The sequence below is a fragment of the Argentina silus genome (genome assembly GCF_951799395.1).
Source record: "Argentina silus genome assembly, chromosome: 8".
NCBI lineage: Eukaryota > Metazoa > Chordata > Actinopteri > Argentiniformes > Argentinidae > Argentina > Argentina silus.
In genome coordinates, this window is record NC_139662.1 from 7,579,929 (window position 1) to 7,687,056 (window position 107,128).

The 107,128-nt window shown below is 40.6% G+C and overlaps 7 protein-coding genes across 15 annotated transcripts; 3 read left to right on the forward strand and 4 right to left on the reverse strand.

Annotated features, from left to right (window-relative positions):
* Positions 1–903: 903 nt before the first annotated feature.
* Positions 904–4,050, forward strand: pfdn4 (prefoldin subunit 4). Its single transcript, XM_083674665.1, has 4 exons — positions 904–966; positions 1,761–1,868; positions 1,954–2,094; positions 3,344–4,050. Exons 1-4 carry the CDS (start codon positions 940–942, stop codon positions 3,473–3,475), a joined length of 408 nt encoding a protein of 135 aa, XP_083530791.1. The 5' UTR covers positions 904–939; the 3' UTR covers positions 3,476–4,050.
* A 16,930-nt stretch (positions 4,051–20,980) lies between these two features.
* LOC310808890 (N-acetyltransferase 8) lies at positions 20,981–22,138 on the forward strand (the record flags this gene model as incomplete). Its single annotated transcript, XM_083675989.1, is given in 5 exon segments — positions 20,981–21,020; positions 21,576–21,854; positions 21,857–21,948; positions 21,952–21,965; positions 22,024–22,138. Coding segments are annotated over 5 exon segments (540 nt in total).
* A 26,566-nt stretch (positions 22,139–48,704) lies between these two features.
* Positions 48,705–50,996, reverse strand: cbln4 (cerebellin 4 precursor; the record flags this gene model as incomplete). Its single annotated transcript, XM_083675845.1, has 3 exons — positions 48,705–48,902; positions 49,230–49,346; positions 50,700–50,996. The coding sequence occupies 3 exons, from the start codon at positions 50,994–50,996 to the stop codon at positions 48,705–48,707; spliced, it is 612 nt and encodes a 203-aa protein (XP_083531971.1).
* Positions 50,997–59,247: 8,251 nt separating this feature from the next.
* Positions 59,248–80,807, reverse strand: LOC310808764 (uncharacterized protein). 8 transcript variants are annotated; one of them, XR_014554373.1, is made up of 18 exons: positions 80,584–80,802; positions 79,869–79,994; positions 79,275–79,349; positions 78,912–79,085; positions 78,399–78,556; positions 77,932–78,126; positions 76,667–77,342; positions 76,129–76,297; positions 71,881–71,992; positions 70,328–70,418; positions 68,476–68,562; positions 65,231–65,383; positions 63,340–63,469; positions 63,203–63,235; positions 62,380–62,480; positions 61,901–61,984; positions 59,903–60,404; positions 59,248–59,605 (listed from the first exon to the last, which is right to left on the reverse strand). XR_014554373.1 is itself a non-coding variant. In XM_083675838.1 (17 exons), the coding sequence occupies exons 1-17, from the start codon at positions 80,608–80,610 to the stop codon at positions 60,303–60,305; spliced, it is 2,493 nt and encodes an 830-aa protein (XP_083531964.1). In that variant the 5' UTR covers positions 80,611–80,802; the 3' UTR covers positions 59,248–60,302. The 8 variants fall into 8 exon arrangements, 5 of the variants coding, with proteins under 5 accessions (XP_083531964.1, XP_083531965.1, XP_083531967.1 ...); XR_014554374.1 differs by having other exon boundaries at positions 59,892–60,404; XM_083675838.1 differs by having other exon boundaries at positions 59,248–60,404.
* A 750-nt stretch (positions 80,808–81,557) lies between these two features.
* cd40 (CD40 molecule, TNF receptor superfamily member 5) lies at positions 81,558–85,650 on the forward strand. Of its 2 annotated transcripts, none has more exons than XM_083675843.1 (9): positions 81,558–81,775; positions 82,276–82,357; positions 82,491–82,616; positions 82,742–82,888; positions 83,049–83,142; positions 83,341–83,390; positions 83,918–84,013; positions 84,101–84,138; positions 84,418–85,650. In XM_083675843.1, the coding sequence occupies exons 1-9, from the start codon at positions 81,716–81,718 to the stop codon at positions 84,748–84,750; spliced, it is 1,026 nt and encodes a 341-aa protein (XP_083531969.1). In that variant the 5' UTR covers positions 81,558–81,715; the 3' UTR covers positions 84,751–85,650. The 2 variants fall into 2 exon arrangements, with proteins under 2 accessions (XP_083531969.1, XP_083531970.1); XM_083675844.1 differs by having other exon boundaries at positions 81,559–81,771.
* Positions 85,651–86,962: 1,312 nt separating this feature from the next.
* On the reverse strand, positions 86,963–88,182 carry irx7 (iroquois homeobox 7; the record flags this gene model as incomplete). The annotated part of the gene is made up of 2 exons (XM_083675990.1): positions 86,963–87,739; positions 87,970–88,182. The coding sequence occupies 2 exons, from the start codon at positions 88,180–88,182 to the stop codon at positions 86,963–86,965; spliced, it is 990 nt and encodes a 329-aa protein (XP_083532116.1).
* A 5,764-nt stretch (positions 88,183–93,946) lies between these two features.
* On the reverse strand, positions 93,947–106,846 carry LOC310808892 (ankyrin repeat domain-containing protein SOWAHA). The gene is made up of 11 exons (XM_083675991.1): positions 106,667–106,846; positions 104,391–104,452; positions 103,600–103,899; positions 102,530–102,652; positions 100,713–100,769; positions 100,099–100,200; positions 99,698–99,700; positions 96,759–96,845; positions 95,792–95,864; positions 95,582–95,668; positions 93,947–95,324 (listed from the first exon to the last, which is right to left on the reverse strand). The coding sequence occupies exons 1-11, from the start codon at positions 106,785–106,787 to the stop codon at positions 95,155–95,157; spliced, it is 1,185 nt and encodes a 394-aa protein (XP_083532117.1). The 5' UTR covers positions 106,788–106,846; the 3' UTR covers positions 93,947–95,154.
* Between the last annotated feature and the right edge of the window lie 282 nt (positions 106,847–107,128).

A 107,128-nucleotide genomic window follows, 5' to 3' on the forward strand; every position in this document is an offset into this window, starting at 1 on the left:
CTTGGGACAGGACACAGATGGGTGACCACAAACAACCCATATATATTGATCTTAAAACACTATACCACCAAAGCATTTCAAACATCATAAGATTTTATTCAAAATTAATACAAGGATGCTTATGAATTATGGGAATTTAGTTTGTTAAAATGGTAATATGCACTTATATAAGTCTACATGTTAATAAACATACAGGCTAAGAACATAAACAGCTTTGAGCCATCCCATATGCAGTTGTCTTCAATGGTTCAATGTAATCATATGACGGATCATGTGCTATTTGCTCTCTGAACACATAGTACCATAGGCTTATGCGTATCATTTTGTAAACTATAGTATTTACTTGTGAATCTTCGTTACATAGATCTGAGTGATGTGACTCTAACGACTCATGCATTAAGCCAATATTTAAACTTGGGAGCAGCTCTGTTTGTGTTTGGAATATTTACAGAGCAAAAGTTCCGGTTCCTCCAATCACGTGCTGAGTAATTGTTTTTTGGAATGCATGGAATATATCCAACACGATCAGGTCAGAGCAGTATTTCTTATGTCTCTATAACTCACCCAGAGGCTCTTATAGCCTTTTAAGCAATGCTTTCACTTGGAATTTTGACTTTATCTTTTGGACCAGGCAGGATTTGTAATTGTGGTGTCAACAAAATGAGGCAAACAAATTAGATGATTGGCTTGAATACCTAAGGCATGGCTCTATTTTAAACTATAGTATGTATAGTTTGCCTCTTATGCGAACAAATAGATAGGCTTAAATATGCATAATGAATCTAATTGTTGATACCACACCTTAGGAGAGCTGTGTGCTATGACTCATGACATGCGATATCTGACAATACGCCAGGTGGCGGTAATGAGTGGTTAGGCTACCCAACGTCTCAGCTAGCAAATCTAATCCACAGAAGAAGACGCCAACGTGTTCTGAAGATGGCAGCCACCATGAAGAAAGCCGTTGTAAGCAAACATATCATTGAATGAATCACATATGCCTCTATACAGGCATACGAACACTAGCGTTTCCTCAGTATTTCTAGAACGCACTTCACCTACAATTGTTGTTGTAAACAAAAGTGATCAAATAGACCAAATACATTGGGAATCACAAATCTGACAGGTGTGGCTAGCTGAGAGGTGTGGCTAGCTAGCAGCTTGGTACCGAAATAACTCACCATGTTTGATATAGCCTATTTGCCTAGTCGTGATTTGGACCTTTGCTGTGTCCTAAATGAAGATATATATCAGAAGTGGTATCTCTAAATGACAGCTTAGACTAGAGTAAAGCAGAGACTAGACTAAAGTAAAGCAGCAGCTACTAGCTTGCCTAGCGTATCAATTTAGCAGCATTTGCCATCTGAGAATGTTAGTCAGGATTTCCTGTCAGATCAATAGTTAGATTCCTGAATGTTACTGCATTGGAGAGCTCATCAAAAACTCTTAATTGGTATTTGGGTAAATAGCTGCTTGCTATGCTGATTTATATACAACATTTATTTTGTGCATCACTTTTCTCAGTACTCAAAGACACTACATTCCATGGGGAGAACAACAATAGATAGATACATATAAAGTAAAGCAAAAGTACAGTCAGTAAAAACAGCTATAAAAACAGTTAAAGATTAAAAGTTGAAAAGATGGGTTTTAAGGGATTGTTTGAGGAGGCGTGCAGGATTCTTTGATGTGGTTTGGGAGAGTGTTCCAAAGAGTGGGGGCTGCATTCTTTGTTAATCTTCTTGATTTCTACTTCTCAGGCTGTTGAAGATGTCAATGTCACATTTGAAGACCAACAGAAGATTAACAAGTTTGCAAGAAACACAAATCGAATGACTGAATTTAAAGATGAAATAGAGGCAAAGAAAGTAAGAATTGTTTAATACTTTGGTGTTATGTGATCCGGTGATGTCACCGATTTAGACAACTACAATAATCTGCTTCTGTCTCCAGAAATCTCTACAGAACTTGCAGGATGCTAGTGATGACATCATGATGTTTGATGATGACGCTCTGCTGGTCCCGTATCAAATTGGTGACGTCTTCATCAGCCACACCCAGGAGGAGACGCAAGAGATGCTAGAGGCTGCAAAGGTATGTTGTATGGTGCAGTAACATTTGCATTGATCTTCAACACTCGTTCCCCAGTTCTGATGACAGTTAATTCAACCCAGACGTTAAAATGGCATTGATAAAGCTTCTTGTATGTAATGCAGAACCTCCTTCCCCGGATGAACAGGGCATGTACGCCTTGGTATGCAGTGGTATAGGAAATCCAAGACAATGTGTGCTCTTTCAACTACAGTTCTAAGTTAATTATACAGTGCCCTCCTGAAGCATTGGGGGGGGGGGAAGAAGCATTTTTTCTTCTTTTGGTTCTATGCTCCAACAGTTTGGATTTGAAATGAAACAATTACAAGATATGAGGTTAAAGTAAATCTGCTCAGCTTGAATTCAATGTTATTTTCATTCAGATTGCTTTCACCATTTAGAAATTCCAGCATGACAGTTTAAGCATGACATTTCAAACATGCTAACTTAGGGTCCAGCTAAGCTGGAAGTGTGGAAGTGTGTCCTTGTCCATACACTCCTTTCAGGGTAAGGAACCAGATATGTAATTTTGTACTTTGGGTGAACTATCCCTTTAAGGCAAAAAGACAACTGAAGATGGCTGCAATACAGGCCAGAGCATTACCACAGAAGATACCCAGTGTGTGGTGGGGTCATTGGTCATCCAACAGTCATCATAAGACAAAGTAATCAATGCTCACACATAGGCAGTTGTAATGCCAGTAGGCTATTTTTTATTTATTTTATTAGCCGGAGAGAACTTGTACAGGGGGGGTAGCGGGGATGAAGAGGTCTCTAGGGTTGGGTTTAGGATAGGGGGGGGTAGTGAGGGTGAAGCGGTCTTTAGGAGGGACTGTTAAGATGTAGCCTGAAGAGATGGGTTTTCAATCTACGGCAGAAGATCGTAAGACATCAAGCAGCTATTTCATGCAAAGTATTTTCGACCAAATGCTAAACATTTGGACATTGCATTATTTTCCCCCAATAATTTTGGTGCCATGAAATAGGGGGACTAAGTATAAAAAGTAATTTCTAAATAGTGAAACCAATCCGAACGAAAACAACATTGAGTTAAAGCTGAGAATCTCTACTTTAACCTCATAGTAACTGTTTGATTTAAAATCTATGTTGTTGGAGTATAGAGCCAAAAGAAGAACACTTATGGAGGGCATTGTATATCCTTTTGATTTAATCTCTGAAGGAGTAGGTCATCTTCAGGGCCTGATGTGAGTAACATGCCATCCTTTTTAAACTTACGTTGTTCCACCCACAGGAAGGTCTGGAGCAGGAGGTCAAAGAACTAGAAGGGCGAGTTTCAGCGATACAACAAGTGTTAGCTGATCTGAAGGTCCAGCTCTATGCCAAGTTTGGGAACAACATTAACCTGGAGGCAGATGAGAGCTGAGTGCTGCCATGAACAACCCCTCCTCACATGGACTTGTCATGCAGCTCACATATCAGACCCACAACGTGCCCACAGGATGTTTGCCAAACCAACCACAGTTTTTTCCTTTACAGAATCTGACAGTCTGCACCTCGTCTAGTCTTTTTGGGTTGTGTGTCTTAAGCCGGTCAGTCCCCTTCTCATTATAAACATGATTATGCCTGAATTCACTGCATGTGTTTACCACTCGTATGCTCTTATTTAATCTCTACTGTGTACGTCTGTACTCATGTCTGGTATCCTCAAGAGAAGAGACACATTTTGGGACATAAAATAACAGGGCAAGAAAGTTAATTGAAATGATTGAATAAAAGCAAATGTTATCCCATTTCTATTGGTCATGTTAAGTTATGTATGTTAAGTCTAGTATGTTTGTATTTTGTATGTCTACTCATGATGTCTGTGTTTCTCAGATGATGGGAAATGTGAACCAGCACATTTTCATCTTTGTTTTGGGACAAAGACTAGTAGGGCAAGAAATATAATTGAAGTACTTGATTGGAGATTGAATAAAGACACATGTTATCCCATTTCAATTGGTGGTTAGGTTATGATTTTGTATTTTGTTACTTTGTAAAGATGAGTCTTTAGTTAATAGGATAGTCTTTTAAGTATAATCTGCTTTATTTGGCATTAAATGTGATGAAGAATGCCAGACTGTTTTGAGTCAAATTGATGAAATTCAAAACATTCCTCAGACCCTACCTAATTTATTTTGTTTGATTAACCGTATCTCAATATTTCTGTAGAAAACGGATTGTAATCCTGCACAACTGAGCCAGAGCACAGTCATGAATAATTAGAGGGAGAGAAATAATATTCAAATTGACTGTATAATGCAAAACACCATTACCCTTGAGATTTTCTAAGAATTGAAAGAATACAAAGAATAAGTAACAATGACTGCAATCTCTAATGAGTTTGAAGTGGATTAGCATTCTGGATTACAGAATGCAGAGGCAGAGTGAAGACTTGATCTATGAATAATAAAGGGTTGCCGTGATGTTTCAGCAAATCTTCAAAAGTGTATCCATAATCACTTTGGCATGCTCTGTGAGGTAGAATTCATCTTATATACAAGATAAGTTTAATAATGATCAGAATATAGTGGCTTTATATTGGAATCAAACAGTGATTAAATGAAATCCATAATGCCCCCCAGTATTGATGGTAAAAGAATAACAAGGTTGGCAGATTAGGCATAATGGCTGATACGTATGACAATGTGGATACAGTATTTGTCCAATGATGGGCCACAGGATGTTGTAAAGGGTGTTCTACTGTATACAGTACTAAATTAATCAAGGTGATTAACACATTAAATAATGTCAGATTGCTTATCTGACAAAACTGTGTTCCAAAACACAAGGCATCCATGTATTTACAGACAGTACAGGAGCTCAGACCAAAACAAATAATACACAGAACCTCATTAAAGTGTGCCTTCAAGTGTGGCATGCTGCTTGAGCTAATAAAACATCTGATAAATAAGTGGAGAGTTTGAAGTTCTAGCAGACACCTCTGGAGGATAGAGATCTCAATTAACAAGTCCCTCTGCCCCGTGGGCTTCCTGTTCAACATTCAGCACTGACATTAAGAGGAGCTCCGCCCACGCGAGCTTGCCTCCTCTATGCACAGCTTGTTAAACCCTGGCTCAGAGGAACACATGGAAATGACTGGACTTATTTCCCAGGTGGCCTTGTTGTCGGCTCTCTCTCTTTCTCTCTATTTTGCTTGCCCTGACTTTCTCTCTCTCTCTCTCTCTCTCTCTCTCTCTCTCTCTCTCTCTCTCTCTCTTTCTTTCTTTCTTTCTTTCTTTCTTTCTCCCCCCCCCCCCCCCCGTACTTGTAATTATTAGTTGTGAAATGCAGATGTATAATTTTCAGTGCAGATCTGTGTATAGGCAGAGCAAGTTTTAAATCAATGCTATGACCCCCAATGGAGCAGACAGTGAAATAAAATATATCTACATAGCTAACTTAGATGTAAGTAAGGCCCACCAATAATCAAATCATATTTACAACAACTACGACTGACTGATACTCTAACCCGTTAGTGATGACTGTAAGTAAGTACTGTACCAATTAGTTGTTAAATGAATTCAACCTTTGATGTAACAGCAGACTCTGTCCAGAAGGTGTCTCTGTCTCTCTATAAATACAAGCACCACAGACACTCAATACCTATCTGACTTCCCTTTCTTTCATGTCAGCACAGCAGACAACTTTCTGTTTGAAATGTTGGTGAAAGACATGTAAAATAACTGTCCATTGATCCCTCCAAAATGCAAAGTCTCAATTATAGAGAGAAAGAGGTGCATCCAAGACAGCGAGCTGAATAATTTAAAGAGAAGAGTGAGTAGCACATATCTACAGCTGCTCTGTCCTGTAGACACAGAGGGGATTGTCCTGGTCCAGATTTATGACAGTATCACAACACCTAAACTGCTTCTCAATCCCACATGGTCCTCCCACTGTACTTATCTTGACAAGCTACAGTAACAGTGAAATGAGTCTGATACTACGCAGTGTTATGTACCATGCTGTGGGCTTTTTGTTGTGTTCCTTTGTGAGTTTGTGAGCACATCATCATTTTAGAGAACAGTGTTGGGAGAAATTGTATTTGCTCACAACTTCAGTACTGTATGTACATCTAAATGTCATGAGTATAAACCACCCCCAGTTTGAATATGCAGTCCTCAGATAATTTACTAGTGTAGCTGTGAGGGTGATGTATTAAGACTCCCTGGTTCTCACAGACTATAGGCTGCAGGTTGCATGCTATTCCATTCCTATTCTGTATTTCATTGGGAGGGATATGGTCTGAATACAATGCAGTTGGTGTATATTGTATTGTATATTCATAACTTTGATGATCCTTTATTACGGTGGCCCAGAGGGGTAATGTGTTTGAGTTTTATGATTGTATTTCATTGTTGTCTCCTATTTGAAAAATAAAAGGAGCATTGATTAGAAGAAAAACAAGTCATGTCTGAGTTCATCTTAGGTTCGTGGATAAGACACTATCACTCACAAATGGATTATGTCAGTGGAGCCTCTTATTAAAGATGACAGAATCCTTGATTTGAAAGTACACTGGATTTTTCTGTGGTAAAAATAAAAAGTGCATTACACTGTACCCATTGCAATAGCTGAAACAGGAGAGTATATATCCTATAAGGATCCTTAGTTTTGACAGTTCAAGTGTAAGAGATTATGGGGGCATGACAAGTAAGTGACAGCAAGGGGATTTAGGAAATATTATAAGCCTTAACCTAAAATACACAGAGCAAGATGAAGTGAAGCAGAGAACAACGCCAAGGGGGCCAGATACACAATATCTGGGAATCAACAATGTGAATATGTTGTGGAATGATGATTCAGGATGCGGCAAAAGGGAACGTCACTCAAAGTCCAGATGAATCATAAGCTTAAGAATATTCATTGCCTGAGACTTCTGAGATTAATTAATTTGCCGATAATTACATTTCCATCACTTCCTATGGCCGGGGACTGCAGGATTGCTCCACCTCTATCAGCTCTCTGTGTAAAGTGATATTAGCTGGCTGTGGGTATGGCAGGGATAGATTCTCTGTGTTATTCATTTCATTACCGTCCATCTCAATGATGGCCTAAGATGATAAGAGCATATTAAACCACTGCGATGGTTTATATAGCAACATATCAGGTACATAGGCTGAAAACATACAGTACACGTGATGGCTACTTGAAGTAAGTAACTGTGTAGTTGATTGTGTCAAATTTCATAGCAACAGTTCCATGCAAAAAAAATAAAAGTAATGTGAGAATATACTATTTCAATCCATGGAAATATGAGTGTTCAAACTTCAAAGATATTGGTCATCCTCCTTGATCAGTAGTTCATAATATGCACAAACTAGGCCTACTGTTGCACCTCACAAATGCATTTCCATATCCACACAGCACAATGCACCAAATACCTCACCAAATGAAATACATTGGAATGCCTCCAATTGTTTTCATGAATATCATTACCTAAGACTTGATGGCAAAGACCTTGGTTATGCCGAAACATCCAAGGTTTTTGAATGCAATTTGAAGTATATTAAATGCTTTTCCAGAAAGTGATGGAAAACTTCTATCTCCTCAAATATTGCCTCCAAATAGAGATCTCAGAGGGTCTGGTCTTCTGTAACTTTAATTTGCATAGAAAATGTTTGAAACACTAGACCCCAGTAGAACTGTAAGAACAGTTATCTGGTACAATCATTGAATGGTAATCCAGGATACAGTGTGTGGATAAATATCTTAAGTGAAATTCAGTTATACAGAGGTATGTATGATGATCGGTATTTGATGATTTCTTTAATCATGTGCATTTCAATATTCATGCCCCTCACCTCCTGGATTGAACGTAATACCCAATTAGTAAAATTGGATGAATTATTAGGAATTTTGTCATCCATTTAAGCCTAATTGGTCAACACCAAACCAAATTGGATGAAATAAATAATTCTAAAAGAGTTCCTTCAAAGTGTGTTAGTACTCATCATAATTACAGTAATCAGGAGAAATTTAAATTACTGTAATTATGAATCATTTTACCAAGACAGAGGTATTGTTCTCGACCTTTCAATCACTGCTGTTTTGCACTGAAGCCTGTCGTCAATGTTTTCTGACAGGTGGTGTCACTCCTACGTGACTGCTAGTCGACCAACAGACTAATGGAGGGAGATGCTTTATCTGACGTACTGTAAGACAATTATCCTGACATAGATATTGCCCCTGTACTGCAGTTTATATACTGTCTGTGCCTTACTTCCTTTTTCAACACATCTATGTATTATAATATCCCTTTATTAGTCTTGACAGCCAAATGGGGTTGGACTGGCAAATGGGATTTTGATAAGCCCCCAAATACATCTAATCAGATCACTAGGTCACCTCATTATGGCTTACTATAAAAAGTTGTGTGCACTCAGAGGGTGATATCAGATTACTATGACAGCAGAGTTGACTGAGATGTAATGCTGATTACAGTACAGCCAAAATGTGTCACTGTAATCTATGTAGTGACCTATTAATCAACTATGTACCTGAACAGTCTATTCAATTGTGTTACTTGCAGTATAGTTTCTAAATGATGTGACTATCCTGTCACCAGAGTTACCCGAATTTCAAGAAACAGCTAGCAATATGGGTTAAGCTACTAAAGCTGGCAATGTTGTTAGCTATGCTAAAGTCTTTGGTGATAGGATTATGTAGGATGCAATTACACTAGTTTGTTACAAGTTCAACTTTTCCTTCCTGATCTTTAATCATAATAATCACCTCCTTCTGCACTGTATCTGAGACAGAGACTGTTTGATACATTTTGGTGAGGAAATAATCTAATTTGTTGAGTGCATCTCACAATGAGTTGTACTATACTCTCATACTGTGCAGTAGGTTATATACAGTATCTAATTCTGTTTTTCTGGTCTCTGGAGATGATCTTTAAACCTATTGGATTTGGCACTCACTGTTACCTCCAGGGAAAGAGTTAGAGCACAGCAATTAATGCTTGATTGACCTTTACATACAGTACTTTGAATGCTGGGAAATTTAAATTCTCAGTAAGATATATCCCTCTAGAGAAGAAGTGTGAGGTATAAAGAAGTAGATTTAATAATTATCCTAAAGGTATTGTACCAGTTACAGTTTGTGAAGTATTTTGATATACCCAGAGGTTTGATGCCCTCTTTGCACTGAAATGCACCATATTATCAAATGAGTCTATCTCTAAGAAGACAAAACATTTGTGGAATGCATTTAACTCTAAGAGTCAGTACTGTACAGTACCTAGGAAGTAAAGGTGATTGCGCTGCATTGGACTATCATTCTATTATTCCGAAGGCCATTGAAACACTCCTCTGAAAACAGGAAATAGCAGAAATACTGAGGAGAAAAGAAATAGCTTGACCAAGAACAGTGGACAGAACATGTCTCAGATGGGCAAAGTCAGAGTGAAGGACCAACAACACCAGTATGATCAGGTCCTTGGGATATTTAGTATTTGCTCAGCCCAGTGTCTTAAAAGATAATATCTAGCATACTTTTGAGTTCGGCCGTGGTAGTTCCATGAAAGGGATATGAAAGATAAAGATTCCTCAGATTTAATGACAGAAATTACACATTTACATCATGGCACATCCTTGAAACAGAGGCCTGCAGAAGTGATGATGCTATCCATCGCTTCATCGGTTTTACATGCATTGTCATACCTTTATATGCAATGTCCTATTTTCATATGCAATCTTGATTTAATTTCTTAAACCATAGATGACCATGTGAAAATACTGAAAGGCCTTGTGACCTCAATATTCAAAAACATCTGACAAAATGATGCAACAGCTGCTGCCTCATCTGCTTTTCTAATTATAATTTCAGTTTATTAAAAATGGAGGGACACTGTCCTAATTGGCTTAAATAGATTCACACCTTCTATGAGTCATATCCGGAAACTTTACTTTACTATGAATGATGCAACTGTGATGTCCTGCTGAACCATCTTCAGAACACGCAGTCAGAAATATGGCATGACATGAGTACAAAAGAAATTATTTGAAGATTATTTGAAGACCAGGTAGATTTTTAGACTGTAAACAAACCTTTCTTTGTTCAGTGCCTGCATTTTAATTGCAAATCCAAACTTGTTCTAGGCTACTTTCTTGTTTAAAGGTAAATAATTGTGTTTTTTATGCATACTGCAGACTGGGTCTGCATTCTTGATGCATGTCTTATCGGCTAGAAGCAATTCATGTAAGGAAACATTTAATTCTGAAATAATCTTTTTCCCAAACCAATTCTAGGACACAATTTAGCAGAATCCTTTTAAGATTCCACTCCCAGTCTCCATCAGGGTTCCATTATAAAGGCACACTGCCATTAATGGATAATAAATAACTTCCTCTCACAATAACACACTATACTTCCCCAACAATCTAGCCATTTTAGACTACTTCTTTAATCTGATTTGAAGTAAAAGGTGGGCAGTTCCTCAGTTTGTGTTGCATTAGTGTGGGAATGGTGAGGGAAGGAAAATGAAAGGAAGATACTGTTTTGACATCTGTGTTATCAAACATTGGGTAGAAAATTTGCAGAAAAAGAATCACATACAACAAAAATTCTATGAATGAACCCTGATCCTGTACAACAATTAGTACAGTTAGCTGGGGATGGATAGCCTAGTAAGACACAGTAAAGATACAGGATAGTAGGACAGCCTAGTAAGACACAGTAAAGATACAGGATAGTAGGATAGCCTAGTAAGACACAGTAAAGATACAGGATAGTAGGATAGCCTAGTAAGACACAGTAAAGATACAGGATCTTGAGAGGCTTCCTATTTAACCAGTGTTAAAGCTGGTGTCAGGTTATGTCAAGGTGTCAAAGCTATGGTTTATTTTGAGGCTGGAGATGGAGCTATACAATTGTTTTTGGTTTGGGTTAGAGATCATAGTAGCGTTGGAGACAGGGTGTTACGGGTTTCGTGTATGGTTTTTGTAACGAGATTGAGTGTACTTAGGTGTACACGCTGGTTGGTGTCACCTCATTAGTCCATATGGGTTTCAGCTGTGCTGTTTGCCCAGCTGGTGTAATTAAGACCTGCTCAGCTGGGGTTATTTAAGACCTGCTAGCCCAGTGCTTCAGTTGAAGTCAAGCTGCTGGGAGGATAACACCTCTGGTTAATTCCTGCTACTGTATGTCTGAGTTTTGGTTTTCTGTGTTTGGTTTTCTGTGTTTGGTCTGGTTTCAAAGCAAATAATTTTTAACTAAACAAAAATAAAAAATAAATTATTTTAGTTTGGGATTCCTTTTATTGTAGTTTGCCCATATTTGTGGCAAATCTAGTGGGTGTCCATGGTGGATGCCTTTTAGGAACCCTATTTTAGTTGTTTTGCAACCTTCAGTGGGCATCACTATGGATGTTGTGTGATTGTCAAGGTGTTTTTGTGTTCATTCCCATTTTTGAGCGACCACCTTTGAGGTGTTGGTTTCGGGGTACGTAACAAGGGGGGGCTTGTCCGGGATCCTGTTTCACAGGATTATCGTTGTGTCGCTCTAGTCACCTACACCAAAGCTCTACTGCCCATATATTTGAGTGTATGAACAACACTTTTGTTGTAGAGTTTCTTACACTGACAACCAGCATATAGTGGCTATAGCATTAGTGGGAATCAGTTTGAAAGTGGCACACAGTCTAAGCAGTGCAGTTTGATTTAGAAGCCTTAAAAACTGCTTCCTGAGAGGTACTGAATTCATGTACGAAGGTGAATCTCATAAAAATTGCTAATCTTTATAACATTCCAGTGTCTGGAACTTCAGCAGAGTTCGATCTTCATTGGAACAGCAGGCTTGTACTACCATTCAATGAAATAGAGGTGGACATGTACTCAAACTCTGTTTGAACGGATTGCTGAATGGCTGCCCAATGTCTGGTCACAGAGTTGCTATATAAATTAATGAACACAAAGATCTCTCTCTTGAGAAAGCTGCAATCCTTGCAGATGAATTTGTGTTTGAGTTTTGTTATCACCTTCACAAATAAGACACAAAGTACTAATCCCTACACAAAAAAACACTTCAGAGACTTCAAATCAAAAGACAGGTGGGCAGAAAAAAAATGCAGCCATTTTGTCAATACTGCTGCCTGGAAGGCCATATGATAACATACTACTATTGCCACTACCCACTATTGTTGTTGTGTTTCTGCTGCTTAATACTATTGCCACCTGTTCTTTTTTAAAATTATTATTATTACTTTGTTAGAGTTAGGGTTAGGGTTAGGGTTACTGTTGAGGAGCTAGCTTGCCATCAGCATTTCATTTCATAGTATAGGGCTGTATTCTGTGCATATTACGAATAAACTAAAAGCAGAAAAATGAGAGAGAGAAGAAGTGCATTGCTCTGGTGGGTGCTTCTCAGCCCATTGAGTCCCTGTTGGTGACTGAGAGATCTTCTAAACAAGATTATGGGTCAGATTTGTATGAACCCTTTTTCAGACGGGTTCATGTCTCTGCAGAGTGATGATGCTGTTGAACAGCCTGTGAGGATACTGCAAGACATTGGGGCAGCCCAGTACTTCATTTTGGAGTTTTTGTTTTGTTTTGCCTTTGTCTGACATTTAGTTCAAAGAGTGGAGATGGTCTGCATGGAAGTTCCTTCTTACAATGTGGAACTTATATCTGATCTTGTTGCTAAACCAGCCAGCCTGTGAAGGAGGTCTCATTCATTCTGGGCAATGATTTGACCGATGGGAAAGTCCTGCCAAATACCCAGTGTGTGCTGTTACACAGGCCATATCTAAAAACATTTCTGAAAGCAAGTCTGCCTGGAGGAGGATGTCAATGATCTCACCATGTTTGATCTGTCTGAGACGTTTGTGTGATCCTGACTTTGGTAAACCTCCTGAATTGACCTCTCTGACGGCAGAGCACAGCAACCACAACAGCTGTAGTGAGTCTATTTCCCTTTTTCACAGGTTTTTTTGCGGGTATTATACCTCAGCAAAACAACCACCAGGGGTCATATTTGAGCAATTTCAATGGGTAGGTTTACTTTACCTCAATGACATATGCATTATAATCCAAATTAATATTGTGCTCGAGGGAAGGTCTCAGCACACTGTTGAATTAATGAGTTATTAATGATGTATAACTATATTATATGAAAAAATTATGACATAATGTGATTAGAATCAAAATGAGTAATTCATCACAGTAAACATATGTTTATTCTCACAGCAAATGTATTGCATTTGTTTCCTTTACCAATGTAATTTGCAAGGCTACTACAGAACCCATGGTCATGTTCATGTATTGCACAGGAGAGCGAGAGTGACTGCAATTATAATCTTTGGTTTCGAGATTGGAATCTTGCTGGTTTCAGGCAAAACCCAACGGATTCAAGCTAAATCAAAGCTCTACCCTAGTTGCAAATTAATGCACCCCAGCCCGTGGAAACAGTGAGTTGGCCAAATGCACATAGAACAAAGTAACGTACTGTAAAATGTAGCCTATTACATGAAATGCGTTTCTAATAGACCTATGTGTCCTGTTTCTAATAGGCCTAGCAAGATCTAGGGTAGCAGTAGGCAGTGTGTGCAGCTCGTCAGGGCCTCTCCTTGTCCTGGCAAACTTTGGCGTTTCCCGTCCGGGCAGGTAGAAAGGAAATGCCAGAGGTCTCTCCAGTACTGACAGCAGCCCTTACGCCTATCAGGTTCTTGGGGATTCAGATGAGGGCGGCCCAGCTGCATGGGTTCCTCAGGACTAGGATCAGGAGGCTCGAGTTGAGTGGACCTCCGGAAAACTGGTGCGGTGTTGATGTTGCGTTGTCTCATCGCTCCCGAATGTGATTGTCAATCCGAATAGCCATCGTGATTAGCAAATCGAGGTCTCCTCCAAGATCCCGAGCAGCTAGCTCGTCCTTAATGGCAGCGGATAGTCCGTGGGGGAAAACAGTGATCAACGCCTCTGGATTCCAGCCACTTTCCGCTGCTAGGGTCTGTAACTCGATGGCGAAGTCTACCACTGACCTTAGCCCCTGGCGCAGGCTGAAAAGACAACTCGCTGCCTCTCGTCCACCGACAGGATGATCGAAGACCCGCTCCAACTCGGAGGTGAAATCGAGGAGAGAGCTGCAAGATGGTGACTGCTGTTCCCACACTGCCATAGCCCACGCCAAGGCTGTCCCTGAGAACAGGGAGATGATGTGAGCACCTTGGCCCGGTGTGGAACGAGGTGTGGAACGAGGAGGAACACTAAGGAACACTGGGTAAGGAAACCCTTGCATCTTCTCGTTGTTGGTTTGGCTGTACATTTTTGCAGTAGTTTAAGATGGCTATTTAGTTTGAAGATGTGCTTATCCTGAGACAGAGTATTAGAGCTAAAGGTCTCCTCTTTGGTGTTTTTTTCAAAGGGTCTGGAAACTTTATTTCCACCTTATTCAAATATGCAAACAATACCTCCACTGCCTCGTGTGGAATGTACCCTCTAGTACAGCCAGCAGAGCGAACCTACTAAAGGGAGGGCTTCATTCTTCATTTAACACAGAATTCATTTGTTAATCACAGCAGGAGCCAGAATTTCCCAGAAATAATTCCCAAGATGAAACTACACAAGATGCACTAATTCAGTTATGCACAGTTTGCCTGGCCTCATAATTCATTCTAGCACAGTGATAGAGGGTCTTGTTCTGTGCATTTCAAAAGTTCTATATATATCTTAGATAGATAGATAGATAGATAGATAGATAGATAGATAGATAGATAGATAAATAGATAGATAGATGGATAGATATGCTTGTTCTGTGTTATCTCTAGAGTGTGCAAATTATCCTTGAATTGATTTTAAGTATTTTGGATAAAGTCACATGTAGATATTAGTCTTATTTTATGAGCCTGATGAATATGAGTCTAAATCTTTTATTGAAAACAATCTTATTTGTTATCTGTGGTGTGTAGGGAATATTTCAGGAAGGTTTTTTTTTGTACAGTATGTACAATATTGTAGCTATTGCAATACAACATACAGAATGCCTTACAGTATATTCTAAACAGGCATTGTATTTCTGGGTGGTGTTGTGATCAGAGAGCTACCTTCTCCCCTTCATTGTGTTGCAAAGAGCCACTGATGCAAAGTCCCTAAGGAACAAGCCTTGTCTTGAAAATATCACTTGTTAATGTAACACACAGCTATTCAGGGACCTCTTAACTTCTCAGCCACGTCCCCAGTCAATAATTAACCTTAAACAGTAGCAGCTACTTCTCCTTATGAAAAACAGGGAAATGATAATTCACTGCATTGTGCCACTGTAAAACCTCTTTTTAATCTCCAGCATCTCCAGGCATATTGATGGTTAGGTGGAGGTGGGCAGCTTTTTAAGTGTGATAGATGGAGTTTAGTTTCAGGCTGCTGCTGCCTTATTCTTTGTCCCAGCCATCCCCCCAGGGAGCTCTGGATGAGCCTGAGCTGCAATATAGTTCCTCTCAAAACCTTTTATTCCTTTCAATCCTGATAAGAGCATACAGCACTCATTTATTTGTATTGTATTCCCAGATCATGTTCGGGACTTTTATTCGGGACCATTTTATACAAGCAACATTATTTGAGTAGATTTATGTGAATTTAGATTTTATGTAGGTAGCGATTGTTGTTGTGTAAGTGTATCGGAGGTGATTTGGAGTCATGCTGAGACTTGTAAGCCTGAGACTTGAGATTTGGCTCAAATTTTGCCCACAGACCACTAGGATGTCCTCTTGATCAGGGGAGGCTGGTGGAGGTAGAAATCGGAGGATGGGTTCATTGTAATACAAGGAATGGAATAGGGAATGGTATCATGGAATGGAATGAGGAATGGTATCAAACACGTGTGATAACATTCCTCAATTCATTTCGTGCATTACAATGAGCCTGTCCTCCGATTTCTACCTCCACCATTCTCCACTGTTCTTGGCTATATGCTTGGGCTTGCTGTGCTGAAGACCCGGGTTCAATCCCCACCTGTAACATAGGCCTACAGTACATTATTGTGTGTCTAAGGAGGATGCAAGAGGGGTTCTAGAGGATAACAGTAATAGCTTGAGGCTACAGTCATTATATCTGATGATATCATTTCTGCATGAAGACAAGGGCTCAATTAGCCGCTTGGTTTGGCAACCAGCTCTTTAGCATGACTCCCTAATTGTGTTAGTGGTCAGCAGCAATATGATTGGTTGCCCAATGGCAGAGAGGGCACCAGAGTCAGTTACTGGACACAAGGCTAGACAGCTATCCACTACTTCTCAATGGTATCACTTATGTTAAAGAAAACACTGATGTACTTTGGTTTGTTGTCTGTCCCTCAGTAGGCAAACGTGTTATTCACTGTGTTTGATTAAAAGTTCTGCTTTAAAAGGTCTATGCTGCTCCCATATTAAAGTGCAAGAATCACCTTTGCATGCACAAGAATTACCTTTGCATACCTGCAAACCCTCTTAACAGTAACCCTACAGTAACTATGCCACTTTATAACATGCCACTATAAAATGCCACTTTAGACCAGTCGACATCTGGATAAAAACGTCTGTTTACATTTCACTTTTTACATTTTACATTTACATTTATTTAGTTTTATATTTAGGTAAATATTGTTATTGTTGTTGTTTCTTTATTTTTATTATTTACACTTCTTATTGCACTGTTGGAGGAGCCCAAGACTTAAGAATTTCATTGCCAGCGATTGCTCTGTAACTGTTGTGCATATGACAATAAAACCATCTTGAATCTTGAATCTTGAATCTTGAATCTTAACACTGTCACTGTGGGGAGTCATAATGGTGGGGTTGCAGTGATAATTCAAGAGAGACGGATGCTTTCACACTCTCTCAGTGATGATGGGGATATGGTTGGTGAGAAAACAAAAGCTGTTTAAACAATGAAAAGAAACTGAAATAATTGACATGCAGGTTTTATAAAAAACAAACTACAGTAACATAATACAGTGCTATCCAATTGAGTTCCTGCACCCATGACACTGCTGTTGATTGTCGAGCAATGCAGAAACTCAACGGTAACTGTGTCCAGCATTTACAGGTAAACATACTTAGCTTTGCAAAATGCTGAATACCATGAATATATTTCGGTCCTCCTACTCCTACTCATGACAGCAATCAGCATTGCTGAGAATGTTGATGCAATAAAGAAGGCAGGTGAAATTTGAAAAGTTCAGTATCTAAATTTAATGTAATTTGACTTGAACCGTATCATCTTGAACTACAAAATTGCAGAAAAGATTATCTCATGATGCTTGTGCCCAATGGGAGCAAGGCAAGAATGGCGTAGCAGAGAATGCATAATGCAGTTATTAAAGGCAGTCTACTGAATTATTTATTGTCACTTGCAGTTTTGCTCAATGACAAGGTCGCCTTGGAAAAGTGGTATTAAACTTTAATATTTGAGTTTCCAGATTCAATGAAACTTCAAAAGAATTTATTATCCATTTAAGAAAGGCAAAAGTCTAAAATTAATATTTAGGGAAATAAATGGGAAAAAAGGGAAATAAATGTATTCATTGGAACTGTAAATTAAAACGATCAAATATCTGTATTCTGTGAAAGATGTGTGCTATAGGTTTGTAACTGTTCTGTCTGTTATTATTTTGGTCTACCTGACATAATGATGACATGGATATAGAACACATATAGAAGTAGAATTAAACAGTGTTGAGTCTTGGGTGACATTACAACACCATACTATAGTCCTTATGTATACAGAGAAAATAACATTCCTTAGACTAAATGTGATTACAGGCTGGGGTGGTGGAGAGGTTCACTGATCTTCACAAGAGAATTCACAAGAGCACTTCAGAATGGCTGGAAGAATTTCCAGAGTTCCATGACCTTCCATTGCTCTGTGATTCATGAGATGGTCCTATTGATTTAAACAGGTGTAAGGGACCTCCTCCAGCAGAGAAAATGTAATCTCGTCAGAGAGCCACTGGGTTATTGCAGTAGACACTGTCACTAAGGCCACGGGAGCTCAAACGTCAAGGGAAAAGACATTATTCATCACACTTTCACCTCATATTGCAGAATAAGAGCCTCGGTTGGAACAGTGATAGAGGAGACTGTGATCACAACAAAGCAATAACTTTCAACCAATTTAATGAGAAATGTTAATGAATACACTACATTTCTCATTACTGGGATAGCTGCTGTAAATTCAAACATTCACTGTTGTATGTATTCCACAAAAATATTTTCACTTCCCACTTAAAATCTTGATTAAACAGTGGTTCAAATGTTTCATTAATTAGGTAGAAATAAGAATGGGTTAATTGAGTTCCTCAAACATTTTCCCAATGTTGATTATTATTTCATCACTTGTACATGAAGAAAGCACCGGTAGAGCTGGCTCAGCAGCTCTGTCTTTCTTAGTTATTTTAGAATAGTTTTTAAACTGTTTGTTAAAACCGACATAAAAATGTAACCAAAATAACCATGGATACTAAACTTTTTTACTTTTTCACCATTTTACTACTCATGGGGACTATTTTTATTCCTGGTGGATTTGCGTGCTGCGAGACCACTATTGTTTACTTTCGAGAACAGCTGAGCGCGTTGGCTCAGCCGGCAACGTTCTCCCAGTTTGTGAAGTGCCCAACTAGAGAGAACAAAACACTGGACCTGTTATATTGCTGGACTAGAGGCTATGAGCCTCTAGTCCAGCAACACTCTGTGACCACTAGGACTGTGAGGAGATGGACACAGGAGGCTGATGAGGCTCTGCAGGACTGTTTTGAGACAACAGACTGGGAAGTTCACTGTGAGTCACATGGGGAGGACATTGATGGTCTTTCACATTGCATCTCGGACAACATTAACTTCTGTGTAGAGAACACCATATCTACCAGGAGGGTGACCCTTCAGGTCTGGTGACAAGGAAGAACTGAAGTGGGTGCAGAGGAACCTCAAGGAGAAGCTGAAGGAGAGCAGGGACACCTACAGGCGGAAGATGGAGGACAGCAGGACAACAACACAAGAGAGATGTGGAGCAGCGTGACGAAGATCACCGGCTACAAGCAAGCTAACGAACCGCAAGTGGCTGGAGATCTGGACAGGGCCAATAAGTTGAACCAGTTCTTCAACACTCTACGCTCCGTCCTCCTTCTCCTTCTCCTCCCCCCAGCTCCTCCAGCCCTGCTCTGCTACCGGACCAGCCCCTCTCCCTTCCCCCTGTCCTGTCTGGACCCATTCACACCTCCCCTCCATTCCCCTCCTCCTACAGCCCCACCATTTCCTCACTTCACAAGTCTTCAGCACCCCCCATCATTTAGCCCCCCGACACCACTGCCACAGGTGAAGAGAGAGCTGGAGAAACTCCGCACCAGGAAGGAGTACTCCAGTACCTCTTTAATCTGAGCCTCAGTCTGGAAAAGGTCCCATCATTGTGGAAAACATCTTGCCTGGTACCGGTACTAAAGAGAAGGAACCCCAGTGTTCTGAATGACTATAGACCTGTAACCTTGACATCATGAAGGCCATGGAAAGACTGGTGCTAGCACACATCAGGCCCCTGGTGAAGACATCCTTGGACCCCTGCAGTTTGTCTATCAGGCAGACATTGGTGTGGATGATGCCACCATCTACCAGCTACACAGAGCTCACTCCCATTTCGATAAGGCTGGCAGCACTGTGAGGGCCATGTTCTTTGACTTCTCCAGTGCATTTAACATCATACAGCCCTTACTACTTGTGGATAAGCTGCTGAGGGTGCAGGTGGACTCCCCCATTGTTTCCTGGATTATGAACTACCTGACCAACAGAATACCCTCTTGTACGGCTGCAGGGATGTGTGTCGGACTGGGTAGTGAGCAGCACTGGCACCCCCCAGGGGACAGTTCTGGCTCCCTTCCTCTTCACCCTCTATACCTCGGACTTCAGGCACAACACACAAGACACTTGCCACCTGCAGAAGTTCTCGGACGATTCTGCTATTGTGGGATGTGTCAGTGGAGGCCAGGAGACCGAGTACAGAGGACTGGTGGACAGTTTTGTTGAGTGGTGTGAGCAGAACCACCCAACCACTCAACATCAGCAAGACAAAGGAGATGGTGGTGGACTTGGGTCCCCCTGTCTCCTGTTTCCATCCAGGGAGAGGAGGTGGTCCAGAGCTACAAGTGCCCGGGGGTGCACCTGGACAATAAACTGGAATGGACTGGCAACACAGATGTCCTGTACAAGAGGGGCCAGAACCGGCTTTATCTCCTCAGGTCCTTTGGCGTGTGCAGGACTAACATGATGTACCAGTCAGTGGTGGCCAGCGCAGTGCTGTACACGGTGGTATGCTGGGGGGGTAGCATCAAGGAAGGTGACACCAAGAGGCTGAACAAGCTTATTAGGAAAGCTGGTTCTCTCGGTGTCACCCTGGACACTGTGGAGGAGGTGGCCAATAGGAGGATGAGGACCAAACTCCTGGCCATCATGGACAATCCCTCCCATCCCCTACATGACACTGTGGCAGAGCAGAGAAGCTCCTTTAGCAACAGATTATTACAACCACGTTGCACTAAGGAGCGCAATAGATCTTTTCTGCCCGCCGCAATAAGACTGTACAACTCCTCCTCCGGCTGGCTCGATCGGGGTGATCAGAGTCAGGCTGGGGGATGTTAAATCATACTGGACTGTTCTTACTGTATATAATGTTTCAGATGTTTATTTTATTTTTATTCTATTATTCTATTGTCATTTTATTTTGTTGTTGTTTGTGATGTGAGCTGCTGAAACACCTTAATTTCTCCTCAGGGATTAATAAAGTACTTAACTATTAATTTCAATTGAAACATTCTCACCAAATGTTATACAATTGCATAATTACAAAAATGAAGTTAAAAAAAACACAGTGAAAACACATTCCGTAGGTGCAAAGATTGTGGTGTGAGAGAGAAAGAGAGAGAGAGCATGAGCATGAGCATGCCCAGACTCATTTCAAGTTCAGAAAGTGAAGGTGAGGAGGGGGAGTTAAGGTTAGGCAAAGTGTAAAGAAGAAAAAAGAGGAAAAACATGGCACAGAAAAATAACTAAGTCAAATAGTGTTTTCATCTGTGTCATATATCCTATCAATACATTGGCTCTGGTTGGACAGACATGTTAATAATACTGTCGTAACATGTTACTTATAGTGCTTTCATTAGTACTGATGATGTGATAAGTGTTAATTTACATAATTGAAGATTTGGGTCCAGATCTGTTTTCTGGGATCTGTAGTCGTTGTTAATTATTGCTTTTTTGCTTTTACCTCTGATTGATGATTAGGGCCGACTTTGTTACTGTATCTCACTGCTGTTTCTTAATGTCGTCATCCTAAGTTATGTGCAAATTGGTTTGTTAACAGGATATGTATTTTCCATAATTGTCCTAGTGTAGTGCTGAAAAAAAACCTTGCAAAGGGCTATATTTACCTCACTGTTATGTGAGCCCATTGTGAAATCCAGCATGATTTTCTAATTGCAAAAACAGACAGATTAGCCCCATTGAAATACCCCCTTCTCTCACACCACAGTGCAGTGTTCCATCAGGGAGTACACAGCCTCCGACAGAGACGCCGTCATCTCCCTCTTTCGAAATGGGATTCTGGAGCACGTCTACCCAGCATTCTTCAAGGCCATGAGCCATCCAGACCACATTGGTGTGACCTTGAGCATCTCTATGGCAGGTTATGTGCTGGTAGGTAGTTCCTATTTCCAAGCTTTACTCTTCTGTGGAGCATGGGCAGGTCTGGTGTATTTCTGCTGCCATGAAATCTACAATGGCTACTTGAATAGAAGATTGAGTACAGAAATGACTCAAACTTCCTGGACAACCCAGACAACTGTTTCTGGGTCACAGAGGTAGAGGTCAACGGCAAGTCCAACGTGGCAGGGGTGGTAGAAGTGTAGGGGAGGAGGGGATGGGGATGGGGATGGGGATGGGGATGGGGATGGGGATGGGGATGGGGATGTGGCTGATAGTGAGAGACGTGACAGCTGGAATGGAGGGGCAATGGGAGGGGCTCAGGAGATTGGCCAAGATCTGGGAGATGGAAGCTATGGCGAGGTGCCCCACATGGTTGTCTCATTTGCATGAACACAGTCGCCTCCATAATTCTTAAATGGAAAAAGTTTGGAAACACCAAGACTCTTCCTAGAGCTGGCCGCCCGGTCAAACTCAGCAATAGGGGGAGAAGGGCCATCATCAGGGAGGTGACCAAATGGTCACTCTGACAGAGCTCCAGAGTTCCTCTGCGGAGATGGGAGAACCTTGTAGAAGGACAGGCATCTCTGCAGCGATCTACCAATCAGGCCTTTATGGTAGAGTGGCCAGATGGAAGCCACTTCTCAGTAAAAAGCACATGACAGCCCGCTTGGAGTTTGCCAAAAGGCATCTAAAGGACTCTCAGACCATGAGAAACAAGATTTTCTGGTCTGATGAAACCAAGATTGAACTCTTTGGCCTAAATGCCAAGCGCCACGGCTGGAGGAAACCAGGCACCGCTCATCACCTGGCCAATACCATCCCTACGGTGAAGCATGGTGGTGGCAGCGTCATGCTGTGGGGATGTTTTTCAGCGGCAGGGACTGGGAGACTAGTCAGGATTGAAGGAAAAATTAATGGAGCAAAGTACAGAGAGATCCTTGATGGAGCAAAGGTTCACCTTCCAACAGGACACCGACCTAAGCACACAGCCAAGACAACGCAGGGGTGGCTTCGGGAAAATCTCGGAATGTTCTTGAGTGGCCCAACCAGAGTCCGGACTTGAACCCGACCGAACATCTCTGGAGAGACCTGAAAATAACTGTGCACCGACGCTCCCCATCCAACCTGACAGAGCTTGAGAGGATCTGCAGAGAAGAATGGGAGAAACTCCCCAAATACAGGTGTGCCAAGCTTGTAGCGTCATACCCAAGAAGACTTGAGGCTGTAATCGCTGCCAAAGGTGCTTCAACAAAGTAGGGTCTGAATACTTATGGAAATGTGATATTTCAGTTTTTTATTTTTAATAAATTAGCAAATATTTCTAAAAACCTGGCTTTGGCTATGTCATTATGGGGTATTGTGTGTAGATTGATGAGGGAAAAACTGAATTTAATCCATTTTAAAATAAGCCTGTAACATAACAAAATGTGGAAAAACTGAAGGGGTCTGAATACTTTCTGAATGCACTGTATGTCACAAGGCAGGCTTTATTTAAACATGTCCCCTATGTTCACACACAATTTTAAAACACACCTTACAGTGAACTTCATTTCACAATTAAATCTATACTACTTTTCATTTAATTAAATCTTTACTACTTTTCATTTATTGAAACACTGCTTCACCAGAGGGCATTGAGAACAATAAGGCATTTATTCCATCTCACCTGTTTGTCAAGATTAATTTATAAGAGGTTTGCTGATATTAACTGAGAAAATTAAATCTTATATGAATGTTTGTGAAACAATGTATTGGATATAATGCAAGAACAATAAACAATATTCACATTAAGTTACAGATTGTTCTCTTGTCCACTGAGAAATAAAACGCCTGCATTATGAAATTGAGATATTAAATAACTTGGAAATACAAACACTTTCTTTTAAGCTTCTTTCCAGAGAGAAGTTGAATCCCTTTGCCTCAGAGGAATTAATGCCAGTTGACTTGTAAGACCTAAAAACTCTTTGCTTAAAATACCAATGAAAGACGCAATAGTATGGGAATGTGTGGAGGTTTAAAATTATTTCAAAACCTGTGTGTGTGTGTGTGTGTGTGTGTGTCACAAGACAGGATAAAGAGTTCACTGTTCTACAACTCTGGCATATCAAATCATCGTACACGACGAATGCAGGTCCAAATTACCAATACAGGATAAATAGGGTGGGCTTATGCTGATTACTTATGCTGCTGTATTACTATTTCACTAAGGTAAACCAATGCCTTTGTCAACACATTTTTGTGAAAATTCTAATAATTACATACACTCACCGAACACTTTATTAGGATCACCTGTACACCTTCTCATGGTGGAGGTGGTGTAATGGTGTGGGGAATGTTTTCTTGGCATACTTTGGGCCCGTTTAATACCAATGAATCATCACTTGAATGCCACAGCCTATTTGAGTATTGTTGCTGACCATGTGCATCCCTTCATGGCCACAATTTACCCATCTGCTAATGGCTACTGGTCCATGATGACATGATACAAATCAAATGGATCCTGCCTCATAAAATTCTGAACCCCACCAGGCTGCCCTTCACTGTGAACATGTGAACTCTTGCACCACACAACACCACATTCCACACTAGTTTACTCTTCAGTACCTGATCAGCCAGAGGAGGATAGGTCACCCTTGGAGTCTGGTTCCTTTCAAGGTTTCCTCCTCTGGAGTTTTTTCCATGTCATTGTGCCCTATGTTTTTTTTTTGCTGGCTTGCTTTTTGGAGGTCTATGGTTCGGTGTTAGTCCATATTGTTTGTATTGTATTTATTGTTTACATTGTTTAGTATTGTTTTTGTTGTAAAGCACTTTGAGACAATTGTCTTTTAAAAAGCACTATACAAATACATTAAAGAAAGTGTGTGAGATCAACGCAGTCTGAGGCAACATCCATCCCAATGTGCGGGATTGATATGAGGAACATTATGAAACTGGAAACAGAAAGAAGGAAGTGCTAGAAAAATAAAAGACAATCATACTAAAAAGTGCTTGTTTAGTACCACATTACCCGAACATATTAGCACTAAACCTTTTTACCATGACAGTGTACCCCATGTAGGAGATAAAAACAACGTTGGATGTTGATCAGTGAGATGGCAGGTGTGGCCTGGCTGAATGAGTTCAAAAAACATGTACTGCTTGGCATTGAGATGCACACACCATCAGAGGCATCCACACATCAATCACTACTCCTGTGGTTGTCAGAGAGGATTAGACCGATGGCCAGCCAGCAGGTGCTCAACTAGCCAGAGGACTCAGAGCCGTAATGCAGTCAAGCCTCTTGTCATCCATTCACAATTACACTTGGCCTCAGGTAATAATGACTGGGCCTGATTGTGATTCTTCTCATGCACAAACATTGCTGATACAATCAATTAGCATATTATGGCTTCAAAGCATGCTACAGTATATGGGGACAAAAATTAAATCAGATAGAGGACCCCATAAAGGTAAACACCACAAAGAACCTAAAGTATGTTTTTACTTAGATGGGTGATCATATGCAGTTGCCATTGCAAAGATGAACAGCATATTATTGTTTTGCATGCAGCTCAAAATGTTGTTATTTACAGCTTTCAGAATGCTAGGCCTATCATTAGAATGTTAGATAATATTATGTCCTTGTCCTGGAAAAAGTTGGTTTGAAAAACAAACATCCATCACAAATTGATAGGGTAACAGTGAACCCAAATAGGATTCAGTCACCCATCGTTCGTACTCACAAAGACAGAATTTCACCCAATTTGAGATAAAGTATGAGATCGATACCAAAGGAGACTTTCACTAAAGAATGAGCTGAAAAATCCAATTGGAAATTGAGGAAGTCTTTGTCCAGTGGCTTTTCAGGATGATGTTGTGTTAATGTGTTTTTCCCTGTGTAAATGAATTTGTAAACATTTTATTTGATCAAATCTCCTTTTCTTGCTCTCTCTTTATATTAGGTTAGTATCAATCTGCTGGCTTTAGCCACAACATTTACAAAGTCATTATCCTTAGAAAGACATAATATAACCTTATGCCTTACTTTGATGACTCTGCAAATTAATTCATTTTCAATGATACACATAATCAATGTCAAAACACATTCCTGGTCTGCAGTTCTTATACCATTCCCCCTTTAGTCAAGCAAATCTTCTCCCCAGTTTGTGTGTGCATTTTGTCCATATTGAACTGCTAGATGATTGAGATTAATTGCACCTGTATAATGAAACAGTGTTTTGCTGTTGTTTTGGATCTCAGAGCTGGAAGTCTGTTTGTTTAGATCATACATCATCTTAGGCCAATCACTACACTCTCACATAATGACTTTCCATCTTCGTTCAGTAGACCTGTGAAAGTTCTTGTTGGCTTTGCAGTTGAACTTCACTATAGAAGATAGCACCTGGCCAATTACTCTCAATATTAAATCACCCCTGAGTAACAAAGGCTTGCCAATTCTGCACATTTTAGGAGCTGACATTATGCAGAATCTGCACTTTCTTTTTCTGAATAATTGGTCAATTTGGCCATTCCCGGCATGGTTCAAGAATGATAAATATGTTTCTCTCTAAGAGGAACACATTAGACTACAGAACACACTGCGGAGACCCTAACAGGTAAAATATAAGAAACAAGGGATATCCCACTAACTGGATCCTTTGCATTAATTATTAACCAATAGGACAGAAAGGGACTGTTACTTGCCTTACAAAGTAAAGCTGAACTACAATTACAAAAAGGTCTAAGGTCTCGCTTTTCTTCTCACTAGATTACATGAATAAGGAGAACATAAAAATAATAGAAAATGTTATATAAGTCTATTATAGGAACTGTTAATGAATCATTAGTATATGAGTGTTCACCCAAAAGTAAACCATTGTGTTATGGGTTCCAGACAGCAGACTCATTTGCTGGATTTCAGCAGTAAGAGGGCTCTGGGAATTATGGTCAAGGAAGTAATTGGTCACAACAACAAAAATTGGTCACAGCTGTTGTAATTTGAGAGAGATATTCAACAATTATAAGTTATGTGTCTCTATGGTGTGTGGCCTACATAAACAATTCAAAGTAACAGTATCATAATGACAGTAAAGTACACCAGTTCTTTAAAACATTTTCCTGGTTTGGCCCTGACCTTGGGTGTAGTTGATTAGCCCAAACAGTTTTTAGTTACAGTACATATGTTGGTTCCTTAGATACTTAGTTGTCTAATGTTTTGAGCCATATAGGGCCCCAATCATTCTGAAAATATGTCCAAAACACCTAGCAGTTGTTATGACAAAATATATCTCTGAAGACGTTGTCTGCATTATTTTTCTGAAAAGTCACTTTGTTGCGCTATAATGCACTTTTCCATGGTAACAAAATGCTAAAATGGATTAAAGGGTAGTAAAGTGACTTTTCAAAAAAGCAATGCAGACAAAGTCTTCAGAGGAGGATTTTGCCATACTATTAAGTTTAAGTTTGATCAAATCTCTCTTTGCCCCTAATCCTAACCCTAAACTAAACTTCTCTGTAGCATCCACATCAGTAACCATAATCTTGGTCACATTTATCAAACAGTACAAATGTATGATCATGTTGTCTGCAGTTGTTGTGACTCATATCAGACAGTTCAAAAACATTTTCTGGGATAGAGCTTTCTTTTGTGCTGTAGGAATTGTTGTCCTATTGGAGTCCCCCCCTCTCCAAGCAGGTTTGCGCTAGCAGCACTCAGAAGAAGACATATGACTAGAGCATGTGTCAAGGTGAACCACTATTTCTAAAGGGATTCTAATGGAGCAAAGCAAGAGTATTGACTGCTTTGAAAGTTGGATAGAACATCTAATGGGTCTTGACAGAGCAACAACTTACATTTTTCATGATGCCATTTGTCAAGGGTATTAATAGTTTGACAGATTGACAAAGTTAGATGATATTTATAAACAATCTAGGGTGCCAATGCAGTTCAACATCCCCAGAAAATCATACTCGGATAGAGTGTCAGAAGCACAAAAGGCAGATAAAACAGATTGTTTCTATCAAACTAAATCAAGCAATGTTGTTTCTGTATCCTTGTCAATCGTGTCAATCGGTCTTTTGGTAAGTTCACCATTCTGTGTTTGTATTATACAAAAATGCCCAGTACACAGTAATGTACTGTCCATAATAATGGGCTCACAAATCATTTATAAAGCCAATGTCATAATATACAAAGGGTAATGCTATGAGACCAGAACGGACCTATTATATCCCCCTTGGCATTGCCTGTACATGATCTGTAAAATATTAATAAGGCAGGCTTCATTAAGCCTTTATAATATATACTTTGTTAAAAAGTGTGACCGGGAGTTCATTTAGGCAATTACAAGGTTAACTGCAACCTGTAATAGATCCTGCCCTGCAGACTTGTAACTCTCTGACATTACAGTGCCGTCTCTTTAGTTTGATACAGCATCTTCTGGGAATGGATTTAGCTGGCTTTTTAATTATCAGACTCTGATCTCTAAAAAAAATTTTTTTTCTATATACTCAAACTAATAATAACAATCGACAGTGATGGATCTAGAGAGAATTTAATATGGCGGGGTAGAAGAAGACAGCCTCTTCAACTCATTGGAGATTACCACCCTCAGTTAGGGTAAGGAAGGGACTAAGGAAATAAAAACATTTGTAAAGCAATTAAATGACACAATCAAGCCAAGGTGTTGAGAAAATATCCTCAGGAACATACCCATGAGCTTAGCATAAACAGTTTAGTTCATTTCCTTCTAGCAATGTATAATTATGTGGTATTTTAATGGTATAAATAATAATAATAATAATAATAATAATAATAATAAATTACTGTCTTATTAGGCACCAATAAATCGAGAGTTTAGAAGCACTTCTCAGAGATTCAGAACCCTAATCTAGAGGTTTTTAAAGCACCCATAGGATGTTGTTTTGAAACACTGCATAATCTCTTTTTTTCCAAACACTATTTTCCAATCAAAATCTTATCCTCCATCTGATCCTTCTTCTCCAATACTGGGTGTTAGGGTTAGCTCAAATTTCTGAGAATTGATAGGCTATGTGCCGGTTTGGTTTTGGGTTGAGTATTGTGCAAGCATTACAGTATGTTTATGACATGATGTGGGGGCCTGGCTGAAGTTGGGAGAAGGTGCTCTTATCTCCCTACAGTATGTCCTCCTAAATAATAATCCCCCTATTAACCTTCCTGCCTTCGTATTATGTCTTATTTGCCGCAATGTCTTTTTCACAGTTCCAATATGTGTTCCGATGGCATTATCATCAGTGAGGAGAGACAGATTTGCACTTGGGGGAAATCAATGTTCCAGTTACTTGGCGTTAAGTTGGCAGTGTTGTTGTAATTTTATATTCTAACAATGCTTTAATGTAAAAAAAAATAAAAAAATAAAAATATTAACAGGTAGGATAACAGAGGAGGGAATGTTTATTAATTCCAAGTCATCAATGCTATTGGAGCTGCTCTGTCTACATTAATGTGTTAGATGTTGGAGCTGCTCTGTCACTGTTGACTATTGTTCCACTGACTACGGATGGGGGTCGTTATCACTGTCTTGCATATTCATTAGCATTGATTTACCCGAAAAGTTTAGATTGCCATGTATACCACACAATCATTTTCACCCCTCTGGAGGGGGTCTTTATATAATGGTTAAGATGATAAACTCATCTGGAGTACCTACTGTACTCATTAAAAAGGCTGGGCATAAAAGTGTTTATAAACTGGGAACAATCATGTTTTCATTGGGAGCTGAGTCACCAGCACCCATTGTTTGATCAGCCAATTACATGCAACAGAAAGCATTACAAGTATGGACACACCTCTGCGGTTGTAGTGTGCTAAGACTACAAGATCTCCCAACTCCCAGCTTTTTTATGTTTTATATACAGTATATATATATATATATATATACACATACATACATACATACAGTGCCCTGCATAAGTAATGGGACAGATTCATATAATGTCCAAATTAAGCACTCATGTTTAGTATTTGGACAACAATCCTTGCATATAATAACTGCCTGAAGTCTGCGACCCTTTGACCCCACCAGACGCTGGGTATCTTCTCTGGTGATGCTCTGCCAGGCCTGTAATTCAGCCATCTTCCGTTGTTGTTTGTTTTGAGGTCTTTTTGCCTGAAATCTTCTCATCAGGAAATGAAATGTATGTTCAATTGGATTTAAATTTGAAGAGTGACTTGGCCTTTCCACTTTTTGGCCCTGAAAAACTCCCTACAGTACTTGCTATGGCAGTATGTTTTGAGTCATTGTCTTACTGTATGAAGCAAGAGGCATTCATATGAATTTAGAGGCATTTGCTTGCACTCGAGCAGACAAGACGTTCCTGTATACTTCAGACTACATTATGCTGCTGCCGTCAGCAATTACATAATCAATTAAGACAAGTTAGTAAGTTCTAGTGGCAGCTATACATGCAGCAACACCTACCATGTTTCACAGATGGAGGTGGAATGCTGTAAATCTTGGGCAGATCCTTTTTTCTCCAAACTGTCCACTTGCAATCACTCTGGCACATGATAACATTCATCTTATCTGTCCATAAGACCTTTTTCCAGACCTCTGCAGGCTTTTTAGGTACTTTTTAGCAAACTGTTGGTGACCATCCTTTTTGAGGATAACTAGTGGTTTGCACTTTGCAGTGAAGCCTCTTTAGTTCGGCTGGTGACATATTCTGCGGATTGTAGTCTCTGACACATTCATGTAACCTCCTGCACTGGAGCGCCGTCTTCTTCACTGTATGGGTGTGGTGAGACGATGTTAAGTCCTAAGTGATGTGGATACTAAGAAACCTGAAGCTGCTGTCTCTCTCCAGTGCAATCCCTGTAGGCTGTTTCATTGTTGTTGGTGATCAGGCCAACCACAGTGCTGTCATCAGCAAACTTGATGGGAGTACAGTAGGGGACTGAGTACGCAGCCCTGGGGGGCCACCGTGTTGAGAGTCAGAGTGAAGAAGGTCATGCTGCCTACCCTTTAATCAAACTCTCTTAATTAATACAAGTACTTATTGGTTATGTATGCAATCAAACATGGTCATTTGCAAGTACAAGCAGTATAAAAGCCTAAAAAAGTAACAATGTTGGAGTGTCCATACTTGTAATGCTTCCTATTACAGGTCATTGGTTGTGCAGGTGCTCAAATGTACCTCAGTAGACAATGAAAAATATAATCTTATTGTTGAAATGTGTAAAATATGCTTCCCAGACAGGTTAATCAGGTGTGTTGAAATATTCCTCATTGGAAATAAAGGCAAATTATACAACAAGTTGATGAAATCAAGTGTGATCATTCCAGCATTCCAGCCATTGTGATAACCACAATATCAGCATGATATTATGAAAACGTTGCTATACCAATGGAAGGATTCTGACAATAATGGTTGTTTTTGCTTATGTTGCTACACTCCTCAAACACCGAACTGGCTAGCTAGCTTTCATAAGACAGCCAGGTAGACATTTGTTTACTGGGTTGTCATGCCAATCATATTAGGTATTCAAGGTCTGAGCGTGACAATTGAGTTTATATGTCTAAGGCAGAGCTATTGTGTATTATCTTTTGTTGTCCCTTGAAATCTAGGAAAACAAATCTTATTAATTTTTCCCAGCACAATATAGTTCATAGTTCATGAAGCCCTATATAGCAATCTTTCCCATAATGTAAATATGTGTCTTGTATCATTAGGACTCAGGCTTTAGCTCCATGGGATCCACAACTACTCTTCTATACTGAGGTCCTGGGTTTAAGTCTTAGGTTTTACACTTTACTTAGATGACTGACTTCCAAGTTTTACCTCTTTAAGTCCACCAAATTACAACATTATCTATGCCCTGTAAATTGAGCCTGTCATTTATGGCACAGTGACAGCAGCATTCTCTCTTCTGTTCAGGTCCCACAGTCAATCTTCAAGTCCCACAGGCTCCTCTAAAAACAGCTTGGTAAATTGCTATAATTTGTCAACTGAGCAAAACATTTGCAAAAATGTTGACACATATATCACATGTAAAACATGGTAGTGATCCAAACGTAAACTTTAAGTGGTAAAACTCTTGTTTGGAGTAGTGGATAGAGTGGTTGTCAGAAGACCAAATTATCAATGTTCAAACCCCATCATTGCAGATTGTTCTACTATTATTGAATCCATATTTATTATGACACTGCATACGTTTTCTCTCTCAAAGCTAATTTCATCATTGACTCTTCACCTACGGTAATTGATTATATGAATGACTCCAAAACACACCAAAATATACCATACAAACTGTGTTTTAGTGTTTGGACGTTGCTATTAAGTGCACCAAAAAATCTAAATGTATTTTCACAACATTCTCTTGCATCACTCTCGCTACACCAAAATTCTGATTTAAGAACCACTTTGGTTGTTTCGTTGCACTGTAATGGTGTGTTCGATAACATTCAATGTATCATAACACTTGTATTGGGTTTACATTGAAACACCATTCAAACTCCAGATCTTAGCGTACATGTAGGTACATCGTTTTTTATGGTTTCAAAATGCAAAACATGTTTTAAGTACATTTCTTCTAACAGTGTATGCTGTGGGGGGTAAAGCAGCAACCACGACATTCATTTTGATATCCCAGAATGATGATGCAGATTTAAATCATGAGGATGATGGTGGTGACGAAGATGAAATGTGTCGGGGTCTTGGTCTGAACTTCCTCTTCATAATCACACCTTTCACTCTAACTCTTCCATCATGATGAAAATCCCAGTGACTACTCCGAGAGACTAACCTTCATCCCTCATTTACTGACTGGCTATGCGTCCCTCATTGTACAGGATAGGCAGCCGAACTATCAAACCAATACCAGCAGTGACTGGCTGACTACCATGATAGACCTTGGAGCTGAATCCCCTTGTCCTCCACTGGGACATCCAGGGTGGAAATGCATCATTACTACCCACAGACAGAGCAGCACAGCTGCTTGGACACCAGCTACAGAGACACACAGATGGAAAATAACTCATCTGTGTGCTTCACATATACCAGAGCTGTTTGGAGTGCACTGTCTCTGAGGTTTGGCAGCAATGCCCAGGCCCTTCAGAGGAATAAGGACATTCTTTCTATCTCAGGAGATTTAATTGTTGGTGGACAGTCAGAGCGTGTGTTTCCTGCCAAGTCACCATACAGCATGCTCTCTCCACAGCTTTTTTTCAACCTCACACAGCAGATTTTCTGACACTGTTATTCTTCCAATCAACAGATTCATGACTATGGAAAAGCTGCGGAGAATAAAAAACCATGCTCTGAATTGTTGAAGCATTATCCATCAAATAGCTTCCTAGGGGACTAACACAGCGCCAAGACTATGGTAACATGCTATATGCAATAAATCTAGTCTGCAACTGTCATAGTCTGTCATCATATTTTATTTGCATTTTAGAATGATGCTGTTTACACTTTATAAGCCAGTCAATTGCTTAAGAGCCTCATGCTCCACTTGCTCCAGCTGACATGGGACACTATTTTGTTTTAGATGAGGAGATTATACAATCAATACAGTATCTAATGAAAGAAGCATCTGCTAAGTAATCAATGAGCTACCACCATTACAAGCAATAGTAAATTGCTATACTGAGTGGCATTTCTTTCTACCACTGTCTGACAGAATTGCTGGAAAATAGCCTGATTAATAGTCTTACAAGGCTAAAGCAAAACACATAGACAGGTAAATATTGTTCATTCGACAAGATAGAACTCATGAGCTAAAGTTGCTTGAAAGCTTTTCAATTGCCTCCATGATCTTGATCAGTATTTCAGCTGTAGAATGAGAATGGATATACTGGAAGAATGATCTTGCTAAAACAAGAAACAAACACAGCCTTATCTCCAGTCGTGTCATAAACATTCTGGTGGAGAGTCGCTACACTAGAGAATGAGCTCTCAAATTCACTGTAAATTACAAAATGGCAAATGAAAATGTCCAGACTCAGCTCTCCGACTTTCAGTCCTTCCTCAGGCCTGGACCTAAGATTAAGTAATTCGGACACCCGTTTTTTTGGTACCATTGTTATGCAATGGTGATAATATATATTCATTATCATCATCGTCATCATCATCATCATCATCATCATCATCGTCATCATCAATGTGTTGATTAATGTTATGGTGTGTGAGACAAATTAGCCAAGAGATGTTCTGCAATAGTACTTTCATCTAAAGTGTATATTTAACTAGATACCGAGAACAAATATGCAAACAAAAGTTTATTGCAATATCTAGACACATCAGAAATATCACCCATGAAAAAATGAACTTAGGTCTTAGAGTATTGTGTGTGAGAGAGAGGCCAATTTGCACACTGCATTCACTGTCAGATAAAGGTGATTGTCCAGTTCTTTATGACACTAGTCCTATTCTCTGCACCATATCATACATGTATCTTAATACTGTTTATCACATATCTTAAAACATCATATTACTGGATGAGGATGAAATGAGAATCTCAATAGTCTTAAGAAGGTTCTGATGTCTCCTCCAAGAGGATGAAAGGCAATTGGTCTAATCTGCCATTCTGTCTAAACATACAACAGTATAGTAGCAAGCATATGAATAACATTTTAATTTGTTTGTTTTTATTGTTTCTCTTGATTACAATGAAGTCATCCTCATTGTTTTAGCAGCTGTTACCTGTATGATTATATAGAACATCAGCTTCCAGACCTACTGATATGGTAATCAGAATTGAGTTATTATGAATGAAAGATGAATGACCATATGGTCCATTAAGTTCTAACACAATCAATCACATCAGAACATATCTGCTGCTAATGTAACAGGCAGGGTTCGAACACAGGTTTTTCACTTGGAAGACACAAGCATCTACTTTTGGGACAAGAGGATATCCTCAAGGTCTGGGGGCTACACTTGAGTTTACATGTTTCAGAGAGGACTACCTCATCATGAGAGCAATGTTAGCTGGAATAAACAAAGGAAAATCCCCATAATCCTAAGCATGTGATGATGATGAATGGAAGACAGAGCTCAGTTCTCTAATCATGAATGCATCATAATGGTTATTATGAGAACCATTTGGGCAATGGCACGGACAGTTGTCCCAAGGACACGTAGATGGTGACGTTCTCCAGAATGGACGGAAATATTAATGCGGCATAGCCATGGGCATGATGAGCAAGTCTCCTCATAATGCAGGGAATTTGTTATTGTGACAAGCCTTCTAGCAAAGACTGATTTGGTTCCTACTAATGCTATTGATTTGCACACGACTGACAGTGAGTTCAGTGAGTAAAATTCTTCAGACAACGATATGAATATTAATCACGGCAAATGTTCTGGGTAGGATCTTAGAGGAGAGGTACATATACATATACAATCAGTGTATAGAAAGCTCAAAGATGTTTTAAAAAAAACAGAACAAGAACCTCTCTGTGTTTGAAAGGTTTTAAGAGATTGCCGCCAATCCCAAAATGACCAGCACAGTGGTATTTGAAAGGTCGCTGGTAGAACAGAGAGTCTTGCTGCTGTAATACGACACTGGTTCAGTGCCCTTTTGGGTTTAGCTCTTGTCATGCCAGGATGTTTCCCCTTGAGGCACAGATATGTCCTCTGAGGCTGAGAAATAGGACAAAACAAAAACAAAAGAGCCAACAAAAGAATAAGATGTTTCCTCTGACTCAAAGACATACTGTACAGAATATGTCAACTCTGAAGTGAAATGTCTGATACAAGTTTGGCAATTCAATTATGAGCCATTTGTGTCTTATGCTCAAGGTGGCAATGCATGTGCCTCCACACCCCAGACAGTTAGCAACATTGCTTAAATGATTGGAATCCTCCTATGCGCTTGTTAAAAGAGAAATGTATATGCATTCTGTTTTTTTATTAAGTATATTAAGTATTATGAGTACAGTATTATGGGTCTGTAACTTGTGTATCAACACTTGGTTTTAGAGGGCGCTATGTCTTCCTCTTGGTGCTGGCGGATGGAACTGCAAGAGAAAAAAAGTCAAGAATTCCTCCCTAATAGTATGCATTATGGATCAAATCCTGCAATCCTCATGTCCCCTTGCTTGATGAATTAACTTCTGCGTTTGACCATGTGTCAAGAGGAACATTGATTGATTCATGCACTCTTATGGATTTGTAAAATATGAATGTAATCAGTCTATGTCTTGTAGAGAACTTTTTAATTGAGTCCTGTTTTTCAGATTGATTTACAAGCACTTTGTTAATACAGTTACAGACTTGTTGAAGTACGGGGAACCTGCAGAGTGACTGAGAGCGGGTGGTCTATTTCCATCAGTCAAATATTAAGTGCATGATTGGAAAGTACATTTGTTCAGAATTATTCATTCATTTGCTAAGTGATTAGATAAGAGGACTGTGCATGACTGAAATACATCATCTGAACTTCATATTCTAGTAAAAAGTTTGGTAACACTTTATATAACAGCAAGTCTCTCTTATATGAAATCTTTATGATTTCATTGTAGTGGTTTGTCACATATAAGGATAAAAACACTAATCTCCATTTGGCCTTCTATACAACTACAAAGCACTTACCAAATTAGTTTAGTAATTACAATGTTATTACACTGGTAAAATGGCAATGAATTGTTACTTAATGAAAACGGTCACTTGAAGTTATGCCAAGTCAATAGAGAAAGTTCAACGATGATACAAAACGTAGTACAGAGGATTCCATTTGTAGTCGTTTTACTTCACAAATCTGTGGTGTGTAGTAATGACTATACTATACATCTAGTCACAGTCCTACAGGTCCGACAGTGAATCTGGGTGAATTATGCAACTACAGAGACAGTAGTCTCTTAGCCCCTTACAGTATATTGGAATTGCAGTGGTTAAGTCACTCCTGTAATTGTTTTCCATGTAATGTAATGTAAGTGTAGGAAGAGGTTAACTGAGGCTTATGAAATGACATGGTTATTTCAGATTTTTATTTGATTGCTGTAATCAGCTGAAGTTGCACAAGTGTTCTGAATGCAAAATGCATTTGTACACTCCACTCTAATGGTGCTTAACTAATCACTTCAAGGACCCCTTGCAGAGACAGTAAAGAAACTCTCTAAGGTCAACATTTCGGAAAGTGGATGCCTGAAGTTACACCAAACAGGAACCATATGATTTAGAAATGTTCTCAGGTATAAAGGCTTAAAATGATAGTTGTTAGAAGTTCTTGAACTCATAGATGCATTCCATGGTCGGATCAGGGACTGACTAAATTGCAAAATCTGCGTTACTGTACCTTGGTCAATATGCTCAGTATCAAGTACTGTATTAAGGGTTAGATATTGTTAAAGTGGTAGACACATTATTCATTCTAATTTGATCATTTAGTTATTGGCAAAGATATGCACATCATCCTAGTGGTTTATAGTTGCACTTTTAGCTGTGGTGATGGAGGCATAGCCTTAGACCTCCCTCACAGACATCTTTCTTTGGAAACAAACAAAAGAACATTGCAGTGCAGTGCCATGTGTGAACAGCGGTTTAAACATACTGTAGTTGTTTACACAATAGAGGCCTATGTCAATTTGAGATCTGTATGATAGGTTGTGTAAGGTCACATAACTCCATATCCACTCAGCTGTAGCCCCATTTGCCCGAAGACAGTATGAAAGGTCATTGACTGTATTATTGCTATCGGCTTCCTCATCCATCATTGCTGCTGCTACTGCTGCAGTAGCCTGTATTGTTCTGTCTATTTCTGACTGACAGATGCTTTAGATATTCAAACCCTTCACAGGTTACATGCTTATTTCCCATCAACTCCACTAATGCACTTTTGATTTGAATCTTACTTGAGCTGGCGTGCCCAAAAGTAGTTTCTCCCCTCCTGCTCCTGTTATATGGAGACAAGGCAGAGACAATGGGAATACCGGTGCATAATACCAGTCAGGTCACCAATAGCTAAGAGCCCATTTTCAGTGGATAATGCAAGGCATCTCACTCACAAATGCATTCTAGTGAATTGCTACAATATCTTAAGAGCTTCAGATGTCATTTGTCGTTAATATCATTGAAAGGGGCTCCTTTACCGTGGATGAACTCATGAGGTAGGAGAGTGAGCTGGTTTTGTCCAACTGTTCATATACCATCTCTTTCCTTGATCGATTGTCCAATTGCTTGAATATATAAAAAATATTGTTTCAAGTATTGTTACAGAAGCCTATAAATCAATGATTGAACAGTTTGCCTTCAAAGTGTCTCGCCTGAGAAACACTGAATTGATTGAACATTTGGTCCCCTCTTGGCATTTGGCAACAGCTTGGCAAATATTTATCATTTTGAAGAATGTAGTTCAATATCATAACCAGAGGCGTCATGCCCTAAGGGGGCACCAGGGCATGTGCCCCCTCAGATTTGTCCTATTTTTAACTTTTTAGATGTTACATTTATTGCTATACTTGTGTATGCCCATGTTTTAGCATATTTACTTACAAATAGGTCTGGGAGGGGGCTCATTGGACTGGTCATATACAATTTAACCTAAGCAGAAAATACTTATTTTTTACATAAAATTAGGCACAAGGATTATGGCTCTAGATAGGAAAAGGCTGTTTCAGGTGTTAGAAAAATGCTAAATACTCTAGTTATCACCTCCCCCCTCTTTCCTCACACAGTTGGTGTCCCCTCTAAAATGTTGGTTGCATGAAGCCCCTGATTGTAACATTGCATATATGGAAAAATACCTGCACGCTACCTTCCATACCTACAGTACCTTCTTCACTATGCCAGATGCCTACTCTGCATGTTATCTAAAAGTTTACTTTTGCTAACAGATGCCAGCCACTACTGTGTGTTTTTTGTATGTATGTGTATGGGTCTAACTGAGACAAATCTCTGTTCAGCATGGGGTAGTGCATCTGTTATTTAGAACAGACGATAAGGCGTCTATACCCATTCTATACCACTGAAAAACACAGCTTGGATAAGCTCTCATGGTGCACCAATCTAAATCACAGAAGTAGTCTAAATCACAGAAGTAGATGTGACATGCAACACAAAAATGTAGATTATTTCTCTGTGTACCATCTCTTTCATTATCATATACAGAGCCTTCGGAAAGTGTTCAGACCTCTTCACTTTTTCCACATTTTGTTATAGACTCAATTTAAAATGGATTCAATTAAAAGAATTTGCCATCAATCCACACACAATACCCCAGAATGACAAAGAGAAAACAGGTTTTTAGAAATTTCAGTAAATGTATTAAAATTGAAATACAGAAATACTTAATGTACATAAGTATTCAGACCCTTTGCTAAAATGCTAAAATGTCATCAACAAATCACTCAATAAGTTGAATTGAGTTTATCTTAATGCAAGGATAATAGTTGATGTAATTTTGGAATTAATATCTTTGTTTTTATAGGTTCTCTGATTTGCATAGGAATCAATTACACACTTTGTAGATTAGGATGTCACTACCAACTCAGCTAATTTCATAATTTTCTCTTGATCCTGACAAACTCCCCAGTCCCTGTCATACCCATAACTTGATGCAGCTACCACTATTCTTCACACGAGAGATGGTGCGGAAACTGCATTGCATGTGCTGGATTTGCACCTAATGCTTTGTAGTAAAACCAAATAAATACATTTCCAGCCACTTTCGTTGCTGTATCACTTGAATTCATTGTTGCAAACACAATTATGGATATGAGATATATATGAGATATTATTTTCCATTAAGGGATTCTTTTTGGCCACTTGATTATAGACCAATTTTGTAGAGTGACTGAGATGATGTTGTCCCATCGAGTGTGCTTTTTCCTCTCCACCATTCAACTTTGTAGATTTTTGTAAGTCTCCCCAGGCCTCAGGGTCACATTCCTGAGCAGCAGTTTGTAATGACCACCTGATCCACACATGCAATTGATTTCTATGCAAATCAGAGACCCTAAAAAAACATAAAGATATAAATAAAGATATTAATTCAAAATTACATGAACTATTATCCTTGCATAAAGATCAGTTCAACTTATTGAGTGATTTGTTGATGACATTTTTGCATTTTAGCTCATTTTAAGAGAGTCATAGCAAAGGGTCTGAATACTTATGTACATTCATTTCAATTTTAATAAATTTACTGTTTTCAATTTGTCATTCTGGGGTATTGTGTGTGGATTGATGGCACATTCTTTTAATTTAATCCATTTTAAATTGAGTCTATAACACAACAAAATGTGGAAAAAGTAAAGGGCTCTGAATACTTTCCAAAGGCACTATAAGGATAAAATAGCTAACCTCCTCAGCCCAGAAGCAAGTCCCTTTGGACATCAAGATGCATGCCTGGAAGCAAAGAACTGCCAATGTGAGAAATGAACTGAGCTGATCATATACACTGTAGTTCGCAGTTACCTCAGGCATGCCAGTCACTGAGTCCCACCAAATTAGCTTTTCATTTGCCATTCAGGAATCAACGCTTGTCATGTCGCAGTCGCAGTCGCAGAGGTGTTCTGAAAGATTGCACTGCACGCAAACTTGGCTTCACATTCCCCAGGCCCAAACAACCAGCCATGCTGTCTCAAGCTAATTTGCATACTGCATTCTGCATTCTGGCTATGTGCTCTTTGTGCAAAAGGAAGACTTTTTCAGTGATCTAGTATACAATAATGCTCTGAATGCTTTGGACACAATCAGAACATTTAGTTTCTAATGTTGGAAGTATACTTTACATTTTATTGATGGAAATGTTTTTTTGATTATCATGAAGCAAAAACATGTTATTATTTCATGACCTATGTGAAATGGTTGATTTGACTGAAATATGGATGTATAATGCACAAGCATTAAAGAGCATGCATTGCAAAGCTAATGAGAGTTGCTATCTATAAAATGAAACCAGATTAAACTGTAAACACAACATAATTCTATAGAAAAAAATATGTGGAGGGCAGGGACACAAGTTCTAATAATATAAAAATAAAGACATAGTAAGCCTTAAAAAACTTTAAGTTACTCTTTCATGAACATAATGCATGATATACTGTTCTTTCTTGTGTAGCCGACAATGCAGATTGAAATGGATGAAAGTGAAGCAGCCAGCAGAGCAGGTACAATGAAACACTAGTATACTCAAGTGAGCTATAACAATGAATTAATTAATACTGTGTTTTATGCTTTTGCTGAATGAAGATACTTAAGTCTAAATCACCTTGAAATCCTGCAGTGTAAAATTAGCACAGAGTTGTTCCTCAGATTTTTATTTGGCAATCAAATCAAAGAGGCTATAGCAATTAAAAATGGATGACTGCCAGAGCTGGTTCGAAAAGTATTTGAAATAGTTTTTGAGAATTTGCTTGAGCCTGCCTGAAGTGCCAGATGGGTGGGGGTTTGCACTTTTGGGATTATTCCATTGGTTCCATTGTGCCAGGCAAACACAATTGTGCACAGCATGAATACGATTTGAACCCAGGCCTGACGACTGGTAACACTTTACATGCCAACACAATTGACCGTTTAATACACAGACTGGTCTCCTACTTAAAACGTGTATCTAGACCAATACAGGCTACATGAGAGCAAAGCCATGGTGCCTAACTGTTGGGCTCACCGTCTGTCGAATGAGCAATGGCAGTGCGCCCTACCAAGGTACAGGCCGATACCATGACAACAGCTGTGAGGCACAGCTCCGACACTGCTGCTTCACTTCAGTGGCGGGTGAAATGAAAGGCGTCTTAGCCCATGAGGGTCCTGGCACCTTCTCAGCTTGGTAAACACTTAGCTGGGGGGCTGTTGCTCAGCAGTTTTGTTATGGACCCAGAATGCTGTATGATTCCTGTTGTCAGAGAGACTGTGGACAGCAGTAGTTACTCTACCTTTCTTTTTTCAATACCATGATCAACTCATAATCATACAGAGCTTGTTTAGAGAGGAACGAGAATAAGATTCCTGCTATCAGAAAGTTGGTGGAGAGGTAACTTTTTCAGTACATTAAGTCAATTGTACAGAGCTTGTGTAATCTAAAGTAAAATATTTTTCATGGTCATGTCACCTCACCTTCAGATTGCAAAGTCTACCTGCATTTTTTTCCCATAATGAGTTTCCATGCCATAAGCAAATGTACAAGCACATTTATTATGAAGAATAAAGCTTTTTTTTTTCTTTTTTTTTGGAATAACTATTTGAATAATGTGACACACAGGGAAAATAAATCCTTCTCTCCAGATATGTGTAAGCACTACTGTAAATACATCTCAAGGCTTAACGCCTACCAAGCAGAGACATTTTAAGCACACAGACATTGCAATGACTTCTATCACAATAAGAGGGTAAATGCTGCAATGAGACTGTGTGTGAGGATTCATTAGATTTATTCATTAGATGAGCTTATGGCGTAAAAGACTGCATGACGGGGGGATATTTATTATTATTTGTACTGTAGGGCTCTCAAGAGACAACATAGTCAAGAAAACAACACATACAAAATATGCTACTGTCAAGAAGAGATTATCTTAATGTCATTGTTGTCATCCTCTATGAGAGTATACAAACCTTATTGAGTAATATGTGAAATGGTTGTACAAAATAACAATTCTATCATTCAATGTTAATAGAACCAAAGAGACATAAATACTTGATGATGAATGAGTAGATGTTATGGATTCATCTTATTATGCCACAGCTGAACTGCATTTTCTGTCAGAAAAGTAATTTGCTTTACGTTGAAATCCTCAAGAGCACTGATCTGAATTTCCAAACAGACTATCCCTTTCTTTGTTTGTTATCATTGTCTGTGAATTATTATTCAGTTAGGAGTTATGTGTCCCACAGGATGCAATCAAAGCCTGAACACACAGTCCATAGACAAGCTGTGTATCCCACACCAAATAATGGAAATTCACTCAAATCACTCCTACGTAACTATGTACTGTACATTTGCCCGGAATTACCAAATATTGTGCTACAGAAGTTCAGCGGTAGGGTCAGAATGAAGGTATGTATTGTATGTTTTCATGGAGAAAATTGGCAATGAGTGACTGAAGCTAGAATTCAATTACAGTAGACTATGCTAAATGAGCTATAACCCTATTTATGTGATAATGTGAACACGAATTGTTGCAGCGATCAAAGTACATGGTACGCACAGCTGCAGTGAGGCCAAAAGGTAGGTCAGCAGAGCTGGTAGTAGGGAAGGCTTCAGCTTGCTAATCAATGTTCAAGACAGAACACAGCATGTCAAAGAGCTTGAGTATTTCTCTCCTTTGTATAATGTGAAATAATATCATACAGTATTTCTTATAATCATAATAAGAAACTTTCAAACACAAAATATGACACCCCTATCCATACTGCTGAATTATTTTATCATAAATGAGTCTGTGAGAATAGCTGATTCTCCAGCTTCATGTCATTTCTAAACATAGCTACTCAAATTTGAGTTAACTGTACGAAAATTGACATTGAATAACAATCTCATACTCCAAAACATAAGGAATCTGGATAAAATTGCCCTGAATATGACATTACTGTATAGTATGAATAAAGAGTAGGATTCAACACAGATGCCTCAAATTTAATTTGACAGAAATACAATATGCCTGATAAAAGGGAAATCTCAACATCTCAATCTCAAATACATATCTGTAACAATGATTTATTACATGGATTACATATTTTCATGTGCTATGTTGAATTATTCTTGAACCCTTAAAACATGGGGTTATTCATTTAATTGTACCACCACAGTGTTTTAACCATCTGTTTTAGTCAAATTACAACAAATTAAGAATCACTCTCATTTAAAGCAGTCATACTTATTTGAATTACTCAACGTTCACATATACTATAGAACTCACAACAGACATTGCAGACATGTTATTCTGTAATATTTACACCATCCTGTGCAATTTATTCATTTGAAGTTCTATACTGAGTGTTCCTCCCCAGTCCATGATGCTGGTCTGACATTATTCTGAAGTCCATTAGGCCTACTGTATATAGTAACATGTTCTTTAACAAATGAGATGCTCCATTGCCAGTTGATGCACTGTATTTTACCAACCACCCAAGGAGTGGTTTCCTGGTGTACCTTTCTTCTAGTGGAAGGAAAGCCAGAGTATTCAGCAGTAACACATTTAATCTGGAAATTGCCAAATGCACATGATCAAATAGTAGGCCAATATGCCAAAACAAAGTAGTGACTGGGTTGCCAGTCAGACAATTGTGAAAGAGGCAAAACCATTAACTTCAGTGACAATCTTCAAGATTGGCAAAATCCAAAATCTAAAAAAATGTCAGTCAGTTTGCAATGTATATATAGCAGCATCTGGTAGAAGTAGAAGCACACAACTAACATGGGAGGAATGGGGTTCACAAAAATACCTCACATCTATGGCAACATGAAGAGCAAAGTCAATGATTGTCAACTCAGAGATATGAATTATGAACGAATCAATCCATTCTGATTCAAGATAACTCATATGATAACTGCTGTAATCCAGCCATGTCCACCTCTGATCATCAGCCTGGGTCTCCACTACCTCAGCCCAGTCCAAGAGCTGTATATACTTTAGCCAACTCCTTTGACTAGGATTGTCATGCCAAACATGTAAGGCATGGCAACAATAGTCATAGGACTTGGTTTAACTACAGTACATAATAGATTTGGAACCAGGCTAATAATACTGCATCACCATCTCTCAATTAATTTAAATTCCCTTATGTGGCAACCGTTTAGAAATTTGTCTGCTATGATGATGTAACAGAATGATTACAGAGTGAAGTTAGGAATTTTAATGCGTGACAGCAGTAAGTACAGTATGTTGGATTTCAGTGGAATTGAGACTGGGTAGAAAAGTCGGGACACATTGCAAAAATGCGAGGCGATCACTTTGTGTGGTGGTGCGCGTTGACATGACAGGCTCCTGCTTGATTGTAGCACAGGTTTGGATGAGTTGGGATTGATGCTGACAAATATGTGCAACTCTCTCGTGATCAGAGCTGTTTATCGGGTGCACTCTGGTGCTTTAGGCCTTGTGTCATTTACTTGAGACCCGATCATTTCATGCTTTTCATTCGCACTAAGCAATACGTTATTTTCCCATCAAAAGTCATCAGAATTGCTTGTTTAACAGGTGATATGCAACATTTTCTCTGGGTCACAACATTTTAGGCAGCACCCCTTGTGAAATATACTTAGTATATATATATACTATACTACAGTACATCCCTGGACAAATAGCCAAAATGCCAGGACGATCAGATCAGATTGACATACTTACAAATATATGCAGCGCTCTCGTAAACAGAGCTGTTTATTCGTTTTATTCTCGTCATTGCACCAGGCATGTAAACATTTTTGATTGATTCATGAAAGTGCTCATTTCAATCATGTGAAATACTTCGTGCCAGAGCAGAAAATTACGAACTGCGCATTTCTCTTTGTGAGCGCGCTGTGTCCATATACAGTAGCATACTGCTGAAATGTGCGGAGTCAACTGAGAAACATTATATCCAAATTGAAACATAAGCTACTCATATGCTACTCTACAAACATTGCCGCCTGATTAATTATGTGAAAACATACTATAACACAGTGTAAACATATCCATCATGCTCAATGATGCCTCCTGGTGGTTGTTTTGATGAGGTGAATGACCTAAAAAAATCACCAGTGCCCGTGACATTGTCACACCGACGGCTCAGCTCTAAACTTCAGCCTAATGTATGTATCAGGTTCTTTGAAGGAGATGAGGGATACATATCACTATGGGATATGAACCCTTGTGTATACTATTCGCTGAAACCCTATCCAATCATACCTGGAACAGGCCGGGATGCATGGCTGACCCCGCCCTAGCCCAGTCTATAAAGGCTACTGCAATGTGCACCTATTTCTTTCTGCGAATCACCTCTTCACGAGCGCGTAAAAGAGGGGCAATCTGGTGAGATTATACAATCTGGTATGTCTCCCTCATCTCCTTCCAAGAACCAGGGTTACATACCGCAACCCAAAGTTCTCTTTCAGTCGACTCGGTTCGGCATCTCACTATGGGACATTTGCACAACTCCCCGATTGCCAAAGCCCGTACAGAAAACCTGAGTGAGTACATGGAAATGTACCCAGTTCACCCTACACAGTTCCAGAGTCAAGTACCGTATGTGCCGAAGAAGGTGCACTGACATCCAGGCGGTAGAATCTCATGAAAGTGTGAGGGGAAGCCTAACTGGCTGCAGCACAAATCTCAGAAACAGAGATGCCCTTGAACAGAGACAAGACGTAGCAATTCCTCTCTTGGAATGCGCCAGAAGCTGCAGGCTTTTAGAACAGTATGCTTCTGCAATAGTCTCCACTATACTCTGGGAAGGCACTGTTTGGATAGTGCCCTACGAGGTAGGTGAAACACACAAACACTTGATCACACCCCCTGAATGCGTTAAATCTGTCCTTGTAAATGCGTAGTGTGCACACCATGCAGAGTCCCCTCGGAGAAGAAGCGGCAGTGGAAGGAAAACTATTCAGTAGCAAGACTATTGTACGTCATAGAAATTACTTTGGGAACGAGTGCAAGGTCATGTGTAAATAAGCTGTGCTACCTCCACTAGCCGAGGTGTCCCTGGCCAATGCGGGACAATTAGGAGAAAAGATAGACCACGGGACCTCATTCTTTTCAAAGTGGGAGAAATTAGGCTGACAGGAGGGAATGTGTAAAGGAGCGTGTCTGGTTACTGGTGACCAGGACATGAAGTCCCTGTAGGAACGGATAAAAGTGCCTGAGGGCTAGTGACATGGTGCTGAGCTCAAGAACCTTGATAAAGGCGATGCTTATTGAGTCTTACCATATGAACGTCCTTTGTGAACTGGCCCCCATCCCTGTAATGACGCATCTGACTTCACAACCCTGCGTGAGAGGACTCTGCCCATCAGGCAGCCTCTCAGCAGACGGGAGAGGTCTCTCCACCGCTGTAGACATGCGTGCATCTGCTCTGATTCAGAGAAGGATCCAGACGGAGTGCATGAGGAGGCCAAATGGGACTACCACTATCAGGAAGCCATGAGCCCAAATAGCCTCAGACAAGTTCAGTACGAGACTGTCGTGGCTGGACGAAACACCTTGAAGCATAGGTGAAAAGGGGGAAGCTCGAGCCGAGACCGAGTCCTGAGTCAACAACAAGATTTGTCCCTTGGGTCGGTGTGAACGTGCTTTTAACACGATTTATCCAGAAGCTTAGGATAAGCAGGTGCAACACCAGGAGCATGATTATCAACTAATCATCTGAAGTGAGGACCCTCAAGCCCTTTTCCCAAAAGAAGGCTATGGTTATTCAGCACACTTTGTGAATGTCTGTGGCGCCAGAGACAGACCGAATGGTAAGGTTAGACATTTGTAAGTCATGCCCTGGAAAACGAACTTTAGAAATCACCTGGGTGAAGGAGAAACTCTGATGCTGAAATACACATATTTGAGGTCTATCGTGGTAAACCATTCATTGGGTCTAATAGACTCGAACAGTATACGATGCATGAGCATTCGGAAGCGATAGGTCCGTATGTGCTCATCGAGGCGCCATATATCCAGGTTGTATGCCCCCCGCCCCCCCTTTTCTTGGGGACCAGAAAATAATGGCTGTAGAAGCTGGGCTTCATCCCTCAGCACTGTACGGACAGCTCCCGGACTGTATTCAGTCGCTGAGGACTCGGTCCGCCTTCCCCTGCGCAGTGGACTGCACAAAACCAACCAAACGTCTGGAGGGTCCGCAAACTGTAGTCAGTACCCCTGGTCCACTGTGGGTGGTGCTAGGCGTATCGTTCCTTCCTCCGAGACCCCCACGACTGGACAGGGGAGGTTCCAGCGGAGTGAAAGGCAGAGGGACGTGAAGAGTGAAAATAATTAAATGGCCGTGCTTTGCAGTAGCCTTTATAAGGGGGGCTGGGGCGGGGTCAGCCACGTACTGCCGGCATGTTCCAGGCATGATTGAAAAGGGTTTCAGCGAACAGGGTATGCAGAGGTGCTGAATTGACTGAAAGAGAACTGCATTGCATGTGTCCCTTTAAGATCTAAATGGGCCAACAAATTTTCTTGGGTAATCTTCAAAAAGTCTGACCAATGAATTCCAAGAGAAACTAGTGTATTGCTCTATTATGGTTCTGTGTGAAATGTACACAGCTGGTTGTTGACAGTCAGTGCTCTTTTTTCAACAAGCTAGACTGCTTATACTTGGGAGCAATCAGAAACAACAGTATCCCCATCTCTTCCTCCACAATCACAACTTTCTTTTATAAAGACAAGGCAGGATTAGTCACCTTTAACTGTCTTGTCATATCGTCTAGACGTATTCAAGTTTTCAGTGTAGTATTACATCCTCTTTTTGAAATGTACTTTTTTACCCTTTACTAATCAGTTTTTTCAGACTGTATCTTCCCGGTCTCATACAAAAGGGTGTTTTCAGAGTAATTTAAGGTTGACCCTGGTGTTAGAAACAAATCCTTGAGCTGATAAAAAAGCATATCTGACTATATAAGCAAGAAGGGAGTAATTGTACAGTTAGATTATGCATTTTTTCTCACAACTCTGAGTTACCACTCATGCCACACTTGCTAATAAAACAAATGCATTTCCCCAAATGACAGACATTGTACAAGAGGCATGCTGGCTTGGAAAGGCTGCCGTGAAAACTCACATATGCTAAATGTAATCAGGGAGGGTTGTGTTTGAACCATTTTTGTGATGATATTCCTCTGTTGAATTTGTTGAGTAATGTGAGCAAAGCAATCATCTGAAGAACATTTATGGAGCAGTATTGCATTTGTGGAGGGATTCCCATTTCCAGAGAACTTCAAAGCTTTCCAGTGTCTGTTTTCTTCTCTCTGTTTCGATCCATGACCATCAAAACATATCCATCCATTTGGCCAGATCCAACTGATGCAGCAATGTTTTGATTATACAGTGACAACACATTGTTGATTAGTCATTGATGGCAGGTTTTCTTTTTTTTACAGAGGGAAAACAAGAAAGCCAGAGAAAGTAGAGTATTGCCATCCGCCAACCAGGTTTCCCTTCTCCAGTTTAAGGTAGACCTTGTCCTCTTTATCCAGATAGAGAAGAACTCCATTGGTGGCTGCCTCACGAGTCACGTCTTTGTCACCCGCAAAAGCTGAGATGACTGGTTTTCCATTCAGCATTAAGTTCACCTGGATGACCGAACAAAGACAGCAATCAGCAAAAGCAAATGAAACGGAGAAGAAATTCTGCTATTTAGCTAAATGAAAATGTGTCAATTGAGCTAAGGTTCCTCACTAAAGTATTCTAGAAGAATAGGTGTACAGCATGTGATTTCAAATCATTCAGTCAAAGTAAATCCCAACAGAAGCCCTAACATTTTTTTCTGATCGACTACAATTCAAGAGATTGTCAGTAATTTAGCTATAAAGTCATTTTAGACTTTGAAATAAATCTAAATATCTAAATGTGTCTAAACAGGAACAAATGAATTCATTTGGCAAAACAACATTGCATACCTGTATGGTCTGGCTCTGGTACACTTTGATGACATGAAAGTTAAAACTGTAGATCCCTTTTCTGGGTGACAAAAACACTGACTCCAATGTAAAATAGTTGCCTATATTCACAAAAATCTGGAAAAGAAGAGTAGGGCATTTTAGATTCAAACCTGTGCACATAATTAGTCCACTGCTTATCTACCAGCTTTATTTTGTTCAACGGCACTTCAAGAAAGAAATCAAATTATGAGTTTCTTAAGAAGACGCTTTTTGAGAGCGATTGGAACTTCAAAACATGTGCACTATTTGGTCACTGTCCTGAAACAGTGAGGTTTTAGAGTGTGAAACATACTAGCCACAATCCGCCAAACCATAAAGCTACATTCTGCAACATCTTCCACTTGGGGCACTGCTAATACATGAGGTAACAAATTCATTAATATGCATATGAACCCATTAGTTCAATTCAAGTAAATTTGGGGGTAATCAATCAACAAAATCAAACACAGACATGACAGGTTCCATGCATTCTTTTTTCTTTGAAAACCTGGCCTTGCAGTCAAAAAGCGTTTAATATTTTCAAAAGGTGTTTGACTATTTTCTAAAAAAAATGTTGGTATGTAGCTACAGGATTCAATATAAAATGGTACTCCAATCTAAAGGTTTCAATTACTGCAGCAGGCTGGCCCTGTATAACATCCTCCCAACCATGAATAAAAATGAACAGCCATTCCTGTCAATAGCAGAGTGACTGCTGGTGACCAGGATAAGAGTGAGAGAGAGGTTGAAAAAGGTAGGGACATTGTTGTTGCAGCTATATTTTACTGCATGTTACATGTATGTGTCTGATATTAAATCCACCTGGATGATCTGCTGTATGATTGTTAAGGACAGATATACTGAATTGTTCCCTCTAAGCCCAAAGTGTGTGTGTGTGTGTGCGTGTGCGTGTGCGTGTGCGTGTGTGTTTGTGATGGGAGGGGTAAATTCAGGTTTGGAGTAGGTGAGAATGTGTATGAGTGTGCACTATGCCCTCTCCTCAGAGATAATCCCATCACTGCTGGTGATATGCATATAGCTTACTTATAAGACATTACAGCATGATGTGAATTACAGTACACATGTGAGCCCTGTGCACTCTGTCATTGTGCCCGGGTAAATGCACATGCATAATAGCTATGGACGGATGTAATTTTTAAGAGGAACAATTTTATTTTCTGTAGCCAATTATCTATTACTATTATCTAAAAAATTATCTGACATTAAATAACTACTTTGAAAAAATAGAATGGATGCATAACAGGTTCTGGGTGAGAAGCCAAACATTGATATTAACCAAGATTGTTACGTTTCATAAAGGCTAAACAGAGCAACTTTAAAATGGCAACTGTTCCAAAGTTGATGCAAAATGAAACATGTTCTCGAAACATTTGATAGTGACCAAATAAGCATTTATGTAAAGTACGATTGTCAACTTAATTGTCTTACTTGATCGAAGTATATGATTCGTGTTTTATTGCTCATCTCCGACGGTTCATGATTGTTGCTCCGGACCGCAGAGAAAGCCACCTTGGAGTTTGCAGCGCGCACCGAAATGCCGAGTGGAGAGGACGAACCCTTCCAATCCGTAGCCGGATTAGAGTCGCAAACCACAAGACATTTGCCCTCCAGGACTATAGGCTCCGTGTCATTCTGAGCTCCAACAAACTCAGAGATCATAGCCCAACTGAGCAAAAGAACAAAAGAGTTTACCATTGCCTTGTCAAATAGCCGCAACAGCACCATTTTTAAAAAGACCCTCTCCGTACCAAGTTCCGAGTCCTCCACTGGTCCCCCGCCGCAGTCGCTTCTGACGCTGTGAGATTCTCTTAGTGGATCCAGCAAGGTGCTATATCGGTAAACGACACCGCAAATGTATTTGAAACATCTCAATCTTCAAATGTTGACAGCTGATGGAAGTAACAAGCCAAATTATTTTGTCTTTGTCTCATATTTTCATATACGGTATGACTTTCTTTTTTTATTAACTATACTGAACGAGATAACAGACCGAAATACCCTGTTCACACTGGAGCTTCTAAAACAGTTGTAGCCTACAACACATTTGTCCCAACAGATGTGCCACAACAGATTATTTTATTAATGTGAACGCTGCAAAATGCTTACAGAACTGGTGTGGCAAAACCACCTGAACGAGGTTGTGTATAACACATGCCAAAGTGGAGTGAATGTCCACAACACATTTTTTCATTGTGACGTTGCTAAGGGTATGATTAATCCCTGGAGAAAAATCCAGGGATCTGCACGTTCCATTACATCGCTGCGATTAGTCACGCCCCTGATGTTGGTTGCAAATTTAAAGGAATTTGTGCGCAAAACGCAGTGTGCTTACCTAACTAGAACACTCAAAGCGCACGTTTGTTTAGATAGCTGGTTTGCGAGATATATGAACTGTCTTCAAAACAAACAAAAAAACTGTCAGTTTGCGAGAAGAGACGGTGGTTATACTGCTCCATGATCTCTCCATCACCCGTACCGCGTGAACCCATCAGTTGGCAGCGATCCGCACAACTGATACAAGTCTAGTATTGGGAAGATTGTAGCAAGGACGGTCACTTGTTGGAATTCATTAATATCTCGCAACTATGTTGTTGTATGCAGGGCCAGGGCGGCAGAAAGCTGTAGCCTGTAGCCGCGATAGAGCCAGATTTGTTTTATTTTGCATAAAGTAGAGAGTGAAAGACAGACACACCCCCACACTCCATAATTACAGTAGATGGGGAGTGCAGGCAGTCCAGCCGCAGGCAGTCCAGCCGCACAATCTGATGATCCCATTGCATTAAAAACATGCGGTGTGAGCGGTCCTCTCTATTTTTCATCAGTTTGAAAGTGCTGACACTTGTTTGTAACCTACCATCCCACAAAAGAGGTTCCTGCATGGGCCTACATACCTCATTACGATTGGTTCAACAGTAGGCTACAACTTGCAGTCAGGGCAGGCACGTGCACAGGTAGGGAGCCCCTGCCCCTTTGCCCTGCCAGTGGCCTCCTGGATGTTTTTTTTAATTTTATTTTGATTTATTTAATTTCATCATCATTATTCATCACCACTAAAAAGAGGGCAGAGTAGGCTATCCACAAACAAATGCAGCTCACTTAAAAAAAAAAGGTACCCCTCTCCCCAAATGGTTGCGCCGATTTTCACCTCAACCCATCTCCGGAGAAAATAACGTCTCTTGCGACTCATGCCCGTCTTTGAATGCGGTGTGAGAGTGAACTGGACCATTGGCGATATCGGCCTGTTTTCGCCTTCTCTGAGGTAATGTTTCACTCAATAAAAGTCAAAAGTCAAGCAGCGAATAGCAATTTCCATTCAGTTATATAGAGTGCAATTGACCTCGGCCGTGCTGAGGCTTGTTGAATGCTACCGGAGTGAGGAAATAAACGTAATGTAGACAGCCATCCACTCTCACAAGTTTTGATGGTGACAGTCATTGTCACGTCACCAGACTTGTCCATCATCAGTAAGTAGCCTACTTGAATGAGTGATGAGTGAGCTATCATGAGTGTGTTGTCTTTGATTGTCCAGATTCATTACTGTCCTGTAGCAGCATTGTAAATAAAATCAAGACACTCCATACATATTATTATACTTTCTCTTTTTTTTTTTTTTTTTTTTTTTAAATCGTCACGTGCGCCCCATGCAATTAAAGTGCCCTATCATTGAATTCAGCCGCTGCCCATCACAAACTCTCTGCACGGCCCTGGTCAGTGATATTTATGTTAGTGCCGGTGCGTTCCCCCCAACTAAATGTCGTTACTGTTAGGCTACTATAAGAGCATGTGCCCATTGTCGCTAAAATTCTTAATCATAAATTGGACAAGGGTCTAAATGTGTTTTTCTGTAAGCACATTTAATGCAATTCTACAGTTTTCATCAACATTTTTAATCAGCAGTTTGCTTGCTAACAAACCATAACACTGGGAAATCCCCCGCTGAGAACACTCATTACTCTTTGCAGTTTTACACCTGCATCACTGCATTCCTACTACACCTCCCCTATTAGTTCCACTTGCCTATACACCCACGCCCACGGCCGCAGAACAAACATCACCTTATGATAGGAGAGGCATGCAATAGAATGGTAAAGTTGGCTAGGGTGGAATAAATAATATAGAAAAACCTGCAAAACGGTGAATGTAAACCGGGGGGGAAAACGCACTACCATCCCCTGTGCCCAATAAAAACACACAACCCTCCCCATAGCAAAAACAAAAGTTACACACCCCTCACACATTTTGGTCCATCTTTGGTCATTGTGATCCATCTCTACGATAAAGGGCTTGGGTATATCTAGGCATCATGCCACGGATGGACTGGGACAACAAAACAGCGCTGGACTTTCTTGGGGGGGGGGGGGGGGGGGGTATTGCATTGCTCACCTGTCGCACAGCCCGTACACCAGCCCCGCAGCCCACAGATCCATCAGCCCATCCACCAGCCACTGGCCCCAGGCCCACAGATCCACTGGCCCACAGATCCACTGGCCCAGATGGCCAGTCCGCTACTGCGTCATGCCCATAGGGATAAAAGTTATAAAAGTTCTTAAAGAACCAATGTGTATTGTAATGACCATTGAACAGCTAAATGGGTATGTAAAGTAAAGAAACTATGCAGAAAATAGATTTTAGACATAAAATTAGACAAAGGGATTATGGCTCTAGATTGCAGTCTCAGGTGTAAAATGCCCCCGTTTACAGTCAACCCTGAGTCTGCAATAAAGAGAGAGGGTGTAATAGGCCAACCATGCATATGACAATATTGGATATAACTCAATGCAGGCACATTTAGAATTTCAGAGGATAAATTACATCTCTGCACTTCGGGCATACAAAGCGTTGTTTGGAGATCCATCAATTTGCCGTCAAGTATGCCCTCATTTGTCAGGAATATGATGCCCTGTTGTTAAATACAAAGCATCTTGGAGGGGAGGGCAATCTAAAGTGTCTCACCATCCCAATCTGAAGAGCTGCCATTGCGGATGATTTGTGTAACTCACACATCTCTGACAATAATATTTAATACCATGTCTATTGTCAATGTTTCCATGGCAATATGAATATCGGTGCTCCTGAAGAGAAACCAAGTAGCATGTCCTTGAACTATTGTATGCAGGGAGACAAAATAAGCAAGTGAATAGGAAACTGATTATCAAATGTGTGAAATCGTAGCATCTATATTTAATCTCATCCAAGACTCAAGACTTACGTCAACTGATTGATTGAAATGAGTGGCCTTCAGTGAATAAACTAAACAGCTGACAGTAACTTGATCATTTAATTGTTAGGCAATAACATCTGTATGGGGGACTGGGTGCAATTGTAACCATTTTTGCTATTAACTGTATTACTTAGGACTCAACCTTAGACCAGTATTTTTGTTGATATAAGAAATATATATGTTTACTAATCATTCATAAATATGTAGGTCTAAACAGGCTCTAAACAGTTTTGATTTAAATCCAAAAAGTCTGATGTTACATTTGCCCCTGTGAGCAGGGGCAATTGTAACAGTTGGTAGGGGCAAATGTTACAACTTTAAAAATACACCAAATAAATCCACTGAACTCCAAACAAAATGTGGAAGGCAAAATAGACACACATTAATGTTCCATTAACACCTTTAATTAGTCCCTACAGGATTTTCCGTTGTTAATTTGTGATATCTGTGGCCAAAAATGCTTGATTTCACTGCAGCTTTTCTGAAATTTGCAATGTTTGCAATTTGCAATGTTTTAAAAAAAAAAGTTTTGATAATGTTAATTTCACTTAAAGCAATAACATGTAATATGTGTTCAGTTCTAATAAGGCTTTCTCTTGTGTTCCAGTACTGTATTGCACGGAGTACTAAACAACTTGCCTCGACTGTGTGTAAAACACTGGGAAATAATTATTTCTATTTTTGTAGGCAAATTAGATGGATGGTGGCAAATGTAGTGGTAGTGATCTGTGCATTCTTGTGTGCTCAGGACTAGCCCAACAATGTGTTGCAATTGACCCCAGGTAATTGTAACACTGGTACATTTGCTCCCAAACCTAGCAGCCATGACAAACCTCATCAATCATGTCAATTTGTAGCCAAAAGAACAGTAATCATAATGATACTAGTTAGGATTCATAGACATTAAACCTTAAGACAGTAGAAGAAAAATACTGTAGATCAAAGAAGTTACATTTACCTCTCAAAAACTACTTTTCCCAATAACACCTGCAGATAGTGAGATATTTTACTTAATTATTTTATGCAGGGAGTAAACCTTACTGTGCATGTACTGAGTGAGTTTCATCTCTCTAACTAGTTTCTGATTAGAGAAAAGCACAGTGTTACAATTGACCCCTGTTTCATTTGTCCCCGGTCTCCTACTATTCCAGTATGAGTGTGAGACTGATAAGTACAATCAACTTAGAGAACCACAAAATACGATTCAACCTCCAATGACCTACATGCTACTGCACTGTTCCACCATCATGCATTGGTATAAATGGTGTTATGAAATGCACCCTTGCTTGCAGTGACCCTATTGACACTCCTGTTGTGAAAATCCCATGGGACCTATTGATGGGATACCTAATTTACAACCTTGTAAACAATGATGTGTAGTAGAAGCTATCTGATCAATTATCAACCTAGGACACTCAGCCATATGAATCTGAGGTCTATTCTGTAAAATCTAGTATTGTATGTATTCAGAATAATATGACCCTTGTATCATTTTGATATTTGATATATATGGAAATAAACTACACACACACCTATATGAAACCTGTTCATGACCAATTACCACTTTCACTCAAGGCTTGCATCTAAAACCATCCCCTGAGGTGAGGAGCTTCTAAAATGCTTGAGCTGACTTTGAAATAGAGAGACAATCACATTAATATTCCTCCAGCAACCAGGAGCAATTAATTCATTTTAAACAAACGCATCCTATGGGGGAAACAAAACCATTTTGTCATCAAAATAATACACATCAAAAACCAAGAAGTTCGCCTAAAAAACTCAAATATCCCTTTGGGACTTGATAAAAAGCTGTGTCCTAGGTAATTAGTTGCCTATTCAAAATGAAAAAAGAGAAGGTAGATGTTCTCAACAAAGATCTTCCTACAAAGCTCTGTCTACACACTGTAACTTGATACATGCCATGGTTATAGTAGCAATAATCACTCCCAACAACTTCTGTTTTCACCATAGAATTAAAAGTAAACATCTCTAGGCTAAACCATACGTTGTTCAGTATTAGAACCAGAATAAGACCAGAGTAAGAAGCAATCAGAGAAAAGCACCTGTGTTGACATGAGACTGACTTGCTGTCGCTCTCTCCTCTGGCAGTTGGGTGGGAGACGATGTGAGATTGTTCAAGCTTGGACTAACACTAGAAGGCCAGTATAAGGGCCTCCTACATGCAGCCATATATCTCTTGCTGGAACTACCTTTCTTAGATGTTACATTGCATTTGCATACATCGTTTTCTCTTTGGACTTCAATGGTATGTCTTGTGGATAGAGTTTTCTCCACAACAGGTGACCTCAAGGCTAGGCTCACTTTCCAAAACCCGTAGACCATTGAGGTAAGGGAGATCTCTCATGTGGAAGCCTGTAGAAGGTAGTGTTACAGTAAATCCTTGACATTCAATATACTAAACATGGGTAAAGTCATACTTAATATGACCACCTATGTCACTGTTTTCTTGTGGCCACCATATTGACTCCCGAATTGGCCATTCACAGCTCTATTCTAATGACAAGTGGACATACTAATGAGAAAAATCGTGCTTCTTGTTGGATATTATCCTGTCTACTGTTTACACCACTGAAAGTTAAATCAACTGAAAACTCCCCTTTTGACCCATCAATACATGTGATATATAAAATACCTCAAAGAAGCAGTACTGCCAGCCAACACAAGATACTGAGGAGCAAGCTATGCCAGCTAACATTACCGTACCGTCCTTACTTAGCTAGAAAGACTTGCCAGCCACCATTACCTTACTTCGCTAGTTAGCTGGCCTATTAAACTATTGCCCCATCAGTTTTCCCAGTGTTCATAGTGAATAATACGACGGGAGCTGATGGGGCTATCCTACGTTGAGGAACTGTCCTGGATTGCCAACACCACATATCCATTTAGTTTTGACATACTTTAGCCCTATCTGTGACTCCGAAATCGGGGAGGGGTGTATGACTTTTATTGTCCCCCTCGTTCACATGTCATAAAAGTCTGTCCAAAGTTATCCCAGACAATTTTGACGAAACTTGGGTGAATTATGCGTCTTGCCATAAAGATTGTTAGGAGTTTCAAGGTGATGCTGATTCGTCTTGTGATGGTGCGGCTAAAGTGATAGATTGTTATCATTAAAAACATTATAATAGGGTGCAAAGAGTGTGCACCTCAGGTCGCATCTTTGGCCAATTCACTGTTTTGAAATAATACTGTAAAATCCTCGGAAAGTAATCAAATAAGCACTACAAGTTCCGGTAACTTTTCAGCCTTCCTGAAATCCATAATAAATCAAAGCTGTAAGAAGCAAGACTCATAATGAATCAAATGAGCACAACACGTTCCGTTAACTTTTCAGTCATACGTTTTAATATTTGTCACTAATTCATACAAGGAGAGGCACGACATCATTCGTTGGGGACAACATGTTTTTGTTTTTGCTTTGGGGAGGGTTGTGTGTTTTTTTTTTATTGGGACAGTGAAGGGGTAGTGCGTTTTCTTTTTTAAAAACGTCTCTCCCCTTGATTCGTGGAAACCGGGATCAGCATACTAGGCCAAAAGCCCCAACCTTTCACGCACTCCCACAATAAATGCATTCAGGGACTTGATTGACACTGATGGAAAACACATTCCATGTGAGCTGAGACCCTTGATGAACTGCACCCTATATAGGTGCCTATAGGCCTATGCTTACTCGTTGAAACAAATCATCACCTGCTCAATGCACACGACACTGACTCTGAAATAGCCTATGCACCGTTAATAGATGGCATAGGATAACGGGGTTTCCCAGTGTGTCACAACTCAGTAACAGGCGAACTGCTGTGTTGCTGAAAACTAGTCGTCAACTGTCTATGATGTCACGTGCAAGCCATGACTATATAGTTTGTTTACAATTGCGTTTACAAACAATGGAGTAAAGCAAGCTTATATGTTGGGTTCTGATGGAATAAGACAGTTGAACTAAGCCCATGAGGCATTTATACGTTATAGTATTCATGAATCAATGGTAATATATCATTCATTTAAAATCCCAAAATGTATGTACCAATTACAGATTGCCTCTTTAATGTCTTGACTACTAGTCTGCATATACAGTGAATTATGTTAAACTAGCATGTTTTAACAAAAGATGAATTGAGCTAACCATGTGTGTTTCCACACTAACCTGAATAATAATAATTGTTAACAATTGACTTGACTGCCAGAATTCATGTCTCTCTTATAGTGTAAACCTAGAGTAAACCTATCACCTCTTTTTACATGGAGAGGCTGTGTTAGCTATGGTGCCATACACATAGCCTACAGAAAAACAACCTGCTTTGAGGTTTCACTCTTGACACCTCCATTTGAAGTTATGGATATGAAGTATTTATGGAAAGCATAGTTTCAAGGTTCAAGTAGATGACAGGAAATGTGTATTAACTGAAACAAAATTCAAAAGGTCTCGAACCAGGGTGTGTTCAACACACTTTCAGTAAATATTATATTATATAATGTTAATTGACTGTACTGTGCTTTTCTATGGCCCCCTTAGACTGAAACATGGTCAAGCAATTAGAAGTTGTGTTTTCAGAGGGGAAATTACCTGAATGTGAAGCTATTCATTATACAGGTTGGATGTGATTCATTCTTGCTAGGGACTACATGACCCAATACATCATCTGCGGGTTATGTCTCTTTCTTCTTAACATGATTATAAAAAAACAAACTGATCTTGGCAATAGCAAAAGAAAGCACAGAAAGTAACAAGTCATCTTGTGAAGGCCACATTTAATGAAATATTTTCTCTGCATTTGTTCACTCTAATCATTCACCAGAGTTTTAATAAATTAAATTTTTTTGTTTTTGTTTTACAAATTACGCTGTATGCATCACACAGCCCAGCATGGCCTGTGGGTTCATTATGCCATGTGTTCACAGTTAGAGCAATGCTTTTTCTTCTGATTAAAATGTCAGACAGAGAAAATCTCTCAAAGACAAAATCTATCAAAAATCTTTTCAAGCAGTGCTAAAGTAAGTGCACCCATTTTGCAAACGGGATTCATTTCAGATGGCAAACAGCACAGATGTTGTCCTGAATCAGAGAGAGGGTCTTGGACCTCTTCCTGGAGTACTGGAATAGAAAACCAAGGCAAGAGTAAATGTGGGCTCAAATGGACCATTTTCAGCAGGCATCTAGAGTGTTCTCTGTTATTCTGTTCCCTTGCCAGCAGAAAGCTGTGGATAATAGCAAGCACTGGCATTATCAACTGTTTCATAAAATTTAGCAAGTTTGGTTCAAGAAATCTTTCTAATGATTTCAATTAATTTGTTTCAGATTGAACCCTACCGAACACACAGTCAACCCAAACCACATACTGGCAACACAAATGAATTCAAGAGAGATGAGATTTAATTACATGATATTTACAAAATATCCAATTTCCACTGGAATGGCAAATCTTCAAGTCCTGCGGTCCAGCTGCCTAGACACTGGATCAGACACAGCATGAAGCTAAAGCTGTAGTGATGCTCCATTAAAATGTCATTTTGTCATTTCTGCTGAAAGAGTATTGCATGTCTGGTAGTGCAGAGTGCCAACGAAAGACAGGTTTCCATTAGAATCATGTGATTGATCAGTGCATTTTTCAAGTCATCACTAGTCAATAGTCCTGTAACCAATATGTAGTAAATAAATGCATTATATGACTCGTTTAGATTTGCTTAAGTTGCATTAGGTCTCATAAACACACACACATACTGTACATGCTAAAAACATAAACAAATTCATCATAGTCTCTCAATGACAACAAACAGAGCTTGTATAAGATTTAACTGATTTCACTATGTGCCCGCTTGAAATCAATGAGGAACTGGCAGACCAAGCCAAACAGCTCCTGAGAATCTTGATCCAACGGCTCTCCAAACTTAACCTTGAAGAAAGAGAAAAATAATATTTTACTCAATTTATTATCTTTCTTCCAGAGATGATGATCTATAATACATGGCAACCCAAAGTCATTAATAAATTAGTCCGATGTCTGGGGTTAACTGGTGTCTCTGGCACAGATGCATAACTCCTATTCATCGCAAACTCCCATTTGAAATAATGAACAGATAAACTGCATGAGCATGGAACTGATTACTTGAGTGTATCTAGTAAATTAGCCAGGTGGATACCCATGAATCTGTTACCTACACAAAAGTCACAAAAGTGGTGACAAAAGGTCACAGTGACTCATCCCTGACATGATTCAACTCTGCTTCTTACTACACCATTCATCAGGCAAGATAAACACTGCAGACCTATCAGAATTTTGAACAATGTTTGCTAACCAAGTACACCACCCGCTGTGTTTAACCAAAGGTACATTGCTCCAAAGCCTGACTACTGCAGTTCTGTTCCATTGGGGACCTCAGGGAAGGTTCTGATAATGTCAGAGATATAAGCTGAGTGTGTGTGGGTCAGTCTCCTCTCCTGTCTCTGCTTCTGCTGGCTCAGGCTGCAGCAGGCTTTTATTGGTGTGTGTGTGTGTGTGTGTGTGTGTGTGTGTGTGTGTGTGTGTGTGTGTGTGTGCGCGTGTGCCTGTGCGTGTGTGCCGGCGGGCGGGCGGGTGTGTGTGTGTGTATGGGCAGGGGCAGAGGGATAAAGTTTGGGGTGTGTAGGAATGTAATTGTGGACCCACTATAACACAATTCCCTTCCAAACCCTGGGCTCAGCTCTCATCATGTCATGTCCCACAACTCCAACACACAGCAACGACAGGTAGACTTTGTGATGATGGATCATCCTTCTATAAATGTGGATTGTTGGAAAATGGCCATTACATCCTTTGATTGTTGTGTAAGAGTATGAATTTTTCTTATGCTCAAGAAGAAAGACAGAGCTCCTGGGCTGATGTCAAACTAGCCATATATAAATAAGGTGAACTCTATTCTATAACTATTCTGAACTATATTCCATTACAAAGGTTGACGAATATCCCAGAGCATATATTTTTTTCAACATGATTAGTCAAATCTGTCTATCTAAAAGTGTGACTGTTATCTTGTTAATCTCTGAATATGTCTCATGATCCACTGAAAGACATAATACTTTGAGATCTCACGCCACTTATTAATGGAGAATGTGCATTAATCGACAATGAACATGGGTCTGCGAACGTGGGTCTGTGATACATAATGTATGAAAAGGTGGAAGATACATCTCATGGCTGAACACCAATGAAGTAAACCTCAGAACAAGGGGGGCACCAAGCTTGGTGCAAAAGTTAGTAACCTTGAAGAAACACTCTGAAATATTCCTCTGAAATAAACTCCTTCTCCACAGTGGAGAAGAAAAAGGGCCATCTGGACATTACGGGAATGGAGGACCATCCATCTCGGAGTCGGCACAACAAAGATATTGAAATAATAACTCAGGGATTACCAATATGTCAGTGTAGAGTTTCTTCATTTCTTCACACCTCTTTGTCAACAGGGAGAGATCTGTGTTATATTTCTCGATAGCCGTCTAGGGGGGAGAGAGTAGAATGGTAAAGAGAGTTACTGGTAAGCTTATTCATTATTTTGAGACCAAAAATCTAAATATCTCTGGTTGCGTGACAGAATGTGTCACTGCTGCCAACTGCCAGGAATTGTCTGAGAGACTCTTGTGGCAACAAAATGGAATATCAAGAAACACACACACAGTACCTTACTGCTCATAGACCTGCAATTAACTTCACCAGTACACAGAAAAAACACAGTATAAGATATACATAACAAAGGAGGCGGAAGCTGAACTATCACAATTATGTTACTATTGTAATGTTAATGCTTGGACATTGTGTCAAAAGAGTCCCCTATGGGACGGGTTGTATATGCGGTTTGACACTTAAATAAACAATTCATTCATTTATTTTTTACCTTCAGGTCTTTGAAGAACTTTGGGTGCTGCTGATCTCCTTGGTTTCGTCTCTTGTAAGTTTTCCTGTACTGGACGACCTTCTGTAGCTCATTCTTCAGAGCTGCAAGGTGACAGATCGTGGTTATCATCCATCATATCTGATCACTGAAGCAAATCTCTACTTTAAATCACTTGTTTCTGTTGCCTGATCCATTCTTGTCTCATATCTGCACTGATTCCAACTGTTCCTAACTCTTCAGCCACAAGTAATAAGTGAAATTGGAATTAAGCTGATATTACTGAATGTCTTCATTATGATGTCAACAACAGCAACAAACCAGTCATCTCTTTGAACGAAATCACAGTATTATAGTAGGGCTGCAAAGTATGTATTTGGACTGATTAATCTAACTAATGCTTTAGTTGACAACTCATTTCAGAGCAAAATTAATCAGTTTTAATTGGATTGACAAAAATATAAATGTATGTAAATGTCTGCTGTGCATTGAAAATGTTGAGTCTGTAGCTTTTTAATGAGTATGATTATTACTAAAACATGAGGAGTATGGTCAATTGAAACTTTGTATGCATTCGTGTTGAAAGGCTGCTATTACATAGATGATGCTGAATACTAATGAGAAAAAATCATTAGTCAACTAATTGTTTTAATCGACTGACAGACCTATATTATTGACAAGATCATTGAGATACTACAGTAGACAGTATCTAGGAATAAACTGTCACTGTTGCACTGACTTTGGATAGTTAAGATTTCAGCACTGTTAAAAACAACACTAGTTAAGTGAACACTTTAGAACATGATGAGAAATGTGATAGACTCACCATCTACTTCTGCAGTGAGGCCTTTAATGGAAGCTGTCCAAAAACACATAGACACACAACTAAGGAGCTTTAACCAAACTGCTCCAATTGAAACAAACATATTTTTTCGGGCTTTGATCAAAACTTGATTAGCTTACCCCCTGGGACAGTTTCGAATTCCGCCAACTCTTGCGGAAATGTGGCCAGGCCAGGCTCGTGCAACATGATCTGCTCCACAAGGGCATGCAGCAAGGTGAACCTCCTGTCTTTCCCACGGAACTGGGAGAGCTGGGGATTAAGTGAGCATAGTACAATCAGAGAGGGCACAGGCAGGCACACTTGCAGTCCTCCGGAACAGGCTTGAGCCCCACAGCTCCTGCCAACCACTAGACCTTGAGGTGCATGGAAGAGCAGAATGTACAATTCAGTTGTGCGGAGATGAATATAAGTGCTTTGCCCATGGCCACCCAGAGAATAGGGTCTCAACACACAGATCCTGTTTATCTTCTGTAGCTTGCCACTTAAAATTGGAACCATTGGAGTTTCCTCTGTGGGCTTATAGGGAGACATGTAGCTTTTGTGTATTTGAAGGCATGTATCAATGTAATCTTCACACATTTCTATTGTAGTATTGACATCTACAAGGTGTGTGTGTGTGAGAGAGAGAGTGTGTGCGTGCGTGTGTGTGTGTGTGTGTGTGTGTGTGTGAGATAAAGAGAGGGAGGTCCTCTGTGGTTCAGTTGGTAGAGCATGGCGCTAACAACGCTTAGGTTGTGGGTTTGATTCCTGCTGGGACCATATATACTGAAATGTAAGCACTCACTGCAATGTAAGTCGCTTTGGATAAAAGCGGCAGCTAAATGGCATATATTATTATATATAGAGAGAGCATGTGAGTGTTACATTAGACAGTATATTTGATATAGGGTTAGGGTTAGGGTTAACCCAATTTGACGTTGTCACACATGAAATGCTTCTTGGGCTAACATGTACAGTAGGTGTATGTCAATGACAATACCCTTGTAATACAATGTTTCTTATCTTTGGCTGTGGCCGTTTTTTGTTGTGGAGTAAATAAGCATCTCTTGAAAATGTAATTTATAAATATATATATCTATAAAAATGCATCCATACAAAAATAATTATTTCAAATTGTAATGATACTTCCAAAATGCAACAGTTGCTGGTGCCTGTGAATTGAAATGCAAGAGGGACTTCTCTAATCCAGTGATGGGAGTTTATAGGCTTTTCTAGGTTATGTTGTTTACCAATTTGAGGTCTAGGCCATCCCTTGACGACTAGGCTACGAGACATGCACAGAGCATCAACTTAAGAAAAAAATACACACGCACAGATCCGAGGGAGTACAGTATATCATCATCATCCAGCCATTGATTTCAGAGGGTCTCTCTCAGAGTGGGAACAATTTACCCCTCTCTGTTCACCTTCCGCCATCTTGGAGGGAGCAAGAGACTGCAGCCTCATTAGATACAACGGAAGCCATTTGGGCCAAGTGCCCTTAAAACCTCCCCATCAGGGAACCAGACCCAGCACAGTGGTTCAGTCAGGCAGAAATCGATAGGAATTACCAGGGACTATGCTGAGACCTTCAGACATCTGAAATGATCCTAGAAAAATGTACAACTAGGTAATGTATCTTATAAACAAAGGGCAGCAAAACTAGACTCACATACAGTATTGAAACTTTGATACCAGTTCCACTGAGGTAAAAACTCTGTGCCTGTGACTACAGGCAAAAAAATGGTGGTTCATCTCAGCTCACGGTTGACCTAGCCACTGGTGGACAAGCCCCGTGGTGAGAAGTTCCATTTCATTTGTGTAGCCAGGCGGTGCAGTGGTGCAATCACATGGGTGTCAGACTGACTGGGGGAGGGAGGGAGCTGACTCAGCTGACCCGGCGATAGGATGGACGGGAGAGAAATTGAAAAGAGAGAGGGAGAAACCCCTCCGTGTATATCAATGAGCAGCCTTATTAGCCTAGCCGCTACATACTCCATCAAAGGTCAGACAACAGCAGAGGAGCCCTACTTTAGTTAAGGAGGAGAGGCGGAATCCCTTGGCCTTTTCCTTCCCCGCGTTCTCATTGAGGTAATTGCCAACGGCGAGGAGGTGCTCCAGCACGGAAACAAATGACCTGGAGCCGTACAACTGCATGCACATCCTGATCTTCTGGTTAATCAGCTGAAAGGCAAACACACGAGGTTCAGAACAAGTCATCTCTCTTTAATCAAATTGTATACTTTCCTTTTTGTGTGAACTGAGTAAACTAAGGTGAAATATTTTCCTTTTTCCTTTTTCAAATCCATGTTCAGTAAAAATAGAAACATGAAAACATAGCCATAGCATGAAACTATTTTAGGTTAAAGGTCCAGCATGGAGTTGTGTGTGTTGATGCCCCCACTGAAAACGTGAAAACGTGCATATGCTATGTTTTCTAGTAGCGCCAAACATGCATATGTTGCCTTGTTAACAAACCAAACAAGAAATAGGCCTACCCAACACCAGATTTTAGAAAACACTCTGTTTGGACCAATACAGCATTCTTCACTTAATGTTCTTCATCATGTGATCTCATTCCTTGATGGCAACTGATTTATCATGGCCATTTAGCACTATTTTAAAGCTAAACATCGACATACTGGACCTTTAATCATATGTATTTGAAGGTAAACAAGTACATTAAACAGGTAAACAATTAACAGGCTGTACTCCTACTAATTATACCATATCACATCTGCCCTTTGGTATATACAGTATCATTTGGTTCTAATAACAGATTCATTTCTCAAACAAGCATTGAAAGTATGGTAACATTTCTGTTCTAAAATGTTTCACTACTGTAGACAGTTGATTCTGATTCATCCATGGTGATCCTTAGAAGCAGAGTACACTGTATCACAGAGTGGTACAACGATTATATAGCAAAATGACATAGCTATTTTTCGCAGTATCTCTCAAGAGAGTAGGATTTCCAGGACTGCTATTCAGGCGAAAAAGGGAGTGAGGGGAGGTGGTAGGAAGTCAGAGTCCGCCCTCTGAAAAACAACCACACCTTGCAAAGGTAGATACAACACACCAACCATATGCTCAAGTTCCTAGAGTAACCCCCCAGCACCCACTGGCGGGACTCACTCTAGCCACACAGAACAGGGAGCAGATAACTGTGTATGCAGATCAGGTCCAGCAACATGGTTTAAATTGATCACAACTCCAGCCAGGCTCCCGCAGCCTCCCTAGAGTCCCTCTTGGCCTTTGGCATTTGTTGTTTTTTTACTTTATTTTCTCGCTTCTTAAGCCACAAATACCTTGGCTTAAGTGTCAACACTATAAACTTACACAATGCTGAGTGATATTTGTCATTCTACGGACAGCGTTGAGCAAAGCACAACTTGAGTGTGCAGGGAAACATTCCTTGGGCGATGACTTCTCTATTTTTCGCCCTAGCGCCCCGCCTGTCAGATGGCGAGCAAATCCTCCTTAATGTTTCAGGCTTAAGAAGTCTGCCATGTCAGAGAATCCAAGGACTTAAACTGTTCGGAGGGAGAAGAAGAGAAGAAACCCCAGTCCCTCGTTCCTTGTTTCGAAGCACACATTGTGTTTCTGCAATAGAGGCTTCATCTGAGGATGGGAGATTACAGGGCCCCACTAACACCTTTTGCGACAGAAACACCTGTGCACAAATACATGTTCAACAACAAACCCATTTCTCTTCAGCTATGATGGGGAGGATGGGGGGAGAGAGGGAACTATGGGGGATAGAGGAGTACATTGGTAATCCTGATGAAATTGAAGGGGAAATGTGTAAAGAATAAGAAAAAAACAAAGAAAATGCCTGGGATCATGATAGCATCACACTGTCTTGAGACACAGGGATATGCATCGTCATCCAGTGCTGCAAAACTTAAATAAGATTGTGTCTCCATGAATGTATTATAGAGCAGGGATGTGCAACTGCCCGGGATGCTTTTTTTTCTTATGCAATCTAAACAAAACAATTTCACTGTGATGCATTTTTAAACTAGTCAGGGGTGCCCTACTCTGTCGAAAAAATTAATTTGTTCTTAATTGTATTGTGAGAATATTTTAAGGTCTCCACTCTCCACAATAAAAAGTGAGCATGTTGATTGTTACAATACAATGGTTTGAGAGATGGTTATGGTGATTGGTTATGAGAGATACGTAGTATAAATGCATGAATGGGTTAACTGTGTGAGTGCGGGCGGGCGTGCATGTGTGCGTGCATGCGTATCATAGTGAGTACATACTATATTAGGCCCCTGCCAGCATCAAAGTTGCCCATCCCTGTTATAAGTATTTTAGTAAGTATAAATGTGTCTCTAGTACTACAGTATATAAAGCAGAGTATTAAGGTACTGTATACAAAAAAAAGACTGATGAAAAAACAGTGCTAACATGAATTAAAGAAACAAACAAAAGCAGGGAGCAGAGAGGTGTTACTGTCTCACAGCCTAATCTTAAAACCTGGAGGGTCTTACCTGAGGTAAACACACTATTCTGTGAGTGGTAATTACTGGTGTGACTAATACTGTGCTTCTGTCTCTGCATTCTAAGACAGCTCAGTGGCATTTCAGACAGTATTCTAAGCTGATAGAAAGGAATAAAAATGTTTTCATACTACTAAATGTGTGTTCTGTTTATAGACAACGTTTGGCTTTTTCAACTGGCTCTGTATTTAATATAGAGAAATATTCAACATAGTGAGAGGGAAGAGCAATTGTCCTGAGTTAAGCATTTCTCTTTGTTTTTCACAAATGGAGAAGGGCATCTTAAAGTGCTTCTCATGCCATTAGTTTCTCAGTGCAGTTTAACCGTCCAGCAACAAATGAATGGAATTACTTCAGAGTCTCACTTCAACCACTTCATCTTTGGGATATTGCAATTTTAAGCTTTTTAGGCTACATTGCTAGAACGAATCAAGTTCTTGATTAAGAACAATTCAAATAAGTTGGGATCATTGAGTGGAAAAGGAAAGTTTCAGTTCATATTGTCCCTGAAATGGTAAGGAAAACAACGTTTTCTCTGTATACGATGTAATGCAAAGTGATGTTCATGGATTTTGGTATTTTGCCCATGCCCTTCCTTGGTTCACTTACAGAGCAACAGGTGTTCCATATTTGATTTTGTGGATGTCAAAGCTGAAGAGGGTCACAATGGAATACTTGTTGATAGAGATTTATAATGTACTGTATGTATTGCTGGTTCAGTGTAGTGATGGAATAACTTCATGTGTATTTTTAAACTACTAGACTCACAGGCTGTAGGTCCTTCATGCTGATAGGAAGCTCTCTGAGACTCAGTAGCAGGTCCAGTCGTGTGCTCAGGTAAGGAATGGTGCACATCTGGAATGGACGAAGCATTTATGAGCAATGCACATTATGTGTATCAAACACATATACATTCTCTACATACAAGAACACTCTCTCTTTCACACACACAAACACAGGCACACACACAGGATCATTAAATTACCATAATATCACACAACCTATTTCCATGCGATTATTCAGATGTATTCAGAAATCTCTCTGTGGGGAGGCTGCTTAGTTCTACGTCAGTGTTAGTTCTGTTAGTTAGACTGTCTCAGCTGCTAGCACAATGTTAGGTGCTAGCTGTCTACAGGGTGATTTAGCAGAGAAACTGAGGCTTGACACTTTGAAACGATTGGCTGAGCTGCCTAGTCGACCTTTGGGTTGGTGCTAACCCCTAATAAATCAATCTGAGTTGTCACACGGTCTCGCTTATGCTCAGGTGCCTCTCCCCAAAGCCAAAGGGCCCTTGGTCTGATGGATGGATGGTAAGGGAACGATAGTGGGGTTATGGTTAGCTATTGAGCCTCGTGATCATCTTGCTGCTTTGATAACACTCCAAATAGCACCATCCTCAGCAAACTCTACAGTAACTATTGTCTCTACAGAGCTTTCCTGAGACTTTGCTTCAGAAATAAGACATGATTAGCATATCACACAATTTGTAAACATTTAATCTGAGAGCATCCTAGATTTGTGATTATAACCTAATCTGATCCACTGTATGTTTAGAAAATAGTTACGATGGATAGGTTTGAACAACTGTTGGCATCTTTCACGATGGACTCATGAACTCTTGCACCGCACTAAACCATATTCCACATTAGTTTACTGTTCAGCACCTGATCACCCAGAGGAGGATGGGTTCCCCTTGGAGTCTGGTTCCTCTCAAGGTTTCTTCCTCCCAGGGTGTTTTTCCTTGCCACTGTGCCCTATGTTTTTCCCCCCTGTGGGGAGTTTTTAGCTTGGCTTGCTTTTTCAGGGTCTATGGTTCGATGTTAGTTCATCTTGTTTGTATTGTATTTATTGCTTATAATGTTTAGTATTGTTCCTGTATTGAAGGACTTTGCAACATTTGTCTATGTAAAAAGTGCTAGACAAATGCATTTGATTTGATTGACTTGAGTTATTACAGTAGATTGAATGTGGAAGTCACGACCCCCCCTAAGCCTTGGGTTTCTTGAACACGTGTTCTTTTGTGAGTGGCATATGTACATTAATCCGAGTCAGTTCTACCGTAGGAAGTGTCACATTGCCTCCCAACATATCCCTAGGCATGGTGTGTCAGATCTTCCAAGGAACATTGTTGGCTGATCTAAATAGGAGCATCTGCCACTCCTTCTGCCCATGGCCCATCCACACGTGTTATTACTGTACTGAATGTCTGAAGGTGAGAACCCTCCTCCAGCGCATGGGTGTGAGAGGGGGGTTAGGGTGAGTGACTAAGGATTTAACACAACCCCATACGGAGGTGGTACAGAGGAAATGCACATAAATTGCCATGCATATTGTCAATACAGGAATGATGTGAGCAGGCATGGTGAGGCAGGTAGGTGTTCTGATGAGACCATGGCATGGTGAGGCATGAGTTAAGATGAAAAGCCTGGCAATATATAACGTTTATATAACGTTATGTGCTACGGGTATTACGACGAAAAACACAGCATGCTTAAGCATTATGTGCTGCAGGTGTCATGATGACCAGCAGGGTGCTACACGTTATGTACTATGGGTGTTATGATGGCAGAGATACAGGGTATATACAGTATATTCTATAACGTTAAAGACTGTAGCCTACCTCCATCATGTACTGGTCCACAACATGTAGCTCTGACACAGGTCCCTTGTAGGATTTATACATTTCCACATCATCAGAAGTAGGAACATATCTAGAAAGGGACCACATTTACTCTAACAGTGAGAACTGTTTTGTACATATACATTTATATGTTTATAGACATAAATCATTATTTGTCATTCTACATGGGCCCCATTTTCTCATGGGCCCCATTCAATTCTGTCATTGGAGTCAATGAGCAGTTGAGTTGATGTCGGGGTTGTGTAGATCTGCCCCACTTTGCTGTAACTCAAAATAGTAGGTGATATTTTATCCATATAGTTGGTCATTTCATCTTTAATATCCAATAGCCTATGTCACCAGGCAGCGTGTTGTGTCTCATACTTATAGCTGTATTTCTCAATGATGTCTACATAATCAGAATGGCATTGAAGCATAGATGTTTGAAAGCAAGCACAAGTCACCTTTTCGGTTCAATTCAATAAAATGTGAGAAATGTTTTTTCATACGACACACAATCCTACACTGATCTCTCTCTCTCTCTCTCTCTCTCTCTCTCTCTCTCTCTCTCTCTCTCTCTCTCTCTCTCTCTCTCTCTCTCTCTCTCTCTCTCTCCACTCATGCTATCAGATAACCCCTATCTCCCTCTCTCTGAGAGAGGTGGATGCTAGGCTGTTACCCAGTCGCCTGGAGAAGAGCCGAGTGATTAAAAGCCAAGTAGCTCTGATGGGCCAAGTTAGCTCCTATAAGGCATCAGGAGCGCTCGTACCACTGCCATAGACTCACTGCACTGACACTGAGTTTGAACCCAGCCAGCCCTCCAAAATGGACTCCCTTCTCCTGTCATTTTAGTGGGTGTTCTGACTCCGAACCCAAGACATTCACTTTTTCATGAGCCCTGGGATGTGCCGCTGGAGTAGCTATAGCCTGCTTGTCATTAATATTGCAGCCCCTGTTGGGAGTGGTTCTATCAAGATTGTATTCCTCAGGCACATGCAATGCCACAGTAAAATATATATTAAGTTTTCATAGAATAAATATAATCCCTCATGCGGTACATTAGATCAGCATTTCTTGAGCCGGTCAGCCACCAAATGAGTAAAACTTAAGGTTGAATGAAAGCAAGAGCATTTTACCCGCTTTTAGTGTTAGACCCGCGAGACTAACTCAATAGTGTCCATATCCTTGAATACCCCACGATGAAAGTTTCATTAGTAAGCTGCTCTGGTAAAAGGTTCTGGCATCTGCTCTTTAGTATTCGAAGGCTATAAAGATGTTTGTGTGCCTCTCCTTCTCACATGAACTTGCCTTGTTTCACTTGGCTTTACTGCGTTCCCTGACCTGTCTGTACCTTGCACTATTAACTCTTGTTGTTTTTGCCTCATCCTAATGTATCTGTAGCACCATACAATAAACACACTAACATATAGCTGCACCTCTGCCTTGTATCGAATCAGATGTTTTTTCAATCTCCAGGTTTCGTCTGTTGCAACAATATTAGAATGCAATATGAGGCATACATTATTTTAGGGGTTTTTTCCATAATGCCTTACCTCCTCAGGGAGGTGATATGTTCATCAGAGAGGCCTCCGTCATCCTCATTAACCATAAACAGTTTGTCCTTCAGCTCTCCTGATTGTACTGGGAAACTTTTGAGGAAAATATCTGGAGGAACAATGGAAAGAAAAAAATCAACACACTCCAACATGACAGGTTTCCTCTTGACAGACACCTCTTACAGTACCTGCAATGAATTAACTCCAAAAGCATATTGAAGACAAAATGCGCTTTTGCTTCATTATCTTCCCTCAAGAGCCTTTGGATATGCAGTAATTTGCATTCCATCAAATCAGAACTGAATTTTTGTTTTACTTTAAAAACCTGGGAGAAAAACAATTCATGACTACACTATGCTAAGAAAACCTTGCAAATGAATGGGATGGGCTGATATTCTTGACAGTCAGGCAGGGATTTGTGCTTTGATTGAGTGACACTTAGTTCAAGGCTAGGTTTGAGAAGTAATCTGCAAGTCCCTATTCTTCCTTTGTTAATTAGAGAGGCCGGCTGTCGGCGGATCAACCTAAATTCAACATCCAATTTGAAGGGGGTGTTTATGCCCCTCTCCTTTCAATGATGTTTCTGTTCTGCTCTGTGCGAAAGCATGGGGCCTCTTAGAGAGAGAATGATAACAGTTTAGTATTTCAAACACCTGCAAGGTCATTCTAAACTCACCTCTGCAAATACATTCCATTGCTTCTCATCCCAATTCCATCCAGGGGATGAAATCTTGCGGTTGAACAAAAGAATATGCTGAGACTTGAAAAATGGAAATACTCTCGTCAAAATACTGATAGTTGGCAGTCGTCATGACTCTCCATTCATGTGGAGGGATTTATATAAAAAGCTATTTTAAAAGGAATGAGGACAAGACAAACAACACCATTAATACTAGTCCAAGGCCATTCTGAACGCCTATCCAGCACCTAGCGACATGCCGTTATATAGCCTGTGGCATAGAATAGAGAGCCTCCAGCCCACAGAGACAACAAGCTCAGTGCCAACGGGAGAATGCTCTTACTTTATATTCAAGTTGTATTATTATGTCAGCAAAAACAGTATTTTTCATTATTGTTATTAAAAAGGTATACTGTATTATCCAGATTTACAGTACTTGATATCCAGTCTAATTCAGGTTTATCGGCTGACAAATAAAAAGCCATATCCTACATTTAGTTTAGAGGTGCAGCACTCTTACATTTATCCATCCTTTACAAAAGAATGAAGGCATAATTCCCTCTCCTGGGGCCCGCTGCTATAGGCTTTAATTTTCAAAATGAAATAACACAGCATTCAACTTGATCTCCTGACTGGGTAATGATTACACTTAGAAATGTTGCAAGTTTGAATGTCCTTAAATGTTAAGCAGAGAACCTACACAAAGGGATGTGGATAAAGTCATGATACTCTATCACAATGCTGCCTTCTATGTCGTGGCCTGGACTGAAAGTTCTGAGTGTAGCACTCTCAATTGATTGGCTCTTGAACAAACGGAAGGGCTCTAATCCTGACAAATTAAGATATGGAAATGGAAAGTACTGTATATGCCACTGGGCCAATGATGCCACAGGTGTGCATTTAATTAGAAGCCAGTCATTTTTTAGAATGACTGGATTAGTGCTCTACACAACCTTGATTAGACGACCAATCTGTATGAGCATGCAAGGGGCCACTCTTGTGTCAAATCACCATACTAATTAAATACATATTTACAAGTAAGAATAGGGCATGCTCTGCGGCTGTTATCTTCATCGATATATGATATACAGTATCTGAATGTGAGACCTTACCAGAGATACTCTGTGTGAAGACATCCTTTGCATTTTTCCTATGAGAATAACTTATGTTTGTTTTGCTTGTCTTAGATAACAGGCCATTGTAGCCCTCTAAGATCAACCATATGAATAAATATAAAACATAACCAATCTAATTAATGTAATTTCCCACTCTCTATTCAGGAAACGCTGACTGTACAGAGTGTGTGTTATTCAGAGCTGCCCATATGGCAACCCTTTATATTTTATAGCCACGGTATTAAGCAGGTACTTACTTAGAAAGTACAATATTACCTGATAATTGCATATCAATTACACTCACTGTCTTTTAGATCCACCACTACAGTATGTGCAACTTCGTACCAGGTACAGTAACCAATTGTGCTAAATGTATTGAGGTAAGTACCAGAAAGTACCCCTTTGTTACCACATAGTTACAATAGTTTTGTAGTAGATACTGGGTAAATGTGAGCTGAAACAGGGCTGTAAAATAAAGGGTCATCTGTCATCTTTATCTATGTGGTCCAATACCCAGTGTTCCAACCAAGAACCCTAAGATAGAAGAGAGGAAAGACAGGAGAAATACGACAACTAACAGTGGTACTGTTACAAACTTACACAGTTTGCATTTTTAATCACACCAATTAACAAAGTGTGTTTGTCCTGTTCATTTCTCTCCTCAACACGTTCAGGTATTTTCTCAAAGGAACGAGGACAAGACAAACACAACACCATTAATACTAGTCCAAGGCCTATCGGAATGCCTCTCCAGCACTTAGCTGCATGCCGTTGTGTAGCCTGTGGCATAGAATAGAGAGCCTCCAGCCCACAGAGACCACAAGCTCAATGCCAACGGGAGAATGCTCTTAATCTCATAATGCTGCCACCTGGAGATGCAGTCAACATCCATCTGTTTGAATGTACCATTGTAAGCTGTCTACTTTATGTAACTCTGGATAAAAGTGTCAGCTTTGTAACTACATACAAGTTATGATGAAAATCTCTGTGAATTATTGGTCATATACTAACAATACATGAAGGGAGGGTTACGGTACTGTATGTATCTAGCTAATTAACTGTCATCAATACTGACCCCCTGTGTATGAATAAACAACACATACTGTCTGTAGTTCAGAGAGCTTCTGCTTATCAACATGCACAGCTCATCTAAACAACTGTCATTAATAAATAAATGAAAAAAATGTGTGTGTGTGTGTGTGTGGGTGTGTGCGCAAGCGAATGTGTCTGTGTGTGCGTGGGTGTGTGTGTGCGTGGGTGTGTGTGTGCGTGGGTGTGTGTGTGCGTGCGCAGGTGTGTGTGTGTTCCTCAAGCCCTCAACTCCCACTCATGCTTGCGGCAGGGAGATGCATCGCCTGGGGTTCCCTGCAGGCACTCGTACTGCGAATACGGCGTCTTGTCAGAGCCCAACTTTCCAAATAGGAGCAGACTTGGTGTGTATCTTATGGCAGTAAGACACACACACACACACACACACACACACACACACACAGCCACAGTCGCACTGAGCTCCATCCATATTTTATGTGCATGCACACCCTAATTGTGTTGCCTGCCTGTGCACTTGTACTGATTCCATTTAACCGCCCTCAGATGCATCCAAGCTGTGTATCACTGCATGGTTTCTGTGTCACTTTGAAGACCTCTGAGAGCTCATCAGAACTTTCAACCTCTGTTCACTGCCTTGAAATATGCAAGTCACAGACATTTAGCTAATCAAAAGTAACAGCCTTTAGGTGGGGAATGGAACGGATTTGAGCTTCACCCAGGCAGATAGTTACAGTCTGCCCTCTACAGATACACAGAGCAGAGACCAGGAGAATCCATCTCGATGCTCACACAGCAGCTAGGGCCATTACAACAATGGTTAGCACTGACGATGAAGAGCACATGACACTCACCTGTTTAGGCATTGGGAGGAAAATATACTTTTAAAAAGAGCATTTTGGTACCAAAGTATAATGCCATTATGGACACACTCACTCATATTTCTATATACCTTTCTAAGGATTCAATATAGTTTGTTTCTTGTCTGATTATTAATGTAACTATGGAATCATTTGTATCATTATCAAAGCAAATGCATACATGTGATGTGGAGTAGATGTACACACATGATGTCGGCTGCCAAAGTATTTTACAAGTAACCACTGTACCATCTGGTGGTTGAGAAAGGTGCTGCTTGTCTACATCACAATTAATCAAGTGATGCATGCAACTAAATCTGAGCTAGATCTCAAAGTCATAGTAGATTTTAAACCCTCATACAATGCTTAATGCCAAATTGATGTGATATGTGTACAGTATATCATATTTATGGAATCATGCCATGGCACAAGTGAAAATACCCAGGTAGTAAGTTTCAATATGAAACGGAATCTACAATGTCAAAAGTATGCCTCACCTCAGAATTCAACATAAACAATGACAACTCATTTTGGAGCTACTTACTGAAGTTGTGAGCTATCTTCTGGTTGAGCATGATATGGATGTTATTACTGCTGGACTCCATCCCACCAAATGTTCCCAAATCTTGAACTGCAAATTGCTCATACAAGCGTGAAGTGTCAATTTCCTTCTTTCCAGCACTTGCCTGCGACCGCCAAAATGATTTCTCAATCTGCCAAGACACAAATCATAATCATTACTAGGACAACATATTCTGTATGAAAGCTAATCCTTACAAAATATGGCAAGAAAAACAATGCATGAATAATTCCCAACAGAGCTATGGTAAATGATGAAGTAAAACACTATTCGAAAGATTCCAAGAAACTGACTTTCTTGTCATTACATACAATCAGATGAACATGTTAATAGCAAACAAATATAATATTATGCAATGCAATACAAGCTGATATATCCCACAATATTACATAATAACATTTGTATCAATGTATTTTATTATGACTGTATTAGAAAGTTGACAAGACTTGTAACTTGTAAATATGGTCGATGTGGTGGTAAATGAATAAAGCTGTAGTAGTACCTTATCTGAACTGACTACATCCCAGTGAAAGGCCTTGGTCCGCTCTGTTAATGGTTTTAACTTGGCCTTAAAGAGTAATGGAGGAGGAGGAGGGGGAGGGATCATAGAGGCGGGTGGCACCACCTGGGTAGCTGGGACTAGGACAGGCGGGTGGGCGACAAAGACAGGGAGGGGGGAGGTGCGGATAGGGCCAGGGACAGCATAGATGGGCTCAGGAACAGGAGAGGAGGGGAAAGACAAAGCGGTGGGAGAGGTGGCTACAGGGACAGAATAGATGCCAGGCACAGGAGAGACGGGGACAGGGACGGAATAAATGGGTTCAGGGACAGGAGAGATGGGGGCTGGAGACGTGGGGACAGGGACAAGAACGTGTGACTTCACAGGGCTACAAGGTTTAGGGACAGGCTTTGCAGGTGGTTTCTGAATCTTGTCTCCACCCGACAGACAATCTGCACCCAAGACCAGATCTGCCCCAGCTTGTTTTCCTGTCTTGTTCTGCTCCATCTCTTTGACATGGCCATTGCCTCTTCCGGCCCTCTGGACCTCATAGAGGTGTTCAGACTGTGACTTCCGTTTCCAGTCCAAACACAGCTTGTCTATGGCCAGGACCCAGGCATCCCGCTCCCTCTGGATGGCATCTGAGCTCTTCACATGGTCCGTCACAGGTACCCGAAACCTAGAATATATCAATATGACTTATCTCTCTTGACTTCCCCTATTGGCTGTATGAGCAAACACTGTCTATGACTTCACAAACATATCTGATATTGCCTTATCTGTCAGATAGGACTATTTATGCTGTATAAAATACAAGACATAATGGAATGATAAGAGAGAGTGAGAAACAGTCTGCGATTAAAAACTAAACTCACAAAAAGTCTTCAGCTATCAAAGCTATTTTAATAAGATGGTTCTATTGAAAATATGTTACAGCATGGTTGCTACTATCTTCAGATAGTGTGTGTATTGATATTTGACTTAGCGGTGGGGTAACATCTGAATATTACTTTACCTCTCCCTGCCACTAGGTGGCAGAGGTGGGCAATGGTATGTAGGAGGGTGCATATAATAATAAATCAATACAGTGTGCATTTACTGACTACAGAAAATAGATCACGTACATACAGACTGATTAAATACAGAAATGCAGGAATGTTTACAAACACACGTCCCTCATAATGTGCTCATATTAGAATCCTTGACCCAAATCAACCCTGCCCCCTGCTCCCCATCCCAGAGTCTCTGTATTCTTCAGGGTAACTCACTGATACTCATTCTTGTGGGTCAGTAGTATGAAGGTGTCACAGCTGCGTGGTTTCTCTACGCTGGCGTCCCCGTCTGAGAGGTGAATGACCACAGGCAAGGACATGGAGGAGGACATGATGTCACCATCGGCCACCCTGCGCCCGCGGCTGAGGGGGACCAGGGTCAGCTGGCCAGGGTGGAGGTGGGCCTCATACCTAAGACGGAGATCAAATTTAATGTAGATCAAATCATGCCCAGGGCCCAGAGTTTTTCCTAACCACATGACTTGACCAGGAAAAACGTATGGCCCTAGACATGGCCAATATCATGTAGTCAGGAAGAACTCCCAAGACAAAATCATACTGTAGAGTCATCATAGTCACATTAACGACTTCATTGTTAATCACATCATTTACACACATTGTAAGATCATTGGGTAGTAGTGGTAATAGCACAAGTAATAGAGTAGTAAAAGACACATCCATACCTCACCCATTTAAGTGATGCCAAGCCCCCTCTCTGCAGGAACAACTGGCCCTCTCGAAGGCTCTTGGGTGCAGTAAGCTGTTCAGGCATCTCTGCACTACCCTCTGCTGGATGGCTGTATATGTTTCTGTTTATTATCTTATTTACAAGCTGCATCATCTATAAAACACAGAATCAGTCTGAAAAATAAGTCTCAATCACATGTTTCTCAATATTCAAGTCACAGCATGGCACCTGTTTGACAAATTAAGTGAGGGTAGATAAAGAGATGAGAAGTAAGTGATTTTTCTCTCTTGTCTCAAGAATGGAGTTTCGAGATATTCCTGGTAAGGTCATATGAGGAAAAACTCCTGGCCCAACTCCTGTATCCTATAGTTATAATGTACAAGTATACACTAACCCAGCTGTTGTCCACCTCAATGACATTATGCACTCGCTCAACAGTTCTGACAGGGGCTATACCATACAATGATAAGAAACATTTGTACATCTCCAGGGGCTATACTCTCTAAACCTTATGTTTGTCCTCCAGCGAGGTGGCCTCCAGCTCATAATCATGCCGTCCCCGGAACGATATGGAGAACTTGGCCCCAGCTCCATCATCACAGCCCTTGACGTACAGGAAGGGGAGCTGCCGCTTTATAATGCCTTTCTCAATGCTGCACATCATCCTGGTGCTGAAGTCAATCTAAACATACAGATATTCACATTACTGAGTTAACCACTCAATCGTGTATGACTGGGACAGTATCTTCCAGAGTACTGTACTGTACTGTTGTATTTCCTCTGAAAGTGTACTCTTCCTTGCTTTCCATATTACAGGCTGCTTTTGTTCACCACAGGTCAAAAGATGTTCATGGGCCAATATCTGACTCACCTGAAGAATACGCTTCTGCCACCTGTAGCGGTTGTACTTGAAAACACTGAAATTGTACTGTGAGTCTTGCTGTTTCTGAAACAGACACCAATATATCATGAAATTGTATACAGACCAAAATGTAATGCTGATGTCACTTGAGTTTCACAATAGAGCTACTATGGGTGGGGGAATGGGTGGGGCGAGGGAGATAACATGTCTTATGTTACAGAATGAAGAAGTGGTAGTACTACACATTTCCAATGAACTATGAGAAAGAGTGGGAGTTTCACGATTGTTAGAAAACTCCCTATTTACTTACAGTACTTCCTCCTCCCTGATACAACTGGGGAGCATAACACTGGGAGAAGAAGCACCTTGAGTTCTAGGCCTGTGTTGATGGACAGGATACCAGAGGTGTAGCCTATATTTGTACAGACAGAGACCATCCAAGGCCATACAGCAGGCCTCATTGCCATGGTTTCCTGCATCCACTGTCTTGCATATTCATTAGTGTCGATTTACCTGAAAAGTTCAGATTGCCAGGTACACCACATGACACACAACCATCTCACTCCTCTGGAGGGGATCTTTAAGGCCCAGACAGTTCAATACCTCCACAGCCAGACTCTGCTTCAGCATCTCCTGATTTTCCATTCTGGCCTGGTTCAGGGCATCCTCGATTGTCAGCTCCCCGCTCTTCACCTTGTTCATGATGCTCAGCTGCATCTCGTTGCTCAGCTGAGCCAAGGGACAGAAGAAAGATCAATCATGAGAAATTACAAGACAGCACAGAAACACTTGCTGTTCCAAAAATCATAATGCTATTTCCATGTCTTGGAGGTAAACCAATTGATTAAGCTGGTATAAGGCAGTCTCAGGTGAAATCTCCAGCCTGCAAAGTAAAACCAGCACCTGCATCTGCAAATCAAATGCCATTCCAGGAATGTCTTGGCTTTGTATCAAAGATTAGTCATAATTAGATTTGTGACTGTCTCAGTTCCTCTTTAGACAGCCTAAAGCGGAAGTATCTTCTACGTAGAATTCCCAGAGGAAGGTAGACATGTACGTTTTGTTACACACAACAAAACAACCTTTTTGTTGTGCAGTGTTAGCAACAGTTCTGTGTAACTGTACGATTAATTAATTAATGAACTAATTATGAAAGAATTAATGCTTTATTCCTCCAGTACTTTTACTATCTTAAAGTTGCCTGTTACTAAGTTGTTACTTAGTCTACCAAGATGTCATTCTTAACACAGTGCATCACAATTGCATTGTTTAAATAAGTGAAAGATTTGATTTGGTAAACAGAGGATGACAGACTCACCTGTGGCACCTCTAATCTGCTGTCCATTATGTGTTTTTGTTTCTCCTCGGTCCTTCACCAGACAACATCAACCGAGTATGGTATGCGGTTTTCAAACTAATTGGCCTATCTTTAACTCGCCGTTTTAATGGTATGGAACTTCTCGACACATAAAAATAACTTCCTTATCAGAGAGGAAAGCGGAAGAAAAAGAAAGATTTACCTGTTTCTATGAACCTCCCAGTTTGCACTATCTAGAAGGGTAAGACTTCTCTCCAATCAGGCAACCTCAAGTTATTCCTTATAAACTACGCCCCCAAGGTGTAACATGTTTGTACTTGCTCTACTGTTTGGCATGTTGTCTTTTATCCATGAAAAGTAGTCGTTTTGTTCTGGGGTAAAACGTTGGCTTGATGGGCAAGAAGCATAGTGAAAGTAATATTGATATACGGTTCGTGTTAAATCTCAATATATTACCAAATATGACGTTTTGTAATTCATTAGGATGTTATGGTAAAAGGGGAATCCCTCTCCTCTACAGTTGTATTGGGGATTCTCTCAATTTGATGTTCAGGTAAAAGGGGAATCCCTCTCATCTGCAGTTTGGAAGTGGAAAGTACATGTCTGGAATTCAACATGGGGAACTGGACAAGAAATTAATTAATAATAAGTGAATAGCCTACATAAAATAGATTTGATAATGTTTCTTAAAATGTATCCATTGTTTTAAACGATATTTTCTTTTTCCATCATTGATATGGAATGATAACATTAAAGTATTCCTTTCACATATTTGGCATCCTGATTTATCAGAAACTTTTCAAGGCACAGCAAAAGGCACATTGCTGTAAAAAGTATGGCTGGTCCTATCTTTACATTATTAGAGGCCTATTTACTTTCTACACATCTAGTATTCAACACCATCTTCAGTTTTGACACATTTGTGTTATTTAAAGTGTAAATAACTGTGAAGCATTTAAAAGAAGTGGTCACATGTGTTTTGTCTGTCTCGGTGGGACCTGGGTAGTACCATCAGAGGAGGAAATCCCCTTTTTCTCTCCCCGCTCCTCCCTCCAAGTGGTCTCTCTTGGGCTATAAACCAATTGCCTCAATCGTTGCACGACCTGACTGTTGAAGTTGAGACGTTCCAGAAATGTCACATTGTTTGAAGATGAAGTTGAGAGGACATTTTCTTCTGCTGATATTGCTGTGGGTAAGTTGAATGACTGCTTTATGGAATTACGGCAGTCAGGCAGCAATACCTTTAACCAGACGGATATATGTTATGATACCTTACCGATATGTTATTATGCTTAGCTAATGCATTAATGCTTTGATTATGATTTCCTCAGAACTATGTGGAAGAGGGTGTTATCATTTTAACTGTTTGATTAAATGCTACTTTTTATCATTGCTGTTTGTAACAAAGTCTGCAATGCGTATTTCTCTCACACTTTCGGTTTCGATTTATAGTCCATTTTGAACACAGTATTTTTTTTATAGATTTTGCGTACTCGAAATAGTCAAGAACATTTTACAATGTTATTTGTTAAAATGTGTTGCAACTACGGTCGATACTATAGTATGCTATAGTGTATTTATGCGCACATTTTTGGGACTTTCCGCCCCGCCCCTGCCAGTGAATAGGGACTTTTCAGTTGAGCTGAAGTGAAATGAGATCACAGAGACAACATTTTGTGTCCTTGTTTACAGGTATTCCCCGTAGTTTACTCAGACTGTGATCCAGAAACACAATATTTCAAGGATGGCATGTGTTGCCCTATGTGTAAGCCAGGTATGGAAATCAATCTATCTACAATGTTTAATATCAATGAACCATTGCAGGATGTAGGTCTCATGTCACAGTTTCATTCTCAGTCTAACTGTCTCATCAATGTTTACTGTATAATAAGTACATGTTCTTATAGGCACCAGGATGTCGTCTTCCAATACTGGTTGCGTTGATCCACAATGTAAGCCATGTCTAGAAAATGAATATCAGCCTGACTACACCAAGGAAACACACTGCAAGCTACAACCATACTGTGACCCAAGTGAGACTTCTCATACATTTCATATAATACCCTCAATTTTATCTGTTCAATTTACATACTTGTATTAGCCTGTTCTTCTGCATTATCTGTTTGGAATAACAAAACACCTGTATCCCTGGTCACAGATAAAAACTTTGAGCTCATGAGTGATAAGAGTAAGACAAGTCTAAGCCAGTGCATGTGCAAGAGTGGACATCACTGCTCCAGTGAAGAGTGTATGACATGTGTGCCACACACTAAATGTGGACTTGGACTAGGAGTGCTCTATAAAGGTAAACACACACACACACACACACACACATACACACACACACACATACACACACACACATACACACACACATATACACACACACACCTTAGATGATTTATGCTTTTATTTATTACCTTAAGTGAGGTCCCTATAATCATACTATCCATATGTTTTCTCAGGTAATCACACCCATGACACAGTGTGTCAAGCTTGTCCAGCGGACACATTCTCCAGTGAGAACTCGGCAGAGAGCAAGTGCGTGCCATGGAAACAGTAAGTACAGTAACATGTGGTGTGTCATTACTGTAACAAGGGCTATGTTTGTTATCACACTGTATGTACAAGTAGCTATTATTGATGTAGTTATGACTGATTTGATGAAGATCTGCATTGTCTGTTTATAGGTCAATCTCTCTACAGGTAAATTCAAAATGCAAATTAAAATGTGGTCTCTCCTATTCATCTTTTCAGTTGTCAGTCTGGTTTCATAGTAGGGACACCAACTTCTGACACCGTCTGTGGTAAGTACAGAATCCGGAATAACTCAAATTACATATAGATCTGTAACTTTTTCATTACAACATATTGTAATCGATATTGTAAGCGATCTAAAATGAGTTCTGTCAAAAACAATGTCTACGCTGAATGGTACGCTGAAACCCGAAACTTGTGTAGGGGCTGTGTGGGATCAGAGAAGTACAGTTGTTTTCACAGTTTTCACTTTTAGACATAGGGCTGTGATAGTTACGCGGTTACATGGTTACAAAAAAGTCACAATGAGAACAATGTATCTTTAAGACTGTTCTTGTGGTTGTGTAGGCTAACCTCACAAGCTGCTTCCTGTGCACTCGTGTACACAAACATAACAGGTTGATATCTTACTGACATTTTCATTGGACACCGAATCCTCACCACTCCCATGCTCCTTGTGTATGAATCTGCCATAGTTAGTGATATGGATTGTCTACTTTCTGGGCGCTTTCAATAGCAGTCTATAATGATTGAGTACTAAACTTAATTGATTTTAATATTTGATTTTACTTCACAGTACAAGTCCTTTCTCATGCAACAAAAGCAGCCATTGGAGTCGCAGTTTTCGGCGCATTAATTACGGCATGTGTGGTCATTCTGTGGAAAATTAAAGGTATTTAACAATTTATTTTATGTTGTTCGAGTGAAAACTTTGACTATGACGGATTTTTACTCATATCTTTCTTTCATTTTGCACTAGGGAAACGTGGACAAGCAGATATTGGGAGGGAAGGAAAGGTAAGTGCTCCTTTGTATCAGACAAGACCATGATATAATGTAATATGGTACTGTAATACTAGGATGCACTCACAAATACTTAATACTAATTGAACCATTATTTTTCCAGGTTAGCCTTGTTAATGTAAAATCTCTTTTACAAAATAAACCTGGGGTATACTATGTTATGTTATTCAATACTAGTTTAACAACAGTGTTATCCCTCCTTTAATAGAGTGTTTGCAGTTTTTGTTTTATATTCAATGTCTTATAAATCAAACATTGTGTCTTGCACTATAGAGATGCTGTGTGGAATGGTGTACACATGACAATGGGACTGTGGTAGAGGCAGTATGTCATGAGGAGGCCCGTCCTATAATTCTTGTGGAGGAAGATAAACAACCTGAACATGAGGACGCCCATATTATGGTCCCTGAGGTTGGACAGCCACAACAGTCAGAGCACACCTCAATACCAGAGGAGACGGAGGATATAACCCAGGCTCAGGGCACCACTGAAAATGGACAATTGGTGAAACAGGAAGTGGGGAAAAGCCATACCCCCATGCCTGAATCAGAAATGGGTAATCTTATGCATCCTCACTATCAACCTGAATCGCCAATCTCCATCTAATGCCTAGCATACGTTATACGATGACCTCCTGCGCATTGTTGCTTTATAAATATTCTGTATATTATCGACTATTGTCAAAAAGAGTTGGCTGGGCTTGTCAGCCTGAAGTAGCTGAAGTAGCATCATTAAAAGTGTGCTCAACATTGGGCCGGTTGTGTACAGTCTCACAACATCCATTGTTGGGATCATTTGCTATAAATGAGCCAATTGCCTTCTCCTTTGGCACCCCTTTCCATGTATTAGGGCATAATTCTGTAAATATGTCAAACATAAAATAGAGTGTGTGTTTGCGCAACATATTTGCCTGATTAGGGCTCATTGCTCAACCAGGTCTGTTTTTTTAAGTTTTTAAGTTTTTTTAAGATATAATTAAACTGTCTGTCTTTCCTTTGCACTAAATTGTAAAAATATATATATATATATATATATATATATATTATTGAAATGTTCTTTACTCGCGGTTTGGTTTGTGTTTGTTTTGAAGTTTTTAACTATTATAAAACCAAGAGACAATGTTATGTGTTGGATTTTAGCTTATTTCTGGAGTTAACATTGCAGAACTACCTGATATTCTGTTTTGTTTATTCAATGGATAATTGAAGAGGGTTAATGAACTGATTTGTTACATAGATTCTCCACAAGGGGGAGCGAGTGCTTCACTAGAGCCATTTGAGGTTCAAAAACCATAATAATTCCATAATCATTGAGTGGTAAATTTAATTTACCCCGCCCTGTTCTTGGGTGCATGTCATTTTGTGGGTCAATATGGTCTTTTAAATGTATATTTTAGGTAGTTTGTGCAATGTAATGAAAAATCAAGACAGGAATATCTGGAGTGTCATTATAATCTATCAAGGATTATCAAATCTTGGAAATTGGAAGTAAAGATGATAACCAGGACTTTATTTGACTGATTTCAAAATGTTACTGACTGAAAGTTAGATGTGAAAAGAATGTGTGAATATTTGTGTTTATCAAGATTCAATACAATGGGATTGATAGCCATATTGCCATAACATTGATGTAAATACTATGCCTAACTCGGCAAACACATTTGGTCCCATTGTGTCCCCTCTGTTTGCTTTGGGATTACACCTCATTTGGGCCACCTGTAAAAAGAGGGTCTGAGGTGGGGACTGGGGACTAATCTGCCTTCTGCTCTGTGTTTGTGGTGAGTGAAGTCTAGTGTGTGGGTCTTGACGTGGGGTGAAGGGGACTGTGCATTTCACGCCCTTTGCTCCCAGGGGTTTTCTCATTATCCTGGGATTAACAGAGGTACAGACCTTTGAATTTACATGGAAACTTGGGGTAACTAGCCAGGGAGATGCCCTTTCTCACCCTCCAACAATCCCTGTATCCCCCATTAGGCCCTAGGCCTCCATGGTCCCCTTGTTCTTTTTAGATTACCTACACACAAAGTCAAAGGCTCGCTCTACCTGTAGTTCAGGATATAGTGTGCTGAACACTGAAACAGTTTATATTAACAGTATAGTGAATTGATTCACAGTATAGAATGGATGCATTATACCGTATGTTATTTGGTTTTGGATTTAAGTTCCACATGTTTTCCACCTTATCATTAGAATTGGCTTTCCAGCTTCCTTATTTGGGCAATATATATCATCAAAGCGTCACTTGCAGGAGGAATTGGTGTTAATTACCACCCTGCGAGACCCAACAATGAGATAACCAGGGCTAATACTTGATTGGTTGAAAAGATTTTTACAGGTCTGTGTTTGATATGATAATTCACTAATGTATGCTCCTTAATTAAAACAGCTCCTGACAGTCCATCAAGTTCGACTAGACTAGATCACCATGCTTCATCATACAATGTAGATTATTCATTTTCAGTCTCAGTTGTTATGCGTATCTGTTTGTAAGAACTGCATTTTGGTAATTTCAAAAGCCAGAGGAAGTGCACAACAAAGAGTGTAATGTTTTGAGGAATTTTATTTCGTAAAATAATTCTTCATAATAAGAATTATGAAATTATAATTTACAGAGAGTTCATCAAAAATATATCTACACTTATTTACACAAACATAACATGCTCTGAAAGAGTCTTTGGTCTCACACCATCCAACATTTCCAAATATAAGTAGTACATGTAAACTTCAGAAATGGACGGTTCCAGTCCATGAGGTTTGGAACGTTAAAGTGCAAAATATGTGAAATGTTTCTTTTACTATTTCAGTTTGTAAATGCTCTGTTATAGAATATCATGAGCAGAGTACGATGCGGGAATATAAAGTCCGTTCCTTGATGCCCATTCAGCCCACCATTTGCCAACTTCTGGGCCACTGGGATGACAAGCACTGTCCTTGGGCTTTTTCACTGTCTCCGATGTCGCCGTTTCAGCCAACGACCATATTTTGGGCTTTTGGCACTCAATGTTCTCTTTACTTTCCAAACGAGATGCTGTGCGATCTGTGTCATTCTCTTCGACTTTTCCCCCACCCTGCGTGCGCATACTGTCCTTATTGTCGTCGTGTGATTGTTGTTTCACCAGGCGCGCATCCACAGGCTGTGGCGTTGAATTGACCACAGCGTCTCCAATATCCTGCTTGTCATCTACGGCTTGAGGATCGATTTCATCCTCGTCGTCCAAACGGCTTTTCTGGGGGGAACCCTCGTCTTCGTCGCTCTCGCCCTCATCCTCCTCGTCTGATTTCCCTTTGGACGCCCAGCTAACTCGATTCTCCTTCTTCAGCCGTCTCCTAGCGTTGGCGAACCAAGTGGACACCTGCGTGAGGCTCATCTTAGTTACAATGGCGAGCATTATCTTCTCGCCCTTAGTGGGATATGGATTCTTCAGATGCTCGTTCAACCAGGCCTTGAGCGCGCTAGTGCTCTCCCGGGTGGCCACCTTGGCGACTCTGCTAGGGTCATCGGTAGATCCTGGTCGGTATTGCGGGTAGAATGGCCCTCCTCGAGCGAGAAGCGCTTGGTGATACGGAGAGGCAGCTTTCAGGTCGAAAGAGTTGTTCTGAAAAAGACAAAATATGATTAGATCCAGCTTTTGAGCGGTGCGTAAACGCGTAAATACGCATGACATTTATTGGTGATGATGGGCCGCATCAAGCACGGTTATGTTGTTTTGTGAGTGATACCAAATACGTTGATGATTTTATATGTGAATATAGCCATACAGGTTATCATGACACAGTAGAATCATGAACTGGAATCGAATTGAAAAGTTATTCTCAAATAACTTACCATGTGCGCGATGTGTCTGTGGTGAGGATAAGGGATGAAGTTATATCCATGAAGTCCTGGATATGCTATAGGAACCCCAGCCATCGCTGCGAGATGATGCGGTTGCTGTTGTACCCCAGGTGGACATCCCAAAACCGGTATCTGATATCCAGGTGGCATGTTGATATTTCTCTCAAAGAAGAAGTTGCCAAATCCAGTTTGTGACGCAGGCATCCTTACGTCCTGACTATCAGAGTTTGAATGACAATCCCTTACCCTCAAGAGCTCGTAATATACCCTTACTAACAGTCATGGGCGGTCTTAGCCGCAGTGATTGACAGCTGCGTTCAAAAGACCTGGCTTTCACTCGCATCAAATCCCATCAAAGGAGAACTCCGCTGTTCCTTTTAACGGTTTGGTAAAGGCGCTAAATACGTGATACTTATCTCAACCTAATCAGATCTATAGTGAGACGAATAATGAAACTTAATTTAAAATTCGTTTTCTGATGCGGAGAATACTGGAAACTATTCCTCTTTCTGCGTATGATTCACTTGCCAGTTGTTGGCACTGCATGATTAATGCAGGATGTTACAAAAACTATGGTCCTAATTTAATCTAGGCCACCTAAAATGCGCACAGATTTCCCTTTTAGGCCGGCGCCATCACCAACTCTCATATCGTGTTAACTCCTTGCTGATATTTACTACTTATTACTACTTATTTACTATTTATTACTGTTAGTCATTTTACAGTAAGAGATTAATCAAGTGCATGGTCAACAGAGAAAATTAGTTCCAGTTCTACATATTGCGTGTTTTACAGACAAGTAATAAACAAATAAGCATAATAAGCCATGCATTTAAACATGAAACTTGAGTAGTATCATGATAACATTCAAATGCTAAGACGATTTTTCTTTATCAAGCCTCACATCGGATTGTCTTTTTCTTTTCAATGTGTTGCACCAAGAGATAGTCTACTAATGATTTGAATTTGTTAACACCATGCATACCTCTAATGCCTCAAGGATGACACTTACACTTCTGTTTTGCAATAAGTAGGCCTATGTGAATTGAATTAGCCAACTTAATTAGTCCAAATTATGTTAACACATTTGCAGACGTTTTATGACCACTGATAGAACCTTTAATGTCTTCAATAATGTTATTTACAGTCTTTTTAAGTCAAATTATTTGTTGATTAGCTAACAACAGTTATTGGCTATTATATAAAAGAAAGGGAAAAAATAGGCTATTATATATCGTAGGCCATTCCCAAACAAAATCATTTGGAAACGGTTATAGGCCTACATGTAACTTACATTTTGTAACATTTCAACTTTCGGGGTGTCAATGGGTTACCTGCCCACGGCTCCGCATATTGAGCTATTTTGTTAATTTATTGTGATTGAATAATAACAGACTTCCCTTTACATGCTCGATGGTTTTGTTTTGGCTACAGCATTTCGTTTCAATGGCCCTAATTAAATGTGGTTAAGTGAAACAGGTGTTGACTAATGTATATGATAATTGTGAGATAACAAATGCTAATGTAGGGAGGTCAAAGGATTGTTACAGATAAGAAGAGAAGATTACAATTCTTATTCCTCTCCCTCGTTCATGTTCTCCAAAAGGACATCAGTTGAATCAGTAGAAAACTTGCAGAAAATGTAAACGTTTTTTTCTTACATTACGATGCATGTAGGCATAACTATCATGTGGTTTAAATATTTTGAATGCGCACTGTCGATTGTTAAATGACTGATAGGAGTTAACGGGGAAGATGTAGGATAAAGGCTAACGTTACAAATATTCCAGTTTTATTCAACATGTGTGTGCGTTATAAAGATGTATCTATCCTAAATAAGTCTTACACAAACACTTACAGCCAATATAGTAACCTTCTATTAAATTGCAAAAATATTTCGACTATTTTATCTTTATTATTTTTAATAATATATAATAAAGCAGTTTCCACCAACAATAATGGACTTTTGGCTTTTTAGACAGCTATCTGCTTGAACAATAGAACTTTGGAGCACATTATAGGATACTTTACTTGGTGGACTTACAAGTCTGTGTGTGTGTGTGTGTGTGTGTGTGTGTGTGCGCGCGCGCGCGCGTGCGTCCTTGCGTGTGTATATGTGAGTGTATGTCTGCGTGCGTGCGTGCGTGCGTGTGTGTGTGTGTGTGTGAGTGAGTGAGAGAGTGTGAGAGGGAGAGAGCGGGAGGCTGGAGGGAGGGAAGGCTTGTGCAGGGGGTAGATGGAGAGAGATAAAAACAGAGAGGAGGAGCTATTTGGGTGGGGTCCCCTGGGCCTAGAGCAAATTTGTACAACTGGTACAATGGGGTGACTGAAGAGCAAAGAGTAGGAGGCTTAGGCCATCACTACATCTCAGGACACAAACAGCTCAGAGCAATGGCTTTTGTCTCACTTGTAGACCCTCTTCTCTTTCTTTTCCTCTTTTGCAGCTCAGCTACAATGCAGGTGTTGGTCTCGTTCTGACAGGTCGAGGTTGTACTGTTTGCTATCAGGATGTTAGTCGTTTGCATAGAAAAGTGGCCAAATGGAGGAGGATTGTCCTCAGTTCCCTGTGAGATAAAGTACAAGATAGGGGATAGTGAAACAGTCTCTCTACCTCAGATACAGTTGGCAATCCCCATCTCTCAAGTTGAACTCAATGATCATCTTCATTTCCCTATCACATACATATCGTACTATACTGGAACTGTGCTTGACTACACTAGACAACCTAATTTTCAGGTAAAATACCAGTAGGACAGTGCAAGTCCTAATGAGCAAGTAATGACAATAGGCTCAGGTGTGACTTCAATTACTGGCCATCACCTGCCACTGAGCCGACAAAAGGCCTAAGTAGTATGTAATGAGAATAGCTCATGGGAAGGTGTGAACAAGACAAGAAAAGCTTAAAGGGAATCCACACAGAATTCAACACCTATTCCTTGTTAGTTTTCTTTTACCCCTAACCAGATACTTCTCCTAAAGTAGAGGGAGAGAAAGGGCAGTGAGTAGCAATCTTGTAGTGAATCTGGAGACATTGTGGGAGGTGGGAGGGGAAGACATTTCAGCTACACACTTGCTGCCCTGGGTAACCATAAATGTTCTGGAATAACAAATCCACATTCATAAATGATAGGATATTTTATGTTATATGATTGATTCTCAGTTAATAACCCCTGTAACCTGAAAGTTCAATCAGACATTGAGGTAAATCATTTTGTTATAAGAAATTAGAAGAAGTAGAAGTCAATTGACAACAAATGTGTAACCATCTCCCCCCAGAGCTCCCCTCATTCTTTCTAGTAATGGGATTTTCCTGGGACACAAACCCAAAGGAGAGATGTAAGCAAAGTATGAATGTTATCAAGCTCTCTCACCCCTAAACTATTAACCCACCCCCCACCCCCCCTCCAGACCCCTTCCAGTCTTTGTCCTTTGTCATTACTCTTATCAAGACCACTCTATCATTCTTTTTACAGAGAAGTGGCGCTGAAACCGCTTGCAAATGTAAGTATGTCTTTGTTAAGGGCTGGCCAAAGGCCCGCCCCTCTGCTCCCTCCTGGGTGTGCCCTGATTGACGGCCCCCCACTGAGTGAGTGACAGGCGGCGTTCGTTAGGCTGTGACGGACAGTGTGACAGCTGGGACTGCTGCTGATGTCCCTGCGTCGGGCCCGCTCCACCCCCGTGGGCCCTGGACCCCCAGGGGCCCCCAGCCAGCCCCTGCTCCCTGCTCCCTGGCGAGCTCACTGTGCCAGAGCCCTAGAGAAGCTCGTTAGCTAGCTGCACCCTGCCTCTCCCCCTCAGAGACTGGGAGACTCGCAGCAGGTGGCTCCTCCACGCATATGCAGAGAGTCTTAATGGAGAGAACAGGGAACCCACTCCTAGCCCACCCTGCTCCTGCTGCCCACTGGCATCATTCATAAAGTCAGGAACAGAGCTGTAGAAACTGGATGGCATACAAAAAGGTTCTGTCATAGTGAACTGCCCGAGACACAGTAGTCGCAGTGGAACCCATACAAACCCATACTTTTAACAGTATGACATGACGTAAGAGCACATAATTGCTAACATATTCAAATTATTATAATTGAAAAATAATCATGCATTATTTGAGAAAGAGCAATTGATTTCACTCATCTTTATAAGAGGCTATTTGTTGACTAATGACTATGAGTGTGAATATTAGTGTTGGTAAATGATCATGACATCTATGAACCATAACATAACACACAGAATGCTATTATTGGAGCGTGTCATTATTCCCTCAAATGTTAATATGTGGGCTGCATAACATAAAGTAATATTATGGAATTGTTAAGAAATGTAAAAAAAAAAAAACTGAACTTCATGCAGCTATTTTTACTGCCTCACAGTGAGTAGCTAATGAGCTTGTAAGGCATCTGTGACGTGACATCTACATTTCGAGCCATTTGTAAAACAAAGGCTACAAGGAAGCCAGGGGCACTGGGCTCTATGTTTCAAGCCCACAATAACAATGCCAACCAGGCGCTGGTGGGAGGCTTGGCTCTCATGGAAATGAGCAACCGAACCAACAATGTAGGCCCTAATCTCTTCTGAGAGGGGAATCAGTTACACAGCAGTATGCACCCCTCAATGCTTTTCATTAGAGTCAGCGTGCTATTGAAACACTAACCCCCCCCCCAACCCCCACCCCCCCACACACACACACCCTGACCCCCCTAATGTGTAGCCACAGGCCCTCCTTATACATGGACCAGATACAAGGTAGCCCCCCACAACAGAAGGGTCGAAAGAAGTGGGACAGGGGGTGGTATGGGGGGGCTAGGCCTCAAAGCATGGGATTAGAGTTAATGTGCCCTCCCTGGGATATAATCTCTTCAGAGGGGGACTTTGTTTGAGGGCTTGAGGGCAGTAAGATAAGTATCTATTACAGAAACTCCCTCTTATCCCACCCAACATCCCCCCCTTCAAAAATGAAACACTTGCCTCTGTTCCCTGTGTCTTCTGATATCCAAACCCCAAAAGAGAGTGCTGCCCTTTTCGGCTAATCTGGAATTAAGGTCTAAAGGCCCATATTTACTCCATCTGTAACCCACAAAGTCAGGTGGTTGATGTAAGATCAAAGGAAGCTTAAAAAGAAGTAAGGATATTTCAATGAAAGAGAAACAATTCTTCTTCTCACAAGTTTCATTTCTTTTCTTTTGTTGTTGTTAGGGAGTCCTGGTGTGAGAAGCATGACCATGGAGTCCAGAGCTGAGGATTTGTTGAAGTGTAATCTTGTTAGGTTACCCCTGTGTGTAATGAAAATATAGTATAATTTCATTATTAAGGGACTAAATCTTAATTCCATCCAAAAGGCTTATGCAGTGCCCAAGGTATGTTAAAATTAATCCATGTAACGTCTCATCCTGTTACTTAGTTTATGTTTGTCTTTGTTTCATGTTATTAATTTATTGTTTCCTGTTTATTTTTGTGTTCCTCACCTTGTCTCTCGTTTCAGACACTTCACACCCTGCCCTTGTGTGTTTCCCGCCTGTGTGATTGCCTACCCCGCCCTGATTGGCTTCACCTGTTCCTCATCATCCTTCCCTGTGTATTTAGTCTGTGTGTTTCCCTGTCTCTGTGCCAGTTCGTCTTTGTACCTTCATGTCATACGTCCCAACATTTCCTAGTGATAAGTATTCCTGGTTTTTGCTCTCAGAGTGTTTTTGACTTTGCCTTTTTGATGTTTTTTACCCCTTTTCGGATTATCTGCCTGTCTTTTTGAACTGCCTACCTGTGTACTAAACCCTGCCTTGCCTACTCCCATCCTGGATTATCTGTCTACCCATTGACTGCCTACCTGTGTGCCGAACCTTTCTGAAAGTAAAGACTATTCTATTGGATTTAAGTTTTTGTCTCCGAGTCATGCGTTTGAGTCTTTTGCCTGAGTACTCCTGCCATTACAATCCACACTGGGAGTAGCAATGTGATGAGAGCAGACACATTATTAATGAAACTAATGACAATTTAATATCAAAATATCTTTAGAATATAAATATTGTGCAAAACAAGTTTTAACAGAGGCAGGTTCAGTTTGAGGGAATACATTTAGCTTGAGGAAACATGACATCACATAACACTAACCTGTGTAAAAACTGAATAAGGCACTTCAAAAACTAGCTATTGTACGACACTTGTTGGCTTTTGGTATTAACGCAATAACAAAAAAAAGGCTAAATACACAACAAAATCCCTTACTAACCGATGACCAGAGGTGAACTACTGGTTACACTGATTTACAACATCATAGTGCAATATTCAACGAGGTACAGGAAACATGGAATTTGGATCATATTCTGGAACATCATATTGGCTCCGCAAGCAGCAGTTGTGTTTGTGATTTGCTGTTATAACATCTGACAATCATGGAAAAAAATTATAATGATGTGAGACATAATTGGAGCAAGATACACTTTAGATCTGTGATCCACATGCATTGTCAAATTGAATGTTTTCTGTTCAAATCATAAATAAACAAGGATCAAGAGAAAGGGAAGACAAATCCAAACAGACTAATTTAAAACACAAGAGTACTATGTAAATGCAGCATGCAAAATAGCTCCGTAAGTAATGTTATACAACATTCATTAACATTTACAATAGAATGCGAGAGATTTCTCCAGTACAATTAAAGCGATTAAATCCACAACCATTCAATTGTGTGCGTGCGTGCGTGTGTGTGTGCGTGCGTGTGTGTGTGTGTATGTGTGTGTATGCATTCATGTGTATGTGTGTGGAAAAAATTATAATAATTTGAGACATAATGGGAACAATATACACTTTAGATCTGGAATCCACCTGCATTGTTAAATTGGATGCTTTTCTTTCAAATCATAAATAAACAAGGATCAAGGGAACCGCAAGACCAATTCAAACAGACTCATTGAAAATGAGTAATATGTAAATGGGGCATGCAAAATAGCGCCATGAGTAATGTTATACAACATTCATTAACATTTACATTAAAATGTTTTTTTCTCCAGTACAATTAGAGCAATTAAAACCCAAACTATGAAATTGCGTGTGTGTGTGTGTGCACGTGTGTGCGTGCATGCGCGTTCTCACGCGTGTTTGTGGCCGTGCGTGTTTGTGGGCGGGCGTGTACGTGTGCATGTGTACGCGTGCGTGTGTAGAAGAGTGTCTTCATTCGATTGTTCCTTAGCGTGAGAACTTCCTAGGTCTGATGGCAGGGATCATGAGTTGGTGTGGGGCTGCCCTCTCCTCCTCTATAGGCCCCAGCTCCTCCGCTGAACCCCACTTCTTCTTCGAGTGGAACAACGAACCCAACTTCCTGTTCCGCCGTTCTCTGGCCTGGGCAACATGGAACTCTGGGGTGTCATGGAACAAAATAACAATGACATAATGTCATTCAGCAGATGCTTTTATATGAAGAAACATACATATTAAGAAGCTCATGTGAATATACCATAAACCTCATGTGTAATCAAGCCCACATCTCTAGTGTGGTACCATAGTCCAAACAGCTGATCATAATAGCTCATTCAAGCTTTTGGACTTTCCTACAGGTACCCAGTCGTCAGACCAAATATCAGAGGTTTCAGAGGCAAAATGATGAGACACTTACGCTCTGTGACCCCCGTGGTTGTGTCCCTAATGTTTAAATAATAGCAGGCAAGATGGCCGCTGTAGTCCCGGAGGTTCTCCTTGGCACCTGAGGGGAGGAAGGAGGGAGCTCTTCAATACACTGGCACCCCAACCCGATCTTGAACTAAAACCAAGTGAGTTAAATGAAAGTCGCTTCTTATGTGAGAGTTTCAGTTCTCCTGTGATTTACCATATGTTCCAATGAGCAGATCCAGAATGTGGTTATGGCCATGCAATGCTGCAATATGCAGTGGTGTATAACCCTGCAAACGAAATGTGGAAAACCATGCACATAGGTTAGTACTGTAGGGTTCACACCAAACACATGGGAATAATGCAAACTGTCTCTACAATTGATCTTTAAAGTAATTAACTGTTCTGAAAACCTGATCTTAGTTTTAAAGGAGACTTTAAGACTAGCTGACAAGCACACACTCAACACTCTGACACTTTGTTCACACTTAAGACCAAACAGGCTGTCCAAGTCATTTGAACATGACCTCTGACACTCTAACTGTGTGTAGAGGTCAAGGGTCAACCATGGAAAAATGTCGGAGTGGCTTTAATACCTACCCCCTAGAGTTTCCCATGCCCAAACAGCGCCAAGGAAAACACAGAGAGAGAATATACAAATTAGCAGAGGTTATGGCAACAAAACGTAATGACAAAACCATAATTGGCGAGTAATTCTCTAAAATTGCATAATTCTCAGTTTTGGCATGGTGGTACATTCAGACACTGTTTTGGGGAAACAATTAACATGACATAACATGATTTATTAGTCGTATACTCTCCAGTCCTACAACGCACACTGCTGTAATGCATTTACACAGCTGCATCTTCACAGGACCCAGTACCATGCATTACATCATTGCATCACAGAGGGCACAACACAAGCGCCCTGACCTCAAACAAGCAATCAAATGGTCAACTACCTTGGTAACGAGCATTCTAGCAAAACAGAAGGAAAAACTTTCATACCACCAGGTCCACTCTTGTTTGTGGTGCAAGTTGTTAAAATGGGAAGTACTCACATGCTGCAAGACATGAGAAGAGATAAACAAAATGAACGATATGTAAAAAAAATGACAGTTCAATGATCTCACATGGATACAGCATATATTATATTCAAATAGGATGAGAGAGAGGGTACTCACAGACTTTGTGTTGACATCCGCCCCTGCTTTGGCCATCAGCGTGGCCATGTCCTCTTTGCCGTGTTTGGCTGCCCAGTGAAGAGCTGTCTGTGTCCAAACAGAGGGGAGAGGGAAGTATGAGCCATTCACCACATACACCAATGTGTCCATAACTAACAGACTCAGGGTTTCATATAGAAATGTGCCACAAGGGAGTCATACCTCATTGAGCAACCACATTCATTCAACAACCGCATTCTTTCAAATACCACTTAGTTTGTATTACTGTAGACACATATGGACTATTCTCAGTGATAGTAATTGGCAAAGCATCATTACTTCTCAAACAAGCCATTTAAACAGACAGGGGCAGGTTGAGCGCTCTGATTGGCTGTTCGAGGGAGGGGGCCAGCTGTGCACAGGAGGAGCGGAGGGATGGAGGGATGGAGGAGTGGAGGGATGGTTTCCTGCCATCTAACGGAGCCTAATTACAAAACAACACTGCACTGTGCCCATGGCAGGGGGGCGGCGGGGGAAGGGGGGGGGGGGAGCAGCCGCTTGTCACAGGGGAGAAGATTGATGATGTTAGTGTGACCTGCAAAGGGGAGACCCACCCAGGCATCACCCCACTGTCTGTCAGCCCCCATGAGGAGGACAGGGCCCCCACCACGCACACCCAGACATACGCACACACAGATGCTAACACATGCTCATATAGACATATACACATGTGGTCAGAGCCATGCTCAGAGACAACACACACACACACACACACACACACACACACACACACACACACACACACACACACACACACACACACACACACACACACACACACACACACACACACACACACACACACACACACACACACACACACACACACACACACACACACACACCCATTCCCATGCAAACCACATCCACCTGTCTGCAATAGTGCTGCTGCTGTGATCAACAGTGTTGCTCTTGTTAGGGTGTTTCTGACCACTTCTGACTGTGTAATTATGGGCATGAGAGCTTTACTGCTGCAGATGTCAGCATGTTAACCACAACCAGTGATTCTGAAACTAACTCCAGACATAAACATATTAGCCAAAGTCGGTTACCTAAAATATGAATGGGCCATTCCACATTTCTAGTGAGACAATCTGAGCTCACTACATAACCATTGTTACCATTGCTTGTTTATTGAATTGATAAGTGTTTTCCATCATGTGGGCTATACCACAACGGCTGTGTACTACTGTATATGATTGCACAGAGGGGCATGAGGGAGATAGATACACCACTAGCTGTCCGGGGGCAGTCTGAGAGACAGATTGTGACTGATGAAGTCTGGCTGGAGTATCTCCATCTCTTTTGTCTGCCCTGTCACAACCTCAAGACGGATTGGCCGGCTGGCCGTTTGACTGGCGGCTCGGTGGGCCTCCTAGGGGGCGGGCTTGACGGACGAGGCAGGACAGGATGTGACATCTCGCCTCCTCGTGTCTCTCGTTCCTGTCCCGGCACACTGGGGTGGTGGCCCCCCGCCTGCCTGCCTGCTCACTCAGTGACGGCTCTGTCTCCACCGCCACGCATACACACCCGGTGAGGGAGTCAGTGGCCAAAGGGCCGAGGGGACGGTCAACAGGGGACACAATGACCTATGGCCCAACACCTTCCTGGATATAGAGGAGGACAGAGAGGAGTGATGGGAGAATGATGTACTTACAAACTGCAGGACAGGGACAGAGGAAGTCCATCACAGCAGGAGGGGGGAGCCCATGTCACATGCAGAGGAAGGGAAAGGAGAGAGAGAGGGAAGGAAGAGGAAAGGAGAGAGAGAGAGAGAGAGAGAGAGAGACAGAGAGAGAGCATACTGAAGGTTAGATTTGGTGACATATTTGTGTAACTTCAAGTGTGCCAGTCTGGGACTCATACGATGTGATTCAAAAGGAGGCCTGTAAGAATGCTACGATAGAGAGAGTCTGTAAACCCCTTGATACCAGGCCTGACATCCGCAAGATCTAAGTCTTCATCAAGCAAAACCAGTCCACATAATCCTGAAAACATAACCTGACAGGGAAAAACTCTGGGTCCTGCACATAGACTTCAAACAGCCCTCTGATCTCCTTTAACTCCTAGCCTTAGCTGAGGCTTCCCTGTGCGTGACTTCACCAGGTAAGCAGGCAGGCAGGCTTGGCACTACCAGGGCAGGGCAGAACTCTGGGCAGGGCACTGACTGAGTTTACCAAGGCCAGGCTCTGGGATCTGTGCTGGCTAAGGCCCAAGAACATCAAAGTAGCCTGGGGGAGCTTTAGCACCTTCCCGGGGACACGGCCAACATTGTTCTTCAATTAATCCCAGCCTGCTCTATTACTTTCAGATTATCTTTAAGTGGTTGAAGTCTTTGTGGAGCATTAAGAGTCTCTCTTTAATCCCCATACCCCCATCTCCCTGCACTTCAATGGCGGCCGTGCTATCTTGTCCGGGTGGGGACTGAGGATGGCAGGGGCTTAGGGCCTGGTCTTAGAAGGTGGTCTGCCACAGGACAGTGTGAGAACTCTGACACAGGGGAGGGACAACAAACATGAGACCAAATCTCTTAAGCACACTGGGAGACAAATAAAAGGATTTGGGTTGTTAGGGGGGGCACAAGAGCTAAAAAGCTATCTTTCATAATCCTTTTGATAGTGGACCTTTGAAATGCATGATCTGGATGTTTTTACACAGGGTTCTTGGAACACAATTAAGTAGAAAAATCACAATGAAATGAAATGACTGTGTGAATCTAATACAAATGAAACTTGGAGTTGAGGAAATGTTTTATACTTCATTTTGGTAATAAAGTTCTATAAATCAGAGGAAATACTTTGGAATAAGACCAACTATCAATCTAATGTGTGGTCAATAATCCATAGAGAGATAAGATAAACAGTAGTATACACTGTTAGGGAAATACTCAGTCCACTTACCCCCTGAGAGACAGTCATGGTCACAGTCAGGAACAACACAGCACATTCAAAAGAAAAATAAGAAGAATGAAAATGAAGAATGAAATCAGTCAAACTATGTACTCCATGCGCTTGAAAGTATGCAAATATAACCCTATTTTTAAAGGACGTATACTCACTGAAGTGAAGTCCTAGTCGAGACAAATGAAAAGGAAAGAAACCCGAAATTAGCACGGTATTTTAATAAAAAACAGTCCAATAGCTTACCAAGCTCAAGCCATACCTCCATGCCCAGACAGACCTATTGCATTCATTCAAATTGTTGCATTGATTCAAGATTGTACTGCAGTTGATTCAATATTCCCCAACAGATACAACACTTGGCCTTAGTTTCATTGTAAAAGCTGGTTTTGGGGGACTACCTTCTTGTTGGCCAGGGAGGGGTCCTGTTTCAGCAGCTGGGAGAGGTCAGAGAGGCGACCGCACGCAGCAGAGTAAATCCATTCCTTATCCACAGGGTCCAGCTATGACAGGACAGGACAGGGCAGGACAGGGGTGGGAGTGGATGAGCTCAGGATAAGCACAGAGTCAGTGCACACAGGACAGTTTACACAAGTAGTGTAAACCCACAAAGTGTACAAAATGACTTGAATTCACATGTACAAACACACACATATATGTACACGCACACACACACACACACGCACCAACACACACACACAAACAAATACACAAACACACACACACACACACACACACACACACACACACAGAGCGCTATTATCCACATCCTGTGCTGCGCTCTATTGATACTGTAGCACTGAGCACACAGCCCTGTGACCCATATCCTATTGAGTCACAGCTCCAATACCGTGGCTCAGTGTGTCAGAGACCAGCAGACACAGACTGGGAGACATCCACAACATAGATAACACAGAATAAATGACTGGACATTCTACTGAGGGTTTCTACATTACTCTCCAGTCGCAGCGCCTCAGGTTAGGTGAAACAAATAATGATTAAATGTGAAACTCACGGCCACAGCAGTGGAGCCTATACTGCCCATACACTCTTCTTCTTGCTCTGACTCTGACTGAAAGACAGATAATAAGACATGTATGTGATTAGTACAACATTATCAGTGTCACAAAGCAGGCGCTTTTAATGACGTTCAGTGACTTGTATCACAAGACACATCAGCTGGAGGGGGGAAAGAGCCTACTTTGATTCTAACCCAGTGTGCTAAGAACCTAATACACACACACGCACACACGCACACACACACACACACACACACCAATCACACTGTTTTTCACCTCAAACTTTAGATGGCAAGAGGAGACGAAGTGATCAAAGAGCGTCAGACAGGTAGGAGTGTGGCGAGACACAAGTGAGGTTTTCACACAAAGGGCAATAATGACTCTGAATTCAACAATTTGCCAAACAACATGTCAGTGGACCACATATCACAGCTCGCACCATTCTGTATGTATTTTCCCACTGTTTTACAAGGGGTAAAAAATGCTCCAAAAATAAAGAGCTCAATTTTCTCTGAATGTACAAAAGTGTCATTCTGACTGATGAATGTGGGGCGGAAAATAGTGCTTTTCTTGCGTTCTGAGAAGCACTTGATTGCTAATTGTTCTCAGATCATAAAGGGGACATGGTGTAAAAACACACAGGTCTTTCATGTTCCTCGCACCAGCTGACACACACAGGGCTGTTTAACAGGGAAAATGGTGGGATATTTATCCAGCCAATTCCATGCTGGCACATGTCCACTTTTTTTCTTGCTGGAAACTAAAATTAAACAAGGGAAGAAAAATATTGTCGAGCAGAAAGTGGAGTTGAATCCTGAATAGTTACAATTATGTTTTGACAATTGCCCTCTCAGCACTTTTCTCTTCTCTGTCATGTCACTTCCATTCCTTTTGTCATGGGGTAAGGCTTAGAACTATGGATTAGTACAAAGTGATACTTGAACTGGTCAAACACCTCAAGAGTAAAAAACAAGCAGAGTTACTGTTACAAAAGTTACTGTAAAACTGTCTTTTGAGCAAAGAGGAAGTTCAACCAACCACAGAGTAACAGACCAAACATGAGACACTGGAGAGGACACAGGGGAATACGAGCTGACGACTACGTAAAAATGTTATTTCCACACCAACGCCTTTCTGAGGAATCAATCCTCTGATACAACGACCACTTTTGAATGTGTAGTTACTCATGTATAGGAAAGGTTGGAATTTGAATGATCCACTTTCAAATGAACTGTGATCTATGATATTGTTCAGCAGTGATCCGGTTAACCCAGCCCCCAGTAAGGTAGAAACAGTGGCATGTTAAAAAAACAGTGTGTCCTAAATACACAGTTCATTGGTGCGACTAACACCCAACACACTTAATCTGATTGTAGTGCTATATTCATATACTCTAACATATTTCATCTGTCTAAGGTTTAGGCCAGCAAGGAAAGCCATATCTTTCCAGATGAATCTCAATCTGTTTAATGGGACCAAATCATCATCATCTTTCTAATGAGTTCAAACATGTTGCTGCTTAACATAATGACAGAGGGCATTATTCAAATGCAAATTGTTGCCCCCCTCATGTAGTTTCCCCCCTCTTAAACATGCAGCATTTGTTTCAAATCCAGTTAATTTAGCTAGCTCCATCTGGTGGAGATCTTAAGAAACACACCCTGGTATGACTCAAAACACTCTTTAAAGTAGCACTTCCCTTCACTGTTCTCATGCAATTATTGTTTTGCTTATGCAGTTATAACAGTGAAAAAGCCAAAGGCAAGAAATAAGACTGATCTGGTTGAAACATGGACTGTTACTAGCCTCTCACCTTTGACCCGGAGTCCTTGTCCAGCTCATCCTCTCCATTGCTGGGCGCTAGGGGTTCCCCAAGCTGGAGAGCAGGGGCTTCATTTAGAATAAGTGGTGAGGTGGTCCTCTCTGTGTGCTGTTCCTGGAGGGGGGGAGCCATAAGAATACATAGAATAAGGCCATCTTTTTATTCTCTGCTTACTGTAGCTCTACAAGAGTTCTGGTTGTGTTCACAGGCTTGTTGAGGTTATTAAATAGTCACATGTTGTGTGAAACCACTTGTGCCGGTGTCCTCTTCCTTCCTACAGGAGTTGTGAGTAGAGGTTGGTTTGTGTGTTAATGGTTTTGGTGCTTCACACACATTTACTGTATGTGGACACTTTATCAGCTTAAAAACATATCTTTAAAAGCTATGCTTATAGACACTAGAGTGCTTTCAATTAACAATACAAAGTACTTTTGTCAGATTATCATGTATCTAATCTGAGCTGCATGCATAGTGTATTTTACTGCAGTCAAATGTTGTTGTTGTTGTTGTTGAACCCAGACATTTATCAGTAGATTCAATGAGACTCATACATCAACATCTTTGAATGTTAAAAAGGGTTTGACGCCCAGAATCAGTTTTTTTAAACAGCTACACCCTTTGTGCAAAGATATGCAGACTGGAGCAAGCCGTTTGTTTGACTTTCCCTTTCTTATCACTGAGGTCTTCTGTGCTTCACCACTGATGGCCTGAGTGAGGTCATATGAGAGCACTATTCTTTATGAGGATTCCTGAGAGGCACGACTTGTTTTTCTACTTGTTTTCTCTCTCTCTCTAATGCCATGTCATGACACAAGGGGCTCTTCAAAATATCCAAACTCAGATAAGAGCTGACAGGGAATACGCAGAGTACAAACTCACAAAGAGAGACTATTTTAGAGAGAGACTGAAAACATCACTCACTAATAAGAAGGTATGATCTCGCTGTATGTATGATATCATAGCTTGAGTCAGTGTTGTTAATACATCCCATCCTTAATTTAGTGCAGGAACCTTAAAAACGGTCACGCAATCAGTGTGACAGAGGCATGTTTGGATCTCACCTCCTGTGTGTACTCCATCTCAGGGGCTTCTGTGACAGTGATGCTGGGATGCTGGGCCCCCTGGCTTGGGGATCGGGATGTACCTGGGGATGGGACAGGGGAAAGGTCCAGTCCTATATCTGAACTCTGGAAGTCCCTCTGCGGTGTAGAGGGAGACTCTACCCCCGTGCCCTCCCACTGTACTGTGGCTGAGGTCCTGGCAGGACTGCCCTGTCCCTCCCTGTCTGTCCCATGGTGCTCTGTGTCCCTCTCATTCAGCAGCTGCCTGTACCTCTTCTTTAGGACCAAGTACTTCTCACCCTGACAGAGACAGAGAGACAGAGAGACAGAGAGACAGACAGACAGACAGACAGACAAGACAGACAGACAGACAGTGGATATGAGAGTGCAGCTTTGCCTTATAAGAAAACTAATTCCTGAAATAGGTGATACAATACTGTGGATCCATAAATGGATTGGACTCATCAGAAAGTTGCATCATCTACTCATATTACCGTTATCATATGCCATTCATTTAGTTAGTATATCATTTAATGCAAATAACCATGCAGCTTACTACAGGGACCACAGAGCTGAGGCTACAGACCTTTAGGGAAAATAGTAAGTAGTAAACAGAGACAGAAAATATGGGCCAGATCCTTTTTTAGTCACATTAGCACCAACAACAACCATGAATGGCTCAATATTGTGGGAAAGCATTGTGTGTGTGGATCATTAGGCAAACATGCGTGTTGATTTTATCATAATGATATGATTCTATAGAACACTTACTGGTCTCCTACTTTACTTACATTCTCTGACTTCACTACCGCAATCCTGTCAATGATGAGTTTGAACTCCTCTCTGTATTTGGCTGGGGAAAATAAACATGAATTATTTTCTTTTTCCAAAAACACCCCCATGAGTGTGATTAAACACAGGAAATGTCAAAGGATGAGGGAAAGAATCACGTGGCTGCCTTTTTAACATGTGTATTAATAGACTATTCATGGAATAAATGGAACTGGGATTAAATATAATCTCTAAAATAGTTTCCTCAGATTATATCAGATCCATATCAAAAGGTAATGTTCAGATATTTACAGTCCCTTCCCTTCAGAGGTATGTTGTTGCATTGAAACTGTTTACTTTACGAGGATCGCTGTGGCATTCCAAGATGTGGATTCTGCCTCAAGAATGCATGTTAGCTATTTGAGATAGCAGTGTGGTCTGCCTGCGAGGACTGCCTGCGAGGACTGCTGTTCTGTGACTTCATCTCCCTCTAAAGAGGCCAGAGGCACCAGGAGGGAGGAGGTTCGTACCAGCTCAGGCCAAACACAGCTCAAGTTGCAAAACAATCATCCCAAAACAAAGTCACTGGGAAAGGGACAAAGAGGAAACCAGGCAGAAAAAAATAAATAAAAGAAACTCACACATCCCCAAAGGCCCAACCTGTCTCTTGTTTTCCGCACTAAAGCTTTCCAAACTATTGGCGAATTTGACTGAAGCAAACAAACTATTGGCGAGTATGACTGCATCACTGTGATATCACTAGGATCACTGTGGCATTCCAAGACGTGAATTCAGCCTCAATAATGCATGTTGGCTATGCGAGGGCCTGCAAGGGCTGGTGGATGAGCTGTTCTGTGACTTCATCTCTAAAAATCGAGAACTGATATTCTAACAAGAGGTTAAGACTCCAGTCCATATACTACAGTATGTACTCTCCAGTAAGACCAGCAACTAACATCAATTCTAGTTCAACAGATTCGATCTGGGTGGCCATGGAGACTGTTCTGGTAAACGTATATGCTGAGGTACTTCATTTGAAAGAATGCTTAGGTATGTGGGGGTATAACAGTCATGGACAATTGAACTCTTTCCTTTTTCCTGACAGCAGCGGGAAAGAACATTAAGAATGAGACAGTCACATAGTTCACATGCACAACAGGAAATCCAAAGGAAGTAGCCACTTACATCTATCAACAAAAGAATGTAGTTTACATGACCAGCAATTCATTAGCCTGAGGTAGATAGCAACTTAGCAACAGGACTGCGTTGTCGCATTCCCAGATGTCCCCATTTTGTTCATATCATAAAAGCATTTCCATTAGAAACCTAGTGATGCATGTGGACTCAAGTCTGATTAAAAGTCTATTATCATCACAATCATGCCATTAAAGCTGTAAACACATGCTAAAACAGAGTTTAAGCATGTGGGGAAATAATTTTGTTAATTGGATAGCCATGTCAGATGGCACACTATCAAAGCAGCTTTCTAAACCTCTGTCAACAACTGCACCACTGATATAGCATCTGGACAGCACACGCTGACAACTGTACAGTAATACAAGGTCACATTGGATAAGCATTTGGAAAGGTCAGAATATGTTAGGCCTACTGATTTCATGCATACAGGACATTGTAATTACAAATATCACACACATCTCAATACAATAGAGAACAGAACACATTCGATTCTAAAACATGATGTAGCAAAGAGATGGGATAGTGGTTCAGAAAGATCGTCCTGGGTATAAAGGCAAAACTGTTGTCACAGTCAACGTGATCATTGTGTTATGTCACAATTGTGTACCACAGCCTACACACAATGGTGAAGATGTTTGGTGTGATCTGGTGCCAGGCTCGGGTAGTCAGTGAGTCAATGCTAGTACTAGGGGATTCAGGCATGCAGCTACCACCGGCCACAGAAAGGAAATGACAAAATTCCTTGTGTAATTGTATCTGTTTACAGAACCTTTAATGTAAAGCAGATGTTTAGTTTATCCGACTGGTCTGAGAGCAATGAGGAAAAAGCGGGGTTTGCTGAAAAACTATAATGAAACAGAATTGTAACAACATTATTACATTGTGACTGGATCATATGGCTACCGTTATTCATTTGACAGATCTCCTGTAAGGCAGCTGTTAAACAGGAGGTTATACATGGTCAGTGACATTTGCGTCAATACATCAATCCCTGTTCAATTGTAACTGTTGCTCTAATGAGCTTGTGTGCAACTGTTGCTATTTTTGGCGGAAATAATTTGTCATTTAGAAATGTTTGATACAATAGATTGCCACTTACCCCGCAGTTGCATGTCGATATGGCCAATAAAAGGCTTGTATGTTTTCAATAAATCAGCATTTTTGACTTTCCCCCCTGCTGTATAGAAATACTCCAGCAACGATTCTTCACTGACATCCATTTTAGCCTAATGTGTTCACAGTTTCAGTGAATAAATGACTCATTAATCGGTTTCTTGGATACTCCTTATGCTCGTTTTACTATTACATTATGCTGTTCCCCCAGCTAATTTGAGAAAAAAATAGTATACGGCCAACTTTACTCCACCCAAACCCAAACACTACGCCTCCTCCTGTTAACCCTTTCATGGCCTGACAGAAAACGGAGAGTGAGGCCATAAGAAAGGATTGTGATGTTTGTTACTGCTTTGTTATAGAATTAGATTAGATCAACCATATCTCAAAAGACCATTCAAACTGCCTTTAACACTGAGGTCAGAATGAGATTAATCTTCCCAGACAC

Bases quoted from the DNA above. Each gene is read 5' to 3' on its own strand.
- pfdn4 (XM_083674665.1), top strand. From the start codon at position 940: ATGGCAGCCACCATGAAGAAAGCCGTT. The intron at 967-1,760 runs GTAAGCAAACAT...TCTACTTCTCAG, and splicing joins CCACCATGAAGAAAGCCGTT to GCTGTTGAAGATGTCAATGT. The intron at 2,095-3,343 runs GTATGTTGTATG...TTCCACCCACAG, and splicing joins AGATGCTAGAGGCTGCAAAG to GAAGGTCTGGAGCAGGAGGT.
- LOC310808764 (XM_083675838.1), bottom strand. From the start codon at position 80,610: ATGGACAGCAGATTAGAGGTGCCACAG. The intron at 70,419-71,880 runs GTAAGGCATTAT...GTCCCTTTCTAG, and splicing joins CATATCACCTCCCTGAGGAG to ATATGTTCCTACTTCTGATG. The intron at 68,563-70,327 runs GTAGGCTACAGT...CGTCCATTCCAG, and splicing joins TGGACCAGTACATGATGGAG to ATGTGCACCATTCCTTACCT.
- cd40 (XM_083675843.1), top strand. From the start codon at position 81,716: ATGTCACATTGTTTGAAGATGAAGTTGAGAGGACATTTTCTTCTGCTG. The intron at 82,889-83,048 runs GTAAACACACAC...ATGTTTTCTCAG, and splicing joins ACTAGGAGTGCTCTATAAAG to GTAATCACACCCATGACACA. The intron at 84,139-84,417 runs GTAAGTGCTCCT...CTTGCACTATAG, and splicing joins ATATTGGGAGGGAAGGAAAG to AGATGCTGTGTGGAATGGTG.
- LOC310808892 (XM_083675991.1), bottom strand. From the start codon at position 106,787: ATGGATGTCAGTGAAGAATCGTTGCTGGAGTATTTCTATACAGCAGGG. The intron at 104,453-106,666 runs GTAAGTGGCAAT...TATTTTCCCCAG, and splicing joins TATCGACATGCAACTGCGGG to CCAAATACAGAGAGGAGTTC. The intron at 95,325-95,581 runs GTAAGTGTCTCA...ATGACACCCCAG, and splicing joins AACCACGGGGGTCACAGAGC to AGTTCCATGTTGCCCAGGCC.